Below are 144,179 nucleotides of genomic sequence, written 5' to 3'. Positions count from 1 at the left end.
GGAGGTCAACCACCATAAGCCTCAGTTAAAAAAATGTGTATCCGCCAGTCAGGATGGCTGCTATCCAAAAGTCTACAAGCAGTAAATGCTGGAGAGGGTGTGGAGAAAAGGGAACCCTCTTACACTGTTGGTGGGAATGCAAACTAGTACAGCCACTATGGAAAACAGTGTGGAGATTTCTTAAAAAACTGGAAAGAGAACTGCCATATGACCCAGCAATCCCACTTCTGGGCATACACACCGAGGAAACCAGATCTGAAAGAGACACGTGCACCCCAATGTTCATCGCAGCACTGTTTATAATAGCCAGGACATGGAAGCAACCTAGATGCCCATCAGCAGATGAATGGATAAGGAAGCTGTGGTTCATATACACCATGGAATATTACTCAGCCGTTAAAAAGAATTCATTTGAATCAGTTCTAATGAGATGGATGAAACTGGAGCCCATTATACAGAGTGAAGTAAGCCAGAAAGATAAAGAACATTACAGCATACTAACACATATATATGGAATTTAGAAAGATGGTAACGATAACCCTATATGCAAAACAGAAAAAGAGACACAGAAATACAGAACAGACTTTTGAACTCTGTGGGAGAAGGTGAGGGTGGGATGTTTCGAAAGAACAGCATGTATATTATCTATGGTGAAACAGATCACCAGCCCAGGTGGGATGCATGAGACAAGTGCTCTGGCCTGGTGCACTGGGAAGACCCAGAGGAATCGGGTGGAGAGGGAGGTGGGAGGGGGGATCGGGATGGGGAATACGTGTAACTCTATGGCTGATTCATATCAATGTATGACAAAACCCACTGAAATGTTGTGAAGTGATTAGCCTCCAACTAATTAAAAAAAAAAAGTATACATAAAAAAAAAAATGTGTATCACTGCTGCATCTATGTATAGGGTGGAGCATAGGAAATACTCAAATGTTGACTAATATCATTATGCAGGGTGTCACTATCAACATCCAGAGCAGATGCTTCCACGGTTAGCTAAACGCACTCAAAACAAATCAAAAGGCTGCTCACTAACCATGTCCATCAAACTGTGAGTCTTAGTTCCTTCTGTGAGAGAAACTAAGGGTATAAAGTGCATTTTGTCTGTCTCCCAGGGTGACTGGGATTAGGGTCAGGTACGTGAGATCACAGGACTGCGGCAGGCTAAGCCAAAGCTAGGAGCAGGGTGCCCTCTCCTGGCACGATGGGGTAAAGGTTGGCTCTGGCTGGATAGGGGCGGACCTCAGAGTGGGGGTGCTGTCAGGACTCCCAGCCGAAGGAGTACAAGGGAGGACAGCAGGCTGGGGGCCGCCTCCTCCCTCTTTGCTGACCTCTGCCTGCCTCAGATCTCCCTTCAGGACTTCCTCCCTGACCTTAGACCAGACTAAGCCTGGCTGCTCTCAGAGCATCCTGCGTTCAGCTGGAGTCAGTATTCCTCTATAGGACACCTTAGGCAATGTCTATCTCTCCTTGAGGGAACGGATCAGTCTGAGAAAGAAAAAAGAGTGGCAGCATCCCAGACTGTTGGATTCCTAGGATCCCTGGACTATGCTCCCAATGAATGTTAGAATAAAAGCGTGGAAGCCGAACTGGAGTGGGAATTGACCCAAGAGGACACCCAGCCCCCTTGGTGAAGGCTTCAGCCTCTATCAGGGACATGAGAGACCCGTCGGGGCGCTCCTGTCCCCCACCCCAAGGACAGCCAGGTCTATGGGCTGAAGAGACTCCACAAGGTGGCTCCTAGGCAGACATCTGGGAGCATTAATTCTTTTCACAAATACTGGGTGCCTTCCGTGCGACAGGCACGGAGCGGGGCTTTGGGAACACAGCAGTGAGCAAAGCCACACGTGTTCATGTTGCTTCTGCAGGTGGTGGGACAGTCAGACACACAATCAGACAATTTCAGCTTCATGATGTATAAGTTGTACCTTCGTCTCTTCCCAATTTTATAAACGGGAAGATTGAGACTCAGGGCACTCTGATAGTGAGGAACATTTTCTTGTATTCTTTGAGTCTGGAGGGCTCTTCCAAGGGGGAGAACTGAGTTGGTGGGTGGGCACAGCCGGCTCCTGGGACTCTCATTGGCCCCCTCACCATCCAGAACAGTCTGGGATGAGAAGGACTGAGGAGCAGGGTGGCAGAGGGGCTGTTTCAATCTCTCTAAGAAATCCCCTCATTTCTGTACTCTGCAGCTCAGCAGTGACATCCAGACCCCAGGAACATTTACAAACCTGAGGGGGCCTGGAGTTGGGGGCATGGAAGGAGCTGGGGAGCAGGGGAAACACCACAGGGGCTAAGCAGTAGGGGGGTCTTATTCTATCTCATTCTCATCAGTGGGGGGTCCTCAGCGTTCAGAATCCAACCCCCTGCCCCCTGTCTCACAGCCTCTCAATTAGTCCAGAGTCTGAGCAAGACAGACTAGAGGACCCTTTGGCCAATGGGCAGGCTTCCTTCCACCTCCTCCCCTCTCCACCCTCCAAGCTGGGGACCTAATTGTCTGCAAAAGCAAACACCCAAAGGACAGGTTCAAAGTTCGGGCAGTGAGGCCACAGGGCCAGGCCCATCTCTACCTACTCTTTCTGGTGCCCCTCGACTTCCTCAGAGCCCAAGGACAGTGCCTGACGTGGGAGAAGGGTGTCTGACAATTATTTGTCCACTGTAGCTTTCAGCAGAATGGGTGGGGACAAGCCCCCTCACTCCAAAAACCACTGCCAACAGTTGTTTATAAAGGCAAAAACCTATTTGTGTGTCTTTTTTTCCCCCATTTACACAATAACACACTAGACACACTGCTCTGCTTTTTTTCTTCATTTAACATTTTATCTTGACAATTGATCATTCCATATATATAGATAAACATCTTTTCTTAAAAGTGGTTGCCAAAGTACTCTACCACAGGGACTGTACCGTCCTTTATTTCACAAGTAACCTACTGAAGGATGTTTAGAGTATTTCCCATCTTTTATTTTCCCCAGTCTTTTGCTCTTAACGTCATTTCGCTCACAAGTGCTTACATCTTCGGGAAAAATTTCTGGAAGTGGAACTATTTGGTCAAAGGGTATGTGAATTTGCAATCTTGTTAGCTATTATCAGACTGTTGCCCATGAAAGCTGGACCAATGTACAACACAAAAAGTAATGTGTAAGGCAGGCTGCTTCCCCACAGCCTCACCAAGAGATAACTAATAATTATCACACTTTTAAATTTTTATCGGTTTGATAAGTAAACTTAGAAAATGAATCACCCCCTGCTCAAACCACCTGGGGAACCTGGATTCCAATCCCTTTTGGCCCTGATAAGGAATCTTTTCCCCTCCCTGATTTTATTTGTTTGTTTTTCATTACATAATAATAAAAGGGTCAGTCCACCAAGAAGACAAAGCAATCCTAAAAGCATATGCAGGAAACAGAAGAGTTGCAAAATATGTGAAGCAAAACTGATAGAACTGAAAAGAGAAATAGACAAATCTAAAATTAGTTGGAAACTTCAACACACTTCTCAACAACTGATAGAGTAACTAGACAGATAAACAGGGAGGATAGAGAAGACCTAAATAGCATCATCCGCCAAAGTAGCTAAATGGTACATTAGAATAATCCACCCAACAACATCAGAATACACATTTGTGTCAGGTGCCGGAAGAACATATACTGTGACTGACCACATCCAGGGTCATGGGTCATAAGACAAGTCTTAACAAATTTAAAAGAACTGAAATCATACAGAGTGCATCCTCTGAACACAATGGAATCAAACTTAGGAGTCAATTATAGAAGGATAGCAGGAAAATAATCAAACACTAGAAAACTAAACAACACATTTCTTAAACATAGGTTTCCCCTACAGTCTGAAAGTAGAGCCTTCCTATGAAACCTTTTCTAAGCCAAAATAGTGTAAAGCAAAAAAGCAATTACCTTAGGACACATTTTGCTAGTTCAGTTCAGTTCAGTCACTCCGTCATGTCTGACTCCCTGTGATATTTTGCTAGTAGACGCACAAAATAAGTAGAGATAAAGCGCAGATGCTCATAGACACAGGCCAGAGCTCGATGCTGAGATGGTAAGTTCACTTCCTGGGGAAGGAGCTTGGCAGTGTCATCTTCACTGCTTAGTGTGCATGCTGCATCTATAGTAGTTGTCTGCAAAACAAAGGCTGAATGCTATCTTTGCTCTTTTCCTTTTGTTTGTAAAAGTGAAAATACTTTTCGGGATTTCTTTAATTAGCAAAAATAGGTACTAGTAGGTCTTTCATAAAAGTGAAGCGGTGGTGGTGGTTTAGTCACTAAATCATATCCAACTCTTGCGACCCCATGGACTGTAGCCTGCCAGACTCCTCTGTCGATGGGATTCTCAGGCAAGAATACTGGAGTGGGTTGCCATTTCCTTCTCCAGGGGATCTTCCCAACCCAGAGATCGAACCCAGGTCTCCTGCATTGCAGGCAGAGCTTCCCTTGTAGTTCAGTTGGTAAAAGTGAAGTAGCATATAATAAATTTTCATAAAAGGGAGAATATCTGTAGTCCCTAGGGCAAAGAGGAAGTCTCAAGGGAAATTTTAAAAATACACTAAGTTGAATGAAAATAAAAGTATAACATATTAACATTTGCATGGAAGCATTGCCATGAAGGAAATTTACAACACTGCATACATTAGAAATGTCTCAAATCAATAATCTAAGCCCCCATCTCAAGAACATAGAAATAGTAGAGCAAAATAAACCTAAAACAAGCAGAAGGAAGGAAATAATAAAGATAAGAGCAGAGACCTCCTAATGGTCCAGTGGCTAAGACTCTGCACTCCCAATGCAGGGGTCCCAGGTTTGATCCCTGGTCAGGAAAATAGATCCCACATGCTCCAACTACGATTTCAAATATTGCCACTAAAGATTCCACATGGTGCAACTAAGAGATCCTGCATGCTACAATAAAGATTGAAGATCCTTCATGCCACAGCTAAGACCCCACACAGTTGAATAAATAAACATTAAAAGTAATCACAAATGGAGAAACAGACTATGTTCATGGATTGGAAGAATCAATATCCTTTGACACCTATTGACACCAGTTGAATATAATTCCTACCAAAATCCCTGCAAGATGTTTTAGGTAGATATAGACAAGATCATTCTACATTTAAATGGAAAGGCAAAGGAACTGTGTGTCAGTCGCTCAGCCATGTCTGCCTCTTTGCGACTCCATGGACTGTAGCCCACCAGGCTCCTCTGTTCATGGGATTCTCCAGGCAAGAATACTGGAGTGGGTTGCCATACCCTTCTCCGGGGGATCTTCCCCACCCCAGGGATTGAACCCAGGTCTCCTGCATTGAAGGCAGATTCCTTACCATCTGAGCCACCAGGGAAGACCTTTGTCTTGAATAGCTAAAACAATTTTGAAAAAGAAGAATAACGTGGGAAAAATCAGTTTACCAGCTTTCAAGACATTACCTGGCTATAGTAATCAAGACCAGAGGGACAGACATACAGATCAATGGAAAAGAATAGAGAACTTCAGAAATAGATGGAAATAAATGTGCCCAATTGATTTTTTCACAAAAGTGCCAAAACAATTCAGTGGAGGAAAGATAGCCAACAAATGGTTCTGGAACAATTGAATATTCATGGACAAAACAAGCGAACGAACAAACAAAAGACAGCCATGACCAAAACCCCTCAAACTAAACCCCATTATACCAAAATTAACCCCAAACGAATCATGGACTTAAAACGCAAAACTATAAAACTTGTAGAAAACATCATAGGAAAAAATCTTTGCGGTCTAGAGCTAGAAAAATAATTCTTAGACTTAAGAACAAAAGCATGGATCCTCTCCAAGGATTCTTGGCCACCCACCCCACTCCTCAGTGAAGAGAAGATGGTGGACCAGAACAGTGCCAATGCCGCTGGTGTGTGGAGGGGTCCTTTCCAATGGTATATGTGGGATCCTTTCCACCCAGTGGGACTCCACTTCAAGAATAGGCTGCAAGAATGAAGAGACAAAAGTTTGCCAGAGAGAGAGCTGGACTTTCCAAGTTACTTGACCTCAAAGATGCTGAAACTGTTCAGAAATTCTTTCTTGAAGAAATACAGCTTGGTTAAGAGTTACTAGCTCAAGTTGAATATGAGAAGGGTTTGGACCATCTGACAAATGCATTGCTATGGCTGGACAGCCACAGCAGTTACTGCAAGTGCTGCAGCAAACTCTGCCACCACCAGTGTTCCAGATGCTTCTAAGCTGCTAACAATCAGAGAATTGTAAGTACTCAGAGCATGGCTGAAGATGATGTGGAATAAGAAAAAAATGTCAACATAATAATCTCAATTTAAAAAAATTTTTGAAAAATCTTAACTGATTAAGCTGATTGATCAGCTTTGGGGAAGTAAGGGCGAATACGCTTGTTATGGACTACCTTCTACTCTGAAATCTAACAAAGTTAATTTTTACTTTGTTTAGATCCATTTATCTGTTTTATTTATTTTTCCCAGTGAAAAGTGTATTTCGATAGAGAACTTTTCATGTTGTAAATACACTATGAATTACCAGGGAAAAAAGCACAATCCATAAAATGAAAAATTGATAATTAGATTGTATCAAAATTGAAAGCTTTTGCTTTGCAAAGTTCCTGATAAGAGAATAAAAGGGGAACTTCCCCAGTCGTCCAGTGGCTAAGAATCCACCTTCCAATGCATGGGATGCAGGTTCAATTCCTGGTCAGGGAATTGAGATCCTACATGTCTCCAGGCAACTGAGCCCTGGGGCCTCAGCCAGAGAGCCAGCATGTTCTGGAGCGCATGCACCACAACTAGAGAGAAGTCCGTGAGCTGAAACTAAGACCTGATGCAGCCATAAAAAAATTTTTTTAAAAGAGAGAATAAAAGGGAATTCCTTGGCAGTCAGTGGTTAGGATTTGGTGATTTCACTGCCATGGGCCTGGGTTCAATCCCTGGTTGGGGAATTAAGATCCTGAAATCTGTGTGTGCAGCAAAAAAATAAATAAAAGTGGAGGGGGAGAGAGAGAATAAAAAGAGAGCCTACAAAATAGAAGAAAATATTTGCAAACTATACATACAGCAAGGGGCTAATATCTAGAATACATTTTTAAAAACTCTGAAAATTCAACGGTAAAACAAACAAGCAAACTCCAAACAATCCAATTAGAAGACGGGCAAAAGATATGAAAGAGGTATTTCAACACAGAGGATATAAAAATGGCAAATATACATATAAAAAAATATTCGACATCATTAGCCAATATTTGTTGCTCTTTAGTCTCTTGTGTCCAACTCTTTGCAACACTATGGACGGTAGCCCCCAGGCTCCTCTGTCCATAGGATTCTCCAGTCAAGAATACTGCAGTGGGTTGCCCTTTCCTTCTCCAGGGGATCTTCCTGACCCAGGGATCAAACATCTGTCTCCTGTATTGCAGGTGGATTCTTTATCGCTGAACCAGCAGGGAACCAGTCATTAGTCAGTAGGGGAATGCAAATTAAAACCACATGAAGTATCACTATACATCTATCAGAATGGATGGCTAAAATAAAAAATAGGCACACCACCAAACGGCGGCAAGGATGTGGAGAAACTGAACCACTCCTTCATTGCTGGTGGGCAAATAAAGTGGTACTGCCTCTCTGGAAAACAGTTTGGCAATTTATTCTCATGAAATTAAAAGTTACCAAACAACCTAATAATTGCACTTCTGAGCATAAAAAAAAAAAAAAGAAAACTTCTATTTTCATGAAAACCTATACACAAATATTCATAACAGCTTTATTTGTAACAGTCAAAAACTGGAAATAACCCAGATGTCTTTCAGTAGGTGACTGATTAAACAAAGTTGTGCATCCATGTCAAGGAATACTACTCAGGGGTAAAAAGCAATGAATTATGGGCAGACGCAATAACTCAGGTGAATCTCCAGAGAACCATGCTGAGTGGGAAAGCCAGTTCCAACAGGCTATGTAGTATGATTCCATTTATATAACATTCTTGAAATGACAAAATTATAGACATGGAGCTATAGACATGGATTAGTGGTTGCCAGGGGCTCAGAAGCAGGTAGGAATAGGATAGAGTGGGTGTGGCATGAAGGATTCTTATGGTGATGGAAATATTCTGTATCTTGACTGTATCACTGTCAATATCCTGGTTGTGATTTCGTAGATTGTTTTGCAAGATGTTACCACTGTGAGAAACCAAGCAAAGGGACTGTGGAATTTTTTTGTATTACTTCTTAAAACTACATGTGAACCTGTATTTATCTCAAAATGAGAAGTTTAATTTAAAAATGATATTGCTGCTTCTTGGCAGCAAAGTTTTTCACCCAATAAATTAGAATACATTTGAAATATATAATTATACTCAATTTTGGAGAGTATAGAGAACAGGAACCAAATTTCTGGAAGGTAATTAATTTGGCAAATTGTATTAAGGCTTTGACAAATATTGGTATTTCTTAAACAAGTAATTCTATTTCTATACATTTATCTGAACCCATAGTGTATCAGAGGAGGACACATTAATATGTTGTTTATTTATTTAAACTTATTTTATATATTTGGCCGTGTCAGGTGTTAGTCACGTGGGATCTTTTTCTTCGTGGCACACAGACTCTCTAGTTACGGCTCATGAGCTCAGCAGTTGTGGCTCACAGGCTTAACTGCTCCGTGTGGCATGTGGAATCTTAGTTCCCTGACCCAGGATGGCACTTGCATCCACTGCATTAGAAGGCAAATTTCCATCACTGGACCACCAGGGAAGTCCCAATGTGTTGTTTATAATGGTGAAACTGAGGGGTTGGGTTATATAAGTTGGAATATTCTGTAGCAAGAGTACTCTTGCCTGGAAAATCCCATGGACGGAGGGGCCTGGTGGGCTGCCGTCTATGGGGTCGCACAGAGTCAGACACGACTGAAGCGACTTAGCAGCAGCAGCAGTAGCAAGAGAAACTGCATAAGATAAGAATTAAGAGCAGATTGTGGAGTTCAACTGCTGCTGCTGAGATGGCAGCCCACCAGGCTCCTCTGTCCCTGGGATTCTTCAGGCAGAACACTGGAGTGGGTTGCCATTTCCTTCTCCAATGCATGCATGCATGCTAAGTCTCTTCAGTCGTGTCCGACTCTGTGCGACCCCATAGACAGCAGCCCACCAGGCTCCTCTGTCCACGGGATTCTCTAGGCAAGAATACTGGAGTGGGTTGCCATTTCCTTCTCCAGAGTTCAACTACTTGGGTTCAAATTCTAGCTCCTTTACTTATTAGCCGTGTAACTATGGCCTAATTACGTAACTTCCTGGTGCCAGTTTCCTCATTTGCGGAAAACCTACTTAATATTGTTATGAGGATTAAATGAGTTACTGTTTACAAAGGACTTCGAATACAACCTGGCACAAGCTGAGAGCTTTATGCAGCCAACTCATGTGATGTTAAGTGGAAAAAAAGAAGTATAAAAAAGTCTTTATACAGTATGATCTCAAATATCTAAAACATGTGTATTTCATTATGGGCTTTCTGGGTGGCTCACCGGTAAAGAACCCACGTACAATGCAGGAGCCACAGGAGACATGGGTTCGACCCCTGGGTTGAGAAGATCCCCTGAAGGAAGGCATGGCAACCCACTCCAGTATTCTTGCCTGGAGAATCTCATGGACAGAGGAGCTTGGCATGGGGTCACACAGAGTTGGACACGACTGAAGCGACTTAGCATGCATGCTACATCTAATTGAAGAGACCAGAAGGAAATTTAACCAAAATGGGAATAGTAATGATCTCTAAATTATAGTTTTTTAAAAATATTTTTCTGCTTTCTACATTTCAAAGAGTGCATCTGTTTAATAGAAAAAGTTATTAAAAAGTTATTAAATTTTCATTGTGAGAAAGTGGACTAGACAGTGCTTTGTAATGATAGCATTGTACTTATGTGGGTAAAGTATTTTAGAATTAGCACTAACTCTCTAAATTGATTTATATTATGATTTTATGATTATTATGATTCCCATTTTACAGTCAAGAAAACTGAGGCTCAGAGACGTGATATGCCTCCCCAAGGTTCACAGCAGGAGTGTTAAAGATCAGGTAAGAGGCATGAGAGACAAAGGAGCAGGTGGCAGTCAACTCTACCAGAGAGATGTGACAGTCAGGGGGTGTGGAAATCACCTCTGAAGAAACACATATAAAGTCACATATTATATAAAGTATCTCACATTGTACTGCACAGAATCAAATGTGCTATCATAAACTTTCAGTGGGAGGTTCCCACTAGGTTTATTCTGGAGCAGGAAACTTTTGTTCTAATGATAAAGAAATGACATGTAAATTATTCATCATTTTCACTTACTAAATTAGCAAAAAAGAAAACAAAGAATATAAAAAATGATAAACATACAGTGACAAACTCAGAAACTGCAGATAACTTTTAGAAAACAACATGGCAGTAAAATCAGGAGAATCTTTAAAAATGCTTCTGTCCTTTGGTCCAGTTATTCCAAATGCTAGGATTTTTTTCCCAAGGAAATTATCCAAAATATATGGGAAGTTCTGCATGAATGAACAACCTGTTGTACTTCTTTTTTTTTTTTTCTTGTTGTACTTCTAATAGCAAAAAATGGAAAAGGCGTACTACTCTGTGAGAGTGCTGTGATTTATTCACTCTATGTGCACTTTTATTTTATTTTTTTTTAAAATTTTGACTGTGTTGGGTCTTTGCTGAGGTGCGAGGGCTCAGCAGTTGTGGTGTGCAGGCTTCTTTAGTTGCAGAAGGCATATGGGATCTCAGTTCCCCAACAAGGAATCAAACCTGCACCCACCCCCCTGCATTGGAAGGCAGATTCTTAACCACTGGACCACCAGGGAAGTCCCATCTATGCGTACTTTTAAAAAATTATCCTCAAACATACTCTCTTTTCTTGCATGGGTGAATGCGTATGTCAAAATTCATCTAGATAATACTTCAGTTCTGTGCATATCACGGTATACACAATATCCCTCAACTAAAAATGAAAAAAAGGTCACATATTATATGATTGCATCTATATGACATGTCCAGAACAGGTAAACTTATTGAAATCAAAAATATATTGGTTAGTGGTTGCCAGGGTCTGGTGGGAGGGAAGAATAGGAACTTTGACTGCTAGAGGGTAGATAAAGGGTTTCTTTACAAGGTGATGAAATGTTCTGGAATTAGATCATGGTGATGGTTGCACAATGTTGGTGGCTATACCAAAACGACTGAATTGTACATTTTAAAAGGATGAATTTTTTAAAAAAATAAAATAAAATGATGAATTTTATGACATGTGAATTAAATCTCAATAAAATGAGGAGGAAAATTATCCTCATATAGCAACATAAAATTATATATTATGTATGTGCTTAGTCGCTCAGTCATGTTTGACTCTTTGCGACCCAATGGCCTGCAGCCCACCAGGCTCCTCTGTCTGTGGGAATTCTCCAGGCAAGAATATGGAGTGGGTTGCCATCTATGGGAATTCTCCAGACAAGAATACTGGAGTGGTTTGCCATTTCCTTCTCCAGGGGATCTTCCCAACCCAGGGATCGAACCCCGGTCTCCTGCACTGCAGGCAGATGCTAATGGGTAAATAATTCCCCCCTATCCCCTCAAATGAATGGTATAATACAGTATATTTCTGCATGAACGTCATGGTCTCAAAGTCCCATGAACACACAATTCCAGTGGAGCATGATGTGTGGATTTCAGCAAGACTTAAAGAGACTATGAACCAGTACAAACCAGAACTTGATTTGAACACAGAAAAACAACTAAGGGACCCTACCACATCTTTCTCGTGTTACTTACTCTGTATTAGCCAAACATACTGACAATGTAGAAGGAAAGTTGGGGAAATCCATACTTCCTTTTCCTTTCAGTCCTTCCTTACTTACCAGTAAGCTGAGGGCAGAGTGTTGATAAAATGTGCACATATCAAAAGGTAAAATGAAGTGGCTTTTTTTCTTTAGCAGCATTGTACGGCTTGCAGGATCTTAGTTCCCCCACCAGCATTGAATACAGCTGGTGTCAGTGAAAGTGTCAAGTCCTAACCTTTGGATCACCAGGGAAGTCCCAAATGAAGTTGTTTTTGTGCAGTGTTTCCTCTTTCTGGTTAGAACAAAACACATATGCATATTTGGTGGCACTTCAGGGGCTCTGAAGAGCTCCAGTACTATAGCCCTTTATGTCTCAGCGCAGAAAGAACTCAGTGAGAGGCAAAGTGATTAGAATAGGAGCTTGTGAGGTTTATAAGTGGGTGGGTGAAAGGGTGGGCTACAGTTTTATAATCAAAGGAAAAGTGGGGATGGGGAGAAGATCTTCTTTGTCTTTCTTGAGTAGTAGATGTCATGCTTCCATCTTCAGCTTCTCCTCCAGGTTGGATAGGAGAGTTTTCTTGTCCCTACATGGTCCAGCTAGATCCACAAATTGCTCTTCATGTGTGCAGACAGCGTGGCCTAATTGAGCTCATTGAGCAGGAGGTGGGGCTTGGGCCACCATTGTCTTCTTGTTTTGGGAGATGATTCTGTTGCATGGTTTTCTTGCTAAACAAACCTGCTTTACTGAGTAATCATTAACTTATGAGGGTCTCCCACAAATTTTCTACTTACACTCCCTTAGTGGTATTAACTCTTTAATCACCTACTTTGTCCCTTTACTCTGTCTTTATCACATATACAAGCTATGTAACACAAATTGTGATTCTACATATGAACTAAGTGCTCTTATATTTGCCTTTAAAACTGGCATTGGACAATATAAAGAATGGTAAAATTTAAAAATATTTCTTTCACTTAGGGTGACATTAATTAGCAAATAAAAACACAATAAGTCAGAGACTTATGGAAGACAGAGACTGTGGAAGAGAAGGGAAGCTCTGTATCTATATTTTCGTATCTTTGTTGGGCTTCCTTGGTAGCTCATCTCATAAAGAATCCAGCTGCAATGCAGGAGACCTGGGTTCGGAAGATCCCCTGGAGAAAGGCATGGCAACCCGCTCCAGTATTCTTACCTGGAGAATCCCCATGGACAGAAGAGCCTGGCAGGCTACAGTCCATGGAGTCTCAAAGAGTCAGACATGACTGAGCGACTAGGCACAGCACAGCACATCTTGGATGGCACTACCCCCTCCCCCCAGTGCTTAAAACAGGTTTTTTTTTTTTTTATTGCTCCACAAGCCTTGTGGGATCTTAGTTCCTCAACCAGGTCCTCAGCTGTGAGACCATGGAGTCCTAACCACTAGACCACAATTTCACCTCCCCAACCGAGTGCTTTTCGAACAAGGGCCTTGCATTTTCATTTTGCACTGGGCATCAAAAATTATGTAGACAGCTATGGGTAACAGAAACACATTTCATTCAACCTCTCAGGGGGTTTCACGGTGCGATCATGTAGCAGCCCAGAGCGGTGGCCAGCCCAGGGATACAGCTGCTCACTTGTTTCCATTCTCTGCTCTGCCTGCTCATCCTCACTCAGCCTGCACCTCGGGATCACACACCCTAAAGGTTTCACACATGAATCTTTGCGTGAGTTCTGAGACTCAGGCAAAGATAAATGCTTTTTTCCCACTTTCTCTATATTTCAAATTGTGGAGTTAAGAAACATTTACAACCTAAAACTTGAGAGTTGTATTTTGTTTGGCGGGAATTTCTAGGACTTCAAGCCCTAGAGACAGCATCTCAAGTGACTTTGAGATAACTGCTCAGAAGAGGCAAGGGGAGGAGCCAGGTTATATGGAAGTTTTGGAACAAAGGGCAGGTAGTCTCTTTGAACATCAGAAGATTATTCTCAATTAAAGAAAACCAGATGAGGCTTCCCAGGTGGTGCTGGCGGTAAAGAAACCCTTTCTTACCAATGCAGGGGACATAAGAAATACAGGTTCTACCCTTGGGTCAGGAAGATCCCCTGGAGAAGGGAATGGCAACCCTCTCCAGTATTCTTGCCTGGAGAATCCCATGGACAGAGAAGCCTGCCGGGCTACAGTCCATAGGGTCACAAAGAGTCGACTAAAGTGACTTAGCTCCCAAAGAAAACCAGATAACCCAAGTTAAGGAATTTAGCACTTTTTTTCCGAATGGGAAGATCCAAGTGTCTAGGCTCACTGAAACCATTCCTTTGATATGCATCTCAGCTATCTGGGGCCAGTATCCTGTTTTCATATCCTGAGCTTTCTCAGGGCTCACTGTAGGGAATGGCTACAGTCTGATGGCTGCTAGATGGCAGGTATTCTTTTCTTCCTGAGTTCCCTCAAGGCTCACCAGCTCACCATCTGTGGTAGCTGCAATCACTGGTGATGGTGACATCCTCATTTACTGATATGGCAGGAAATACTCCATTTCTCAATTTTTTCTATATCAGAATTTAAAATAACTTTGATTTAATGTTAAAAAGCTAAAATGTAACTACATTTATTCATTAAACCAATCAACCATATAACAAACTAAGCATCTACTATGTGCAAGGATGACTTTTTGTTTTTTTGCCACACCACATGGTACTTGGGATCTTAGTTCTCTGACTTGGAATCAAACCTGTGGCCCCTGCAGTGAAAGCATAGAGTCCTAACCACCGGACTGCCAGGGAATTCCTGAGGATGATTTCCATGGGAGCCCAAGGGACCAAAGTAGGGCTGACAACACTGTTGTAATGGGAAACACAGTGTCTCAGGCTGGAAGGGACTTCAGAAGCCACTTCAGAAGCCATGGGTCACAGAAAGAGAATAATAAAGAAAGCTACACTTTGGCACACCTGATTTACAGGAAGAGCAATTGTTTGTCATGCAAAGGGTCAGGAAGAACTTTCTAAGCACAACGAATAGCATGTGCAGAAGTCTTCGGGCAGGACAAACAAATCCTGATCTGAAATTGTTTGCTCATTTCTTTGTTATTGTCCAACCCTTGCCCCCTAGAATGCAAACGCTGTGAGGGCAGGGGCTGGGTCTGGCTTCATCATATAGCTGCATTCTCAGAAGCTAACTAACTGGATCAATACTTAGTGAATGACTAAATAAAGGATCTCAACTTCTGGTTTTATCTTATTTTTAAAAAATATTTTTTTAGTTTATATAGCAGCCAGGTCTTAGTTGCAATACGTGGGATCTAGCTCTTTGACCAGGTTGCCATGCCTTTCTCCAGGAACCTGGGTCTCCTGCACTGGGAGCATGGAATACCAGCCACTGAACCACCAGAGAAGCCCCAAATTCTGGTTTTATTAATATTTAATTATTATTTTTAAGATTTTTTATTAATATTTAATTATTATTTTTTAAGATTAACCAGGGCTGGGACTTCCCTGGTAGTCCAGTGGGTAAGACTCTGTGCTTCAAATGCAGGCAGCACAGATTCTATGCCTGGGTGGGGAACTAAGATCCCACATACCTGAGCCTGAGCACTCCGGAGCCTGTGCACCACAACTAGAGAGGAGCCCATATGCTCCAACAAAGGATTTTGCATGACACAGTTAAGATTCATGCCACAGCTAAGGACTCAGTTCGATCCCTGGTCAAGGAACTAAATCCCATGTGCTGCATCTAAGACCTGGCTGCTATATAAAATAAATACATATTTTTAAAAATAAAACCAGAAGTTGAGGTCCTTCATTTAGTCATTCACTAAGTATTGATCAAGTTAGCTAGCTTCTGAGAATGCAGTTATCTAATAAAGCCAGATCCAGTCCCTGCCCTCATCCAACGCAGCCAAGTAAATATATATAAAAATTAACCAGGGCCTGTGCTGGATCTTGGGGCTAAAAGAGAAAGAGGTCTGCCCTTCTTCCCCTCAAAGATGGCATGAAACGATGTGGAAAGGACAGAGGTAGAGCTGCATGAGGAGGTTTGTGGGAGCACAGAGGAGGCGTCTATTCTGGCCTGGGGAGGGGGTCAAGGAATGGCTGGGCTCTAAAGACCAAGTGGGACTTTGACAGGAAGTCTGGGATCAGGGAGCATCCAGAGACAGAGGGGAGAATATTGGGGCAGAAAAGAACATAGTGGGTATGGGAGAACCATCTGTAAGTTTTGAGTGGCTGTGGTGTGAGCTGTGATGCTGTTGGGGCCAAAGAGACAAGGTGGGGTGCACAAGCAGGGGTCACATAAGGGAGGGCCTCGAAGGCCAGGCAAAGGTGCTGGGACCTTCTCCTGAGGCCGGCAATCTCCAAAAGTTTTGTTCAAATGAACTTAGTATACTACATGAGCAAAAGCGTCCTTAACTGACATCTCCCAAAGCAGGACAGACACTTAGGATGGATTTTTGTCATTATTGACACCGTTTCCCTCACCTAGTCTGTCTGTCTGACCTTTGTCACGTGAGGTAGCAGAGATTTCCTGAGGGAAGGGGATTCACATGTTGGGGGGTGGGCAGCGGGGCTCTTAGCCCCCGTTTCAGCATTCTGCAGTATAGTCTTGGGTGTAGTATGTGTTTCTGTCAGGCTGTGCTATGTTTAGTAGCTCAGTTGTGTTGGACTCTTTGTGACCGCATGGACTGTAGCCCCCTAGGCCTCCTATGTCCGTGGGGATTCTCCAGGCAAGAATACCGGAGTGAGTTGCCATGTCCTCCTCCAGGGGACCTTCCCAACGCAGGGATCAAACTTAGGTCTCGTGCATTACAGGTGGATTCTTTATCATCGAGCCACCAGGGAAACCCCCTCTGTCAGGCTAAGCAAACATAAACATCATGTACTAGGTTTCCTATATTAACCTAACTAATTGGACAACTGGCTTCAAAATGGGAGGCTTCAAAATATTCCTGCAAAGAAATGGCAGTTGCAGATAATACTGAAGTTACAACAGTGAACAAACAGAAAAGGCTGAAGCTGACAGCCCCTCTCGTGAACCCCTGTCCGGGTCAGTCATGTTGTAAAAAATGTAATAGAATCTGAGGAAAAAAATATTGATCAAAAAGACACTTTAGAGGACGTCCCTGGTAGTGCAGTGGATAAGAATCTGCCTGCCAATGCAGGAGACAGGGGTTCTGTCTGTGGTCCAGGAAGATTCCACATGCCGCAGAGCAACTAAGCCTGTAGGCCACAATTACTGAGCCCACGCTCTAGAGCCTCTGCTCTGCGACAAGAGAAGCCACTACAATGAGAAGCTTGTGACCACAACGAAGAGTAGTCTCCACTCGCTGCAACTAGAGAAAGCCCATGCAGCAACGAAGATCCAGCACAACCAAAAATTCATTCATTCATTCATTAAAAAGACACTTTAGAGACCACTCCTTTAGGCAACTGGAAGCCAATTAATAGTTTTAAGCAAAAAGAAGATACAGACTTATTTGTAGATTCAAGAGATCACTCTGGGAAATTCCCTAGTGGTACAGTGGTTAGGACTTGGTGCTTTCACTGCCGTGGACCTGGGTTTGATCCCTGGTCAGGGAACTAAGATCCACAAGCCACGTGGCATGGCCAAATATATATATATATAATATATATATAAAATATAATATATATGATTATATATGTTATATAATGTATATAAATTATATAAATATACAAAATAAATAAGGATATGAGGTAAAATGTTATACATGGATACATATAAAATCACTCTGGCTATAGGGTAAAAGATGAATGGGACACAGCTAGGCTGGATGCTTAAAGACCAGTGATGAGGTTGGTGCACTGATCAGGTGGGAGTTGATGAGGATTGGAATCAGGTTGTTGGTCATGAGATAGAGAGGGAGAAATGAATTTTACAGCCCTGTATGTGTGTGTGTGTGTGTATATATATATGTATTTTTTTTTTCTTTTTCCCCCCCTTTTGGCTGCACTATGTGGCTAATGGGATTTTAGTTCTCCAAGCAGGGACTGAACCTGAGCCTCGGCAGTGGCAGTGTGGAGTCTTAATCACTGGACTGCCAGGACATTCCCTGTAGCTTTACTGGTGATGATAAAATGGGCATTACTGGGTGGAAAGTGAAAGTGTTAGTTGCTCATTCGTGTCCAACTCTTTGTGACCTCATGGACTGTAGCCTGCTAGGCTCCTCTGTCCATGGGCTTTCCCAGGCAAGAATACTGACTGGAGTGGGTAGGCATTCTCTTCTCCAGAGGATCTTCCTGACCCGGAGACTGAACCTGGGTCTCCTGTATTGCAGGTGTATTGTTTACCATCTGAGTCACCAGGGAAGCCCAAATAATTTATAGATTAATACAACTGCAGTAAAAATTCAAAAAAGTATTTTTCCCCTAAGACTTGACATAGTAACTCTAAAATGATATAGATGTGCAAACATCCAAGACAGTGCAAGATATTCTTTCCTTTTTTGGCTGTGCTTCAAAGCTTGTGAGACCTCAGTTCCCTAACCATGGATTGAACTCAGGCCATGGCAGTGAAACCCCAAAATCCTAATCACTAAGTCACCAGGGAACTTGCACAAGATACTCTTGAAAAAGAATGAGATTTATTAAAAATCTTTAGTAATTTTAACAGTGCACACACAGATCAATGCATCAAAATAGAGAGATAGGAATAACCCTATCTCTCTAGGGTTACTATAAAAAAAAGTGTATTTATGGACACAATGTATGACAGAGATGGCTCTATAGGTCACTGGGAGAAGGATGCACTGTTTCATAAGTCGTGCTGGGACAACTGCTTATCCATTAGGGGAAAAAAAATGAAATAGAATTACTACCTCACACCACATACATATTTGAACCATAAAACTTTGGGCTAACAATACAGAAGAAATTCTTTATGACTTTGAGGGTATATAGGTTTCCTAAAACAAGACAAAAACTGCCATTAACACTACAGAAAAGACTGACAAATTTGAATACATTAAAACTAAGAATTTCTGGAACTTCCCTGACAGTCCAGTGGTTAAGACTCTGTACTTCCAGCGCAGGAGTTCAATCCCTGGCCAGGGAACTAAGATCCCACATTCGGAGCAGCATGGCAAAACAAACACAAAACTCTTAAGATTTTCTAGTTATCAAAAAAACAAGAGAGAGAGGGTGAGAACACAAACCACAAATCTGGAGAAGATATCTGCAGCACATATAATTAGCAAAGGACTAATACCCAGAATATGTAAAGAATTTCTATTAGTTGAAAAGAAAAACAAACCACCTAGTTTTAAACAGGCAAAGACATGAATGGAACTTTTACAAAGAAAGACTCTCAGATGGGTTATAACATATGAATAGATGCTCATCCTCATTAGTCATGGTAGTCAAAGAAACGCAGATTAAAACCACAATGAGGATTCATGTCAATGTATGGCAAAAACCACTACAATATTGTAAAGTAATTAGCCTCCAACTAATAAAAATAATTGGGGAAAAAAAAAAACACAGTGAGGTATCACTTCATACCTGCCAAATAGGCAAAAAAAAAAAAAAAAAATTGGTAGGCTGATAAGGGCTGGTGGGAGTACAGACTGATGCAACCACTTTGGGAAACAGTTTAACATTACCCAGTTAAGTTGGACCTAAGCATATTTGTTTAAGGAATGTGATCCCAAATTATATCTATATCTATCTACACACACAAGCAGTATTCTTTGCAATAGCAAAAAACTGAAACAACCCAATGTCCATCAACAATAGAATGAATAAATAAGTGGATTAAACAGAAATGAAAAAAAGTGAACCAGAGCTATAATATCTACATGAATGAGCCTCAAAAGCAATGTTGAAAGAGAAAGTAAGTTGTAAAAGAATCCACACATTGTATAATTTCATTTATACAAAGACAAAATAGTCAAAACTAAACAATGTATTGTTTAGGATAGTCATATAAGTTGTAAAATCCATTTTAAAAAAGCAAGAGAATGATAAAGACATTAATCACTGCAGTGGTAACTCCAGGGATGGGGAGAAAGGGCATGTAATAATTGAGAACGGTAACAGGCCACTTTTGGGGTAAGGCAGTATCACTTCACGGGAAATAGATGGGGAAACAGTGAAAACAGCATCAGACTTTATTTTTGGGGGCTCCAAAATCACTGCAGATGGTGACTGCAGCCATGAAATTAAAAGACGCTTACTCCTTGGAAGGAAAGTTATGACCAACTTAGATAGCATATTTAAAAGCAGAGACATTACTTTGCCAACAAAGATCCGTCTAGTCAAGGCTATGGTTTTTCCAGTAGTCATGTATGGATGTGAGAGTTGGATGGTGAAGAAAGCTGAGCGCCGAAGAATTGATGCTTTTGAACTGTGGTGCTGGAGAAGACTCTTGAGAGTCCCTTGGACTGTAAGATCCAACCAGTCCATCCCAAAGGAGATCAGTCCTGGGTGTTCATTGGAAGGACTGATGTTGAAGCTGAAAGTCCAATACTTTGGCCACCTCATGCGAAGAGTTGACTCATTGGAAAAGAACCTAATGCTGGGAAGGATTGGGGGCAGGAGAAGAAGGGGACAACAGAGGATGAGATGGCTGGATGGCATCACTGACTCGATGGACAGGGGTTTGGGTAGACTCTGGGAGTTGGTGATGGACAAGGAGGCCTGGCATGTTGCGGTTCATGGGGTCGCAAAGAGTTGGACACGGCTGAGCGACTGAACTGAACTGAACTAAGTGTTTTATTCCATGTACACTTGGATTACCTGGATATAAGTGGTCACAACAGCTTAAGTGTGGGTGAGATGGGGCTGGAAGATGGAGTCAAATTGGAGAAAAGAAGAGGAAGTTGCTTAGACTAGAGAAGGCACCCTGCGGAGAGTGGGTGAAGAGTCAGGAAAGTGAAAGCCAAGGGCACATTGTGTGCAGCAAGGTGGGTTGGGATGCAGGCTGAGGCACGTTGGTCTGGCTTCCCTGACCTCGGCTGGAGCAGTTTCAGCAGAGACCTGGGGGTGGAGACCAGACAACTGAGGACTGAGTGGGACAGCACGGGCTCAGAATGGGTCAACTCTGAAAAAAGTATGAGAGAACAGCTGGGTGGAGGTTGGGGAAGGGGGTTCCTATAAAGATGATAAAGGGTCTTCACGTGGCCATTAAAACCACAAGGAGAGTTTCACAGCCATCAATTTGGTAAAAATTTTTGTCAGTCTGACAAGTGGTGACAGGGATGTGACAAGCCCCGTCAGACATTGTGGTGAGGGGATAAACTACTTTGGAAAACAGTTTGGCAAGACCTAGGAAAGTTAAAACCATGCTTTTAACTCAGAAACTTCACCCCTAAGTATACTTATGACTCAGACACCTACTCAGGTGCACTAAAAGACGATGTTTATTTTTCCATTTATGCAATAATGACAGAATGATACACAAACTGAATGTCAGCAAATAGGAGAACACATAAGTTAATCATGGGATGTAGACAATGAAATGCAACAGCAAAAATGATTACATTCTAAGTCTATGCATTACTCTTACAAATATAACATCAACAGAAAAAAGCAAATTGCTGAAGGATAAGTACAGTACGTTACCATTCACATGAAGGTTTTAAACACAGAAACCGTTCTAAGAAGCATTTAATGATTTCTACATATGTAGTAAAAGTATAAAAACGTATACAAATTTAACTAAAATCAGGATAGTGGCAGGAGGGTGGAAGGCCTACGATGTGCTAGAAACTTGACATGTTGCAGCTTTACTTATAATCTGTATGGTAGCTATCATTCTGCCCAGTTTACAGAAGAAGAAACTGAGGTTCAGGAAGGAGAGCTGGTTGGGATTTCAGTTTTACCCGGTTTTGACATGGGTTTCACTGGTTGAACGAAGGAAAGAATGGAATTTGTTCTTAGGCCTCTCTCCGAGATCCCTTTGCTACCCAGTGCGGGAAGTGGAAGGACCGCTTGGGATAAAAACTGCTTTCAGCAGAGAGCAGAGTCCATTCCGGTCCCGCCCCTGTGCGTTGGACCCCGCCCCGACGGCTCAGCTCGCTTGGGACTCATGAATATGCAAGACGGGGGAGATATTTAAAGGCGTCGGCGCCACGCGCAGGTCCCTACCCGGCGCCGCCCAGCCCGCGCCTCTTCCCAGCCCTAGGCCCGGCCCCTTTCGCCTGCGTGCATCACTCCGTGCGGAAACGCTGCCAGCATGTCGGACAAGCTGCCTTACAAAGTCGGTGAGTTCCAGGACGTGCAGCCAGCCGCATCTGCTCCGCACCCGCTGGGGACCTCTTGGGGCGGCGGCCGCGGGGCCGACCTGGGGCGCTCAGGAGGACCCTCTTGAATCACTGGCACAGCGCGGTCTTGGCCGCGCGTTGCCGCATGGGGGTTGGAGTTCCCCCGCCGCAGCTAGCGTGTCTTGGCGTGCGGCCGCGAACTACAAGTTCCGGCGTGCCCCGCGAGGCAGGGTGCAGCGGCGCGGGCTGCGGAGTGGCGAAGCGGCGGCGTGTTCCGCGCAGAGTCGCCTGGGGCAGGGGGCAGCGCGCACCTGGCCCTGGCTTGGGACCAATGGCACCTGCCGGGACCAACCCTAGGGAGCCTGGGTCCTGCCTCCTGGGCCTGGACCGGCTCCTTAACCAACTGGGTGGTCCCGGGCAAGTGCCCACCCCTCGTTGAGCCCCCCACGGGGAAGGCGAGGGTACTGGGGCCCCGAAGGGCGCGTGGGGGAGAGGCCTGGAGACTGAGCCCGAGGCCGGCAAGTCCACTCACCGGCGACTTCCGGCTTGTTACTCAACCTCTGGGGTCACTCACTTGGCCAACAAGAACAATCCTACAGAGAATCTCGAACTTTTGGAGTGGTTAGAAAAATCCTGCTGTCTTAAGTATTGAAGCTGATACACTGATCGTTAACGTTTACTGGCGTTTACTGTGGCGTGGGCACCACTATCTACCTTTCTTATGGATTAATTCATTTTATTCTAATGACTTTTTAGGGTAGGGACTGTTACTTTCTCATTTTATGGATTTACTGAGACACAGGAAAAATGGTAACTTGCCCACACTCTTAAAACTGGGAGGTGGTGGAGTAGGTGCACCCAGGCCGTGCTCATCTTTTCATCACTGTGTATAAGTGAACACATTTGGAATAACCCTAATGACCTTTCAGCAGAAACCGGTTCAGGCTGGCTAGAATTTTTAAAGTAAATCCAGCACACCATTCAACCTGGAGAAAAGCATTAACATTTATGGAGCACTTCCTATGTATCTGGGGATTTGCATTTGTTTACAGAATGATCTTTAGGGGTGGACTTTTATCCCATTATACAGAGGAAGAAACTGAAGCCCTAAAAGGAAATAACTTCCAAAAACTCTCTGGAAAATAGTAACTTACCAATAGTAGTTTATCAAGTAGCAGGCCAGAGTAGGTTATTGTCCCTGTTGTGTGGATGAAACTGAAGCCCAGAAAGATTAAGCAAGGTCCAGTGGCTGAGCTGGAAAAGGGACTTGTTATTACTATGGAGAGAGGGGGGGGTTATGGGTTGAGGGCTTTGGGTTGTGTGGGAGGAGATAAGGCTGCATTTGGAAGTGGAGGAACTTGGCTAAGTAGGGTTGAAAGGAAGCCTCCATCAGGCATATGGCATCTTTAATCCTTGGGCTCAAGGAAGGTTAGGATTATTCCCACTTCACAGATGAAGAAACAGACTCAGAGAGGGTTTTGCTACTATTCTTGGCTTGTCCTAGGACAGGTGTTAACTGCAGCCTCTGCAAGTCCTCAGCTCCCCTGGGCACCAAAAACCCCAGAGCTTAGACTGCCAGACTCCTGTGCTCTTGGAGTTGAGGGACTCATGAAAACACTAGGGCTGGCACAGCTGTATCCCGAGGGCAGTGAAAGAGTTCTTTTCGCTAGAGGGACAGCGGGTGGCAGAGCGGGTGGAGCTTAGGATGGGACAGGAATCATTGTCTGCTACTGAGCCCCTCCCAGGAGCCTCTGGCTCTACCAGCTCGGCCTGGCCACCAGTCCCACCCCTACTCTTGACTGGCTGTCAAACCTGGGGCAAAATAACTTCTGTGAGCCTTTCCTCATTGGTAAATACAGGACTTGACTAGGTTCAGATTTGGTTTTGTGTTTTTTTTTTTTTTGGTTACCCGTCCACTGCCAGCCCCTTTCATGGACCTTCTCTCATTCAGTCTTAACAACAAGGATGGTCAGTAAACATGGCTGACCCCTACTCTGTGCCCAACCCATCTGAGTACTAGAGATACAATCTGTTTTGTAAGTGAGGAGATCTGCCCACTTCTCTGTCTCCACAGCTACCACCCCAGTCCTGGGCTCCCTCCTCACAAGTCTCCGTGAGTCTCTTGCTTCGTAGATGCTTGCAGCAACCAAAGAAGCCTTCTCAAAAGACAAGTCTGGTCATGAGACTCCCCTTAAAACTACAGGAATAAAATCCTGACTCATCACCTTACTCCCTCTATTAGAGTCACCGTGGCATGCTCTCAGTTCCTCCAGCAGCAGTATACCAAGTTCTTCCTTCTTTCCTAAGCACCTACTGTGTGCCAGGCACTGTATCAGGTGCTGGGGAGGAGCCTTCCAGGCTAAGAGAGCTGCTTGGGTTAAAGCCCTGAGACGGGAATATGAAGACAGTAAGGAGGTTTGTATGGTTGAGCAACTAGTGAGGGGGAGAAAAGGGTAGAGAGGTGGGCAAGAAGGGTGAGCAGACACCTGGGTATGGCACTATGGCCATGTGAAGAGTTGGTTAGGGGAAGCCATTGGAGGTTGGCTTGCTTTTTTACTTCAGCAGAAGAATGGAGGTGATACATTTTAAAATTTAAAAGTTTGTTTCTCTGACTTTTGTGGGGTATTGTTTGGTTTTTTAAAGATCTAACTTTTATTAGGTGATTCTTGAATCAGGCAGCATCCCAACTAGCCACTTGAAGAGCTCTTCCTGTGGGGTGTTCTACTTTCATTTTAGATTCAAAGGATTCATTAACAAAAAATCTGCTTATTATACACAAACAATTAGACAGTTGTTAAAAGCAAAGAAATAGAAACAATAGAGAGGGATAATAGCATATACATCACCAAATTGGGTTGACAACCTACATCCAAACTTGAACAGTGCTGGGAGATCCCAGTACCAGCAATCTGGAGTGTCAGTTGGGAAAAGGGTCCCAGGCAGTGGTCCACCCCATGGGTGAGACTTCAGACTGCAGTTTTGGGGGCTCCTGCCTGTAATCCCAGGCTGCAAGCTGATATCGTCAGTTTGCACGCAAAAATGCAGCTCTTAACTTTTACAAGGCTGTTTGTTTCCTCTGGTGAAACAAGGGCCCCAGGGTGGGGGTGGGGGTTTGGCCAGGCCTCCAGGGGCTCAGGAAATTCCAAGACCCACTCCCTCTCTTAACCTAAGGTGTGGCTTGACTTGCTGGTAACCAAAACGGGCACATAGTCCATGCAGGGTCAGAAGTCAGTCAGAGGGCTGCTCTCCTGCTTCTGAAGCCTGAACAAGACGACCTGCATCTTCATTTCCCTAGCATGGGGAGAATAGCAGGGAGACCAGTGAGGAGGCTGCTTCAGTGATTCAAGGTGGTGAGATGCTGTTGGATTGCTCATGTTTGGGATGTTGAGACAACAGTGCTGATGGGTTGGAAGAGGGTGAAAGGGGAAAAGAAGAATCAAGAAATCATAAGTTTTTGGCTAGAGCAGCTGGTTGGATGGTGGTTTCATTTCCTAAAATGAGGAGACTGGGGGAGTAACAAGTTTGGGGATGAGAAAAAGGAGTCATGAGGCCTCAAACTCAACACGTTATCTAGATGGACAACCAAGATGCTGAGTAGGCAGTTGAATTATGAGTCTCAGGTTCAGGGGAGAAGTTTGGGCTGGAGATGAACAGGTGGGAGACACTGCTGTAGAAAAGGTATTTCAAGCCATAAAGTGGGATGAGCTCATCTGGTAGGAGAGAAGAGGGAGATGATGGAGCCGTGAGGGCCTCCAAACTTTGAGAGTCTGTTATAGGAAGAGGAACTAGGAAGGTGGAAGGGAAACTACAGAAAGACAGGCTAAGCAAAGCGATTCCGAAGAAGAGAGCACTTAGTCCTGTTGGTGCTGCAGGGAGAAATGTAAACATGGATAATTCACCAGTGGCTATGGGGCCTTACGGAGACCTTAGGAGAGCAGTTTTCATTGGAGTAGTGAAGTCATCAAAGAGGTAAGAGGATATGGGATATTGAGTGATCTAATGGAGCATATAGGATTCCCTGGTGGCTCAGCAGTAAAGAATCCGCCTGCCAATGCAGGAGATGTGGGTTCGACCCCTGGGATGGGAAGATCCCCTGGAGAAGGCAGTGGCAACCTACTCTAGTATTCTTGCCTGGGAAATCCCATGGACAGAGAAGCCTACTGGGCTACAGTCCATGGGGTCGCAAGAGCTGGACACGACTTAGTGACTGAACCACCACCACTGTGCCATTTTATATAAGGCAGTTGAGCATCTGAGAATTTGGGTATCCATAGAGGTTCCCAGAACCAATCCCCTATAGGTATCAAGGGATAACTAATAGCATCCATTGAAGCCGGAAGATGTAGACTAGGGTCAAAGTCCAATGATAATGCTAACCAAACCCCCAAATTCAGCAGTTAACCCACCAGTTACAGGCAAGGTGGGTTTGGGTAGATCTCTCTGTGGAAGAATGTGCTCCCTGCAGGCAGGTTGGTTGCTTGAAAAAGAGGGGAGACCTGAACTGTGCATGCCCAGTTTTTTCCTTCTAAGTTTACTAATTAAACTAAGTAAACCTCCCCTGGGGTAGAGAGAGGCCAAGAGCTGTTAGTTACACAGATGAGTTCCCTACAGGTGGGAAGAAGTGACAGGGGTGGAGAAACATTTCTCTGTCTTCAGGGAGATCAAAGAATGGTGCTGAGTCCAAGGTGTTAGGTTATATCACTTAGGAGTGTTGAAGTCACCAAGAGTGGTGATTAGGAAGATGGAGAACCAGGAGCTAAAATCTTGAGGGAATGAGGAGGTTGGTAGGTGGCAAGCAGTAAGAGGCATGTATAGGCTGACAGCTATTTATTTTTCAAGGGAGCACTTACATGCATTGTAATCATGTTCTTCTGTGTGTTTGTCTTAGTCACTCAGTTGTGTCCGACTCTTTGCCACGCCATGGACTGTAGCCAGCCAGACTTCTCTATCCATGGGATTCTCCAGGCAAGAATACTGGAGTGGATTGCCATTCCCTTCTCCAGGGGATCTTCTCAACCCAGAGACTGAAGCTGGGTCTCCTGCATTGCAGTCAGATTCTTTATCATCTGAGTCACCAGAGAAGTCCTTATGTTCCTGTGGGATTCTTTAATTAAATGTGTTCTCCCACAAGGCTATAAGTAGGCTGCGGCTAGGCAGGGACCATGTCTTTCTTTTTTGACTGCCCTGGCTCCAGGAAATCCTTGTTGAATCAGTGAGACTGCAGCCAGCCTAGTGTTTCGAGTCCACAGGGGATGAGTGCAGAGTGGCGGGTGCTTCATGGTTGATGGGATGAAGTAGCTCATGAACTTCCGTCCATCCTGCCCCTGCAGCTGACATCACCCTGGCCGCTTGGGGACGCAAGGCCCTGGACCTGGCAGAGAACGAGATGCCGGGCCTGATGCACATGCGGGAAATGTACTCGGCCTCCAAGCCTCTGAAGGGCGCCCGCATTGCCGGCTGCCTGCACATGACCGTGGAGACTGCCGTTCTCATTGAGACCCTCGTTGCCCTGGGTGCTGAGGTGAGGCCTGAAGCAGCAGTTACAGTCTTGTGTCCCCTCAGGCCCAGCAGGGGCTCCAACTCCAGCCTTGTCACGGGGCGCCCCTCACTGTCATTTGTGGTGACTGTTCTGCTGATTTACTCTCACTGGGAAGATGGCGTCTGGTCCCCCTCAATTCACATTTCTCCAGACTGGTGAAGCTCTAGCAGGAAAGACTCAAGCCCAGAGCCCTACTGAGTCATCTAAGGGTCTGGTTCCCATAGGCCTTCCCGGGGTCACGTGCCTGCCCTTGGCCAATCATGGCTGCTGGAAAGATGGTGCTCTCTGATTGGTTCAGCCTGGGTCATGTGTACCAATGATTGCCCCTCTTCCAAGTTCTCTGAAGATGTTTCACGGGGGGCGGGGTTTGTGGTGGTGCAGGGAAGCCAGAACCAATTAGTGAGTCCAACAGGGCTCAGTCCTTGGCCTACTTCTTTCTTTTCTACACTCACTGTCTTCAGTGGTCTGATTTTATGGTTTTAAATATTGTTTATGTGGTTATGTCATAACATAAACAATATTTATATGATATGGTACATCATATCCAGCAACTAATGTACCATCTCCACTTGGAGTTCTGATTGATTGACATCTCAACCTCAACATGTCTAAACAAACTCATGATTTCCTACACTTCTTGGTGTCTTCCCCGTGTAAGCAATTGCAGGCTTCAGCCTTACAGGTTCTCTCCGTTCAAGAACCTGGGGTCATCCCTGACTCCTCTTTTTCTCTCTTACTCCAACAAACTAATCCTCCCAACAAATCCTGTCAGCTCAGCCTTCAGAATAATATTTATCCCCTCCACTGCTATAGTTGCATATCTTGTCTTAACACTAACAACAGCTTCTTCATTTGTCTCCTTTCTTCCTTGTGAAGCCCTTCCCCCTCCACATGGCAGAGCCTTGTTTTCACATAAGTTAGGTCTTGTCACTGCTCTGGCTCCCATCTACTCTCCAGGGTCCCCAGCCTATGGTTGCAGAACCGTTGGATGTAGATCCCAGGCGTCTCATCCCTAGATTCAGGGCCTTTTCTTACCCCTGTCTAGTGACCCTGTTCTTCTGACCTGGCTGTGACCAGCCCTGTCTTGCTGGCTGTTTCAGGTGCGGTGGTCCAGCTGCAATATCTTCTCCACCCAGGACCATGCAGCAGCTGCCATTGCCAAGGCTGGCATTCCAGGTGAGTCCTTGCTGATACAGGAGGGGGCTCTGCTTTTCTCTGTTTGCTTCACTTCACTTTTACTGCTGCAGACCTCCCTACAGCAGGGGAGAGGAGTCAGGGCCACAGAATCCTAGCCTAGAGACCCATTGGAAAAAGCCGTTTTGTCCAGCTGTCATCTCAGATCCTATTGAAAGCACTTACTTGCCCTAGTCAAGTCAGTGATTGGGAATCACATGGTGTTGAAGAAGGGGAAGTTCCTTAAAAGGAGGATGTGGGTCTGTTTCCCAAAGAATCAGGGAGGGGTATGGGGCAGAAAAAGAGTCCCAGAGATCCACTGCATAGTATCTGATGGTCTAGGGTACTGGGGAAGGCCACAACCAAAGAGGAAGGACTTTCTCACAAGCTGCTGGAGAAACAGAAACAAGTCGGTTTGGGCTTGGGGAGGGGCTTGGGTTAGGTCTGACAATGATAAAATAGGACATTCATTCACAGTTCCTTCTAACCAGCTGCAAGTGGAAAGTATAGAGTTGGGGAAGACCTCTCCAGCGACTGACCAAGGATCGGCATGTCCCCAACTCCTCAACCTAGTTTGGACTCCATGACCCCTTTCTGGAAAGGCCTTGTTTTCAAGACTATTATCTGCCCCAGTTTGAGGGAGGGGAAGCTGGCCTCGCTTGGCAGGTGTCTTTGCTCACGGGAGGTTCCTGGGAGCCTCACACCTGTGTTGCAGTTGTTCCAAATGATGGGGGTAGCCTGGGCCGGCAGTCGGGAACACTGGGCTCTGTTGCTTGCTCAGTAGCGCCATGCTGGGACTTCTCCGGTGGCCCAGTGGTTAGGACTCGGGGCTGCTGGTGCAGGGGGCCTGGATGTGATCCCTGGTTGAGGAACTAGGATCCCACATGCTGTGTGGCCAAAAACAGCAACAGCAGAGTGTCATGATGAGTGACCTGGGCACATCTCAGCCCCTCTCTGGGAACATCTCAGCCGCTTCTCTGGGCATCTGTAGGTGATGATGATGGTAATGCCAACCTCACAGGGTTTCTGTGAGGACAAATGAGATGGGGGCAAGAAGCAGTTAGAGTAATGCCTGACACAGAGAAAGTGCTCCATACACAGTAGCTGCTGTTAGTAGACTTTGGCCAGACGTTGCCTAGGATAACCTACTACGGAGACTGCGGGCCCATCAGGTCCTTTCAGTGCAGAATGAAGTCTGGATCTTGTCTCTTGAGTCCACCTAATGTGGCTCCCTCCTCCTGTCACACCTCCCTCCCAGCAGTAGGCACTGTGGGTAGGAACCCTGGTCACTGTGAGCTGGGGGCCCAGACAGATGAGGGTAGGAAAAGAAAAAAAAGAAAAAAAGAGTAAGAGAGGAAAGAATTCTTTCCAGATACTTATAAATAGGGGGTCTGTGTTTGGCTTCTGTCTCACTTAATCTATGCTATTATCGACAGTGAAACAGTGATTTGCCGAAAGTCACACAGCTGGGCAGTGCAGAACCAGGATTCACACTCTGATTCCTCTGGCTCCACATTGTGTCCTTAGCACTGCTGAATCCTCAGAGAGGCTGGAGGTGGCTGGGGATGGAAATTAGGAAGGAGGTAGTCTTGAGTCTACCTAGGTGGGTCCCTAGAGCAGGTGCCATTGTGAAGGGCCAGCCCTGACGTGCTGCTCACTGTCCAGTGTACGCCTGGAAGGGCGAAACGGACGAGGAGTACCTGTGGTGCATTGAGCAGACGCTGCACTTCAAGGACGGGCCCCTCAACATGATTCTGGACGACGGTGGTGATCTCACCAACCTCATCCACACCAAGTACCCGCAGCTCCTGTCAGGTGAGTAGGGCGGGCCGGTGGGCTGGGTGCTGGTGGTCTAGATGGGTCTTGCTTGTCCACATGAGAGCAGCAGGCCTGGCAGGACTCCCAGTGCCTCAAGCAGCAGATTGTGTGGAAGATGGGATGTCCGCAGGCTCCTGTAAGCGTGCTGGGGCCCATCTTCTGGGCTGGGGCAGCTGGGGGAAGGCTGGCTGAGATGATGGCCTGAGGGCAAGCATAAGGGCAGGGCTGAGAACAGCTGGGAAGCTTCCTTAATAGCAGGGTGGGGAGGGAAGTAGGGAATGTTATAGTGAGTGCAAAGGCCCTGAGGTAGGACAGGATCGACCTTTCAGGAAACAGAAAGTTAGCCAGCTTGGCAACTTCCTTCACTGGAGCCTCAGTGAAGACCAGATGTATAAAGACTTTATAATATATTCAGCAAGAGAGTTGGGCTTGATGCTGAGGGCAACGGGAAGTAACTGGATGGTATTGAAAAGACGTCTCTGAAAATACACGTTAAGTGTGGCTGCTTTGTAGAGGATGCGTTGTGGCAGGGACGAGGGCAGCGGGGATGGAGAGTCTGCAAGTTGTTGGGAGATAGAATCATGAGGCTTAGTGAAGGTGCCGACTCCTCCCTCATGCTGGCCCAGGTGATTAGGTGGACTGTGGTATAGGTTCCAGAGATGGGAACCCAGAAAGAGGAGCATCTTTGGAAGGCAAAGGTGAGGAATTCCGGTGATGAGTTCAGTTGTGGGCTCTCTTAGGCTCTTAGAGTCCCATCCCAGAGGCCACTCCTTCCTGGCCTAAAATCTGTCCCCTCCCCTCTTGTTCAGGCATCCGAGGCATCTCTGAAGAGACCACAACGGGGGTCCACAACCTGTACAAGATGATGGCCAACGGGATCCTGAAGGTGCCGGCCATCAATGTCAACGACTCTGTCACCAAGGTGAGCCTGGGGAGCAGGAATGGCTCCTGCTGTTGGTCTCCAGAGTAGCTCAGGAGTAGGCCCTGAAGGGGGCCCCCGGGGAGGCTGCCGATGAGGAAGTTAGCCCTCACTTGGTGGGGAAAGGCGTTGTAGATAGAGTGATGAGTGCATTAAAGAGACAAAGGATTACGCAGTGATCCTCAGAGCTGGGCATCGGGAGGTTTAAAGTGAAGCAGATTCTTTGGGCAGTCTCTCATAGTTGATCCTCAGGAAGCCTTCTGGACTGGCTGAGAAAGACTGGGGAGAAAGTGGTGGAGCTGAGCAGGGGCAAGGGGCACATGAACACTCTAGCTGGTGGGGAGAAGTCCCAGGAGGTGATCAGCCCAAGGCCCAGCAGGCTGAGATGTTGAGAGTGGGTCTGAGGCCCCAGGGCTTTGCCTGCCCCCATCCCTGCCTCGCCCCCTCTCCTCTCAGAGCAAGTTTGACAACCTCTATGGCTGCCGGGAGTCCCTCATAGATGGCATCAAGCGGGCCACAGACGTCATGATTGCGGGCAAGGTGGCAGTGGTCGCGGGCTATGGCGACGTGGGCAAGGGCTGTGCCCAGGCCCTGAGGGGATTCGGGGCCCGCGTCATCATCACGGAGATTGACCCCATCAACGCACTTCAAGCTGCCATGGAGGGTATGATAGAGCGGGGGTTGGCCGTCAGCTGTGGGCCAGAGGAGGGGCGTGGCCATGCTGGCTGACCCACGGGGGCTGTCTCTACACAGGCTATGAGGTGACCACCATGGATGAGGCCTGTCAGGAGGGCAACATCTTTGTCACCACCACGGGCTGTATCGACATCATCGTTGGCCAGTAGGTGCTGGTGTGGTGGTGGGGGTCCTAGGGAGTGAAAGAGGGGGCAGGCGTGGGGCTGCCCTTGGTTGCTGACCCTGTCTCACGGACTGAGGCTCCCCCACAGGCACTTTGAACAGATGAAAGATGATGCCATTGTGTGTAACATTGGGCACTTTGACGTGGAGATCGATGTCAAGTGGCTGAACGAGAACGCTGTGGAGAAGGTGAACATCAAGCCCCAGGTGAGGAACCCCAGCCCTGCCAGCAGGCTCGGCAGATGGAGCGCCGAGTGGGGGCGTGCCTGTGGGCTGGCCGTCGAGGAGGACAGATGATGAGTCTGGCGACCTGGGCAGTGGGGTGGGAGGAAGAGGTTTCAGGCTGCTTAAATTGGAATCTTGGAGGGAGGCCAAGGGTCCTCGTTTTTAAAGCTCCTTGGAGGATTCTGATATGCAGCTAAGGTTGAGCACCACCGCATCTGTCTTACTGATTGATTTCATTTTTGGCTACTCTGGGTCTTCGTTGCTGCATGCAGCAGCTTGCGGCGGTGCACAGGCTTCTTGTTGTGGTGGCTTCTCTTGTGAAACATGGCCTCTCAAGCACAGGCTCAGTAGTTATGGCACATGGGCTTAGTTGCTCCGAGGCATGTGGGATCTTCCTGGACCAGGGATCAAACCCATGTCCCCTGCATTGGTAGGCAGATTCCCATCTACTGGACCACCAGGGAAATCCTACATTCAGCTTTTTACTAAGCATAATGATTGAGAACCTAGGATCTGTCCTCAGACTGTCCAGGCTCAAATTACAGCCACTTTGTAATGTCTGGCTCTGGAAAAGGAACTTAACCCTTTAAACTTCAGTTTCTTTATCTGTGAAATGGGGATAATACCAGTACTTAATTTATAGGATTGTTAGTAGAATTAAATGTAATTTTTATATATTGTATACACACACATACAGAGAGTTACGTGTGTAACTGTGCCAGTAATAATATTAACAATACCATTAGCTAATATGTAGTACTTAAACTAAGTGCCTTGCATATGTGAGCTCTTTAAATTTTCATAGTAGATGTATGAGGTCTGCAGCTCAGAGTTGTTTAATAAATACTGGCTTTTATTATTAATTGTGTATGCCAGTCCCTATGCTGGAGGTTGTTCTAGGGCAGTCTAGGCCCTTTGTGGGCACTGCTGGAGGCAGGGAGGGCTGCTGGGCAGAAGGATGGGATGAGGATGGGGTGGACACTGGGAGCAGCGCCTCCCAGTCCTTATCGCTCCTCTGCCCGCTTGCAGGTGGACCGCTACTTGTTGAAGAACGGGCGCCGCATCATCCTGCTGGCCGAGGGCCGGCTGGTCAACCTGGGCTGTGCCATGGGCCACCCTAGCTTTGTGATGAGCAACTCCTTCACCAACCAGGTGCTGGCTCAGATCGAGCTCTGGACCCACCCAGACAAGTACCCTGTTGGGGTCCACTTCCTGCCCAAGAAGGTGGGTTCCTACCTGCACCCCTGGCCAAAGGTCATGTGACCTGGGCTCCCCAAGCAGGGCTTGCCTGAGTTCATATAGTGCTTGCCTCCACTCTTGAAGATTTTAACAGGGTCCCCCTCAGGGCAGAAGTCATTCTCTCTATTTAACAGAGGAGAAAGTGAGGCTCAAAGCAGGGAATAACTCTTGAGTAGCTGGGCTGGGTGGTGAGAAGAGCATGGGCTTTGGAGAGAGACACATCCAGGTTTGAATCTCAGCCTGTGTAACCAGGTTCCTTAACTTCTGAACCTCATTTCCTTCTCTGTAACATGAAGGTAATAGTACCTCCGTAAGGATTGTGAGAACTTCCTTAGGTCACGGGTCACAAACACACATGCCCACTAAGGATGAATGGGCTGGAGGGGAACTGACCAAAAAACATGTGCCCCAGTGGAAGGGGCTGGCTGCCTATTATCAACCTGGGCCCTTTGGGTCAGGGCTCCTGACATTTCAGAGGAAGCCAGATATAAATATTTTTGTGTGAAATACTCAATTTTAAATATAACTGGGTGGGTAAACTTGGACTTGTTTGTAAGCCAGATGCAGCCTACAGGCTGCACGATTGTGGCCTTGGAATGGGGTGATGCTGCTAACACACTGAGCATGGCCTCTGACATTCTGTGAGGGTGTGGTCAGGGTAACCATGACAACATGGTCAACATGAGGTCATCTGACGTCAAAGGCAGTGCTCGTCCTAACACCCCACGCGCTGCCCTCCCTCGGGTCAGAATGCTGTGTTTTCATGCTGACTCTTTAGCATCGTGGGCAAACTTGGTTTTGGTACTTAGCTTGATTGGGCCTCAGTGTCCCTCTCAGCTAAGTGGTAAGAGTAATTCTTACTTCCAACCTTTGACTACTGGTGAGGCTGTGATGGAGTCTTCATATCTCTCCTCCCACCCTTTAAGAAGCTGGTTCTGCCAACTAATGAGAAGTAGGAAGAGGCCGGGGTGTCTGTCCTCCGAGCCAGCCAACTCCTCTCCCCCCTAGTCTTCCTCAGGTACCGCCTTGTCTGACCAGATGTTTCACCTGTGAGGGCCTCAAGGGGCTGTCCTGTCCTGTGCTGCCTGCCAGGTCCCCATACTTGTTGTAGGGTTAAAAAGCCTCATTTGACCCCTCATCTGATCTCAATTGGAGGAAATAGGGCTGTAGTGGGAAAAGGGGCAGGCCTCTGAGATGAGACCAGGGTTGGAAGTGAAAAGGTAAAGAGCTCACCTCCTACCCCAGCACCTGGCCCCATCCTTCTCTCCTTTCTCCATCACTGCCATGGCATGGGTTGGGGACATGCTTCACACTCACGTGCAATGTGTGGGGCAAGGGATTATGTATCTTGGTTAACCATAATGACAGCATGAGCAGCCCCCCCCCCATTTATTAAGGTGCCTGCACCATGCCCTCTTGAATATCAGTGATCTTTGTAAGGACTGTGAGAGATCCAGCCTACAGATGAGGGAACTTAAGGTTCAGAGAGTGACTTGCCCCCACAGCTGTCAAGTATTGGACCAGAGTAGAACAGCCGGGTTGTTAACCATTACAACACACTGTGCTCCAGGTGCGGGGTGCCATCCAATGTGGGGTGCAGGCCAGGCCAGGCGAAGGGAGGATTCACTGTGTCCTCAGGTCATTGGAGACCTTTATTCTGCCTCCAGAACTGCCATGGCCTTAGGGCTAGACTCTGTTCCTGCCTTTGCCTGCCTCTCCCCAGTTTCTTCATTTGTTAAATAGAAAAATAAACCATGGCCTCCTCGTTAGGGATGTTTGCCTCTAATGAAACAGTGAATGTGAAACCACTTGGGAACGTAAAGCTCTCTGGGCTGTGAAGTGAAAGTCGCTCAGTCGTGTCCGACTCTTTGCGACACCACGGACTCTATAGTCCACGGAATTCTCCAGGCCAGAGTACTGGACGGTAGCCGTTCCCTTCTTCAGGGAAACTTCCCGACCCAGGGATCAAACCTGGGTCTCCCACATTGCAGGCGGATTCTTTATTAGCTGAGCTACCAGGGAAGCCACCAGGGATCTGGGTTGTGGTTAAAGGCGATTGTGCCATTATGGGATGGTGGGATGGGACTTGAGTCAAGAAGTCAGCCAGGCAGGGCTGCAGTCATCTGAAGGCTTGACTGGAGCTGGAAGAGCCGCTTCACATCATTGTGGGCAGGAGGTCCTTGCCACATGAGTGTCTCCTCCAGAGAGCTGCTTAAGTTTCCTCATGAGATGGCAGCCGGCTTCCCCCAGATCCGGGGGGAGAGCAAAGGAGGAAGCTGAAGTACCTTTTAGCTCCCAGTTTTCAAGCCCCGCATCATCATTTCTGCTTCATTCTGTTCATTAGAAATGAGCCACTTGAGGGGTGAGAACTTAGGCTCCACCTCTTGAAGGAGAAAGGTGTTTTATGAATTTATAGACAGATTTTTAAGGATATATTTGGAAGGCGGCTGTGGTCACCACTGCTCAGGAAGTACTTTAAAACAACCACAACCAGTGTAATCCAAAAAAGAATGCTATTGGTTCTGTAATGGCAGAGTGTCAGATTCAGACACTGGATCTGGGGATTCATTGGCATTGGAGCTCTGTCTTTCTCTGTTTCTTGGCTCTTTTGTTCTCTCTGCATTCACTTCACTTGTCAAATAGACTTGCTATTGGTGAGCTGAGACCGATGGCCTCCCTGTTTAGGAATCCCGAGAGCCCCTGTCATGAAAGTATGTCCTGTTCATTGATAAATTCCAGGAAGCATTTTGGTTGGCTGCTTAGGTTGATGGAGGGTGAAGGAGGAGACCTAATTGATGGTCCCACCAGGGCTGCCTGGAGGGGAAGATCTAATTTGATTCCCCCTTGAAGAAGAGCTGAGCAGCCCAAACCCACACACATCCACTGTGAGGACAGGATGATGTAATATGCTTAACACTCAGCAGATGTCACAATAGAACCATTCTTGCCTCTTTGGGCAGCGAGAAGATGGAGGTTAGGGGTCCCAGAGCATGGCACTGATTCCAGCTTTTCCTGTGTTTCTCCCCAGCTGGATGAAGCCGTGGCTGAAGCCCATCTGGGCAAGCTGAATGTGAAGCTGACCAAGCTGACTGAGAAGCAGGCCCAGTACCTGGGCATGCCCCGCGAAGGCCCGTTCAAGCCTGATCACTACCGCTACTGAGAACCGGGCCTGCCCTTTGCCTTCCAGCTGCTGTCCTTGCCTGGGTCCCACCTCTCCTCCCCAAGAGCAAATGGCACCACCTTTGAGATTGGTTTGATAATGTTCCCCATCGATTCCTTGGGGCTTGTCACTCAGTCTTTGGCCTCTGCTGCATCCCTCATGCTGTTCCAAGTGTGGCAGGGGGAATTGAGAAGTCCCTCCTCTAGCCCTGGTCATAATGGAGGTACATGGGGGTTACCCACAGGGAACCATGAGCTCAGGGGTTCAGGAACTGCTCACTCAGTCCTTCCTTAAGCTGGAAGTTGGCAGTGGTGGTCAGAAAGCCCATGCACTTTACCATCCAGGCCTTTACTTGGCCTGTGGACTTTAGACTCATGTTCTTGGTTTACAGGTTCATTGGTTCCTCAGCCCAGGACAGATGAGAAGGAGCTGTGTCAAAGGGTGTGGAGGAACTGTGGGAGTTTGAATGCTCCGGAGAGCCTGGCTTAGTGCTTAGCATTCTCTTAAACCTCAGAACAATGAGGTTGGTACTTTTAGTCCCTATTTTACAGGGGTTGGAATATATTGTTAAGTGAGAAAAGACAAGAGGAATGACAGCCAGCGGTTAAGAGGGGCCAGAGAAACGTAAAAGCACATTGTAACTTGATGGTTCCCATCATAGCTCTGGGTCAAAAAGAGGTTAATTTGGTTTATAATGTTAAAAGAGAGCAAGAAGGTGGGTTAATAAAAATTTTGGTGCCTAAAAGAATTTTGAGCCTTTATTTTATAGAAAATCCATTGCCAACAATGTGTGGTGTGAGCCAAGGGGTCTGATGTGCTGTAATAGTCTGCTGTGTTGCAGTGTGGGGTGATAAGAGCTGGGCAAACCCTTGGGCTTGAAAATGGGTAAAGTGAGAGAACTCTTACATCTTCAGGTGTGTCTTTTGCAAACAGCCTGCTTTTTTTTTTTACCCCACCTAGACTCATTTAATAGGTGAGTTTTGCCTATTTATATTTATTGTAATCTTGGTATTTATTTCTTCTACCTTATTTTTTTCTGTTCCAATTTATATTTTCTTTTTCTCCTCATTTCTACTTAGGATTGATCCAGTACTCCTTCGGGGACTGTTATTTATTGAGCACCTACTGAGTGTTAGGTGTTTTGTAGTTTATTTTTACTGTCCTCACAACAAGCTTAGTAATATTATTCTAATTTTATAGATGAGAATGAAGACTTAGAGAGATTGTCTTTCCTAAAGTCCACAATTACAAGTGACCTCATCAGGACTCAAATCATAGGAAGGGGAGTGGGAAATTGGTCTGTCCTGTTCGCCTAAATGGTCATTTACTGAACCCCGATTCTGGTCCCGGAAGTCAGAGAGAAACAAGAACCCACCTGGGAAGGGTAACTAGAGCTTATTAAAGGGTCATGGAAGGCCTTTGGGATATTTGAGACCTAACCCACACATGTGGGAATCTCCAGCTAGAAGGAAAAAGTGGGCATGCAAACAACTTTGCCTCCTCTTGGGCACTTGCCTTCTACCCAGCTTTAGAGTTCAGTGCCTGGCAGCACTGACGGGCAGGAGAGAAAAGATGATGCTTGAAATGGATTTTGAAAGAACTAAAGATTTGTAATAGGAATTGAAAGCAAGAGCATTTTGGGCAGCAGGACAACTTAAGAACGAATTAAGGGGCAGTGGGTGTGGCTGCAAAATAGGGGCAGCTAGGAGATAGACTGCAAGGAGATCCAACCAGTCCATCCTAAAGGAGATCAGTCCTGGGTGTTCATTGGAAGGACTGATGCTGAAGCTGAAACTCCCAATATTTTGGCACCTCATGTGAAGAGTTGACTCATTGGAAAAGACCCTGATGCTGGGAGGGATTGGGGGCAGGAGGAGAAGGGAATGATAGAGGATGAGATGGCTGGATGGCATCGCCGACTCAATGGACATGAGTTTGGGAAAACTCCGGGAGTTGGTCATGGACAGGGAGGCCTGGCGTGCTGTGATTCATGGGGTCGCAGAGAGTCAGACACGACTGAGCGACTGAACTGAACTGAGGAGATAAAGGGCTAGACAGGTGGCCTGGGAGACAGGGAAAACCTTGAACACTAGGATGAAACTTTGGTTTTAATTGTTGAGCTGCACAGATCCCTGGAAATGACCCCACTTGACTGAACATTCATACTTGTGACTTGTTTTTTTTACTCTCAGCCTCTGGCTATGAAGTGGTATTAATTCTAGTAGAGAAATTCAAGAGGCCAAATGGCCTGACCCAAGATCACAGAGTAAGTGGTGCTGCCTGGACTCCACCTTGGGGTGGTCTGAGTCCTGGGCCAGGTACTTGGGTGAGACAATTGAGGAGTGTTTAAGTGAAGGTTGTTCCTCCCAAGGCATGACATTTTGACGGAAGGTAGTGGTTGGGGTTGGAGCTGTCTCTAGTATTTCTTCCTTCAGAGGTGGAGCTGAATACACAGGAAAACATGAGGAGATGGAGATTGAGGCCAATCTTGCCTCACAGATCAGCTTTCCCAACCCTATGTACATAGCATTATGCTTGGCATGCCCTTGGCTGTATCTGGCATTGTAATTCCACCTCTTCTACTATTTGGGTGCAAATGCATCTGAGTGATAGAAAGAAAGCTTAGTTTGCTCTAATTTTTTTTAAGTATGTGGTGTCAAGCAAAACCCTTGAGTCATACTCAGTGGCCTGTGGTTTGACAGACTTCACACTGAAAACTAGAGGATCAACAGACCTTGCTCATGCTTACTTGAGTTTAGATGCTCATCGAGGTGTCCCGCCCAGTTAATTCTCACTTTTTTTTTTTTAACTCTATATATGTAGTTGACGTTGCCTTGTTCAGTTGATAAGTCGTGTCTGACTCTGCGACCCCATGGACTGCAGCATGCCAAGCTTCCCTGTCCTTCACTATCTCCAGGAGTTTGCTCAAATTCATTTGAGTCCATTCATTCATGTCCATTGAGTCAGTGATACTATCTAAGCATCTCATCTTCTGCTGCCCTCCCTCTTTTGCCTTCAGTCTTTCCCAGCGTCAGGGTCTTTTCCAGTGAGTTGGCTCTTTGCATCAGGTGGCCTAAGTATTGGAGCTTCAGCATCAGTCCTTCCAATGAATATTCGGGGTCAATTTCCTTTAGAATTGACTGGTTTGATCTCCTTGCAGTCCAAGGGACTCTTAAGAGTCTTCCAGCACCACAATTCAAAAGCATCAATTTTGCACTCAGATTTCTTTATGGTCCAACTCTCACATGCATACATGATTAGTGGAAAAATCATGGCTTTGACTACACAGACCTTTGTTGGCAAAGTGCTATGTCTGCTTTTTAATATGCTGTCTAGGTCTGTGATAGCTTTCTTTCCAAGGAGCAAGTGTCTTTTAATTTCATGACTGCAGTCACTGTCCACAGTGATTTTGGAGCCCAAGAAAATAGCCTGTCACTGTTTCCACTTTTTTCCCTTCTATTTGCCATGAAGTGATGGGGCCGGATGCCATGATCTTAGTTTTTTTAAACTAAGTTTTTAAAAGCGTTTTAAGTTTTTTTAAACGTTGTATTAGGTTACACGAATATATGCTATGACTCTGCTGTAAATAATTTTAAAATTTTGGTACTTCAACTATTATTAGCAGCAAATGACACAGGAGCCACCTCTCAACTGATCATGACATCAGTGGTCAAAACTGACCTAGATCCACTACTGCTCTCTGCCATTCCTTTCACACCTAGTTGTGTACCAGCCATTGCTCTAAATAAGCACTTGTTTATTCCTCATGATAACCTTGTAGAGACTTGAATTCCCATTTTACAGTTCAGGAAACAGGCTTTGAGAGGGTGAGCTGGCTCTTGTACTCAGTAGGACCAGAATCCAAGCTCTTGGTAGAAAAGAGAGAGGCTGATGTTATCTGAGCTAGAGAGGTTCAGCACCTTAAATTCTCCACGGAGCTCCTGCCTGTGTGCAGACATGCTCCCTTCCCTAGAGCCTGTCTGCATCCAGGGAAGAGCTATTGATACCTTTCAAGATGTTCCTTCCCGTGGGATCCCATGCAGTCCCCCACATCCGGTCCCCTAGGGGTTCTGGTTTCTGTTATCCTGGCCTTTTCCTTATTCTTTGGAGGTGTCCTGCCAGCTCTCAGAACCCCCTTTTTTAAAAAAAACAAAACAACACCCTCTTCTTTCACATCTGGTTTCAACCTTAACCTCTGATCTCAGGTCTGCTAATCTGTCACATGTGTTGACACTGACCAGATACTCACAGTGAAAGTTGATGGGTGTCTTACTGCTCCCCGCTTCATCTCCACTCCTGAGGCTTCTTGCGGAGATAAGGAATTGGTTAAGGGTCCTATGGTATCTGGTCCGACCCCTGCCCTGCCACAGGAAAGTGTGAAGGGAGATTAAGACCTAGGGGATTTTGTGCAAGTTTACTGGGCTTTGAAGGGAGGAAACCTGGGTCTGCTGTTAACCTATCATGTGACTTTGGGCAGGAACAGAAATAACTATGTCAGATAGTGGTTTTGAAGGTCAAGGATAACATGTATATACAGTTTCTTTCTTTCTTATTTTTTTTGGCCAGGGCCAGGCAGCATGTGGGATCTTGGTTCCCTGACCAGGGATCAAACACTTCATGGGGAGTGTGGAATTTTAAGCACTGGACCATCAAGAAGTCCCCTAAAGAGTTTGTCAAGTTTTCAGGGCTGTGTCATGTACCAGTGAGTGAGGAAGGAGCTGTTTTGAAGGCAGGAAATTTAGACTGGAGAATTAGATACTTTAGGAAAATCATGGGATCTTAAAACAGCAGGACTTTAGGACATCTACGGAGCCATAGCCAGCATCTGTAAATGGAGAAATGCAGGCCCCGAGGGCGTAAGTGACGTCCAGCCTTCCCCTGCAGGCCTCGGTGTCCTGTTTGCCTCTATGTCAGAGCTCTTTCCTGCATACCAAGCCCCTTACCCACATCTATGTGGCAGGTTGTGATGGGAGGGCCTTGCTGGGCTAGAACGGCTGGGATCCCTTTTCAAGTCCTGCTGGGGACAAGTAACGAGCTTGGAGGGCTTGAGGTAGCATGGACTAATGGACTAAAACAACCGGAGGGGTTGTGCAGGTTGGCTTGTGCCAGGTGTAGGGAGAGCAAGTTAGCCAAGATGGCGGTAGTCAGGCTGTCTCGTCCCAGGGCCTTTTGGTCTCCACGTTTTGTAAAGACATAGTTATGTCACAGCTGAGACCACTTACAGCACTGCTCACACATGTTTTGATGTGTCTGCTTGGCCATGGGCCACTTTTGTTCTGCAAACATAGATACAAGCTCCACCTGAACAGCCCGTGTGGCTACATTATGGCTGCGTTGTGGCTGTGGCTACCACGAGAGGAGAGAATAAACGTGTCTGTAATTCTTAGGACTCAAGTTTTCTTCAGCTTTCCTGCTTGTGCCTTGCCTACCTTGGGTTCAGCCAATAGTGAGAAACAGCTAGACAACTGGTGTAGTTGGCAGAATCAGCAATACACCAGGAAAACTATAAGAGGTAGCAGGCAGGGGTCAGCTCCACTTTGGGGCCCCAAGTTTTCAGGAAACCTCAGGAATCCAGATTCTCATCCCCGAGACCTGCTCAGGACTACCCCAGAAGACAAAGCTAGGAGATCTGCTTGAAGTGATGGGGCAGCCAGGTGTACTTATATAATCAGGCCTCATCAGTCAGCTTCAGTTAAGTACCTCATCAATACACTCTCCAAATGGGCTCGGGGGTAGGCACATAGCCCAAGTTGGTCCAGACTCAACCGCAGGATTTCAGGATTTTTACTGGAAATCTGGTGTGGTGCAATACAGAGAATTGTCCAACAGTGAGTAACTCAAGGAGGTTACCCTGGGCTGCTTGGAGCCAGATTCCTTGTGGTCTGCAGGCTTTCTCCCTGGTTGGAGGAGTTACACCCTCCCAGGGGGTCCCAAAAGTCCCCAGGTGCTGGGCAGTGGGCTTTTCCTGACAAGTCCCATAAATAGTTGGTACCTAAATTCACACTGCTTAGAACCCTGGTAGTGTGATTGCCCCCACCCACAGTTCTCATACTTACCCTATTACAAGGCAGAAAAACAGAGAAGTAGGTGGGAACATACACCCACAGTGTGTCCAATAGAATGTCCTGCTTCAGCATGTCTGTCTCTGGGGAACATACTGGCTCTTCTACTAACTGCTGGCTCATACGGATCCTCACTAATCCAGCGGTTCAGTGCCTCAGAACCACCGGGAGGGCTGAATAAAACACAGATTGCTGGGCCCACCCCGAGAGCTTCTGATTCAAGGAGATGGGGACCTATCATTTGCATTTCTAACCAGTTCCCAGGTGATGCCTACAGGCTAGTCTGCAGTAGGAGGTGCTGTAGGATTTTCAGCCCCTCCTGCCCAGTGCCTGAGCAGAGCGGAGGCTACTGGAAAAGAGACCCACCTGTCCTGAAAATGGAGCAGAGGCACTGTCTTCAGCAGCGCTGCCAGGCTTGGCAGGAATGCCAGTCTGGAGCTGCTACTTTGCCCCCGTGAGGGGAAGCCTGCCTGAGGGCGACACCACCACAGAGTTGAGACCCAGAGCGACACTTTCCAGAGGACATGAGTCTAGCCATGCTTGACACTGACTAGATCCACCCTCTGGACGTGTCAGTGCTGTGACAACAACAGTTTCCTTTTTTGCCTTTAGCCCATTTGAACAGGGGTGCTATCTGGCAATTCCAAGAGTCTTGCTGAGGTGGAGAAGACAGAGATGCACCAGGGGAGAAAATGGGAAAACACTTGGGGCTGAGGCTCCTGCAAGGGGCTGTCTCTAGGCAGACAGAATCTCCTGCCTGGCTTTCAATGGCCTGGTGGTTAAGGTCATAGGCCTTGGAATGAGGTGGGCTGAGATGTTAGGTCTAGGCAGAGTACCTAGCCTCTTGGAGCCCCAAGAGGGGGGCTCCAAATTGTAATTATTTATTACAATTACTTACCTCAAGGAGCAAATTAGGGACCTTGGCGATCATCCTGGCATGAAGTAGCTGCTCAGTTGATAGACATTATTAGGATACTATTATAATAGTATGACATGTGTGTGTACTCAGTTGTGTCCAGCTCTTTGCAACTCCACGGACTGTAACCCATCAGGCTCCTCTGCCCATGGGATTTCCCAGGCAAGAATACTGCAGAGGGTTGCCATTTCCTTCTCCACGCGATCTTCCTGACCCAAGGATTTTATGTCTCTTACATAACAATCTGGTGGGAAGATTCTTCTGGTGGGAAGGGCTACCTGGGAAGCCCCTATAATAGTTACAGATCACAATAGGAGGCCTCAGGCTATAAGCAGCAACCCTGGGTCCCTGGCAAAGGGCAGGAAACAACCTCAGAGGCCTCCTGGAGAGGGGGAGTATCTCAGAATCCTCCAGAGGCTCTGCGTGCATCTCAGGGCCAGTGCAGGGGCTCCAGGATTCTGGTTTGGGTGAAATTACTGAGGACTACTTGAGAAGTTCCACTACAGTTGGGCCTTCCTGGGGTGGGGGTAGGGGGGCTCTGTTAGACAAGGATCAATTCATTTCAAGATCATGTAAGACAGGGAAATCAAGACTGCTTTGGGATTTTAAAGGGAGTAACCTTTGGCTGATCACTGAATTTAGGGTCGCCTTCCCCTTATTCTGTTCCCTCCAGGCCCCTTCTCTACTTTTCTTTTGCAACATCTGACAAGTCACACTTTATGCAGAATTCTAGATGTTGATAGACGTTGGGATAATGAGAGAGAAAGAAAGAAACCAAAAGAATTAAACTTTTTCCCAGTCATAATGCTCTACTTTTTGACTTGGGGAGGAATCAGTTCTGGCTCAGACAGTAAAGAATCTGCCTGCCAATGCAGGAGATTTGGATTTGATCCCTGGATCAGGAAGATCCCCTGGAGAAGGAAAAGGCAACCCACTCCAGTATTGCCTGCAAAATTCCATGGACAGAGGAGCCTGGAGGGCTACAGTCTATGGGGTTTCATAACTTAGTGACTAAACCACCACCGCCACCACCACCACAGCTGACTCGGTGGCTTGTAAATGTGATCTCATCAAATTAGGTAATTTAAGGAAGGTTATTTTTTAATCATCACCATTATCATTAAATTTTCTTTAGTAGTTGTGTTTTTATTATTGCTCTGGTAGTCTGTGCAGCTGTTGGACCCAGGAATTCTAAAGAGGAACTCTAAAGAAAAGAAAAAGGAGCTCTGAAAGATGTGAAAACCTCCATGAGCCAAGGGAACGAAGCTATTTGCTGGGCTCCCCAGATAACAAGAAGGCACAACCATCATCGTTGTCATCACCATTTGGTGGTGCCACCTCCCAGACTTTACAACTCCTATAGCCAAATGGGAGAGCTGACAATAGCTACTACTATCTCTCTGCAAGCCATCAGTATAAAACTCCTTTCTGGAGTGAACAGAAACATAAATTTGATGATTTTACTGAGAAAATAAAAGATATTCCTGCTCCATCCCTAGCCCCAGAACACATACCTGCTATGCCTATGTGCATATAGATATACTTTGTGCATGGAAGAAAAAAGGGAAGAACAAGTGTATTCTAGACTAATCTGAAATTCACTACAGATGGTTTGGCTAATTCAGTTAAAATCAAATTCTTTCCTTTACCTAGCCTGTCACCTTCGCACATGGGAATTGGTTTTTGGAGTTAAATTCCTTTATAAAGTTTCTATTGTATGATGGGGTAATTTCCTGACAGTGGGTGATAATGCTGGATCTGTGGTTTTTCAAACAAGTGGAGGAACTTAGAGTAAGGATCCAAAGATTGCTGATTAGGTTGGCCTGTGGTCTACAATCCCAGAAGGGATTGAGGTCCTGAGGATTGGCTACCCCTCAGGGTAGTGGTTTTTGAAGTGTATTGCTTCTGTAGAACCATAAACTTCAATTTCTATTTTTAAAAACTTTGAAGCCATTTAAAAGATGTAATAAAAACACACATGTTTAAACATGCTAGGCACCAAATTTAACAAGTTGGGGACCACCTGGATTAGAGTTTGAAGTGTTAGGTAGTTAGAATAGGGAAAAGGAGTCCAAAATGGCAGTGGCTAAAAGACCTGGAAGGGAAAGCCCGCGAAAATAGAACAAAGGAAGGTCCGAGGACCGGAGTGAGAGCCTCAGGTAAAACAAACAACGCTCCTGGCTGGCCCAACTTACATAAGACAGGCCCAGGGACAGAGAAACATAAAAAGAGGAGCCAAAGCTCTCTCTCTCCGCCCCCCCCCCCCCACCCCACGATGGGGCGCTCTTCTCTTCGTGTCTTTGGATCGATGTGCCCTCATGCCTTAAAGATGGATTTTCCTGCTATTATCTAAATAAAATAGAGCTGTAACACTGATTTATTTAAGAGCTATAACACGGTCTGTCCTCCGAGAGCTGTGACCCGCCAAGGGGCTTTAATGTCCGTCACTCCAAATTTGTTGTAACGAGACAAAGAACTGAGGAGCATACACTCGCGTGACAGAAATAAACCTTTTGCTGTTTCTGTTTAACAGAAGACTGTTTCAAGGTCATAAGGTGAGATGTTCAAACCTTTTTACAACGACTTCTCTGTGTGAATTAGACCTCTTTTGGCCCTATGCAACCAAAACAAAAGATGGAAACAAACTGGTTGGGAAGGCTGATATTAGGAAGGGAACTGTTAGTCTCTAATGTCTGATTTCAAGTTTTTATAATATTAATTTATAACTTTTAATGTCTCACATAATGGGCTCCCCCTTAAGAATTCAACTGAGGAAATGGTACACTCCTAAACAAAACAAAACATGAAAACCATTGCTTCAGACTTTGTTGCCGCATTTCTGGTGCTGAAAGTGTTCTCAGAATAAATCCAGAGTCCAGCTCTCACAGTGGCCAGTTGTGGATTTTGCCCTTCAGTAATTTTTTTAGTTGGAGAATTACCCCTCCCATGTTAAGGACAGATTTTGTGCGACTGTCTATAGAGATGGGCCACCCTTCCCTGGGTACCACTTCAGGTCAGTCAGATCCCCACTCGTGGGAATTTGAATTATCTGTGGTCCCATGCAAGAACTGAAGTGGTTGGAGGTGACATCCCATAGCTTTGCCCTGAAAACACTGTCCATTGGTTTCTTTGACCTGGCTCCTTTTACATCCTCAGGGTGCTATCCTTTCTAAGGCTTGTTGTTTGGCTTTTTCTTTGATTCTTTGAAGAATCCAGACCTCTCCAGTAGAGTACTGCCCCACTTTGTGTCTTAGGCTAGCCAGAATCGGTTCTGTAGTTTGCAACCAAAACATTCTGACTGACTTCAAATTTTGCAAATGGGAAAATGGTAGTAGCATCAAGAGGTCAGTGACTTGTTCAAGCCCACGTTGTTAGAACTTTGGGCACAAGTGTAACGCCATGCTCTCCAGGAAGAAATAATCCTAAATCAATATTCACAACAGGAGAATAAACACATCTAGGACAGAACTAACCTTTGTATCGTGCATATGAGAGAGAGACAGGAAGAGAAATGTGAATAATGGCTGGGAAATAGGGGGCATGTATCCCAGACCTTCACAACTTTGAATTCTGGTCACTCAGGCAGGGTTTTGCAGAGACCCAGAACCATTCTCTCTGGACCCTAAGGCTTGAGGAGGAATTTCTGAAAAGGTGGAAGAATCTTAGGATCTCAACTGAAGGGGAACTTGGGCAGATAAATACCTAACCAGGGATCTAAGCCAACAGAAGCAAAACTGAGGGTCTGTGGGAACAGACCACATATGCTGACAATAGTAGTGGTAGTGTTAGTCGCTCAGTCGTGTCCGACTCTTTGCGACCCCATGGACTGTGGCTTGCCAGGCCCCTCTGTCCATGCGATTCTCCAGGCAAGAATACTGGAGTAGATTGCCATTCCCTTCTCCAGTGCTAACAGTGGTTCTGACTTTTAATAAGGGCTGGTGGTCATTGTCCACTAAACTGTAAGCTCTGTAAGAAGAGGACTGGACTTGTTCACCACAATATTCACAACACCTGGCACAAGGCCTCGTGCCTGGTAGGTGCTCAATACACATTTGCTGAAGGACAGAATGGGTTGGGCTTCCACGTGGTTGTCTGGATCCAGCAGCCTAGTGGTTTTGTCACTAATGGATTGGGTCTTTGGCTTTGCATCTCTGGCCTCATCTGGGGGGAGAATGGTGCCTGGCTGGTGAGCAATGTCTGGAAAACACCGGAGCAGTGGCTACAATATGTTCCCAATATTCTAATTACTGATGACATTTACTCAGCAGCAGTTCTGGTACAGGGAACAGAAGGTTCTGTGGGCTTGCAGCCTAAATGACAGAACACAAAAGAGCTTCTCTCTCTCTCTCTATGTTGCTTGCTTTAAGGTATAAGAAGCAATACTATTTCAGATTTACAATAAGAACAGCAAGAGTGATGATCTCCCATTTTATAGACAAGTGAATAGAAGCCCAGAAAAATGCAGACTTTTCCCAATGTGCAGAATCGTGTCCTCAGCCTAGCCTGGAGCACCCATCATTTTTCTACATGTGTGTTCTCTGCCCGGGTAGTTCCAGCTCTGTCCAGTCTCGGATCTGATGTTTGCGTCCTTCATTCCACGCTGGTTGTGTCACTGCAGGCACAATGTGGATCTCCAGTGGAGAAAGTTCCTTGGAAAGGAGTTTTGAGACATTTGAAAGATGAAAGATTGTAAGTAGACAAGTGGGTCGGGGTGGGGGGCAGCCCCACCTGTGCTGGCCCTTGAGTCCCACTGTCCTCACCTCCAAGGACAGAGATAAATGGTGGTTATCAGGGCTGAGGAAACTGCTTCACATTGTTCAGTCACTCTCTCTAGACTCTCTTTCTTGTGTACAACAGGCCTTGTTATTATTGTTTTTTAAATTATCTTCTTGTATCACCACTGTTTGCAGTTTCTTCTTTCTTGTTTATGGTAATTCCTTTGGGAAAAGCTCTAGTTCTGGGGAACATTGACAGCTGAAATCTCAGCTTGTCTACCTTTTCTACTGGCAGGGATACCCTCAGCCAAGCAGGGCAAGCAGGTGCTATCACTGAGAGCCCTTGCCTCTCAAAGTGCTAGGAGTTTTTGTGTGACTGCCCCCACCCTGGCTGGTCCTTTTTCACAGACCCTGTTAACCTTTACTGCCTCTCTCCCCAAAACAGCACCTCCCAGGGACCTTCCAAAGATAAGATGCTTCATCTCAGTTTTCCACAGACTCAGAATCTCTAAGGATGGGGCTATAGGTGACAGTTTGGGACACTTGAAGAAGACAGGCCCCTAATAACCCAGAAAAAAATTGCTGCCTAGTCACCATGCCAGGCTCACTGCCTCCTTCCTAGTTGACAGAGCTGGGGTAAGGAGTGAGGAAAAGTTCAGGCTTTCAAAATTAAAAATGGCTGGGGACCACTGGTTAGAGCTCTTTTAGCCTGGGAGTGGGAGAAACACACCTTCTTTTTCTTGGGAACTTGAATTATGAATGGTCCCATGCAAGAACTGAAGTGTCTGAAGGTAACTTAGCCCTGAAAACACTGTCCATTGGTTTCTTTGACCTGGCTCCTTTCATGTCCTTCAGGGTCCTATCCTTTCTGAGGCTTTTCACATGACTTATCCTTTGATTCTTTGAGGTCCCCAGAACTCTCTAGTAGACCGCCCCCCCTATCTAACCCCCTCCTTTATTTTGTTTCTGAGGCTAACCTTTTTGGTGGAGCCTCCTAAGGCTGTAGGATCCTCAGGCCAGAGCTTTCTGGCCGTTGGAGCCACAGCAATGTCCAGTTACAATCAGCCACCCCAGCTTGTATTCACAGACCCAGACCCCTCAGGGCAGACAGCACAGTAAGACTGGGTATGGAGTTGTAGTCATTTTGTTTTTGTGGAGGTGAGGGGAGCTCCTTAGAAGGGGGGTAGGGTGAAAGACTGAATGTGTGCTCAGTCGTGTCTGACTCTTTGTGACCCCCATGGACTGCCTGCCCCTTTGTATACCAGACAAGAATACTGGAGCGGGTTGCCATTTCCTACTCCTACTCCAGGGAATCATCTTCCCTACCAGGGACCATCAAATCGATGTCTCTTGTGTCTCCTGCATTGGCAGGCGAGTTCTTTACCACAGCCACGCCTGGGAGGCCCAGCAGTTCCTTAACGGTTGCATTCTGCCTCCCTGGTTTTGGAGGCAGCTTCGGGTGTCTGGAAGTCCTTGGCGGGCTACAGTCCATGGGACTGCAGAGACGGACACGACTGAGCGTCTTCACTTTCTTTCTGCCTCCCTGATTTTGGAGGCAGCTTCGGGTGTCCCCAGGGTTAAAGGTAGGGGGCAGCACTGTCTCTGGCGGCCAGATCCAGAAAAACGCTTACCAGGAGCGCAGCCTCAGGGCTAGGTAACTGCGTTTCCCCAGGCCCGGGAGAGAGCAGGTGCGCAGCTCGCGGAACTTCTGCGGTGCAGGGGACTCAGCGAAGGGAAAAGGATAGTTCGGGTTCCTTAAAGAAACAGCCACACACTTTCGAGAAGACTACATGTATTTGGATTTTAGCCCAGCCCTAGCCTAGACTTCCTGAAGCCCCGCCTCCTTAGAGCCCCGCCCCAACGTCAATATCCACGCCCACTCCGTTCTCTGAAGCCCCTCCTACCAGAGCTCTCCCGCCCCAGAAAGGCCCCAGGGTCCCTGGAGCCCCGCCTTTGGAAGCCCGCCCTGAGGCGCGCTCAGCAGGTGGGGTTGAGCACGCGGCAGGAGCAGACGCTGCGGAAGAAGCGGCACTGGCAGAAGGCGCACGGGTCGCAGCAGGCGGGCGCTGGAGGCTTGCAGCTGTCGCGGGTGGCCACGCAGGGGGTAGGCGGCGGGGGCCGGGGCCGTGCCACGTTCTTCATCGGAGCTTTTCTCTGCGGGGAAATGCCGGGGCTGCCCGAGCCATCCACGTCCGCCCCAGTTGTCCTCACCCCTGCCAGGGAACTCCTCGGACTAGACGTCCCCACCTGCTGTCCACCGCCCGCTCGACTCATGCCCACAGAGCACCCTAGCGGGTACCCGCCTGCTTCGCCAACAACACCTAACTGGCTCGGGCCTGGCCTCTTCTCTCCCCAGGGGATCCCATTCAGCTGCACGGTTTTTAACTACCGTCTTTGTTGTCTTCCCCTTCCAGTGTATCCGCAATCCCTATTGGTTCTGCCTTCACGGTAGGTCCGGAGTCTAGCCACTTCTTCACTACGGCTGAAACCCTGGGCTTGGCCACTGTTTGCTGCCCTTGCCCCCTTACTGTGCAATCTCCAGCGCACAAGGAACTAAGCGCATCCTCCTTCCCCTCACTTGGATCCCTGAGGCCCTCTGTGGTTTGGCCCGCCTACCACTCCCACTGGTCTTAAACACACTGCCCGACCTGCCCGCCCTCTGTGCACCGAACACAGCAAATGAGTTCCTGTTGCAGGCGCTTTGTTTTGGGGCTTCCTTTCCTGGGGACATTCTTAGCTATGCTGTCCAGTGCAGGCAGCCACCCACCATATGTGGCTGCTGAGTACTTTAAATGTGTCTAGTGCAACTGAGGAACCGGGTTTTCAATTTTTATTTAATTTTAATTAAAATTTAAAGCTGAAGTAAAATGTTTCTCATTAAAGACAACTATATTGTTTTGTTAGGACTGTATTTCACTAGTGTTAAAAACTGGGCATCGGAATTGAGAGTGTAAAAGTCAAAGACTTAGCACAAAAAAAGTAAAATATCAATAACTTTTTATGTTGGTTACGTATTAAAATGATAATATTTGGGGTCTACTGGGGTAAATAAAATATTGCACCTGCTTTTTTTTTCCTTTTAAAAATCTGGCTACTAAAAAAAAATCTGGCTACTAGAATTTTAATTTATATGAGTCTCACATTGCATTTCCATTGAACACTGCAGCTCAAGATTACGAAGTTTCTCAGTCTTTTAAGTGCTGCCTCCTTCTGGAGTACTTCCCCTGACCACTTTTCCCTTCCCTCTGTCTCACTCCATGCTTTCATTCCTTTGCAGTGTTTATCATTATCTGAACAGCACTGGTTAACGTGCTGTTCTCCTGTTTCTCCCAGAAGAGTGTAAACTCCATGAGAGCAGTTATGTATCTCTCTTGTTCACTACTATATTTCCAGAATCTAGCATGTAAATAGATTTTACAGTTCTGTCAATCATCTGATCTGCTTGTTCACTTTACAGAAGGCTCAAAGAGAACAGGGAACTTTATTGTGATCACAGTGCCATGTCATACCTTCCAATGCCTAGTACAGTATTCCCGGCTCTGTTTACAATGATCTGATCAAATGAGGCACACTAAAATAGGAACACTGTGCATTTCAACAGTGCCTTAATCTAGTATTTCTCAAAGTGTGGGAACCTGTATCATGGTGGTACAATTTTACGCAGTACATGAATATTAAATGACACTGAATCACACAGAGAGGATTCTTTTTTCAATCTCTTTCAAATGGAAAGGCTCACAACACTTTCTAATGCTTCTTTGTTAATACAGAGAGCAAGTCTCAGATTTAGAACTTTTGGCAAGCAACACCAACCAGCTAGAATTTGCTAACAAGGTTTTGTTTTTACTTTACTTATTTTCATGGTTACTTATGATTTATGCCAAGTGATACTGGTTTTCTATCATGATTATATAGTTGTTTTTTTTAAATTTATTTTTGTTTTTGGCTGTCCTGAATCTTTGTTGCTTCAAGGGCTATTCTCTGGTTGTGGTTAGTGGGGACTACTCTCTGGTTGCAGTGTTTGGGCCTCTCATTGCAGTGGCTTTTCTTGCTGCCTTGTATGGGCTCTAGGGCGCACAGGCTTCAGTAGTTGTAGCTCCCCGGCTCTAGAGTATAGGCTCAATAGTAGCGGCGCATGGGCCAGGTTGCTCTGAGGTATGTGGGGGTCTTTCTGACCCAAGGATCCAACCCATGTCTTCTGCATTGGCAGGCGGATTCTTTACCACAGAGCCACCAGGGAAGTCCTGTTACATAGTATTTTTGTTTTTAAGTTTTAAACAAATATTAAATAAGTGGAACTCAGATATGGTAAAAGTTGTAGAAATGGTTCTGAAATGACTGAGGTTTGGGAAACATCGCGTTCATCAAAAGAATGAATGACAGTGAAATTTCAGGCAGGGTTCAAGCTAGTTTAGGAAGTCTGAGCTAGTTATTTTAGGCAGGGTTCAAGCTAGTTTAGTTTAGGTAAGCAATTTTACTCAGCGTCCTGGACCTCAGCTCTTGGTGGTCTGTTTCAGGGCTGGAGGTCAGGAAGGTTTTGGTAGCTTTCAGTTTCTCTGGGGCATGCAACCCTGGAAAATCTTTCATTTAGTTCCTAGCGAGAGTTTGGGTGTGTCCCGTCCCCCCCCCCCCCCCCCCCCCCCCCGCCTTTAAGTCCAGTCCCATCCTGACAATGTGAACTCCCAGGCCTACCTTGGAAGGTCTTTTCTTCTTTTCCGCTTCATTTCTGCTGATCTTTTTGGATTTCTTGTTCAGTGCTTCAGAGAGAGACAGAAGGAACAAAGCCATTTTCTCAGGGTCCTTAACTGCAGTGAAGTGGGAGGAGCAGAGAGGGCTCTAGGAAGCCCCAGGGTTGGGGAGAGGATGAAGGTTTGGTTGGATAGATCACATCTTGGGACTTAGGCCAGCAGCTTCTGCAGCCTGGCTGCAGACCTGGAGCCAGAGACTGAGAGCAAAGAGTCCTCTGAAGGAAAGCTAAAGGGAAAATCCAAGAAGGCCCTGGAAAATGGACTCAGTGTCTCATACAAGGATGGTCTTGTGTTTCCGGTATCCCTATTTCCTATTTCTCAGAGCTTTGGAGCCAGGCAGACCTGATTTGAATCCTGACTCTGCTACATAACAGCTTTGTGGTCTTGGACAAACTACTTAATCTCCTTAAGACTCAGTTTTCTCATATGCAAGTAGGTACTGTAATACCTACCTTGAAGAGTTGTGAGGATAAATGAGGTATGTTTATATAGTGGAAAATCTGACACAGATCAATGTTAATGTGCTCCAGTCCCTTCCCATATATCTAGAATATCCTCTTTTTGAAGTGACAGGCAAGTCAGTAAGGAATATTAGTTTTGAGCTTAGATTCTGGAATTAAACAGAACCTAACCCAGAACCTGGGTATGTACTCAGTTCAGTCAGTTCAGTTCAGTCGCTCAGTCATGTCTTAATCTTTGCGACCTATGGACTGTCTCTGCCAATTACAAACTGTATGTTAGTTACTTAACTTTTCTAACTTCTAATTTACTTAGCTGTGAAATAAAATAGAAATAAAAATAGTATTCACTTCAGAGTGCCTATCAGAAAATAAGTATATATGTTATTATAATTATTGTCAGAGGAATTCGAACCAGAAATTCTCTAATGCTAGGCTCTAATACCTCTGATATTTTCCTCTGAGCAGTCATTTTCAATTCTCAACCCTGGCATGAAAGAACTAGTTCATCCCAGACTTGGTTATATTCTGCAGAATTTTCTAAAAATTTTACCATTGATAGGAGTTATATGATTCAGTAAGTTTCAGAAACGCCAAGTTAAACCAAATTCACCAAGTGTCTTGACTTTAGGGTTTCTCAGAGCCTCTAACATGCTAAGCTGCATATTAGATTGGTGAGAGGCAGAGCTTTCTTAACCAAATGAGTTAAGGGCACTTGATTCCTCCAGAATTGTTCTGAGGAATGAGCACAAAGGAGCTCTGGCCTACGGCAATGGATCCTGATAGCGGCTTGGGGAGTGTTTGACCCCCTTTAGCACCTTCTCATGGGCCAGAGCCCAGAGGCTGGGCCCCAGGCCAGCCAGTGGGTAAGACTACTTACCCACAATAGAGACAGAAGGGAAATCCAACAGGTTCATGGAAGAGTTGTTCTTCAGGTTCCTTTCATCTCTGGGCTTTTCCTCAGGTGCCAGGTGGCTGTAGGCAGTGAGGAAGCACAGGCAGGCCAGCAAGGTAGCCAGGAGGAGGCGGCTGACGTCCATCCCAGGAGGCCTGAGAGGGACAGAGAAGGCAGTCAGGTGGGCCGGGGGTTCTGGCAAATGTGTGTGCCCTCCTGCTTTCTTTATGTTTCTTTGGGCTGGTGCTCTGACCGCCAGCCCACAGCCCAGTGTCCCAGTGGAGCTGGAGGACCAGCAAGGCTTAGGACAGGAAAGGAGAACTCATGAAGGAAAAAGAGAGGAAAGGAGAGAGGGGAGAGGAAGAAAGACAGGAAGGGAGGGAGATTGCAAAGAGAAAAAGAATGCATTGCAATTGGTCTCTGCCTTCCAGAGGGTGGGGTGCTCTTTTTGTTTCATTTTATAAGTCGGTGGCTCCAGGAGACCCAAGGCCTAAGCAGAATTGTTGATAGGTCCCCAGTAATGCCTCACAGTGGCAGAAGTCTTACTAAAGTACAGAGAACAAGGCTCATGAGTTAAGACTCAAGAGAAGGTGCATGGATAAATGGCTCCTTTGGACAAATGTGTATGTCATTGCATATGCTATATTCTGACATCCAGAGGAAATGAATGCAGGTATGTTTTGTGTCAGAAGGATAGGACGGACCCGTTCACATAGGCTAGCTAGATTTATTGATTTATTGCTAGCTTGGGTTTTGATGAAAAAGACAGATCCCAGAGTGGATTTCTTCCCACAAATGTCTGTTTGGCTCAGTCAAGGCTCACAGCTTCAGCATCATCTTATCGTCTCTGAGTGTGGGATCCCCACTCCTCACCTACTCTGTGCAAGTTCTTGCTATCGTATCTGGACTTATTAGTTAGGTGGCGCTAGAGGTGAAGAACCCGCCTGCCAATGTAGGAGATGTAAGAGACTTGGGTTGGGAAGATCCCCTGGAGGAGGGCATGGCAACCCACTCCAGTATTCTTGCCTGGAGAATCCCATGGAAAGAGGAGCCTGGAGAGCTCTAGTCCATAGGGTTTCAAACAGTCAGACATGACTGAAGTGACTTAGCATGCATTCGAGCCAATATATTCCCTTTATTTTCTTAAGATTTTTTTTTTTGTGAACCATTTTTAAACCCTTTATTTGTAATAATATTGCTTCTGTTTTATGTTTTGGTTTTGGGCTGGGGAGCATGTAAGATCTTAGCTCAAACTCACACCCCTGCATTGGAAGGGGGGGGTCTTAACCACTGGACCACCAGGGAAGCCCCCCCTTTATTGTTTTAAACTAGTATGAGTGGAGTTTTCTGTTACTCTCAACTCAGGGCATTCTAAAGGATAGTTTCCCTTGCAAATAGTCTTGTTGTTACATTTTCAGGTGTAAAGTTAGATTCTAAAGCAAAAATCGCAGAGTACAAAGTTTCTCCAGCTAGCAAATGATGGAATTTTTTTTTTTTTTAATTTCACACTGGAGTAAGTAATTGGCTTGCCTTTAGGGATCATATTGTATGAAAAAAATCTTTTTCTTTGAACACCAGGATCACCATCAGCATAATGAAAGGTTCATACTATGAGAGGTGTACAGGAACTGAGACCAGCTGAGGGAAAAGCATATCCGCAGCTCCCAATTCTGGAGTGGCTGTCTCCTTATCGCAGAGCAGGGGCTCTCTGGATAGGAGGTTGATCAGAATCACATGCATATTTATTTATTTTTAAAATGTAGTTATTTTGGCTGTGCTGGGTTCTCGTAGCTGCACACAGGCTTTCTCTAGTTGTGTGAGCAGGGGCTTCTCTTCGATGTGGTGCACAGGCTTCTCATTGCAGTGGCTTCTCTTGTTGCAGAGCCCAGGCTCTAGGCATGTGGGCTCAGTAGTGGTGCACGGGCTTAGTGGCTCCATGGCATATGGAATCTTCCTGGACCAGGGATCAAACCCCTGTCCCCTGCATTGGCAGGTGGATTCTTATCCACTGTGCCAGCAGGGAAGGCCTCGCATCACCTCGCCTGCATATTTAAATTGCTTCTCTGCCCTCTCTCACTCACTCACTAAGTATATATGGTTGAGTTTGCATAAGTTAACTGCGAGCATGATCTGGCTTCACTATGCTTTCTATCTTTGTCCAATCACCACCCTCCACAGTCAAGAATGCTGGTTTTAATTTTTGACTCTTTCTTTCCTGATCTTTACATCTGATCTCTTACCAAATTTTACTTTATGCTCTCTTTAAGTTATCTCATATTTTCCACTTCCTCTTCACTCCAGCCCATACCTTCTTCTCAGTGGAACCAGTTACACTACTCCTCCATCAGGAGGCCTTTGCTCTGGCTTCAACATCATTATCCACTCTGAGCTCCCCCAATCACATTTTCTCCTTCCTCCAGGGCCCAGCTCAATGTCAGCTTTGGCACATTTCTCTCTCAGTTTCAGGTCAGCCCCAATGGTTCTCTCCCTTTTCTGGACTCTTCCAGGTCTTAAACTTAATACCATATCGCTTAGTACTTCATTGTTCTTCAAGTGTTCATGTGGGTCATCTCATCAGTTAGACTTGGTTCTTTGTTTCAAGAGCCTCACGGTCACCTCCCAGCTGCTGTAGTTCTGCTGTCATACCCACCTATTCCAGTTTGCCTCTCTGCCTGTTTTAGATGCCACTTGAATTCTAAATTCTTGGCCAACCAAAAGGTTCTTCTAGCCCAGTTCAGTCTAACTAGAGCCATCAGGGTTGCCTGGGATGGCTAGTTGGTTAGGACTGAGGAAAACTATATTTGAACGATTTCTTCCATTCCTCCTTCCTTCTCAAATCCTGAGCCATCTCTTCCTCGTAGGACACCCTTCTCTCTCTGATGCTGCTGCTGGGCTCTTAGCTTGGAGAGTAATTTCCTTCTCTCTTGTTCCCCACCTCCAATCAATCAGTCATTTGAGTTCTAGTGATTTTTATTCCTCCCATTTCTCACAACCATTTCTCCCTCCCTTTCCATTTCTTCTGTCCCGAGTGGTCTAGTTCCTCCCACTTGGTCTTCCATAAGAGCCTCCTCATTAGCCTTGACTCTAGAACATATAACCAGATTAAGCTTCCTTTTAAATAAAGTCCCCTTTCCTTTCATTCATCCATTCATACATACATATTCATTCATCTTGTTGATAGGGACAGAGTAAAAGGACAAAAAGCTTCCCTGGTAGCTCAGCTGATAAAGAATCTGCCTACAATGCAGGAGACCCCAGTTTGATTCCTGGGTTGGGAAGATCCACTAGAGAAGGGATAGACCACCTACTCCAGTATTCTTGGGGTTCCCTGGTGGCTCAGCTGGTAAAGAATCCACCTGCAATGCAGGAGACCTGGGTTTGATCCCTGGATTGGGAAGATCCCCTGGAGAAAGAAATGTCTACCTACTCCGGTATTCTGACCTGGAGAATTCCAAGCACTGTATGGTCCATGGGGTCGCAAAGAGTCAGACACGACTGAGCAACTTTCACAAAGGGACAAAACAGGTCATTAAATAGTTAATTCCACTAGGGTATTGTAAGTAGAAAAAATAGGGGAGACCGCTGTATTACTCAGATTAAAAAAATCAGGTTTGCTTAACCACAAAACCAAGCAGGTTTTGCTTGGCAACAAAACCATGCAACAGAAGTATGAGACATGCCCACAAACAATTAAACAATGGTGGCATGAGACATCTTGTCCAGTGAGCTCAATAAGTTAATGATTCCCTAGGACATGCTCTCTGCACACATAAAAAACAATAATTTGTGGACCTAGCTTGGTCATGTAGGAAGAAGAAAATTCTCTTGTTCAACCTAGAGGAGGAGCTGATGATGGAAGGATGACGTCTATTCAAGAAAAAGAAATTTCTTCTCCCTCTCCCTTTTACTTTGATTATAAAACTGCAGCCCGCTAAATTCTTGGGGTATGGCACCCTGTCACCCCCTGACTTATAAGACTCATAAGCATCCTATTCAAATAAATCATTTCTTAATCTGTCACTTTGCCTCTTCCTGAATTCTTTCTGCACCACAACATAAAGGACTGTGGTACCAGAGCTCTTCGGAACCCCCCAGAATGATACCAAATGCTTTCATAGTGAAATTATTAGTTAAGTACCTACTATAAACCAGTGTTATGCTAGATTTTTGGGTTACAATAGTGATTAAGATACAAAATGATGCCTGTCCTTGCAGAGCTTAGATTCTATCAGGGATGGCTGACAAGTTAAATAAGTTATTCTAATAAAGCTTTTGCCACAGGAAACCTCAACTAGTGCATAGACTTAGGGAAGATCTCAGAGCAAGTTGCACTGAAGCTGAGAACAGAGGGCTGATTTGGATTTATCCATGCTGGAGAAGAGAGTGAAAGTGGTGATGGCAGTGTTGCAGACACTGAGAATCATGTACAAGCATGAAGGTCTAAAGGCAAGAGAGGATGGTGCATTTGAGGAACTAGAAAAGATCAGTAAATAAATAAATATAACAGGAGATGGAGGCAGGGGCCAGATCATGACAGGACTTCTAAACCATGATAAGGAGTTTGGACAATATCTTCAAGACAATGGAAAATGAATGAAGAGTTTTGAATAGGAGGAGAGACTTAATCAGATTTGCATTGTAGAAAGATTCCTCCGGGAGCTGGTGATGGACAGGGAGGCCTGGCTTGCTGCGGTTCATGGGGTCACAAAGAGTCAGACACGACTGAGCAACTGAACTGAACTGAACTGAAGATTCCTCTGACTGGTATGTGGAGATGGAGGGGACAGGACTGAGAAGAGGAAAACCAATTAAGAGGATGCTGCTGGATTCCAGGCAATGTCATTCCTCTAGAGGGGTTACCCTCATTACCAAATGAAATACATACTACATAGCCTCAGAGAAGGACCAGAGCCCTCCCCAAGCTACCTTCCACATTCCTTTCCAGTTTCATCTTTTCTTATAGGAAGTATATACCCTAGCCAGGCTTAGCTACCTCCTGGTCCCCATACAAAGCTCCACCTTTACCATTTGTTACGCCTGACCACTTCTGACCTAAGCACAGTACTTAGCTTGTTACACAAGCATTTATTTACTTATCACTGAAGCTGAATCTGTGGCCTTTAGTGACTGCAGTATTCATTTGCTCTTTCCATATTTTGTGTAGCATTTGTATGATCTTCAAGCTAAGAATGGTTTTGACATTGTAAAGTGTTCTATTAAAAAATAAAAAAACAACAGGGAATTCCCTGATAGTCCTGTGGTTAGGATCTGTGATTTCTCTGCTGAAGGCCAGGGTTCAGTCCATGGTTGGGGAACTAAGGTCCTGCAAGCCTTGAGAAGTGGCCAAACAACAACAAGAGACCCTATGTGGTCCATAAAGCATAGAACATTTAGTATCTAGCCTTTCACAGAAAAAGTTTGCTGACCCTATCTAGAAAGTGAGACTCACAGGAGGCTGTTAAGCAAGCATGAAAGATCTCACATGACACAAAGAAGATCCCATGTGCTGCAACGAAGACCTGACACAGATAAATAAATAAATATTAAAAAAATAATACTGAGAATTCCTGCATTGAAGTGAAAGGATAGTTGGGAAATGTGACTTAGAAAAGAAGTGACTGGAGTTTGGGGGAGATTAACTGAGACCCAATATGTATCACTTCCTCTGAACACCAGATAATGCAAGAATTATCACCATCACAGCAACCAGCAGTTCTAATATACTAACCACTGCACAACAGGCAGGAAGGAGAAGTCACCAGGTACCATCTCTAGACTAATTCAGTTATAGTGAATTCCAAGGTTTAATTTTTTAAAGTTTCCTTTGTTGTACAAGCAACTCTTAAGGAATAAGCTGAAAATACAGTTTCTTAGAATCTATAAAACCAGACTGAGCCTGGGAAGGGTGAAGTCTCAGTGGAATTAATCTTATTTGTGTATTTGTGGGAGAGGGTAAGAACCAATATTCCTGTACCAATCCTGTAAGAGATTGTATATTCTAAATATAATATACCTCCATAATACCAAGGTGTATTATGATCCTTGGGGTCAGATTTTCTTTTTTTTTTTTTTTAAATTCAGGATTTTGTGGGTTTTAGAAAAACAATATCTTCTATATACCATATTAAACCACATATATGGGGTCTAGAAGCACCCATTATAAATATATTGATGCTTCTGAAGCAAAATGGTGTGAATATACAAAGGATAAACAAAGTTTGAGAATTGATTTGCATCAGTTCAGGACAGATTTTGTTGCCAAATGAGTTAGCAAAGGAAAAAAAAACTTAACAGTTTTCAGAGTTGGGGGACTTTGCCATTTCAGGCAATGGGTTAGGAACCTATACAAAGCCTTGGTGCTATGAATCCTCAACAGGGAACACACACTCCATCTGTTAATACAGGATCGTAATGCTGACGGCAGTGACCTGTGCAATTGCTTTTCTTAAGAGTAATCTGTCCTTCCACTCTGTAGTAGTGAAGAATGTTCTTTGATCAGTGGTATCACTGATGGCAATTCTTCCTCTTAAACTCATCATCTGCTTTAAGTTACTGGTTAGGACTTAAGATGAGTTTCTCTTCAGTATGTGGATATAAAGAATCCAGAAAGGGGAGTGAGGTTTCTTGGATATACCTGCCATTTAAGAGACTGTGTGCACCCTCAACTCATCTGGGCCTCTGCTTTCTCATCTGTGAAACGAGAGGAGAGAACTATATGACCCAGTACACATTACGAAGCACAGAGTACAACTTGAATACAGATTTGTTTAATGGATGAAAGAATGGAAAGACCTTTCTATTTTAACATTCTATGAATCCATAATTTCTAATTCCTGCTTCCTGAACTTTGGGGAGGTTAAGTAGTCACACAGAGAAGGATTTTGTAAATGCCACTTGTGTACCCTTAAGAGCTGAGGGATTTATAAATGTGTTAGTGTGACTGAATCTGATTAAAGTCTAGAAAAGAGGGCATGAAAAGTCATGGCTAAATGTGAGTGGTGTATACACCTCAGGAGTGTTGATCTGTGTTGGTGCATGTGTGTGTGCACACACTTGAGTACTAACGTGTAAGGGTTGATTGAGAGGCTATGGGAGACAGCAGTGTCCAGAGCATCTCTGTAAGGTAGGGAGATGGTGTATCAGTATTCAGTGGGCACTGAGTGTACGCCAAAGACATCCCTTAGCTATGACACTGGGGATAAGTTGACACCTTCCTCCTTTAGGTCAAGGCCTTGGTCCCCAGAGGAAAGGAAAGAATTGTAATGTCCCAGTGCTGGGGGATGGCTAACCGCCTATTGGGACAGAGGTATAGTGAAAGATGAGAGCTGAAGAACAGGTGAAGGCAGCAGAATCTTCTTGAAGACTGCAAGCAATATTAGCTGCTGTTCTAACTAGGTGTTCATGAGGTGCAGTCCTGACAGCCTGCTCTGGGCTGTGCTGGTGGCACCTGGGAGGGGAGCCAGGATTTTTTTTTTTTTAAGATGTTTCCTGAATGGTTTGTCTTCTCAGTCATTGCCCATAGGACTCAGAGAAGCTGTAGGAATATGCAGGTGCAGATACAATGCCCGGCTTCACCTCCAACACTGTGGGAAGGGACTGCACATCACAGGGCAGGGCCCTGTGCTCCTGTACTCCACTTAGAGCCTGGGGAGAGTGACCTCCTGGGGTATCCATGCTGGATGTATTTGAATTTTTTTACAAGCGTGTTACCACTTTGTAATAAGAAACACTTTGATGCTTTCACACTGTGGTGTTGGAGAAGGCTGTTGAGAGTCCCGTGGACAGCAAGGAGATCAAACCAGTCAATTCTAAAGGAAATCAATCCTAAATATTCATTGGAAGGACTGATGCTGAAGCTCCAATAATCTGGCCACCTGATGCAAACAACCGATTCACTGGAACAGACCCTGATGCTGCGAAAGACTGAAGGCCAAAGGGGAAGGGGGTGACAGAGGATGAGATGGTTGGATGGCATCATCAACTCAATGGACGTGAATCTGAGCAAACTTCGGGAGATGGTGAAGGACAGGGAAGTCTGGCGTGCCACAGGCCATGGTGGCAAAGAACTGAACACAACTGAGTGACTGAACAACAACAAGAAACAATAAAGGAGGATAGAAATAAAATACTAGAAGCTGTTTGACACAACATCAAAGGAATTTAAGAAACTGGACAGAGAGTTATATTTGTTGTGTGATAGTGAGCCTGGGGAATTTGCAAGGCCCTCCTCCCCTTTTGTACCTTAAATTCAGCATGCAATTTGCTCTCAGTACCTACTGCTGTTGTCAGTAAAATGTAGGGCTTTCTCATGGCATATCTTCCTATTACCTGGGGCTCTTGCTCTGCCCTGGAACACGCTCAAAGCCTGTTACTTTTCTCGCTCATAGCTACAGTTTCTGACATGCCAAAAGCTGGGAGAAGCAACACTTAATTTTTGTTGTGGTTTAGTTTCTCAGTCAAACTAGCTATACCAAATACTGAGGGTCTGGACCAGAGGAGTAATATCTCTCATTCATAGTTACCTAGATTCCTCACACCAGGTGTTCAGCAGCTGCAGAAGGATCCCGCTGCCTTACACATGTTTCATCCACCTGGGTGGTTGGTGATGTGCCTGGCTGGGCTGAGCGTGGGAGGCTCCACTGGGGCTACTGACCCATTCCTTAATGTTCACCCAGGCTTATTAGTGATGGAAATTTCTGGGGTAGCAGGAGAGTGACAATATGCTCTACCTACTTAGTTAACAAGAAGAACAGCCAATCAGGCAACAAATCCTTTTTGAATGCCATGGGACTTGACATGAATCCCTGTCACTTCTCTCCAGGGGAGTTAAGCAGTGTCTCCTCCCTAGACACACTGTATTATAATAATTTGTTCATTTGTCTGTCTCTTCTAGGCTGAACACTCATTAATGGCAGAGCCTTTCCCTTACTCATCTCCATGCCCATCGCCTCCCTACTACCCCTAGCTCTAATGCCTAAGCTCAGCACAAAATAAGCCCTCAATAAATGTTTCTCTCAATTGAGTCAATTTACTATATGCTCAATATAAATGAATATGGGAATTCCCTGTCAGTTCAGTGGTTAGGACTCAGTGCTTTCACTGCCATAGGCCTGGGTTCGATCCCTGGTCAGGGAAACTAGGATCTTGAAAGCTTACATGGTGCAGCCAAAAAGAAAAAAAAAGAGGAATAAAGGGTCCCTAGAAAAACAAGTCCCTGACTTCGGACGGCAAACAAACACATAACTAACAAAAAAAGGAGGAGAGAAGAAGTGCTAGAGTTGAGGTACAAGTGAAAGAAATGCCTCAGGTAGGCAGAAAAAAGAGTGTGGTTAAACTGCTCAGGGTCTTGGGTGACTTCATGGATTATTGTTGACCTCTGATTTCCTCAGCCTCCTTCCAATATTGGGCTGTAGCTCCTGGAGTGCTCAGACATTCTGTGCTGCTCTTGCCAGTTCTTCCCTCTTTCGCATGGTTCTATTTAGCACACAGCCTCTGCTGTCCTTCCCCTTTGGCAGTCTCCTTGAATTTCCTGCCCTAGAGAGAGGCTTCCTTTTATAGCCATCAGGCCACTGGTAGCCAAATGTGCACTGCCAAAGCCAATTACTGAGATTTCCATCCTATTTTAATCAATTATTTGGCTAGAGCTTTTTTTTAAAAAAAAAAAAAATCCTTATTAGAGTATAATTGCTTTACAATGTTGTGTTATTTAGGTTGGTGCAAAGTAACTGCAGTTTTGCATTGTCTAACTGTGCTGTTTGATATTGGAATACATTCTTAAATAAATGTGATTATGTTACACATCATTTTAATGCACATTTCTTGTATTTTTTTTGGCTAATGACTTATTACTTGCTGTTTATTTTATATTTATTTTAGACTAGGGAAATGATGTCTAGACAAGAAGTAAGTTCAAGCAATGTTCTTATTTGAGTTCAAAACGGTACGTAAAGCAGCAGAGACAACTTGCAACATCAACAATGCTTTTGGCACAGGAACAGTTAATGAACGTACAGTGCAGTGGTGGTTCAAGAAGTTTTGCAAAGAAGACAAGTGCCTTGAAGATGAGGAGTGCAGTGGCTGGCCATCAGAAGTTGACAACAACTGAGAGCCATCATTGAAGCTGATCCTCTTACTACAGAAGTTGCCAAAAAACTCAACATCAACTGTTTTATGGTCGTTCAGAATTTGAAGCAAACTGGAAAGGTGAAAAAGCACGATAAATGTGTGCCTCGTGAACTGACCGAAAATTTTAAAAATCGTCGTCTTCTCTTATTTTATGCAACAATAATGAGCCACTTATTGATTGGGCTGTGATGTGTGACAAAAAGTGGATTTTACATGACAAATGGCAATGACCAGTTCAGTGGTTGGACTGAGGAGAAGCTCCAAAGCACTTCCCAAAGCCAAGCTTGCACCAAAAAAAGGTCATGGCCACTGTATGGAGATCTGCTGCCTGTCCAATCCACTACAGCTTTCTGAATCCCAGCAAAGTCATTACATCTGAGAAATATGCTCAGCAAATGATGAGATGTATGGAAAACTGCAATGCCTGCAGCCAGCATCATATAGAAAGGGCCCGATTCTTCTTCACCACGACGCCCCACCACCCATTGCACAACCAATGCTTCAAAAGTTGAATGAATTTTGGTTTCTTCCAGGTATAGGCCTAGTAGTGGGATTGCAGGGTCATATGGTGGTTTTATCCCTGGATTTTTTAAGGAAACTCAACCCGGGTCTCTATAACAACCTAGAGGGGTGGGATAGGGAGGAAGGTGGGAGGAAGGTTCAAAAAGGAGGGAACATATGTATAGCTATGGCTGATTCATGTTAACATTTGGCAGAAACCAACACAATTCCGTAAAGCAATTATCCTTCAATTAAAAAATAAATAAATATTTTAAAAATAAAAAAAAAGTTGAATACCTTGGGCTACAAGTTTTGCCTCATCCGCCATATTCACCTGACCTCTTGTCAACTGACTATCACTTCTTCAAGTATCTGGGCAACTTTTTGTAGGGGAAAGGCTTCTACAACCAGCAGGAAGCAGAAAATGCTTTCTAAGAGTTTGTCGAACCCCGACACATGGATTTTTTATGCTACAAGAATAAACTTTCTCACTGACAAAAATGTGTTACTTGTAATCATCCCAATTTTGTTTAATAAAGATGTGTTTCAGCCTAGTTATAATGATTTAAAATTCATGGTCCAAAACTGAAATTACTTTCTCACCAACACAAATGGTTTCTACTGTACAGCAAATGGAAGCAGCCCTACATATACATACATCCCCTCTTTTTTCGATTTCCTTCCTACTCAGGTCATCACAGAACACTGAGTAGGGTTCTCTGAGTTATACAATAGATTCTCATTAGTTATCTATTTTATACATAGTATCAACAATGTATGCATATCAATCCTAATCTCCCAATTCATCTCACTCCCCCTTCCTGCCCTTGTACATGTGTTTGTTATCCACGTCTATGCCTCTATTTCTGTTTTGCAAATAAGATCATCTATGCCATTTCCCTAGATTCCACATATATGCATTAATATGTGATGTTTGGTTTTCTCTTTCTGACTTACTTCATTCTGTATGGCAGTCTCTAGGTTTATCCATGTCTATACAAATGACCCAATTTTGTTCCTTTTTAAGGGCTGAGTAATATTCCATTGTATATATGTCCTGCATCTACTTTATCCATTCCTCTGTTGATGGACATTTAGGTTGCTTAGAGTTTTTCTCAAGAAGCCAAATCACACAGTGGAAAGATCATTAGGTCCTGCACATCCAAACTAGGTTGGTGGCCTGGGGTTGTGGGAAATAGTCAGTGACCTGAGTCAGGGGTACAGGTGCCAAGTTTCTGATCCTCTTCCAAGGGATAGTTCTAGGCGTTTCATTACAATCTCCTAACACAATGGGGAGACCATTTTCTTTCTCATTTCTATCTCATGGGATGAAAGTTACCAGTATGCTGCCTAATATGTGGGGTTCTGTGCAAAATAAAAATGTGGAGCCAGTTGCTAAAAAGTTAAGAATTTCAAGGAACACCTTAAACTAAGCAAGCATGAGGCCCTCTAAGCATGAGGCCCTATGCAACTGCTCACATGAACACTCACGAAACCATTTTTGGTTATAAGAAAGAGAAAGCTGATACTAATAGTGTGACATGGTGGCTATAAAGAAGTTTCTGAGAAAAAACCAAAGTTTGTGGATTAGGGGAAACATTAAATTACACTCAGTAGTTTCAGCAGTAAGTTATATAATGATAAGATTGCTTCTAGACATTCCCTGCAGCTGTCTATGCTCCAGGCATGAGACATCTTAATGGAGCAGAGGCCAAAATGGAACATGAGATATCTTAATGGAGCAGAGGCCAAAAATGGACATAGGTTCTAGGTCCAGCCCTGCCAAGAATTCACTGTAGGACTTCTGGAAAGTTACTTTCTCTCTGTGGGCACTTTTTCTTCACCTGTACTGTCAGGGAATGTTTGACGGGAGGATTCCTACATGCTGTCTCTCATGAGTCCTTTGTCCCTCTTCAAGCGGAACAGCACACTGCTCCCAGGGACTGAGGTCATTGTGTGAGGCAGGCTTGGGTCTCCTTTAGTAAACATTTTCTTTATGACAAAACTGTTTAGTCTTGCTCCCCTTTCTTGAGATATGGATTGTCTCCTGACCTTGTGACTAACATTACCCCTTGTTCCCTTGGTAACGGTTGCTATATGTTTGGTTTTCTGATCGCTATCATTCCCGAAAGAAGTTTCTTGTATCACAGCCTATATATACTCATAGAAAAATCATTAAGGCACCTTTGCTCCATCAGAGCTTAGGTCCCCGTGTCTTTTTTGTCTCTCTCTCTCTCTTTCTGGCTGACTCTCTGGAGCGTGGAGACCCGTCGTGCTCACTTTCCTGCCCGGGCTTTTAAGACCCTCTCGAGAAGGCACTTTGTGCCTTTACCCCCTTGAGAGGGTGCCTGGTGCCTTCATAAGCGATTTAAGTCCTGTGTCAAGGGCTTTGTTGGTCCTCTGTGTAAACCAGGGAATATCAGCCTCTTTCTCTCTTTTACTTTCTTATCGTTGACTCCGTACCACCAGGTTCCAGTCCATTAAAGGACCACAACACTGTACAAAAACAATTTGAATTAGATGGTTAAGGTCTCTTCTAACTCTGACTGTAAGCATCTATGGAGGAGGCCCCTTTTGTCTTGTCACTTTAGCAAAGCTATACTGTAACTAACCTTAAGCCAGGCATCACCACCACCATGATCTACTCATCTCCTGCCCAAGCACACTTTTTACATCTTTTGATCACATAATACCTTGCCTAATCTGTTGATTCTTTCTGTAGATCAAAATACTAGAAATGAAGAATAAGTAATTAACAGATGAGCAGATCTCTTCCCTAGTCTTCCCTTCAGTAATCTCATAAATTATATGAACAAGATATTATCTAAAGAAAGATCACAAGTAGTCAACAAGCCTGCACACCGGGGATATGGCAATAAATGTGGTCCCCTATCTCAATGATTAATAGATTACTTCCCCTTTTCCCTTAAAAAACTTCCATGGCCTAGCAGAATCTTCAGAGTTGGCTTTTGGGGACGTGAGTCCACCTTCTCCCCAGAAAGCTGGCTTTCTGATTAAAAGCAACATTTTTTATTTCTACCAACAATTGCCTCTCAAATATTAATTTTTGAGCAACAAGGAGCCAGACCTCAGTTCAGTAACATAACCTGCTGTGAATCCATATGAGCAGCATCCCCTTCAGAGAGGCTGCAACACACTCTGTTGAATATTCCTTTTGATGGTAAGAATTAGCCCTCTGAAAATAAATCTGATTTCAGGAAGCAGATAATGATTTATAGCTAAGTCTAGTAAGGATAGTAATATATGGCCTAAATCAGGAGAATTTATAATTAAAAAACAATTTTCATTTTAAGCTGACACATTGGAAGGACTGATGCTGAAGCTGAAACTCCAATACTTTGGCCACCTGATGCGAAGAACTGACTCATTGGAAAAGACCCTGATGCTGGGAAAGATTGAAGGCGGGAAAAGGGGACAACAGAGGATGAGATGGTTGGATGGCATCACCAACTCAATGGACATGAGTTTGAGGCCAGGCGTGCGGCAGTCCATAGGGTCACAAAGAGTCAGACATAATTGAGCAACTGAACTGAAGCTGACACAACCAGAATTAAGATAGCCTGTTGAGTGTTTTTACTCAAAATTATAATTCTGAGAGGCCGTAAATTCATTCGAATGTTGCAAGTTGCTTAAAATGTCTTTAGAATTCTAGACATTCTAAAGGCAATTTAAAAGTTACAAAAGAAAAAGCACCATATAATTTAATAATCACAACTTTTATTTTGGAATGGAAACCTGTTTCAGTTAAGGACCAGATACGCACCCAAAAAGTAATCAAGATCCTTAAAGAAGCCTCCTTTTAAATTGGTCTTCTATTTTGAAAAACATATTTAGAAGAGTGTATAAAATATTAAACTCACTAGGTTTTAGAATTAATGAGAAGAGGGAAATTCCCTGGTGGTCCAGGGGCTAGGACTCTGTGCTATCACTGATGAAAACAAGGGTTCAAACCCTGGTTGGGGAACTAAAATCCCACAAGCTGCATGGCATGGTGAAAAAAAGAAAAAAAATAATAATTAATGAGAAGAGAATTAAACAGGTGGGGCTTTCCAGGTGGCGCTAGTGGTAAAGAACCTACCTGCCAATGCAGGAGACTCAGCAGACTTGGTTTGATCCCTGGGTTGGGAAGATCCCCTGGAAGAAGACATGGCAACCCACTTCAGTATTCTTGCCTGGAGAATCCCATGGACAGACAAACCTGGCAGGCTGCAGTCCATAGGGTTGAAAAGAGTCAGACACGACTGAAGCGACTTAGCATGCAGCACACACAAAATAGTCAGAAAAGGAAAGTACAGAGGAGAAAGTTAAGTAGGGAGGAAAAGTTGAAGAAATATAAGAATTATGGGGATTGGAGAAAGGGGGTAAGTGAAACTCTAACTCTATAATTTTTTTTGGAAGAACGGAGTCTTAACCACTAGACCTCCATGGAGTTCCCTCCGTAATTTGTTTTAAATAAAAAAGACTTGAAGCAAATATAGTAATAAATATGGATGACTCTGGGTGGAGGTTACATGAAATTCTCCATGTTTAAAAATATTCTCACAATAATGAAAAAAAAAAGGAATTGTAAATTGTACTGTGGTCTGGTCTCTCTCTGTATCTGGTAGATCACAGCCCTTTGAGATGCTGATTAGATTCAGAGTTCTTAGAACTTAGACTTTCTAAAGAGTGGGGCAATTATTTATAGCCAAGCCGAGATTTGATTTTCTCTCTGAATGGGCTGTTTCTCTTTAAAAAGAATAAAGCATCCAACTCACAAGACCAGGGTTGTGACTTAGTGTTGCTTATCCCTAAGGGGACTCCAACTTGCCCAGGTCAGGAGAGAAGAGAAGGAAGGAAAAGTTAGCACCATAAGCATCAATGAGAATCAGTCATTGTCAGATATGGGTTTATGCTTGACCTCCAGCTTTTCTCTCTACAACCTTGGGTGAAAAATAGGTAACAAGCTATGGGCAGAGTTGTGGACTTGTACCTTCTAATCTGAAAAAAAGGGCTTCATTCCCCTTGTTTATTTTATGCTATTTTTTTCATTTTTGGCTACGCCACATGGCTTGTGGGATTTTTAGTTTCCCGACCAGGGATTGAACCCAAGCCCTTGGGAGTGACAGCACAGATTCTTAACCACTGAATCACCAGGGAATTCTTCCACTCATCTTGTTTAGAATGTCACGGCCATTCATCATCTCCTTCTCCAAATCCTATACTTCCCTTCAGAAGCCTGTTTAAGTCTTGCGTCCTCCAGGCCCGTAGCACTGGCCTATTTCTGGGTTCTTGCCTTCAGCCAAGCAAGATGGTGCCCTCTACTTGGGGACTGCCTATATTGTCCTCTCTTAAGATTTCTATGGAAAGCCAGTCCCACCCTTATGTTACTCTGAATCCCTCTATCTGCTGATTCAGGCCTCAGAGTCCACAATCAATGATGTCTCCAGGTAATGTTTTCCTTCAGACAACCTCTGTCAGCTAGTCTGAATTCCATGTGAAAATAGAGAGGGATAATTCACAAAACAGAATTTAAGCCACATTCTGCCTCAAAATATCTTCCCTTAACTAGTCAGATTCCATAGCATGTCTTATGGGCTATAAGGATCAAGTGCAAATGCTCTCGGTCATGGTTAAGTTGGTAGCAATTAGCACTCCCGGATTAGTTTTCTACTTTCCTATCTAAGGGCAGACCTCTGAAGAAAGGAAAGAAGAAGCAAAGAAAGAAGGGTTCGAGAGAGTTTTCAGGCACTGTGTTAGGAGGGTAGATTCTGCTGAGGGTGAGTGCGAGACCCTAAAAGAGAGAAAGAAACTTATGAAAATACCTGGAGAGCCCTGGTCACAAATTTGGCTCTCTTCTCAAGATTTCATCTTGTGAATGAGTTTGAAGAAAGATACTTTAGGGACTGAGCCCAACCTTCTGAGGGGATCCTTTAATCACCCTCATCTAGACATCCAGGCAAAACATTAGAAAGACAAGGCCAACTGAGCATGAGGAACTCACTTAACTTCTGAAGTTGTTTGCTCTTGTTCTCTGTCTTTGGTTAACCTAGTTACCAAAGCTAGGATAGCTTTGATTAGCAATTCAGCAGATTCTGAACCTCTGGGACTGTTGCCTGGACAACTGTAAATGTCTCTTAATTAACATCCTGTCTTCATTCTTGTCTTGTTTCATCCATTTGCAAAATAGCAGAGAGATTTTTTTTTTGAGGGGTAGGGAGAGGGGGAATTAAAATCACATCCCCTGCTTAAAGACTTTAATAGTTTCCCATTGCTCTTCAAATAAAATCACAAATTCTTATAAGGCCTTGTTGTTACTGTCTCTGCCCTCATCTGATAGACTCTCCCACTCAATTACTAGGTTTTAGACATATTTTACTCCTTCTACCTCGGCCCTAATGTTCATTCTCTGGTCTTGAACTTGATTCTTTTAGTTCTTCACCTGGCTGGATCATTGGCAATCTTTGGATCGCTGTACAAATATTGTATGTACAAATGGTGGTCCTCCTTTGACCACTTTATCTAAAAAGTGTCCTTCCTTGGTATTTATCTATCTCATCATCCTATTTCTTTCATAGCTTTTATCCACAATGTAACAATTAATAATTGTTAATAATAAATATTTATTTTGTATGGACTTTCCTTTTCTTGTAGAATTTAAACTCCCTGAGGGCAGGGGCCTTGCTATCATATTCGTTTTGTTGCTCCCACTACCCAGCAGTACTTGGCACAAAGCAAGGCACTCAATAAATATTTGGTAAATGAATGAAGAGAAAAGAAAGCCAGCAACAGAAAATCCTCAGGTTTGTTGGTCTCTTTGGGCCAACAAGACTGGAGAGCTGTCAGATTTCATATCATATCAGATTTCAGTCAGACGGTAATTTCATACTTTTTTCCTTGGCCTTTGTTTTGTCATACTGGGGCTTAGACAACCCTTAAATTGCATTAGCATCCCTTACCTGGCTGCTAAGATATACTCAGGACTATGGCTTTTCTCAGGGCTCCCCCGGTGGCACAGACAGTAAAGAATCCGCCAGCAATGCAGGAGACCTGGATTCAGTCCGTGGGTCGGGAAGATCCCCTGGAGAAGGGAATGGCTACCCACTCCAGTATTCTTGCCTGGAGAATTCCATAGACAGAGGAGCCTGCGGGCTACCGAATATGGGGTCACAAAGAGCTGGACGCGACTAAGAGACTAACGCTAACTCACTGTGGCTTTTCTTCATATCTTTGATCTTGCATTTGATCAAGAAAAGGGAAAAGAGGGGTTTCCTGGCTGTCCGGTAGTAAAGAATCCACCTGCCAAAGCAGGGGACACTGGTTTGATCCCCGTTCTGGGAAAATCCCATGTGCCGCGGAACAACTAAACCTGTGTGCCACAACAAAAGAAGCCGCCACAATGAGAAGCTGTGTACCACAACTAGAGAAAGCCCATGCACAGCAACCAAGACCCAGCACTGCCAAAAATAAAAGAAATAAATAAAAAATTTTAAAATAAAGGTAAAAGAAATAATCTAATTTATGGATAAAAATGACTAAGGGGAACTGAGATGAGGATATAAGAACCACAGGGCTTTAGCACTGAAAGAGATCTTAGGAATCATCTTGTCCAGGGAACTTTAACCGGGCTGTGCATTCAGGTTGTCAGGAGAACATTTTGCTCATTTGCTAACAGTACTTTGTTAAGATATTATTTCTATACAGTAAAATGCACCAATTTTTTTTTTTTTTAAATGCACCAATTTTAAGTATCGAGGTTGATGAATTCTAACTTTATACACTTGTGTAACCACCACTCAGGTCAAGACATAGAACATTTCTTCCATTCCTGAAAGTTTCATTGTGCCTCTTTCCAGGCAATATCCATTTTTACTCATCAGAGGTAACGTCTATTCTGACTCCTACCACCATAGATTGATTTTGCTGGTTTTTGTACTCACATAAATGGAATCACAGGGCGTCCCAGGTGGCTCAGTGGTAAAAAACACCTGCTAAGCAGAAGACGCAGGTTTGATCCCCGGGTCCAGAAGATCACCTGGAGTAGGAAATGGCAACCCACACCGGTATTCTTGCCTAGAGAATTCCATGGACTGAGGAGCCTAGTGGGCTACAGTCCACAGGGTCACAAGAGTAGGACATGATTGAAAAAAAAAAAAAGAGTAGGACATGATTGAACGACTGAGCATGTAAATGGAATCATACTGAATGATGATTCAGCTTTTGTATCTGACTTCTTTTGCTCAATATCATGTTTTTGAGGCTTCATTCATTTTTTTGTTTTTGTTTTTTTTTTTTACCATGCAAGAAAACTTTTATTAACATTTTGAACAGGTTCAGCTATTACTGAAACCGGTAATCTCTAAACTTAAATTGGGGTAAATGGCTAGAGTGCAGAACGATGCCATCATTGGGCATTATGAACAGAAGACTGAAGAATTAACAGCCACCCCTCAGACGAAGGACCAGGTGCAGGGTCGACTCTTTCTGGATGTTGTAATCAGAAAGAGTGCAGCCATCTTCCAGCTGTTTGCCGGCAAAGATGAGCCTCTGCTGGTCAGGGGGAATGCCTTCCTTATCCTGGATCTTGGCCTTCACGTTCTCGATGGTGTCACTGGGCTCCACCTCCAGAGTGATGGTCTTGCCGGTCAGGGTCTTCACGAAGATTTGCATTTTGACCTGTGAGTGAATGCGAAGACGCCTCAAATTCAATCACGCCGCGTCGCCTCCAAGACGATACAGGAAGCCAACAATGCCAGTCGCCTCTCCATTTTTTTGTATGCATAAGTAGTTTGTTCTTTTTTTAATAGCTGATTAGTATTCCACTATAAATATACCACATTTGTTCATCCATTTTCTCATGGAACTTTTACAAAATGTAAACGCCAAAGCCTGTCCTCATCTCACTGAATCTAGACTTCCAGGGATGGAGTTTGAGAGACATACTTTCAATAAGTTTCTAGGCAATTGTGATGTACAGCCATGTGCAAAAACACTGATTTTGTCCATTCAATCTGGTTCTACAGATAAGAAAACTGACAGCAGGAAAGAAATTTCCCAAGCAGACACTTGAATCAGTTGAGTCAAGCTTAGAACATTTTCCACTGTGCCACTCTTTTCCTTGGAAGACAAGTCAAGTTGCTAATTACTGACAAGGGCAGAGACGTGAGTCATAAGAGCTTCCATTTATTGAGTACCTATTATACACTAGGCTCTGCTCTAGGCACATGAGTCTAGCTCTTTGTGACCCTATGGACTATAGCCAGCCAGGCTCCTCTGTCCATGGGATCCTCCAGGCAAGAATACTGGAGTGGGTTGCCATTTCCTTCTCCAGGGGAATCTTCCTGAACCAAGGACAGAACTTGAGTCTCTTATCGCTCCTGCATTGGCAGGCAGGTTCTTTACCACTAGTGCCACCTGGAAAGCTCCTATAGGCACATTATGTACATTTAATCCTCTTAACAATTTGTGTATCACAGCTGAGGACACTGAAACCCAGAGCAGCCCAAGGGACAGAGGTAACATGTGACAGAGAGAGGAGTTGATCCCAAGCCTTCCCAACTCCAGAGTCACACAAGAAGGTTGGTACTTTAGCCTGAAGTGAAAAGAAGGAAAATTACAAACTGCTTGGTTTGGTGGTCTTCCATTCTGGCCCAGTCCAGCTTGCTAGAGTAGTTCAATTCAGCTCAGTTCAGTTCAGTTGCTCGGTCGTGTCCGACTCTTTGCGACCCCATGAATCGCAGCACACCAGGCCTCCCTGTCCATCACCAACTCCCGGAGTCCATTCAAACTCATGTCCACTGACTTGGTGATGCCATCCAACCATCTCATCCTCTGTCATCCCCTTCTCCTCCTGTCCTCAATCCTCCCCAGCATCAGGGTATTTTCAAATGAGTCAGCTCTTCACATCAGGTGGCCGAAGTATTGGAGTTTCTGCTTCAACATCAGTCCTTCCAATGAACACCCAGGACTGATCTCCTTTAGGAGGGACTGGTTGGATCACCTTGCAGTCCAAGGGACTCTCAAGAGTCTTCTCCAACACCACAGTTCAAAAGCATCAATTCTTCGGCACTCAGCTTTCTTCATGGTCCAACTCTTACATCCATACATGACTACTGGAAAAACCATAGCCTTGACTAGATGGACCTTTGTTGACAAAGTAATGTCTCTGCCTTTTAATATGCTGTCTAGTTTGGTCATAACTTTTCTTCCAAGGAGTAAACGTCTTTTAATTTCATGGCTGCAATCACCATCTGCAGTGATTTTGGAGCCCCCAAAAATAAAGTCTGTCACTGTTTCCCCATCTATTTGCCATGAAGTGATGGGACCGGGTACCATGATCTTAGTTTTCTGAATATTGAGCTTTAAGCCAACTTTCTCACTCTCCTCTTTCACTTTCGTCAAGAGGCTCTTTAGTTCTTCTTCACTTTCTGCCATAAGGGTCGTGTCATCTGCATATCTGAGGTTATTGATATTTCTCCTGGCAATCTTGATTCCGACTTGTGCTTCTTCCAGGCCAGCATTTCTCATGATGTACTCTGCATATAAGTTAAATAAGCAGGGTGACAACATACAGCCTTGACATACTCCTTTTCCTATTTGAAACCAGTCTGTTGGTCCATATCCAGTTCTAACTGTTGCTTCCTGACCTGCATACAGATTTCTGAAGAGGCAGGTCAGGTGGTCTGGTATTCCCATCTCTTTCAGAATTTTCCACAGTTTATTGTGATCCACACAGTCAAAGGCTTTGGCATAGTCAATAAAGCAGAAATAGATGTTTTTCTGGAACTCTCTTGCTTTTTCTATGATCCAGCGGATGTTGGCAATTTGATCTCTGGTTCCTCTGCCTTTTCTAAAACCAGCTTGAACATCTGGAAGTTCACGATTCACGTATTGCTGAAGCCTGGCTTGGAGAATTTTAAGCATTGCTTTACTAGCATGTGAGATGAGTGCAATTGTGCAGCAGTTTGAGCATTCTTTGGCACTTCCTTTCTCTGGGAAATATTTGCTACAGTAGAAATGAAAACAAAACAGTGTTCACCCCATTTCTCAAACTGGTTTTAGAATTCCTTTAGTTCTGTACACTCAGTGCTCTATCAGTGAAAGTGGTTGACTGGCCGATTGATTGACTAAAAATGCAGCAGCTAAAGTTCACTTAATCACTAGCTCTTCCTCCTCTATTGTCCCTGGTTGGGGGTGGGGACTTTGAATGCTGCCAGCAGGTCTGTCAGAGATGTTCTCCACAAATGGAAAGCTAATTTCCCAAAGTGGGGAGGGCCTTGACTCTTTCATCAGGGAGTAAATTGACCCTAGCAATCAGAGAGACAAGAATGAGTCAGAAATACATTTGCTAGTTGAGATGCTGAACCTTGAGTCCTGAGGGACTCCAGGACTTCAGAACCTGGAGTTTTTCAACAACACACTGTGTTTTTCAATAATGAGGGAGTCTGGAAAGTATAAGGGATGACTGGCTGAGGAAAGTGGAGACCTGGCTTTTGTAGCTGGTATGGTTGGGGGAAGCAGGATGGGAATAGATAGAAGGAAGAGAAAAAAGCTTGTGGATACTTACAAAGACTCTCTCCCTGACCAAAGTTTAGTTAAGTTTCTCTGAGCCCTCTTTTTAATTAGGCCTTGACTTTGGCCCTCCATTCTTTGACCTGCATAGCTCAGATTTTGCAAGAATCCTGTTAATTTAGTGAGAACCCCCCCCCACCCTTGATATATGATCACTCAATATCTAATAAAGTTTTTCATCTCCCACCTTTGATGTATAAGCCTGCCTTTAGCAAGACTCCTGTTAGGTTAGGTTAGCAAGAATCCCCTTATCTTTGATGTCTCCTCTTAGTAATTTTCCATCCTTTGATCCTCTCCCTGTCCTCACTGGCTAAAAATTCCCAACTTTCCTTGTTTGTATTCTGAGTTGAGCCTGATCTTCCTCTCCTATTGCAACATCCCTATGGCCACAGTTTTGAGTACAGTCTTCTTTACCATTTTAACCAATATTGGAATAAACAATACCAAGATGACTTGATCTCTTGGGCTATATCTATACACATAGACTGATTTGACTATTGTGACTGAATTGACTAGTTTAATTCTTATGACTTACAGATGACAAACAATAATATTCTAATAATATTCTATTATTAGAATAATAATATTCTCATTCTATTATTAGAATACTAGTATTCTATTAATATCATTGGGGCTTCCCTGGTGGCTCAGAGGTTAAAGCATCTGCCTGCAATGTGGGAGACCTGGGTTTGATCCCTGGGTTGGGAAGATCCCTTGGAGAAGGAAATGGCAACACACTCCAGTATTCTTGCCTGGAGAATCCCATGGACGGAGGAGCCTGGTGGGCTATAGTCCACGGGGTCACAAAGTTATTATATTTTTATTATATATTATTATATTATTATTATTATTCTAGAATATTCTAATATTCTAATAATATTCTGGTCTGGGTTTTACGTGGACAGCCTGCCTCAGGACTCTTCTGAGACCAGGAACCATGTGGCAGGCTCGGGCTCTGCCCAAGAGGCTCTGCATTAGAATTCTAGAGAAGGCTTCATGCTGTGCTCCTCTTCAAGAAACAAAAGGACACAAAACATCTTGGCAGCTGCATGTCAATGTGAAGTCTGTCTGCTGTTCTACTGAAACAGGATTCAAGAGTTCCAGTTGCCAGATACGCATTCCCACAGTATATAAGGAATGCAATGCTGGTAGGAGCTGCTAAAATGATTAATCTCCTGACATCATTCCCTTTGGCTTGATTTAACTTTTATCACTCAACAAAGATCACTGTGGGGACTTTACTGATTATGGTTTTACTCTCCAGAAACTACTTCTGTCTCTTCTCTCTGGCCCAGTAATTACGCTCTCTTCTAGTGTTCTGAATTCCTTTCACTTGGGCACTCTTTCCTTGTTGAGCGTGGCCTGAAGCTGGGTGGATGGTCTTCTACAGCTCTCAACAACTTTCCAGCAGAAGGAAGAGAAGAGGCTTTGATGTCAGAAAAATTTCCTGCAGAAAAGGATCAAGGCAGACCAAAGGGAATATACCGGAGCAAACCTTAAGACCATGTGTGAATTAGAGAAACTTTGTGTTTAAACAAAGTAGAAAAGGTTTAGAGACAGACAACTGTGGAACTGTGTTTTAGAATGGGTCAAGATCTCTCAGTCTCACAAAGGCCCCTAAAATAGCCAAAGAAAATCCAAAGTGACTCCAATGTTCCACCTCTTAAGCCTCCTACAGCCTCTCTGATGAAAATGGCAGAACAGAGGTCCAGTGTTGCTGAAACAGAACAAATGCATCCACAGTTGAAAATATTAACCTGAGCTTTCCTCTGGAATGTGCTGAAAAGGGCATCCACCCTGAAAAACCAAACACTTAGAAAGGAAAAGGAAGATTTCAAACAAATGAAGTTTGATTGTCTGGTTTTGCTCTAATAAACATGAAATGAACCAATTCTTCACATGAAGACTGATTTGAAATCCCAAATTCTACTCTCTGAAAGTCTTTAGAAATCTGATACTACTGGTGACTTCCTGAAGACATTAAAGAAGCGCTAAAATGTGATTCTGGCGTCAGGGCTGAGATTTTAAAGTATGTCTTTCTGAGGAACTTTTTTCTTTTGCTGCTAGAAAGTGGAAAAAGCAGGGTAGAGAGAAATAAGAAGCTACTAGCACACAAAAGTTAGACTGCTTTGTGCTAAACTACTCTGATACACAAAAATGAAACAAATAAATCTGTTTAGCTTTCCTGAAAATGAAGAAATGAGGGATGACCCACAAAATTCTTTAAACTTTCCAAAGTAACAGTAGCTTTACCCACCCTGAAAGCATATTTAAACTGATAATGCTTCCCCTCAAAAAGTGGAGGCCAAAGGAATTTTGTTCTCATCTTGTAACAGAGCAGGCTAGGGGCTAGCTCAATCCTAATTTCAAGGACAAGAACAAGAAAACAAACAACCCTACTGCAAAAATTATTTTAAACTTCACTCCATCGCACAGGCAGGAAGAGTCTCACTGATCCACAATGCAAAGAAAAAATGTTTCATCATCAGAAAAGCAGCAGTAAATGGAACAGCAGAGCAGGTTTTTGTTTTTGTTTTTACAAAAGTAGAAAAAGTAAAGGGCAGCGCTTATTTTACAGAGGGGCTGTCTAGCCATTTGAAACTTAAACACAGAGCAGGAGATAGGATCTCTGTAGGCAGCAGAAGAAAAGAAAAAATTTTTTTCCTACTTACAGCGTCTTTTATCTCTAAGGGAAGCCAGAGCTGAGCGTCTTCCCTGTCCTTATGCAGCAGAGGCAAGATGTGTTACTGTGAGATTTTTAAAAGACCCCAGAAACTCCCAGTAGCTGGCTTCCCCATTGCATCTCTGCCTTCAGTCAAGCAAAGACTGCCTTCATACTCATTCTGATGGCCACAAGCCTTGTGGTCTGGTCTCCCTATGTTTCTCCCCAGTCTTTGTAATTAGAATTGGTGTTGACACTGAGGTTGGAAAGGGTTGGAAAGGAAGTGGCTGCACTGAGGATACGCATGGGCAGTATTTAATGAGACTTTAATTCAGAATAGATCCCAGGAGAGAGAATGAAGCTTTGCTCTAATGAGTTAACCTGGAAAAACACACCCTGCCAAAGAAGGGTTTAATTCAGCTTCTTTCAGAAATTCTGGGTGGGCTAAGGAGCACTCAGTGGAGAAGTTAAACTCTAGGTAGGCAGATTGCTGAGGCCTAGCCTGCCTTATTAGTAAAGTCTCTTTGGGAACTTTCAATGTTGGTCTCATAATTTAAAAAATAAATTTTCAACAGTTGAAGGGTTGCCCTTCTGCTAACATGATAAGTGATTAGTCTGTGGTTCTCCTCTTCTTGCTCACTTGAGCTTTACTTGAACAAACTGGAATTTACAAGGTCACAACTTATGACCCCTGGGTGATGTGAAGTTTTGAGGTTCTGTAGATAAGAGCAGCTTAATATAAGGCCATGCAGCAAGTATTATCTGTTTTGCTAGGGATGGTGGTGAAAGAATGTGATAGGTAGTGATGATCCCTAGTCCTTCATTGATTTATCCTTATTTGTAGGGACCAACTCTTTTGGTGGTTTATGGAGACAGGGACAATTGGAAAGAGAAGTGAATACAAAGTCAGAAGATGTGGATTCTGTTCAGGTTTTGTTACTTTCTTTCTGTGATCTTGGATAAGTCATATAAACTGTCTGAACCCGCTATCTCATCTGCCTCTCACCCTGGGCTGAAAAGATCAGATGAAACCATGTAGACACCTTGAAAACTGTGGAGCACTCCACAAATGTGATGGTTTTCTAAATTTTAATTCATTGTATGACCCACCAAGTAAGCTCTTCAGATAAATCAAGAGTTCAAATATGGAATTGGGAGGAGACAACATCTTGAGTCTGATGGATACTAGATGATGGGAATCGAGGGCTGTGGAAGATAGAAGTAAGGGAAAAAAAATAAGAAGGGGCAAAAAAGGAGAAAAGACATAAAATTCCTAGAGAAAGGCTTGGCTCTAGTGCTGATTGGACCTTATGACTCTAAAGTAAAAGTGAAAGTCACTCAGTCATGTCCAACTCTTTGCAACCCCATAGACTATACAGTCCATGAAATTCTCCAGGCCAGAATACTGGAGTGGGTAGCTGTTCCCTTCTCCAGGGGATTTTCCCAACCCAGGAATCGAACCTACGTCTCCTGCATGGCAGACAGATTCTTTACCAGCTGAGCCACAAAGGAAGTCCTATGACTGTAAAATATAATCCTATTTGAATATGGAGCAATGGAATATAAGTGAGCAATCAAAAATTATTTCCTTAAAAGTAATTAACCAACAGGACAAATACAAGTTGTCCAGCAGGAAAAAGCCATGAATCTTTGAGGGTAAATCAGGAGGTAAAACTGAATGTATAAGAATGGCAGGATGTAGGAAAGGGTGGTGGTGAGAGTGAAAAGTGCTCTGAAGTCTAGGGACTTGTTTTCTGCCACTGACTTGCAGTAGGCCCTTAAACAAATTACTATCCGGTTGGTTTCCTAATCTATACAGACTGTTCTCAAATCCTAAATGGGAGAATGAGACTCAGTGATCTATTAAAAAAATTCCACCTTGGGACTTACTGTGTGGGCCATTGGTCAAGAATCCGCCTTCCAGTGCAGGGAATACAGGTTAGATGCCTGGTTGGGGAACTAAGATCCCACAGCAGGGCAATGAAGCCTGCGTGCCACAACTGGAGAGCCTGCATGCTCTAGAGCCCATGCTCCGCAACAACAGCAAGCTTGGCACTGCAACAAGAAGCCCGTGTGCCACAGATAGAGAAGCCCGAGTGTGCTACAGCTAGAGAAAGCCCATGGGCCGCAACAAAGACCTAGTGAAGCCAAAAACAAAACATCTTTGTGACCTTGGACAAGTCACATAAACTGTTAAATTCACCCATGAGCACGCCGAGTTGCTAAGTTGTAGCCGACTCTTTGTGACCCCATGGACTGTAGCCTGCCATGTTCCTGTGTCCATGGGATTTCCCAGGCAAGAATACTGGAGTGGGTTGCCATGCCCTCCCCCCGGGAAGCTTCCCAACCCAGGGATCAAACCCGGACTCTTTACCACTGAGCCACCTGGGAAACCCATATTCAACCATGTGTTAACCCCCTATTTGTTTCAGAGTTTTAAACAAAGAAATAGAATGTTATAAATATGGCTCCCTGTTCATTTCTCCTTCTTCTCCCAGAGGTAAAACAATCCAGCCTGTGTTGGTGAGTACCACTCCCATGAATATTTTTATACTTCTAGAGACATGATTTTGTAAAAAAGATAACAACAACAAAAAATCCACAGAAATGTTTTGAGGGTTTTAAACATTTACATAAATGTTCTACTATATGTATCCTACATCTTGATTTTCAGCAATATCATACTATTGAGAAGTAGTATAGCCTGATGGTCAAACACTAAGATTCCAGGGCAGATACCCTGGGCTCATATCCTATCTCTACCATGGCTATCTGTGTGATCTTGGGTAGGTTGCATAATCTCTCTGAACCTCAGTTTTCCCATATGTAAAACAGGGATACTAACTGTACAAACCTCATAGGGCTTCTGTGAGAATTAAATAAGTTGAAATATGTAAAGCTCTTACTATATACACAGTACATATAGTAAGCGTTATGTGTTCGCTATTATTATTTGAGATTTATCTATGTAGATAATTAAATCTCTAGAAGTATAGATAATTACTACTATACTAGAGTTTTAATTCTTAAATAGCATTTCCTATAGAGTGGGCAGGTAGGTCAGGGGCCATCCTGGATTATAATCTCTTTGTGCATGCGTGTGAGAGATTCTCACAGGGACTTAGAAGATCTCATTTAGGTCTGATCCAGTACTAAAATGTTATGATCAAATGAGACCCCCATTATGATTTAATAAGATCAGACTCATTTTCATCTTTTTAAACCTCCTGGATATGTTCATTTATCAACTAAATATCCATCATTTACTTATTTTAGCTGAAAACCAAGAGAAGAATAAAGAGCTAATTTCCTTAGCACGGTTCTGTTAATGTTTGAATTTCAAGGTTAATTATTTGCTTGTTTTCATGATAACTTGTCTTCATTAAATTCAAGAATGCTCACAGGTAAGTAAAAGTCTGCTCATATTCCCATGGAGCATTTGATTTGCTTATCAGAGACTTAGAGTTAATATTTCCTTGAACTAATCCTTATAATTAAGGCATAATGATGACTCCTTGCAATAAACACCATAAATAGAATCTGTCATTTTTCTAGTTATTCATTCTGAGAACACTAATATTTATAATGTACATTACCATATGTGTACTAATAAGCTTTTCACCATCAAATGAATAAATATTTAAGATCATTTGGAAATACTATGATTCTTGATTCTGACTTCAAGGTATAAACATTCTTTTCAAGAGGAAACATTCTATTTTCTCTCTGTACCATTCCAACTCTTCAAAAGCAGTAGGGTATGTTGAAAGATGGGCACAATAAAGGACAGAAATGGTATGGAACTAACGGAAGCACAAGATATTAAGAAGAGGTGGCAAGAATACACAGAACTATACAAAAAAGATCTTCGTGACCCAGATAACCACGATGGTGTGATCACTCACCTAGAGCCAGACATCCTGGAATGTGAAGTCAAATGGTCCTTAGGAAGCACCACTACGAACAAAGCTAGTGGAGGTGATGGAATTCCAGTTGAGCTATTTCAAATCCTCAAAGATGATGCTGTGAAAGTGCCGCATTCAATATGCCAGCAAATTTGTAAAACTCAGCAGTGGCCACCAGACTGGAAAAGGTCAGTTTTCATCTCAGTCTCAAAGAAAGGCAATGCCAAAGAATGCTCAAACTACCGCACAATTGCACTCATCTCACACACTAGTAAAGTAATGCTCACAATCCTCCAAGCCAGGCTTCAACAATACGTGAACTTCCAGATGTTCAAGCTGGTTTTAGAAAAGGCAGAGGAACCAGAGATCAAATTGCCAACATCCGCTGGATCATCGAAAAAGCAAGAGAGTCCAGAAAAACATCTATTTCTGCTTCATTGACCATGCCAAAGCCTTTGACTGTGTGGATCACAATAAACTGTGGAAAATTCTGAAAGAGATGGGAATACCAGATCACCTGACCCGCCGCTTGAGAAATCTGTATGCAGGTCAGGAAGCAACAGAACTGGACATGGAACAACAGACTGGTTCCAAATAGGAAAAGGAGTACATCAAGGCTGTATATTGTCACCCTACTTATTTAACTTATATGCAGAGTACATCATGAGAAATGCTGGGCTGGAGGAAGCACAAGTCGGAATCAAGATTGCCAGGAGAAATATCAATAACCTCAGGTATGCAGATGACACCGCCCTTATGGTGAAGAAGAACTAAAGAGCCTCTTGATGAAAGTGAAAGAGGAGAGTGAGAAAGTTGGCTTAAAGCTCACTATTCAGAAAACTAGGATCATGGTATCCCGTCCCATCACTTCATGGGAAATAGATGGGGAAACAGTGGAAACAGTGACAGACTTTATTTTTGGGGGCTCCAAAATCACTGCAGATGGTGATTGCAGCCATGAAATTAAAAGACGTTTACTCCTTGGAAGAAAAGTTATGACCAATCTAGACAGCATATTAAAAAGCAGAGACATTACTTTGTCAACAAAGGTCCATCTAGTCAAGGCTATGGTTCTTCCAGCAGTCATGTATGGATGTGAGAGTTGGACTATAAAGAAGGCTGAACGCCAAAGAATTGATGCTTTTGAACTGTGGTGTTGGAGACGACTCTTGAGAGTCCCTTGGACTGCAAGGAGATCCAACCAATCCATCTTAAAGGAAATCAGTCCTGAATATCCATTGGAAGGACTAATGCTGAAGCTGAAACTCCAATACATTAGCCACCTGATGCAAAGAACTGACTCATTGGAAAAGACCCTGATGCTGGGAAAGATTGAAGGTGGGAGGAGAAGGGGACAACAGAGGATGAGGTGGTTGGATGGCATCACTGACTCAATGGACAAGTTTGAGAAAACTCTGGGAGTTGGTGATGGACAGGGAGGCCTAGCATGCTGCAGTCCATGGAGTCGCAAAGAGTTGGACATGACTGAGCAACTGAACTGAACTGAACTGATGTTGAAAGAAAAGAGCATATGCCAGAAAACCTGGGTTTGATATCGAGCTCTGCCATTTATAAGCTAGCTGTGTAATTTTGAACCTAAACCTCTCTGAATCCCTCATCTGAAAGGGGGATATCTCACGGTGTTATTGTAAGAAATTCATTCATTTAACAAACACATTAAGTACCCATAAACAGGACTTCCATGGTGGCTCAGGGTAAAGAATCCACCTGCCAAATCAGCAGACATGGGTTCGATTCTTAGGACAGGAAGATCCCCTGGAAGAGGAAAGGGCAGCCCACTCCAGTATTCTTGCCTGGGAAATCTCATGGACAGAGGACCCTGGCAGGTTACAGTTCATGGGGTTGCAAGAGTCGGACAGAACTTAGTGACTAACCAACAACAACCCATAAACAGCTCCAAACACAGTGCCAGGTACATAATAGCTGCTTAATATTAATTTCCTTTTTCTCAAAGTTGGCTAGGTCTTATGAATAGCCTCTAAATCATTCCAAGTACAGATAATTAAGAGCTCTCTCCAAGAATATTGACATTTCTGTTAGTTTTGCAGAGCCACATGGTTTTCCCACATTGGGTAGAGTTGAATAACTCACCTCTCAAGAGCCCTTTGACTGGTTTTCACAAAAGGGCTATAATATAGGTGAGCAGGGCTATAATATGGGCTTCCCTGGTAGCTCAGCTGGTAAAGAATCTGCCTGCAATGTGGGAGACCTGGGTTCGATCCCTGGGTTGGGAACATCCCCTGGAGAAGGGAACGGCTACCCACTCCAGTATTCTGGCCTGGAGAATACAGTCCATGGAGTTGCAAAGAGTCGAACATGAGTGAGTGACTTTCACTTCACTTCACTTCAGTGCTATAATATTAAGTACTTTGAAGTGTGGGATTTGGGAATTTTTCCAAGGTCAAAGGGCATGTCACAGGGTTGTGATGATCTGATGAGAAGATGCTTGTGAACTATGTCTAAAAACTCTGTAATACTGACCTAGTACATGGTATTTCCAGGAACAAGTCTGAATAGGCCATTGGGCTCAGGTTTCAATTTCCTGTGTGGGGTGAGCTGGGCAGGGGGGGTCATGTGGTTTGCCTGGGGTGGTGATGGCATGCTTTCTGTACCACATCTGGAACTTATTAGAATAGTTTTTCTGGGGGCAGAACTGCCCCTGAGGGCTGTATGCATCTCTGTTGATTGGAAGAATGTGACTTTGAGGGACCTCCCTGGCAGTCCAGTGGTAAAAACTTCATCTTCCAGTGCAGGATGTACAGGTTCAATTCCTGGGGAGCTAAGATCCCACAAGCCTCTTGACCAAAAACCCCAAACATAAAACAGAAGCAATACTGTAACAAATTCAATAAAGACTTTAAAAATGTTCTATATAAACAAAAAGAAAAGGAAAGTGGCTTTGAGAGGTGAGGCCTGAACCACACTTCGAGAGACAAGAGCCTAACTCCCTCTGGTGTTATTTGAAAAAAATTAAAAGTGCTAGTTGCTCAGTCATGTCTGACTCTTTTCAACCCCATGGACTGATGGACCCAGAAATTGAACCCACCTTAGCCCTCCAGGCTCCCCTGTCCATGGAATTCTCTAGGCAAGCATACTGGAGTGGGTAGCCATTCCCTTCTCCAGGGAATCTTCCTGACCCAGGGATTGAACCCAGGTCTCCCTCATTATAGGCAGATTCTTTACTGTCTGAGCCACCAGGATGCTATCTAAGAGGCTTCAAATCCTTCTATCCAAAAATATCTTCCTTAATGAAATTTTACTTCTTCTGGAATCAGCACCACTCTTTAAGAGTCTTCCAGAGACTGCAAATTATTGCCTTGAATTTCAGCTGAATAATGCCCCTGGATTGCTTTCATGTTTTACCACATCATTTGTTGTTCAGTTGCTCAGTCGTGTCCGACTCTTTGAGACCCCATGGACTGTAGCACGCCAGGCTTCCCTGTCCATCACCAACTCCTGGAGCTTACTCAAACTCATGTCCATTGAGTCGGTGATGCCATCCAACAATCTCACCCTCTGTCGTCCCCTTCTCCTCCTGCCTTCAATCTTTCCCAGCATCAGAGTCTTTTAAAATGAGTCAGTTCTTTGCATCAGGTGGCCAAAGTATTGGAGCTTCTGCATCAGCATCAGTCCCTCCAGTGAATATTCAGATTGATTTCTTTTAGAAGTGACTGGTTTGATCTCCTTGCAGTCCAAGGGACTCCCAAGAGTCTTCTCCAACACCACAGTTCAAAAGCATTAATTCTTCAGTACTCAGCCTTTTTTATGGTCCAACTCTCACATTCACACATGACTACTAGAAAAACCATAGCTTTGACTAAACAGACCTTTGTTGGCAAAGTAATGTCTCTGCTTTTTAATACACTGTCTAGGTTTAATCTCTAAACAATAAATAGTCTAATTTAGCCTGATTTTGAACTTTATTTAAATGGAGTCCCATAACTTTAGCTTATGTGACTTGCTTCTTTTGTTTTACCTTTTAATGTGTGAAGTTGTGGTTTAGTTACTTTTCCTGCTATATGGTATTCAATTGTGTGATTATCCCACAATTTATTTATCCATATTTCACCGGAATGATCATGTGAGTTGCTCCCAGTGTGGACAATTAATAACAGTGTGGCTCTCAATATTTTTTTTTTCTCTGAATGTTATTGAGTAAGTCTCCTGGGCACACACAGCGGTTACTCTACAGATTCACTTAGAAGTGGAACTGATTGGTTTTAAAGATATATGCATGCTCAACTTAATTAGATAATGCCAAACTGTTTTCTACCATGATTTTACCAATTTAACACTCCAGTCAGGAGTGAATATGAACTGTTCTTGCCCCACTATGTTACCAATATTTGGTTATTTTTTGACTTAAAATTTGCCCATCCTGTATAAAACAGTACTTCATTACAATGTGAATTTACATTTTCTTGATTACCAAAGAGACTGAGCGTTCCCTTCATATTCTTATGGGCATTTGAATTTTCTTTTTTATTAAATTCCAGTTCATGTCTTCTCCCTACTGTTCCATTGATTGTCTTTTTCTTATTGACTCATAAGTATCTTGTATACTAATCCTTTGTTGGTTATATGTATTGCAAATATTTTCTTTCAATTTGTGGCCTATCCTTCTACTCTCTTTATGGTATTTTAGATGAATAAATTCTTAAGTCTAATGTGGTAAAGTTTATTTTTCTTTCTGTATGTTTAAGAAATCTTAATCTTTTCCTTCCTGTGGTCATAAAGATATTTTTCTATATTGTCTTCTAAAAGTTTTATAATTTTACCTTTCATATTAAAATCTCTTTAAGTTTTTATAGTGGATAATATTAAACATATGCAAAACTAGGACTTCTCTGGTAGCTCGGTGGATAGGAATCTGCCTGCCAGCGCAGGGGACACTGGTTCCACCTCTGCTCTGGGAAGATTCCACACACCTCAGAGCTGCTATGACCATGCACCACATCTACTAGCCTGCATACTGCAACTACTGAAGCCCAAAAGCCCTAACGCCCGTGCTCTGCAACAAGAGAAGCCATTGCAACGAGAAGCCCATGCCACAGCTGGAGAGTAGCCCTCACTCACTGCCACTGGAGAAAGCCCACACAAAAGCAAGGAAGATCCAGTAGAGCCAAGAAATAAAATAAATAAAATTTAAAATACATGCAAAAATAGAGAAAATAGTGTATTAAACCTTTTATTCCCTTTGCCTAGCATCAAAAATGTACACACTGGGAACAATCTTGTTTTATCCATACTCCCATCCTCTACATTCACTGGTTCTTGTTCAGTTGCTCAGTCATGTCCAACTTTTTGAGATACCATGGACTGCAGCCAGGCTTTCCAGTCCTTCACCATCTCCCAGAGTTTGCTCAAACTCATGTCCATTGAGTCGGTGATACCATCCAACCATCTCATCCTCTGTTGTTCCCTTCTCCTACTGCCCTCAATCTTTCCCAGTATCAGGGTCTAATTATTTATTTTTTTAATCATTTATAAAAAATGTTATATTGTTTATTTTTATATTTTCTTTTGTTTACTTAATTTTATCAATGGCATTTCCAAAACATCAAATTTTGGCTTTGTTCATCTTCTTCTGTGTGTATTTGCTTTCTTTTTCATTAATTTCTGCTTTTTTCCCCCTTTGCTTTCTTAGAATTTATTCTGCTTTTTTTTTTTTCCTTAACTTCATATGCTGGATGCTTAACTCTTTACTTTTAAGACTTTCTTCCTTTTTTTTTTCCTTTGTGTGTGTCCTCAGTTGCTCTAACTCTTTATAACACTTTGGACAGGCTCCTCTGTGCAGGGGATTTTTCAGGCAAGCAGACTGGAGTAGGTTGCCATTTCCTTCTCCATGGAATCTTCCCAAAACATTGCAGGTGGATTCTTTACTGCTGAACCATCAGGTAAGCCCCCTTTTTTCCCTTTAAGGATATGAATTGCCCTCTAAACAGTGGTTGATTGCATCTCACCATTTGGATGCATAGTAGTTTTACTATCGTTCAATTATAAGTATTTTCTAGTTTCCTTTATAATTGCCTATGAGTTAAGTTTTAAATTTCATAAATATGTGAAGTTCTAAAATTTTTTGTTATTGGTTTCTAAACTAATTGCATTGTAGTTCCAGAATGTGGTCTGTTAGATACTAACCACTTAAAATAAGTTTAGCCTCACCTTATGGCCTAGCATTTGTTCAGTTTTCATAAGTAAATATTCCAAGGGTACTTTAAGAATGTTTTCTGCAGTCATTAGGTGCAATGCTCTTTTTTCCCCTGTCCTAGAGAGTGTCCCCTTGATCTCCAGCAGCTTAGAGATCATTTAAGCCACAATAATGGAAGAGGCTGTCTTTTCTGATGCCAGGGACTTTTTGGCACTTAATTCTAGAAAGAATATTTCTCAAAGATGCACCAAGCACCATTTTGCCAGACACGTTTCAGTGTCAATAAAGTCTCCTTCTGACCTCACTTCTGCCTTAGCACGTATTTACACTGTCTCCTTCTCTGTGTTTGCAGATTTCAGACTTTACCTTGCCTCACTCATGATCTAGTTCTTTCATCACTCCTCAATGGCTTTGGAGGAAGCAGATTTTCACAAAAACTTTTGTGGTTATTGATTCCCAAGGAAATAATATGGGACAGCTAGCCCTATGCCAGCTAACTAGTAGGTGTGCAATAAAAATTTTTGAATGGAAAAACTAAAAAGATAATACAATGTCAAAACTGAAGTTCATTTACTAAAAATTATAACCAAGGCAGAAGATCTCATTTAAATGCTTAAGAATTAGAATATAAGCTAATATAAATTTAGAACATAATTCACAAGTTGCTTAATTATTCTTTTCCACTGAGAATATAAACTAGTTATCATTCCATCTTTAGTCATAGAATCCACACATGTGTGACACACACACACAGAAGTGACAGCAGATTAAAATGAATATAGTGAAAGCATATCTAACCTGGGGTTAGATTTTAAAGTCAGTTTATGTAGCAAAAATTGCACACAGTCAAAATTGCCCTTGAAATCCCATAAGAAGATGCTGTGTTCTTTTCATATAGTTTACACAGGCAGTTTTTCTCCAATGTCAGAATAGACTGCTGTTACTTCAGCAAATTTGGAAAATTCTGCAATGGCCACAGGCCTGGAAAAGGTCAGTTTTTATTCCAATCCCAAAGAAGGGCAAAGCCAAAGAATGCTCAAACCACCAGACAACTGCACATAGATCACACGCTAGCAAGGCAATGCGCAAAATCCTTCAAACTAGGCTTCAGCAATACATGAACCAAGAACTTCCAGATGTACAAACTGGGTTTAGAAAAGGCAGAGGAGCCAGAGATCAAATTGCCAACATCTGTTGGATCATAGAAAAAGCAAGGGAATTTCAGAAAAATCTCTGCTTCACTGGCTATGTTAAGTCTTTGACTGTGTAAATCACAACAAACTGGAAAATTCTTAAAGAAACTGCAATACCAGACCACCCTACCTGCTTCTTGAGAAACCTGTATGCAGGCAAAGAAGCAGCAGTTAGAACTGGACATGGAACAACAGGTTGGTTCAAAATTGGGAAAGGAGAACTGCAAGGCTATATATTGTCGCCCTGCTTATTTAACTTAAATGCAGAGTATGTCATGAGAAATGCCAGGCTGGATGAATCACAAACTGGAATCAAGATTGTTGGAAGAAATATCAATAACCTGAGATATGCAGATGATACCACCCTATTGGCAGAAAGTGAAGAGGAACTAAAGAGCCTCTTGATAAGGGTGAAAGAGGAAACTGAAAAAGCTGGCTTAAAACCCAACATTCAAAAAACTAAGATCATGACATCCAGTCCCATCAAATTATGGTAAATAGATGGGAAAGCAATGGAAACAGTGACAGACTATTTTTTGGGCTCCAAAATCACTGCAGATGGTGACTGCAGCCATGAAATTAAAAGACGCTTGCTCTTTGGAAGAAAAGCCATGACCAACCTAGACAGCATATTAAAAAACAGAGTCATCACTTCGCCAACAAAGGTCCATCTAGTCAGAGCTATGTTTTTTCCAGTAGTCATGTTCAGATGTGAGTGCTGGGCCATAAAGAAGGCTGAGCACTGAAGAATGAATGCTTTCAAACAGTGGTGCTGGAGAAGACTCTTGAGAGTCCCTTGGACAGCAAGCAGATCAAACAAGTCAATCCTAAAGGAAATCAACCCTGAATATTCATTGGAAGGTCTGATGCTGAAGCTGAAACTACAATATTTTGGCCACCTGATGTGAAGAGCTGTCTCATTGGAAAAGACCCTGATGCTGAGAAAGAATGAGGGCAGTAAGAGGTGGGGGCAACAGAGGATGAGATGGTTGGATGGCATCACTGACTCAATGGACATGAGTTTGAGCAAACACTGGGAAATGGTGAGGGACAGGAAAGCCTGGAGTGCTGTAGTCCATGGGATCATAAAGAGTTGAACACGACTTAGCGATTGAACAACTTCAGTTAAGCACCAGATTAAAGAGTTGGTTTGCATTTAGGGGTCATGGTTCTTTAATCATCAGACTCAGTTAGCTTAGGTAAGAAGCTCATCAAAAAAAAAAAAAAAAAAATGAGAGAACCTGAGGAAATAGCAGATTCTTCCCTCTCATTTAACACTCATAATAACAGTATTAAGTGGAACAATGGAGAAATCCCCAGCACTATTTAAGTCCCTCCCTCTCTTCCTTCTTTCCTTTCCTTTTTGCTTAAGTATGAAGGAGTTCTGAAAGGTTCTCTGGAAAGAGGCATCTTCAGGCACCTTTAATAGTCTTTTTATGATATAAAGTCTTAAGAGAACAGATCTTAAGTGAGAATGTTTCTGACACAAGGGCAAGTAATGAACTAGCAGTTTTTGGACAGGGTTGACTTTCCTGAAGGTAAAATCACACAAAGTAAACATCTAGGTTCTTGATGAGCTTCCATATTTTAATTCACTCAATTTCAATAATTTCTCCAAATTAAAATATTTGTTGAGCATCTACTTTATGTCAAGTATCATGGGCACTGGAGAGACAATCCAGATAACTGATCACTGAGATGATCATTCAATCCTTTTGGCAACTTTTGCTTAATCCTTTGTACTCAGTCACTCAGTCATGTCCAACTCTTTGCAGCCCCATCAACTGTAGCCTGCCAGGCTCCTCTGTCCATGGAGTTTTCCAGGTAAGCATACTGGAGTGAACTGCCATTTCCTACTCCAGCTTAATCCTTTAGTATTCTGTAAACCCCCTCCTTTCTTACATTGCTCAAAGTGAAAGGGAAATTAGTTAATGGCAGCCTAAGTGATATAAATAGCAACCCAAGACTCAACTTATAATCCTTATTAGCTTTTTTACTTTCTAGAAAGATCTGGATATGGCCTAGCCCAGCAGTAATAATAATAACAGCTACCAAATAGTGATTTCTTACCATATACCAGCCGTGATGCTAAGAACTGTATTTATCTTATCTCAGTTAACTCTCACAATGACTATGTGTGTCTCAGTTGCTCAGTCGTATCTGACTGTTTTTGAGCCCATGGACTGTAGCCCACCAGGCTCCTCTGTCCATGGGATTCTCCAGGTAAGAATACTAGAGTGGGTTGTCATTTCTTTCTCCAGGCAATCTTCTGAACCCAGGGATCAAACCAAGGTCTCCTGCATTGCAGGCAGATTCTTTACCATCTGAGCCACCAGGGAAGCCCTCACAATGACTATAAACTAGGAATTATTCTCATTTAACAGTTGAGAAGACAGAGGCACAGAGCAGTTTAATGGTTTGTTTTGAACTATTTCAATATACTGCCTCTCAAATTTCCCTTATACCACACAGAGGGAAACGTAGTTGTTAAAAGCTGTATAGATGTGCAGCCTAGTGGTGATCCTACAGGCAAAACAAGTTATAGAAGATAAAATAAGAATATAGATCATTATAGATTTTAGAAGATTTTGTTCCTGATTTCAAGGAGTTCATCTCTTATTCTCCTAAGATAAGTCAAGAAAATATTTCAATGAAGAAATAGGTTCAGTGTGATCCTGGGGTCAGACTGCAGGTCAGGGCCAGAGTTCCCAGTGCTAAAGTGGTGTTGCTCTTCTCTCCCTCTCAGAGACCCCAGTTCTGTCCCAACTATGTATCTTCATTTTTTTTTTTTTTAGTTCTACCACTTTATTGCTACCAACCCATTTCCCTCCACCCTTGTGCACACATGCTCAGTCATGTAATCCCATGGACTTCAGCCCGCCAGACTCCTCTGTCCATGGACTTTTCCAGGCAAGAATACTGGAGTGGGTTGCCATTTCCTTCTCCATGTATCTTCATTTTTATCCACTGCTCCCAAGAACTTCAGAAGCACCACAGAGACCCCAGTCCGATTTTCTCCAGGAAAAAATGGGACAGAGTTTGGGGAACTTCCCTTGTTGTCTCTATAATCTCAGGTTTAGGAGAGTTTGGACTGAAACTGGGAGAAAGAGAAAAAATTTCATTTCCAGTTGTGAAGGAAAATCTTCAGGGAAAGGTTTTATGACATCTCAGTCACAACTGGAATGAAGAGCCATCTATTTGAGGCACAGACCATTTGACAGACTTCCACCACATACATTTCCTTGTTTTTACAGAACTAACTGGCTCATGAATTGTTGAAAGATTCAAAGTTATATAACCACAAATAATAGGAGCAAATTCTACCACTGGGTTTCATGGGTATTATGAACTTTTGAACTTATTGGAGATGCCAGAAGGCACTGTGGTTTAAAGCTATTCTTTACTGCTTCAATTCCTATAGTGGTTACACAGCGAGATGGTATTCAGTTCAGTTCAGTCACTCAGTCATGTCTGATTCTTTGTGATCCCATGGACTGCAGCACAACAGGCTTCCCTGTCCATCACCAACTCCCGGAGCTTGCTCAAACTCATGTGCATTGAGTTGGTGATGCCATCCAACTATCTCGTCATCTGTCATCCCCTTCTCCTCCTGCCCTCAATCTTTCCCAGCATCAGGGTCTTTTTCAATGAGTCAGTTCTTTGCATCAGGTGGCCAAAGTATTGGAGTTTCAGCTTCAGCATCAGTCTTTCCAATGAATATTCAGGACTGATTTCCTTTAAGGTTTGACTGGTTTGATCTCCTTGCAAGTCCAAGGGACTCACAAGAGCCTTCTCCAACACGACAGTTCAAAAGCATCAATTCTCCAGTGCTCAGCTTTCTTTATGGCCAAACTGTCACATCCATACATGACTACTGGAAAAACCATAGCTTTGACTAGATGGACCTTTGTCGGCAAAGTAATGTCTCTGCTTTTTAATATGCTGTCTAGGTTGGTCATAGCTTTTCTTCCAAGGAGCAAGTGTCTTAATTTCATGGCTGCAGTCACCATCTGCAGTGATTTTGGAGCCCAAGAAAATAAAGTCTGACACTGTTTCCAATGTTTCCCCATCTATTTGCCATGAAGTGATGGGACCAGATGCCATGATCTTAGTTTCTGAATGTTAGTTTTAAGCCAGCCTTTTTCACTCTCCTCTTTTACCCCCATCAAGAAGCTCTTTAGTTCCTCTTCACTTTCTGTCATCTGCGTATCTGAGGTTATTGATATTTCTCCTGACAATCTTGATTCCAGCTTGTGCTTCATCCAACCTGGCATTTCGCATAATGTACTCTGCATATAAGTTAAATAAGCAGGGTGACAATATACAGCCTTGACATACTCCTTTCCCAATTTGGAACCAGTCTGTTGTTTCATGTCTGGTTCTAATTGTTGCTTCTTCACCTGCATACAGATTTCTCAGGAGGCACGTAAGGTGGTCTGGTATTCCCATCTCTTTCAGAATTTTCCACAGTTTGTTGTGATCCACACAGTCAAAGGCTTTGATGTAGTCAGTAAAGCAGAAGTAAATGTTTTTCTGGAACTCTCTTGCTTTTTTGATGATCCAGCAGATGTTGGCAATTTGATCTCTGGTTCCTCTGCCTTTTCTAAATCTAGATGGTATTAGCCTCAAATAATTTTGCCTGACTGTTGCTTTTTTTGTTACCTACTTAACACATCTTCTGACCCCCTAAACTGGATTGTGTGTGTGTGCGTGCATGCGTTAGTCACTCAGTTGTGTCCAACTGTTATTGATCCCGTGGACTGTAGCCTACCAGACTCCTCTGTCCATGGAATCCTCCAGGCAAGAATACTGAAATGGGTTTCCATTCCCTTCTCCAAGGGATCTTCCTGACCAAGGGATCAAAACTGGGTCTCCTGCATTGCAGGCAGATTCTTTATCATCTGAGCCACCAGAGAAGACCCAAACTGGGTTAGGGCTTCCCTGTTATACATTCTTGGAGAAGGCAATGGCACCCCGCTCCAGTACTCCTGCCTGAAAAATCCCATGGACGGAGGAGCCTGGTGGGCTGCAGTCCATGGAGTTGCTAAGAGTCGGACACGACTGAGCGACTTCACTTTCACTTTTTACTTTCATGCATTGGAGAAGGAAATGGCAACCCACTCCAGTGTTCTTGCCTGGAGAATCCCAGGGATGGGGCAAGCTGCTGGGCTGCCATCTATGGGGTCGCACAGAGTCAGACACGACTGAAGCAACTTAGCAGCATCAGCAGCAGTATACATTCTCACAGCAACCTGTACTTTTCTTTCTTAGAGTGAATAAAATTACAGTTATTTGTGTGATGTGTGTAGTGCCTGTATTTCTCTTGTAGAATGTAAGCTCCATAAGGAAAGGCATCTAAATACATTGTTTGCCACAATATCCCCAGGTCCTAGTGCAGGGCCTGATCCCAGAGATGCTCAATTAATGTCCAGTGAGACGTGAAAGAGTTCATAATTTAAGAATCACAGAATTTAAGAACTGAGAGGGATGTTATGAGTCTGTTTAGTCCAACCCTCTCAGTTTATATAATAGAAAACTGAGTTCCAGAGAAATAAAGAGATTTACCCATTGTTACATACTGTTGTGTAGCACGGTCACAACTAAAACTGGGCCTCTTTAATTACCCTTCCTCTACCTTATTGCATTTATGGTTAGTTAAAAGTTTTAGACTGAGGGCATCAACTAGAAATTATGGATGTAGTGTGATGAGTAGTGCCCTTCTCAAAATTCCACCTGAGACCTCAGAATATAACCTATTGTTTCCTCAACTATTTCCTGAAAAACTGTACATTTTTCCTTTTGATTCACCAAAAGACCTTATGTAAATATAGTGTTTTCTCTAAGATGTAAGCAGATACTGTGTTTAATATAGTGCTTTGAGATATACAAAAAAGTCAGGCAAGTTGCTTGTTGAACTCATGATAGAAACAACATGTTAACTAAAAATAAACTGACAGCTTACTCTGTGCCATGTGGTGCTAAGCACTATACATGCTTTATCTCATTTAATCTTCACAACAATTCTAGGTTCTATTATTTTATAATGGGTAAACTGGAGTTTAGCAAGATGAAGAAGATCATTCACAGTTATACAACCATAAAATTGATGGAGTAGTTAATCTTACTCCAGAGACTTTCTCCTTAAACAGTATGCCACAAGAAGAGAAGCTCCATGCTATTATTTCTATTACCTCAAATGAAATTTGCTTTTTTTTCTGCTTAGGCATCCACCTGGGCCCCCCTTGCGACCACCATAATACTTATGAGAACCAATGTAAACATGCTTCAAGTTGTTTGCTATACAGTGAGCAATAAAGTACTCTGTTTATGACTCAGGAGTCTTGAGTCTCTTGCCAGCAACATGCTAACATTAGTTTGTGTGACATAAAAGAAAATATCTATATTGGTCTCTGTATGCTCCCCTCCCCAACTTCCTGGTGCAGAGTTCTTAAAACCCTTATAATTTCCTAAGTGATAAGAACACTAGTTGGACCATAAAAAAAGGCTTAGAGCTGAAGAATTGATACTTTTGAATTGTGGTGCTGGAGAAGACTGTTGAGAGCCCCTTGGACAGCAAGGAGATCAAATCAGTCAATCCTAAAGGAAATCAACCCTGAATATTCATTGAAAGGATTGCTGCTGAAGCTGAAGCTTCAATACTTAGGCTACCTGATACAAAGAGCTGACTCATTGGAAAGGACCCTGATGCTGGGAAAGATTGAAAGCAGGAGGAGAAGAGGGTGGCAGAGGATGAGATGGTTAGATAGCATCACCGATTCAATGGCCATGAATGTGAGCAAACTCTGGGAGATAGTGGAGGACAGGGAAGCCTGGTGTGCTCCAGTCCATGAGGTGGCAGAGAGTTAGACATGACTTAGCAACTGAACAACAACAAAGACCACTAGTAGCATCTCTTGTTCTAATATATGGTCTCTGACACAGGGCTCTGAAAACCCTTGTAAATTCCTAAGTGATAAAAGTGTTAGGAACATCTTTTTTTTTTTTAAATGAGGTGACTATGGGCATGCTCCTGGATGAGGGCTAGTCACTAGAAAGATTAAATCATTATTAGAAGCTTGAAATGTTCAGTCTGCCCTAATCCCCACTTCTCCAGAGAGAGGAGAGGGGCTGGAAAGGGAGTTAATAATTTATTACACTTACACAAGGAAGCCTCCATAAAAATCCCCATAGCTTGGGTTTGGGGAAGTTTCTGGTGGTGAACACATCCACATACCAGGAGGGTGGAGCACCCCAACTGCACAGCGACTGGAGCTCCTGTGCTTGGATCCAGCCTTGGTCTACATAGCTCTTTATTTGGCTGTTCATCTGTATCCTTTATCATATCCTTTAATAAACTGGAAGACTTCAGTAAGTTTTCACTGAGTTCTGTGAGCCACTCTAGCAAATCAATCACACCCAAGCAGGAAGTTGTCAGAACCAACCAACCTTGTTGGTCAGAAAAGCAGGTGAAAATCTGAGCTCGTGACGGTGTCTGAAGTGGTGTACTGAGGTGTACTTTGTGGCCTTGACCTCTTTACTTGCGGAATATGCTGCTCTCTTTGGGTAGGTAGTGTCAAAATTGAGTTGACTTGTAGAACAATAAGCTGGTGTTGCAGAAAATTGCTTGGTGTGGGGAAATAGCCCCACATAAATGCTGTCAGCAGTGCTGTGAGTGTGGCAGAAGTGTGAGATGAGAGTAAAGAAGGCACATAGGAGAGAAAGGCAAGAGGGAAGAACTCAGTTCTTCTCTACTCAGGAGGACTAGTAGGTTTTTCTTACATAGCTGGTAAGTAGGATAAAAATCACATCTCAGCCTTGAGAATTCTGACAATGGGATGCTAACAGAGACATGACTCTTTGGAAGACAAAGGATATGGACCCCATGGGCAAAGGCTGGGGTTATGAGGACACTGCTTGGGATCTGGTAGTGAATACTCTTACACAAGGGGTGGGTGAGAGGTGGGGGGAAATGGTCTCCCAGTGCCCTACCTATTAATGTAGCTGAGCAGTCTGAGGAAGGACTGAAACAAACCATCAAAAAATGGGGCCTGAATGGTTGTTGCTCATTCTCCTCAGGATGGGAGAAGGAAGGGATGACAATGGACAGCAAGCCGCAGGGCCCCTGTTAAAAGACAATGTGGCAACAGCTAATGAGTCAGGAGTCCCCAAAGCTGAATTAAATATCAGGACTTGAGTTTTGGGGGAAGTAAGGATATTACAAGTTTGGTTGAACAGAGAACAAGAGGTCCAGCAGAAACAATATAGATTCCTAGAAAGAAAAGGAAATCAGAGCATGAGTTAAAGGTTAGAGGCCATTTTCTAGTATACAGCACCACCTGCCTGATGCAGCTACCAAGTACAACCCTTAAATTTAAATTAAAAAAAAAAGGCAACTGTTAGCCTGCTGCTAAATCCTTGTTGTGGAGAAGGCAATGGCAACCCAGCCAGTACTCTTGCCTGGAAAATCCCATAGCAGGAGAAACCTGGGGGGCTGCAGTCCATGGGGTCGCTAGGAGTCGGACACGACTGACTTCACTTTCACTTTTCACTCTCATGCGTTGGAGAAGGAAATGGCAACCCACTCCAGCGTTCTTGCCTGGAGAATCTTAGGGACAGGGGAGCCTAGTGGGCTGCCGACTATGGGGTCGCACAGAGTCGGACACGACTGAAGTGACTTAGCAGCAGCAGCAGCAGCAAACCCCTGTTGAAGCTGAATGCCTGGCCCATGAGGCTGTGTAACTCTTCAGCCTGACAGTCCCATTTTGGATCGGTAAACAAGAACTCTACAGTCAACCAGGGAAGATTTCAAAAGGCCTTGCTAGTCAAGTGGAAATGGTGTATTGAAGTGCATAGCTGGGCTGGTTTTAGTGACAAGCCAAATTTATGTGAAAACTTTCTCCCCTCACTAGCTCACTTGGGCCCTTGATTTGCAGAGGTTCTCCTAAATGCCTAAGCCAGGTTCACTGATTGTTTTATTAAAGTGAAAATTGATGGTGTTCAGGGGCTGGCTGGCTCCAACAATTCTGGAAGACCAACTGCAGTAGAACCAATTAGCACAATGAGATGAAATGAAAGTAATCACCTTTACCTTAAGACTAGTCATGCTATATATTTTAACTGACTCTTTGGCTGTTCCCAATCTTAGCTGTCTGACTTGCTGCTTGGAAGATGACAGGCTGACAAATTAAAGGAACCCCTCTTTGGATCATGAACAAATGGGAACAAATTGCAGATGCCAATCAGTCTGGATCACTCACGTGATAGACAAAATAAGGGTTCTTTTTTTTTTTTTTTAAGGTTCATTTTTTGATAATACCAACTGGAATCAAGCTACTGATCAAGCTGCTTGCACCATTCAGACTACCACAACTGCTACCTAGATCCAACATCACATTGGACATGGTAGCACATCATAAAAAGACTGGGCACACATTTCTATGTGGATTCTATGTTTCTGATGTAGAAGCTACCACTGCATGCCAGACTTGTGACTTCTGTCAGAAGTTGGCTTATTTGTCTCATGGTGAAAACAGGCCATATTGCAATGGGTATTGACCCTACTGGTTCCTGGGGAATTGATGAATCAGAACCTTTGAACCCATCTGAGGGCTTCTCATTGCTGTCGATTTATTCTTAAATTATGATTTTGCTGTTTTAGTCTGATCAGCCAATTCTGGCCAAATCATTGTGGCCCTTAAAACTAACATGATTTTGGCTTTCTGGATGATGATAATTATGCACCTTTTATTACAAAAGCTCATTTAACAAAGGAATAATAGTCAAAGTATTTGATAGACATTTCATTCCCCTTATCCTCAGACTGCTGGCATCATGGAGGGATGGAATAAAACATTTTAAAAGATAATGGCTTTATAGAGACATAACTCACATATATAAAATTCACCCTTTTGAAATGTACAATTTCAGTGGTTTTAGCATTTTCACAGAATCGTGCAACCATCATACAATACATAGATTTTCGTGACTGGCTTCTTTCATTTAGCATAATGTTTTCAAATTTCATCCGTGTTGTAGCACGCATCAGTACATTCTTTTTCAAAGCTAAATAACATTCTATTTTATGGATATGCTACATTTTTACTTATATATTCATTTGTTGACAGGAATTTGGGTTGCTTCCATTTTTTGGCTAGTTTGAATAATACTGCTATGAAATTTGTGTAAAAATTTTTGTGTGGATATATGTTCATTTATTTTCGGTATATACCTAGGAGTGGAATTATTGGGTCATGTGATGACTCTGTTTAACATTTTGAGGCACTGTCAAAACTATTTTCCAAAGTGGCTGTACAATTTTGCAATCATGTCCAGCAATGCACAAGTGTTCAAACTTTTCCACATCCTTGCCAAATTTCCTACTTTCTTTTTGATTACAGCCATCCTAATGGGTGTGAAATGCTACCTTTTGGTTATTTCCATAATGAGTAGTGACAATGAACATCTTTTCATGTGCATATTGTCCATTAGTACATCTCCTTTGGAGAAATATCTATTCAAATCCTTTGCTCATTTTAAAATAGGATCATTTGGTTTTTTGTTATTGAGTTGTAAGAGCTATTAATATTTGTATATTCTGGATACAACATCCTAACCAGATAAATGATTTGCAAATATTTTCTCTCCTTCTGTGGGTAATCTTTTCACTTCCTTGATAGTGTCCTTTTTTAAAATTTTGATGAAGCCTAATTTATCTATTTTTCTCTTCATTTGTTGTTTTAGTGTCATATTTAAGAAACATTGCCTAAACTAACATCACAAAGATTTATTATGTTTTATAATTTTAAATCTTATATTTAGGTCTATGATCTACTATGAATTAACTCTTGTATGTGGTATGAAGTAGGGGTCTGATTTCAATCTTTTACCTATGGCTGTTCAGTTTTCCCAGCACTATTTGTTGAAAAGACTGCTCTTTCCCCCACTGAATGATCTTGTCATGCATGTCAACAATCAACTGACCATAGATGGATAGGCTTATTTACAAACACTTCATTCCATTCCAGGGCCTCCCTCATAACTCAGCTAGTAAAGAATCCGCCTGCAATGCAAGAGACCCAGGTTCAATTCCTGGGTCTAGAAGATGCCCTGGAGAAGGAAATGGCAATCCACTCCAGTATTCTTGCCTGGAAAATCCCATGGACAGAGGAGCCTGGTGGGCTACAGTCCATGAGGTCGTAAGAGTTGGACACAACTTAGTGACTAAACCACCACCACCAATTCTATTCCATTGACCTATATATCTATCCTTATGCCAGTGCTATAATTGTTCATTTTATGCATCAACTTGACTAGACCACAGATGCCTGGAAATTTAACTAAACTTCATTTCCAGGTATGTCTGTGACAGTGTTTTAGCAACATGGACTTCCACTCCCTCAGGGCAATCTGGCTACAGCCACCACTGGGTTCCTGATCTGCCAGCAGCAGAGACCAGTATTGAGTTCCCAATATGGTACCATTCCCTAGGGTGATCAACCAGGTACCTGGTAGCAGCTTGACTACTTTGAACTACCTCCATCATGGAAGTGAAGCATTTTGTTTTTACTGGAATAGGCACTTAATCTGGATACAGATTTGCCTTCACTGCACACATTGCTTCTGTCATAACTACCATCCATGGGTTTACAGAATGCCATTTCCAATGTAGTATTCCATACAGCATTACTTCTGATCAAGGAACTTGTTTCACCAGGGGAAAAAAGCACAGAAATGAGCCCACCCTCATCAAATTCACTGGTTTTATCATGTTCCCCAATATACTGAAGAAACAGGATTGACAGAATGGTGGAATGGGCTTTTGAAGACTCAATTACAGAGCCAGCTAGGTGGCAATATCTTGCAGAGTACGGTAAGGTTCACCAGAAGGCTTTAGCCAGCCTCTTGTATCCACAGGTTCTACATCTGTGGATTCAACCACTGGGGGTCAAAATATTTTTTTAACATTCCAGGAAGTTCCAAAAAGCAAAACTTGAATTTGGCATGCACTAGCAAGAATACACAGAAGAACTGTACAAAAAAGATCTTCACGACCCAGATAATCACCATGGTGTGATCACTCACCTAGAGCCAGACATCCTGGAATGTGAAGTCAAGTGGGCCTTAGAAAGCATCCCTACAAACAAAGCTGGTGGAAGTGATGGAATTCCAGTTGAGCTATTTCAAATCCTGAAAGGTGATGTTGTGAAAGTGCTGCACTCAATATGCCAGGAAATTTGTAAAACTCAGCAGTGGCCACAGGACTGGAAAAGGTCAGTTTTCATTCCAATCCCAAAGAAAGGCAATCCCAAAGAATGCTCAAACTACTGCACAATTGCACTCATCTCACACGCTAGTAAAGTAATGCTCAAAATTCTCCAAGCCAGGCTTCAGCAATATGTGAACCGTGAACTTCCAGATGTTCAAGCTGGTTTTAGAAAAGGCAGAGGAACCAGAGATCAAATTGCCAACATCCGCTGGATCATTGAAAAAGCAACAGAGTTCCAGAAAAACATCTATTTCTGCTTTATTGACTATGCCAAAGCCTTTGACTGTGTGGATCACAATAAACTGTGGAAAATTCTGAAAGAGATGGGAATACCAGACCACCTGACCTGCCTCTTGAGAAACCTATATGCAGGTCAGGAAGCAACAGTTAGAACTGGACATGGAACAACAGACTGGTTCCAAATAGGAAAAGGAGTGTGTTAAGGCTGTATATTGTCACCTTGCTTATTTAACTTATATGCAGAGTACATCATGAGAAATGCTGGGCTGGAAGAAGCACAGGTTGGAATAAAGATTGCCAGGAGAAATATCAATAACCTCAGATATGCAGATGACACCACCTTTATGGCAGAAAGTGAAGAGGAACTAAAGAGCCTCTTGACAAAAGTGAAAGAGGAGACTGAAAAAGTTGGCTTAAAGCTCAACATTCAGAAAAATAAGACCATGGCATCTGGTCCCATCACTTCATGGGAAATAGATGGGGAAACAGTGGAAACAGTGTCAGACTTGATTTTTTGGGCTCCAAAATCACTGCAGATGGTGATTGCAGCCATGAATTTAAAAGACACTAACTCCTTGGAAGGAAAGTTATGACCAACTAGATAGCATACTAAAAAGCAGAGACATTACTTTGCCAACAAAGATCTGTCTAGCCAAGGCTATGGTTTTTCCAGTGGTCATGTATGGACTGTGAAGAAAGCTGAGTGCCGAAAAATTGATGCTTTTGAACTGTGGTGTTGGAAAAGACTCTTGAGAGTCCATTGGACTGCAAGGAGATCCAACCAGTCCATCCTAAAGGAGATCAGTCCTGGGTGTTCATTGGAAGGACTGATGCTGAAGCTGAAACTCCAGTACTATGGCCATCTCATGTGAAGAGTTGACTCATTTGAAAAGACCCTGATGCTGGGAGAGATTGGGGGCAGGAGGAGAAGGGGATGACAGAAGATGAGATGGCTGGATGGCATCACTGACTCGATGGACATGAGTTTGAGTAAACTCTGGGTGTTGGTGATGGACAGGGAGGCCTGGCGTGCTGTGATTCATGGGGTCGCAAAGAGTCGGATACAACTGAGCAACTGAACTGAACTGAACTGAGCAACTATTTACATAGCATGGCTCTAGTGGTAAAGAACCTGCCTGCCAATGCAGGAGCCACAAGAGACCTGGGTTTGATCCCTGGGTTGGCAAAATCCCCTGGGGGAGGAAATGGCAACCCACTCCAGTATTATGGCCTGGAGAATCCCATGGACAGAGGAGCCAGGTGGGCTACAGTCCATGGGGTTGCAGAGAGTTGGACTCAACTGAAGGACAGCATGCATGCACATAGCATTTACATTGTATTCAGTTCAGTTCAGAGGCTCAGTCATGTCTGACTCTTTGTGACCCCATGGACTGCAGCACACCAGGCTTCTCTGTCCTTCACCAACTCCCGGAGCTTGCACAAACTCATGTGAATCAAGTCGGTGACATGATCCAACCATCTCATCCTCTGTGGTCCCCTTCTCCTCCTGCCTTCAATCTTTCCCAGCATCATGGTCTTTTCCAATGAATCAGTTCTTCTTATCAGAACACCAAGGTATTGGAGCTTCAGCTTCAGCATCAGTCCTTCCAATGAATATTCAGGGTTGATTTCCTTTAGGATAGATTGGTTGGATCTCCTTGCTGTCCAAGGGACTCTCAGGAGTCTTCTGCAATACCACAGTTCAAAAGCATCAATTGTTTGGCACTCAGCTTTCTTTATGGTCCAACTCTCACATCCATACATGACTACTGGAAAAACCATAGCTTTGACTATAAGGACCTGTGTCAGCAAAGTAAATAATCTAAGAGATGATTTCAAGTATATGGGAGGATGGGAGTATGTAATATGCAAACACAACATTTTATGTAAGGGATTTGAGAAGCTGCAGATTTTGGTATCCATGAGGGAGGGGATGTCCTGGAAGCAATCCTCTGCTAATACTCAAGGACGACTGTACAGCTGACCCTTGAACAACTTGGGAGTTGGGGTGCCTACCCTCTAAGCTTCCCTCATCGTGTAGTTGGTAAAGAACCTACCTGCAGTGCAGGAATTTGCCTGTGATGCAGGAGATCTGGGTTTGATTCCTGGGTTTGGAAGATCCCCTGAAGAAGGAAATTGCAACCTACTCCAGTATTCTTGCCTGGAAAAATCCCATGGACAGAGGAGCCTGGCGAGTTACAGTCCATGGGGTCGCAAGAGTTGGACATGACTTAGTGACTAAACCACCAACCTCTGAGCAGTTGAAAATCTTCATATAACTTTACAGTTGGCCCTCCAAATCCACAATTCCATGGCTGGTGTAGTACTGTAGTACCTATTTATTGAAAAAAAGCTGTGTATAAGTGGACCTGCATAGTTCAAATCCATGTTGTTCAAGAGTCAACTGTAGAGGTTCTGAATCAGTGTCCTCATTTTTTTGTGCTTCATTTTATTGCTGCTTAAAGATATTGCATTTTTTACAAATGGAATGTTTGTGGCAACATTACATGGAACAAGTTTGTTGGTACCATTTTCCCAACAGCATCATTTTTTAGTTAAAGTATGCACATTGTTTTTTAGGCATAAAGCTATCACACACTTCAGTAGACTACAGTGTAGTGTAAACTAACTTAAAAAAAAAAAATTATTTGGCTGTGCCAGGTCTTAGTTGCAGCACGCAGGATCTATTTTTTCCCTAGCTGCGGCATGAGGGAACTTTAGTTGCAGCATGTGAACGCTTGGTTGTGGCATGTGGGATCTAGTTCTCTGACCCGAGATTGAACCTAGGCCCCCTACATTGGGAATGCAGAGTCTTAGTGACTGGACCACCAGGTTAAGTCCCTAAATGTAACTTTTATATGCACTGGGAAACCAAAAAATCTGTGTGACTTGCTTTATTGCAATACTTGCTTGTTGTAGTGGTCTGAAACAATCTGCAATATCTCCAAAGTATGCCTATGTGTGGGCTTCCCTCATGGCTCAGACAGTAAAGAATCTGTATGCAATGCAGGAGACCCAGGTTCCATCCCTGGGTCGGGAAGATCCCCTGGAGAATGGAATGGCAACCCACTTCAGTACTCTTGCCTGGAGAATCCCAAGGACAGAGGAGCCTGGCGGGCTATAGTCCATGGGGTTGCGAAGAGTCAAACATGATTGAAGCAACTTAGCACATATATAAAAATTACGTTTACTCTATATTGTAGTCTATAAAGTGTTCAATAGTATTATGCCTAAAAAATGTACCCTAATTTAAAAGTAATGCCATTGGAAAAATGGCACCAGTGGATTTGCCCAATGCAGGATTGCCACAACCTTCAATGTGTAAAAAAAGAGCAAGTAGGGTAAAATGAGGTATGCCTGTATTATATATTTTTAGTCATTTTTCTCTGCTTTTCAGTTTTTATTTCTGTGTATTCACATTCACTAATCTCTTCTGCAACAACTAATATGCCATTAATCTCATCCAATATATTTTTCATCTCTATAAATTTGACTTGGGTCTTTTTATATCTTCTATGTCTCCACTTTACATTCTTTAGCCTCTTGTACATAAGGCATACAAACAACAATGATTTTAACGTCCTTGCTACGAATTCTGATGTATGTATCATTTGTGGGTTGATTTCTATTAATCGACTTTTGTCCAGATTTTAAGTCCTACTTTCCTGCTTCTTTGAATGTGTGGTAAGTTTTGTTTGGATAGCCAGATATTGCAAATTTCACCTTGTTGTGTGCTGTATATTTTTTGTATTCCTGTAAATATTCTTGAGCTTTGTTTTGGGTACTCAGAAACATTTTTATTCTTTCTGGTCTTGATATTAAACTTTGTTAGGCTGGACCAGAGCAACCTTTAGTCTGAACCTAATTTCTTCACAGTATTAAGGCAAAACTCTTCTGAGTACTCATCCTGATGCCATGTGAATTATGAGTTTTTTCCACTTTGAATGGTAGGAATAAGCAATAGTTCCAGCCCTGTGTGATCTTGGTGTCTCCTCCTGACTAATCCTTTTCAGTAGTTCTCTCCTCAGCCTTGGGTAGTTTTTTCACATTCTGCTCTATACTCTAGGAGGGATCTTCTGAAGATTTCTGGCATTCTTTCTCTATGCAGCAATCTCTTCTCTAAAACTCTGCCCCAAAAGCTATATGTGCTTTGATCTCTAAATACTCCCCACATTTTCTCTATTCAACTCAAAGTGATTGCCAGTTTGCCTGGTTTCCCCCGTGTTGCACAATGGCTTGGAAACTTTCCAGTCATTAAGCTAAGAAAACTGTAACAATCATTTGTTTCCCATCTTTCAGGAATCACTGCCTTTCATAACATGATATCCAATGAAATATTTTTTTCAAATTTTTTGTTACTTTTTAAAGTTGTTTTAGGTGTAAATTCAGTCCAGTTATTCCAGTTTGGTGGGTTGTGTTCATTCTATTTGAGGTTAATAAAATTAAGGCACTGGGTTCTTAAACATCTGTGAGAGTCAAGTGTGTACTATATTAAACTTACAGTATTTACTATAGTAAATTTATGGTATTATACCTCTTAGGGTAAGTAATCAAGTGTTAAAAGCATGCCTTTGGAGTTAAAGTCAGACAACATGAATTTAAATTCTATCTTTATCATTTACTAGCTATGTGACCATAGAAAGGCAATTTTAGCTCTTTGAGCTTCAGTTTTCTCATCTGTAAAATGAGAATATTAATACCTATTTATTGGAGTTGTTGTGAGCATTAACTGAAATAATCAATACAAAATATCTACCCTAATGGCTAGTACATAGTATAATCTCAATAAATGGGAGCTCTACCTCAATAAAAGGTACTTACTAGTACCACTAGTTTCTGCATGTGTATTCAAATTTAGTAAACTATAAGCTAAGTGAGGACATTGCTCCTTTATTGCAAAGCTGTTACTTGCTTTAAAATTAAATTTTGTGCTACAGTATAGCACAGGGAACACTACTCAATACTTTGTAATGACCTAATGGCAAAAGAATCTAAAAAAAGAGTATATATATGTATATGTACAACTGATTCACTTTACTATATAGCAGAAACTAACACAACATTGTAAATTAACTGTATTATAATAAATTTAAAAAAAAATTCAGCTTTGTGGCTTTCTTGGATGGCACTATCTTGCAGACAATGTATGATTAAGTTTTTAATAGCACTTCTGATTAAACCTAATATACATTCATAATGGCTCAAGAAAATACACTAGGTAATTAATGTAAATTATGTACATAATACACAGGTAAAGTGTTTTTGCCAACATGATCCACAGACATATGAGACACATGATCTAAAATAGTTGTAGATCTAGTTACTAAATAAAGATTTAAAAATCAATGGTGTTTGTATATACCAACAATAAAGACTTAAAAACTATTATAATGGCAAAATAAAAAGATATAATTCACAGCAGAATTACAAAATAATTAGGAATACATTTAAGCAATTATGAGGATTTACATGAAAAGAGCTATAAACTCTACTGAGTGACACGAAAAAAAAAGTGGAAAGACAAGCTATTTTCCCTGAGGCAAGAATTATTATGGTTAAAAAAATTTCCCCTAGATTAATGTGTAGATTTAACATGATCTCCATATGAATTCCAATGTAATTTTATTTTATATTTTGGTAAATTGCCTCTGAGCTTCATTTGAGAAAAACTGTGAGAACACTAAGAAAATAGTGGGCCAGTGGTTAGGACTTGAAGCTCTCACTGCCAGGCGCCTGGGTCTGATCCCTGGTCAGGGAATTAAAATTCCACAAGTTGCAGCCCAAAAAAAAGGAAAATGTTGAAAAATAAGAATAATAAGGGAAATACATCCTATGAGATATTAAAATGTATTATAAAGCTATATTAATTTTAATTATGTGGTACTAAAACCAGAAAGGTCAGTAGAACCAAACAAAGTCTGAAAAAATAAACTCATAATATATAAGAATTTTCAATATAGCAAAGACGACAGTATTTCATGAAGCCTAGTGGAAGTGTTGTGGGGGGTGTGAAGATGAAAAAGGTGCAGCATCCAATCTAAAAGGAAGGTTGAGATAAGAGCACAACTTTTAATACAAAAAAAGGTGGGGGGTTAAGTAGCATAAGAGACATATAATTAAGGAACTATATAAATCCAAAGGCAGGAGAAAAGAGTCTTGGTCAGGTCTGCCAAGCTGTGAATGTTGGATCTTGCTCTGTGTCCCAAAGATTGTCAGCTCACCCTGGTTGTGCAATATCAACCAGAATTAGGCCAATGTGGGCGCCTTAGAGGCTATTCTACACTCAACACTTGTAAGTCATTTCATTAGACTTGCCTCAGAAGTTCTGGTGGGGTAATCCCAAGAGTCCTCTTCAGTTGACTTGCTGGGTTTTCTCAAGCAAGTCCATTCTGCTAGACCCCTGAATGTGAGCAGCCCCTTCCTTCTTTTAACTCCAGTCCCTCCAGGGTCATTTAAGCATATGTCTGCCTGTTTTTGATTCATTACTATGTTATGATGATTATACTTAAAAACCCTTTTGACGTCTGCAAGTCTTTAGAGTCACTCAATAGGCCTATGTGAGCCAATGTCCTGGAACATGTCTATCTCCTTCTCCTTCACAGCCAGTGGAGCAGAATAACTTTGATGGGATAAAATGCTCATGCTGTCCTGAGGCCAGCTGTGGTGAAGTCACGTGGATCTGGAGAAGGCATACGTGCAGATATCAGTCCAGTCTTCCCTGAGCAGGTAGTTTCTTTCTCTAAATGTTTCTCCGAGGGTTTCCTGAGCATCGTTTTTATTAGCATCACCTTAAGAAACTTGATAAAGATTCCCCCGGTCCCACTTCAGTTCTGCAAGTTAGGACTTCAGAATCTAGGTCCTTAAAGCTTCTTTTTCACAAGTTTCTCTGTACACTGTGTGAGTTTAGTTGCTAAGTCATGTCCAACTCTTTGTGATCCATGGTCTACAACACAGCGGGCTTCCCTGTCCTTCACTATCTCCCAGAGTTTGCTCAAACTCATGTCCATTGAAACGGTGATGCCATCCAATCATCTCATCCTCTGTTATCCCCTTCTCCTCCTGCCTTCAATCTTTCCCAGCATTAGGGTCTTTTCCAATGTGTAGGCTGTTTGCATCAGGTGGCCAAAGTATTGAAGTTTCAGCTTCAGCATCAGCCCTTCCAATGAATATTCAGGACTGATTTCCTTTAGAATTGACTGGTTTGATCTCCTCGCAGTCCAAGGGACTCTCAAGAGTCTTCTCCAGGACCACAGTTGGAAAGCATCAATTCTTTGGTGCTCAGCCTTCTTTATGGTCCAATTCTCATATCCATACATGACTACTGGAAAAACCATAGCTTTAAGTATATGGACCTTTGTTGGCAAAGTGAAGTCTTTGCTTTTTTAATAGGCTGTCTAGGTTTGCCATAGTTTTCCTTCCAAGGATCGAGTGTCTTTTAATTTCATGGCTGCAGTCACCATCTGCAGTGATTTTGGAGCCCAAGGGGGAAAAAAAAAATCTGTCACTGCTTCCACCTTTTCCCCCCATTTGCCATGAAGTGATGGGACTAGATGCCATGACCTTAGTTCTTTGAATGTTTTGAGTTAAGCCAGCCTTTTCACTCTCCTCTTTCACTTTCATCAAGAGGCTCTTTAGTTCCTCTTCACTTTCTGCCATTAGAGTGCTATCATCTTCATATCTGAGGTTGTTGATATTTCTCCCAGCAATCTTGATTCCAGCTTGTGATTCATCCAGCCTGGTATTTTGCATGATGTACTCTGTTATATTATTGTTATTAGTCACTCAGTCATGTCCGACTTTTTGTGCCTACCAGGCTCCTCTATCCATGGGGGTTCTCCAGGCAAAAATACTGGAATGGGTTGCCATTCCCTTCTCCAGGATGTACTTTGCATACATGTAAATAAACAGAGTGACAATATACAGCCTTGTCATACTCCTTTTCCAATTCTGAACCAGTCAGTTGCTCCATGTAAGGTTCTAACTGTTGTTTCTTGACCCACATACAGGTTTCTCAAGAGACAGGTAAGGTGGTCTGCTATTCCCATCCCTTTAAGAATTTTTCACAGTTTGTTTGTGACCCACACAGTCGAAGGCTTTAGCATAGTCAATGACTAACAGAAGCAGAAGAGATTAAGAAATGGTGGCAAGAATACACAGAAGAACTGTACAAAAAAGTTCTTAATGACCCAGTTAACCATGATGATGTGGTCACTCACTGAGAGCCAGACATCCTGGAGTGTGAAGTCAAGTGGGCTTTAGGAAACATTACTAAGTAGTCAAAGAAGCAGAAGTAGATGTTTTTCTTCAATTCCCTTGCTTTCTCTATGACCCAATGAATGTTGGCAATTGATCTCTGGTTACTCTGCCTTTTCTAAATCCAGCTTGTTCATCTGGAAGTTCTCAGTTCACATACTGCTGAAGCCTAGCTTGAAGGATTTTGAGCATAACCTTACTAGCATGTGGAATGAGCACAACTGTCCAATAGTTTGAACATTCTTTGGCCCTGCCCTTCTTTGGGACTGGAATGAAAACTGATTTTTTCCAGTCCTGTGGCCACTGCTGAGTTTTCCAAATTTGCTGGCATATTGAGTGCAGCACTTTAACAGCATCATCCTTTAGAATTTGAAATAGGACAGCTGCAATTCCATCACCTCCACTAGCTTTGTGAGTAGTGATGCTTCCTAAGGCCCATTTGACTTCACACTTCAGGATGTCTGGCTCTCGGTCAGTGACCACACCATCATGGTTATTCTGGTCATTAAGACCTTTTTGGTATAGTTCTTCTTTGTATTCTTGCTACCTCTTCTTAATCTCTGCTGCCCCTGTTAGGTCCTTACAATTTCTACCCTTTATCATGCTCATCCATGCATGAATTGTTCCCTTGATATCTCCAACCTTCTTGAAGAGACCTCTAGTCTTTCTCATTCTATTTTTCCTTCTACTTCTTCGCATTTTGTACTTCAAGGCCAAACTTCAGGTATCTCTTGACTTCTTACTTTTGCATTTTAATCCCCTATGATGAAAAGGGCATCATTTTTGATGTTAGTTCTAGAAGGTCTTATAGGTCTTCATAGAAGCATTTAACTTCAGTTTCTTCAGCATCAGTGGTTGCAGCATAGACCTGCATTACTATGATGTTGAATGGTTTGCCTTGAAAATTAGCGGAGATCATTCTGTTGTTTTTGAGATTGCATCAAAGTACTGCATTTCAAAATCTTTTGTTGACTATGGAGGGCTACTCCATTTCTTCTAAAGGATTCTTGCCCACAGTAGTAGATATAATTGGTTATCTGAATTAAACCTGCCCATTCCCATCCATTTTAGTTCACTGATTCCTAAGATGTCGATGTTCACTCTTGCCATCTCCTGCTTGACCACTTCCAATTTATTTAATTCATGGGCCAAACATTCCAGGTTCCTATGCAATATTGTTCTTTACAGCATTGGACTTTACTTTCACCATGAGACACATCCACAACTGAGCATCATTTCCGCTTTGACCCAGCCACTTCATTCTTTCTGGAGCTATTAGTAATTGCCTTCCTTTCTTCTCCATCAGCACACTGGACACCTTCTGAGCTGGGGTGCTCATGTTCCTGTGTCCTATCTTTTTGCTTTTTCATACTGTTCATGTTAATATGGTTCTCGCAGCAAGAATACTGGAATGGTTTGCCTTTCCCTCCTCCAGTGGACCACGTTTTATCAGAACTCTTCACTATGACTTGTCCATCTTGGGTGGCCCTGCATAGCATGGCTTATAGCTTCATTGAGTTACACAAACCCCTTCGCCATGACAAGGCTGTGATGCAAGAACGGGCTCTGCACACTAAGCCTTCTAAAATGACCCCTTCTCTGTCTCTAGTTTTGGAGTTGCTCAATCTCATAAATAGTGTCCTCGAAACAATGGTTCTTAGAGACTTTACCTGTTTTTAAAAAGGTACTTCAGGGAATTCCCCGGAAGTTCAGTGGTCTTTCGCTGCCAAGGGCACGGGTTCAGGTTCTCCTAGTCGGGGAACTAAGATCCCACAAACCAAGACACATGACAGGACCCTCCCTAAAAAGGCACTTCATAAACTCTGAACCCTAAATCTCACTGGAAGACACCTAAGGCCTGGGCTATTTACTAGTAACAGATCATAGCAGCTATAACTTCATTCTCAGTCAGCAGATTTTTTTTCAGTTCCTTTCCTCTTTGTAGCCTATCATTCCCAACCCAACTTCTTTAAGGATTCATAGCCTGTAATTAGACATTTCCTAAGATTAAAAACTGAAATCCTGGAGGTACAGATTCTCTATATCCTCAAGCCCTGTCCATTCTTTCTTTCAGTTTTTATTTTTTAAACTTTTTATTTTGTTTCAAGATATAGCCAATTCACAATGTTGTGACAGGTTCAGATGAAGGGTGAAGGGACCTAACCATACATACACATGTATGCATTCTCCCCCCAAATCCCCTTCCATCCAGGCTGCCACATCCATTCTTTCTTTAAAATGTGCCCTGCTTCTTTCTTCCCATTCCTTCTGCCACATCCTAGAGACCCTTACTACCAGAATTAGGCTCACACACAGCCTCTTGTTAGCCTATATACCAGTCTTCTCTCTCAAATCTTTCCCACACACTTACCCCGCCCCCCCACCCTCCCCCACTGCCGCTCAAAAGCCTAAAAGCACTCTTGATATCAAACTGTATCAGGTCTAAACTCCTCTGTTTATTTTCTAGGCCCTTTTCAATCTATCCCAATTTGCTTATTAGACTTAATGTCCCACTAGTCTATACATGCTTTCCATTTACAGCCCATAAACATGTACTGCTTATTTCAGCTCATGGGGCAGATTCATCTCAGTGTTCCCAGAACAAGCTATAAGATGGCAGGGAAGGGGTTCACTAAATGTGAGTTGATGGACTCAATAGTTGGCATTTGGATACCTGTCAGTGTCCTCCCTTTTTGTATTTTATATTTAAATCCCACGAATCCTTCAAGTTTCACACTCTGTTGAAGACTTCCCCAGTTTCTTCAGTTCTTATAATCTCTCTATTTTTGGAGGAAAAAAATCAAAAGACAGGAAGGAAGGAAGGGAAAAAGGAAAGGATAGAGGAAGAAAAATCCCCCCAAAACAAGAATAGGCTTTAGGAGTTGCAAAAGCAAAAGGAAGAGGAGAAAAAGTTTACAGTCTGATAGTTCCCACTCTGAAGTTTTTTAAGGAACAGCTCACTCATGCAATATTTATTGAGTTTCTGTAGCGCCATATCACCTGTATCACTCTGTTCAGAACACACATACTGGTGATATTGCTTGCTAAGTGTTTCAGATGCATTCTTTCTGCCTCCCGCATGTTAGTTCAAGAGCCATTTCTTCCTGCTTCCCTGATCCCCCATATTGAACTAAATGCTTCCTCTCCATGCTTCTGTGACAATCTGTGTTTATCTCTAACTCAGTATCTTACATTGAAAGTGCCTGTTTGTGAGTCTGACTCACCTTTAGACTGTGAGTTTCATGAGAGAAGGTCCAGGCTTATTTGTCTTTGTATTCTCTGTGTCTTTTATAGGTATGTGTAGCTCCCGTACAAGATGCAACACAAATGACATCTGAAGTAGCTAAGCTGAAAGTGTTGGAGAGTGAGGACCATGTATTATACTTCTTGTCTTTATATTTTGAATAACCAGTTCAGTGCTTATGTGTTCAGAAAAAGCTTGTTAACACTAACTGTTCTGCTCTCTGTTCCCCTCATTGTTCTCACATAACACTACCCTTGCTCATCAAATCCTAATAATTGAGCATTTAGTAAGTACTCAATAGATTCTCATTCACTGAAATTGATGCTGATTGTTACTGTGAGAGAGAAATAGTAAACAAAGTCATTAATTATACTTCTATTAGAAACTCTACTGCAGACTCTAATTATTTAAATAAATTCTGCCTCTTTTTCATACTTTCAGGGGATAGGCCAAATAAAATTAGATTTGAATCTTGGCTCTGCAAATGCACTGGCCATTTGATCTTTGTTGGGGACTTTGAGGGCCTTAAATTAAAAATGAGGATAACTTACCTATTCTGTAGAATCACATGAGGATTGAATGTGATAATATATACAAGATGTCCTAGAACCATACTTGGCACATAACAAGCATCAGCTAAAGTCAGCTCTTGCTTCTTGATCCTGTCCTTCCTCAAGAGGGCAAGAGGTATAGCACAAAGAACTGTATTCAAGATCTTATAATAAATCATAGTGGAAAAGAAAAAACACAAATAACAAATGTTAATGAGTACATGAAGTAAGGGAACCCTTGTAAACTGTTGGTGGGAATGTAAATTGTTTCAGCCACTGTGGAAAACAGTATGGAGATTTCTCAAAACATTAAAAACAGAACTACTATATGACTTAGCAATCCCACCTCTGGGTGTATATGTGAAAAAAAAAACAACCAAAAACCTAGTTTGAAAAGATACGTGCACCCCAGTGCAGCATTATGTAAAACTGCCAAGATAAGGAAGCGACCTAAGCATACATCAGCAACAGATGAATGGATAAGGAAGATATGGTGTATATACATACACAAATGGAATACTACTCACCCACAAAAAAGAATTAAATTTTGTCATTTGCAACAACATGGATGGATTTGGAGGGTTTTTTGTTAAGTGAAATAAGTCAGATAAAGACAGACAAATACTGTATGATATCACTTATATGTGGAATCCAAAAAAAAATTAACTAGTGAACATAACAAAAAAGAAACTGACACGCAGATAGAGAACAAATTAGTGGTTTTCATAGGAAGGGGGAGGGGTACTGCAGGGGGAGGGAGTACTATAGAGATAAGAGGTATAAACGGGATGAATCTAGAGCCTATTGTGCAGAATGAAGTCAAGTCAGAAAGAGAAAAACAAATAGTATATATTAACGCATATATATGGAATCTAGAAAGATGGTACTGAGGAACCTATCTGAAGAGCAGCAATGGAGACATCGACATACAGAACAGACTGGACACAGTGAGAGGAGAGGGTGGGATGCATTGACAGAGGAACATTAAGACATATACAATGCCATATGTAAAACAGATAGCAAGTGGGAATTTGCTGTAGGATGCTGTAGGAATCAAACTGGGTGATCTGTGACAACCTAGAGGGGTGGGGGGGTGGGAGGGAAATTCAAGAGGGAGGGGACATGTGTACACCTATGACTGATGCATGCTGATGTATGGCAGAAACCAACACAATACTGTAAAGCAATTATCCTCCAGTTAAAAGTAAATGAATAAAAATAATAAAGCATTCAAGTAAGTGGGAAAAATAAGTAAGCTGTAAGGATATATTGTACAACATATGGAATATAGATAATATTTTCTAATAACTATAAAAAAAAAGAAGGCAAGAGGGTCATTTGAGTCACCTCTTTCCACCTCTTTCCAGTGGATTATATGGTATTATCTAGTTTAGTCTGGCGTTAAACTTCCTGTCCTCACAGTACCTGCTATTAGTCTATGTCTATGTATATTTGAGTGTGTAATATGTATGTACTTGGGAGTGTGTGTATGGAGTTCTAAATAGCTGCTGATATGTGTACAAGCTCACATTTGATTTGAGAAACTTCAGAGGCTTAAATTAAAATTGTTGAATTGGGCACGTTCTCCTTTCCTCATGCTGCTTTCACCTCCACCAACGTGATTTCCTGTTAAATGACAGCATGGTGAGAAGTACCAGGGATTAAGTTAGAGTGAGCAGATTCCACTACAAACATCTAAAAGCAATTGGAGGACTGCTCACCCATATTATCCAGCTATAAAATTCACATATTGCTATAGCAATGAACTTTGTGTGCATGCTAAGTCACTTCAGCTGTGTCTGACTCTTTGCGACCCCATGGACTGTAGCCTGCCAGGTTCCTCTGTTCATGGGATTCTCCAGGCAAGAATACCAGGTGGATTGTCATGCCTTCCTCCAGGGGATCTTCCCGACCCAGGGATCAAACCCAAACCCGTATCTTTTATGTTTCCTGCATTGGCAGGTGGGTTCTTTACCTCTAGCACCACCTGGGAAACCCTGCTACAGCTCAGTAATGGGAAAATGTTGAAGGGGTAATACCACTCTGCTTCAGTGAGACTGGATGAAGGTAGGAAGCAAAGGGATATTATCTCTAACCTCTCAATTTTGGGTGGAAATTGGGAAGTGGAAAATTTATAAGGTGTACCAAGTAACCTTGGTGAGCAGTTCCAAACATCACATTCTGTGTGCAGCCTCTCTTATTCTGGTATGAAGTCTTTAGTATTCCCCCCCCGCCCCAACCAAAATGCTGAAGCAAACTTCTATGCTAACAATTTCCACCCCTCTAGATAATTGTCAATTATCTCCATAATCATTAGGAAAGTCTGAAAATATTTTCCAAAACAAAGTTAATTTTAATTAATTTATATTTTTAAAAAATATGTCAGAGAGTTCCAGTTGTGGTAATGACTGACTAACTAGGCTGTTACAGACAAACCTCTTGCTGAGAACAATTAGAAAAGCTGGGCAAATTATTACTTTCAAAACACCAATTTGAAGGCATTGAAAAGATACCAAAGCAGTGAGAATTTTCTGATCCAAGATCTGAAAGAAAACAAAAGCCCAAAAAAGTGAGCCTGATGTTTGGGGAAACTTTACCCTGAAGGTAATTACTGTTTCTGAAAACAAAAGCAGCACTGAGAAGCTAAAAAGAGGTTACAGCAATTTCCCAGTCATGAATGACAAGAAAAAAATTACAGTATAGAACCGGAAAAGGAGGAAAGGCCCTGAAAACACCCAGGCTTCTAACTGGGACCAAGAAGCACTTCACACTTAGAACAGGATGAACTGGAAATAGACCAGTCCTCAGGACTGAAGCCCAGCTTTGAATTTCTTAGACATTTATTAGATAAAGGTAATCATCCCAGAGGCCATCTGCTTGACAAAAAAAGTAAGTCTTCTCTGGAGGTAGAAAATATATGGAACCTCAAATTATCTCTAGACTTCAGCAGACTTTTGAAGAAAGTAACAAAGTGGGTCTAAGATTTATAAGGAAATTCAAAGGATCTAGGACCTAGAACAACCAAAACAATTTTGAAAAGAGAATAACAATTTTAGAGTACTTATGTAAATCCCTGAGTTCTAGATTTACCATAAAGTTACATCAGACTTACTTTTATTGTATTCTAGATCGATTCATAACCAGAATCGAGTCCATAAATAGACCCAGACTTATACAGTCAATGGATTATTAACCAAGTAAGATCACTGAGGAAAGGAAAATCAAATTATACTGAAACTGGACTGATCTGTGGAATGATAATTCTGATCCCTACTGCACTTCATACACAAAAATCAATTAAAGATGGATCACAAACTTAAATGTAAAAGCTAGAACTATAAAGCTTATAGAAGAAAATCTTTGCAACCATGGAATAGGCAAAGTTTTTTTTAGGCATAACATAAAATATACTAACCATTAAAGTAAAAATTGGAATATTGGACTTCAAGAAAATTAAAATATTTTCTGATCAAAAGGAAGCATTTTGAAAATTAGTAATTAAGCAACAGACTAAGAAAAAATATTCCAATACACATATGTGGCAAAGACTTATATTTACAAAATATGAAGAACTCCTACAGAAGAATTCTGGGAAAAAGGTGATGAAGCATAAGGAATCTACCTTCCCACATAGACAACAACTGTGCTCACAGAATCTGTCTAATGCAACTATTTAGGAACTCCAGAGTTTATTGAGCTTCCCAGTTGGTTCAGTGGGTCAAAATCTACATGCAATGCAGGAGATACAGGTGACGCAGGGTTGAGCCCTGGGTCGAGAAGATCCCCTGGAGGAGGGCATGGCAACCCACCCCAGTACTCTTGCTTGGAGAATCCTGCAGACAGAGGAGCCTGGTGGGCTACTATCCATAGGTCGCAAAAAGTCAGACACAACTGAAACAACTGAGTACGCACGCACTTTTTAGCTTAGACAGTAAATTGTGGTTAATTTTGGCTTTTAGCATAGTAGCTGCTACCTGTGGCAGGCAGTTATGTATGTGTTTGTGGAGAGAGCTTACATATAGCTTTCAGGAACCAGGCTAGGCAAAAAGTATCCCATCCTCCAATATTGGGATCTATGCTCTGATTGCTGATGGTTGTTTCTAGTCAGAGGTGTAGACAAAGAAGCAGGTGGCCAGTGTTGTGTTGCACCTCCTCACATTGTTGCAAGCCCCTCTCTCTCTCCATTTAAAGTAATTTCCATGTGATTTAAGAAATTAGTATCTTTTTCTCCCTTAATTTTTCTGAATGTCCTATCCATAGGTTGCAAAAAGTCAGACATTCAGAAACAACTACATAAAGAAAAACTAGAAAGTGACCATGCATGCCCACAGAAAGGCTTAGAAAAGATCTGAGAAGACCTTAAATTTACATCTCGAGCTAATCCTGGACAAAGAGACAGCTTATGTGGCTCAGACAGTAAAGCGTCTGTCTGCAATGCTGGGGACCCAGGTTCAATCCCTGGGTCAGGAAGATCCCCTGGAGAAGGAAATGGCAACCCACTCCAGTATTCTTGCCTGGAAAATCCCATGGACAGAGGAGCCTGGTAGGCTACAGTCCATGGGGTCGCAAAGAGTTGGACACGACTGAGCAACTTTACTTACTTATGACAACTAAAGACAAAACAATATAGCAATGATAACAAAACCCAGCAGGAATCTGATCTCCAGAGATACCACATCATTAAATGCAAATGTCTGGTTTAAAAAAAATCACAAGGCACAAAAATAAATAAGAAAATATGACTATTCAAGAGAAAGATAAATCAATAGAAATTGTTCCTGAAAGAGACCCGAGGGCAGACATACTAGGCAAAGACTTTAAAACGACCATCTTAAAGATGCTTGAAGAACTAAGGGAAAATGTGGGTAAAGTGAAAAAAGTAACATATGAGCAAAATGGAAATGTTCATACAGAGACAGAAAACCTAAAAGATGAAATCAAAAAGAAATTCTGGAGCTGAAAAATATAATAATGGAAGTTCAGTTCAGTTCAGTTGCTCAGTTGTGTCTGACTCTTTGTGGCAATAACAGAAAACAGCTTGTAATTCTAATTTTTGTTTTCTAGATTATTTGAAACATTTAAAAAATAACTGTTACTCTAAAAGATAGTATGATTGTAACTGTGTAAAGTTCAGAAAACTTTTTGTTTTCTGAATAATTTCAGATACTGACTAATTTAAAAGAATTACCAGTTTATGTTTTTGGTTACACAATGTATAAAGACATAATTTTGTGGTAAAAACCAAGAAGAGTGGGGACAGAGGTGTGAAGGAACAGTTTTTGTATGTTATTGAAATTAAGCTGGTATAAATTTAAATTAGAGAGCTATAACTTTAGGATGTTAAATGTAATTTCCATGAGAGTTACCAAAACATAGCTATAGAATATTCCCAAAAATAATGAGAAGGGAATATAAATTTTTCTCTACAAAAATATTAGCTAAATACAAACTGAAGTGAAGTGAAATTGTTAGTCACTCAGTTGTGTCCACCTCTTATTGACCCATGGACTGTAGCCCATCAGGCTCCTCTATCCATGGAATTCTCCATAGAATATACCCAAAAAGAATGAGAAAAGAATATAAACTTTTCAGTACAAAATATCAACTAAATACAAAAGGAGACAGTAATGGAGACAGGAAATGAGGGACAAAAAAAAAAAGCCATACAGAAAAAAATAGCAAAATGATAGCATTGACCTTCCTTATTAGTACTTGAAATGTAAATGAATTAAATTCTCCAATTAAAAATAGAATAGATAAAATCATATGATTCAACTATGACTTTTCAGCAGAAACTTTATAGAACAGAGGGAGGGGCAAATATATTCAAAGTGCTGAAAGGAAAAAACTTACAACCATGAATACTCTACCTACAAGGTTATCATTTACAACTGATGGAGAGATAAAGAGTTTCACAGACAAGCAAAAGCTAAAGGAGTTCATACCACTAGTCTGAACTTACAAAAAAATATTCAAGGGACTTCTTTAAACAGAAAAGAAAGGTCATAACTAAAAATAAGAAAATTATGAAAGAAAAAAAATCTCATCAATAAAGGCAAACATATAGTAAATATAGGACTTCCCTGATAGCTCAGCTGGTAAAGAATCTGCCTGCAATGCAGGAGACTCCAGTTTGATTCCTGGGTCAGGAAGATCCACTGCAGAAGAGAGAGGCTACCCACTCCAGTATTCTTGGGCTTCCCTTGTGGCTCAGCTAGTAAAGAATCTGCCTGCAATGCGGGAGACCTGAGTTCGATCCCTGGGTTGGGAAGATCCCTGGAGCAGGGAAAGGCTACCCACTCTAGTATTCTGGCCCGGAGAATTCCATGGGGTCCCAAAGTCCCAAAGAGTTTGGCATGACTGAGTGACTTTCATTTCACATAGTAAACGTATGTGCATAGCTAACATGAAGGTTAAAGGATAAAACTATTAAAGTCATATAAAACTACAATAATTAGTCAAGTTATACACACAAAAGGTGTAAAATATGAAGAAAAAAACATAAAATGTCAGGAGGAGGTGTTAAAATGTAGTGTTCTCAGAATGCACTCAAACTTAAGTGACCACCAACCTAAAACAGAGTGCTAAATACATAGCTTGTTATATAAGAACCTCATGGTAAGCATGAGCCAAAAACCAATAAAAGACACGCAAAATATAAAGAGAAAGAAATATAAATGTAACACTAAAGAAAGGAATCAAATCACAAGATGATGATGAGATGTCTTATCACAAGATGAGATAGCAAGAAAAAAAGAATAGAGAACAATAAAAATTACCAGAAAACATTTAACAAAATGGCAATAAGTATATACCTATCAATAATTACTGTAAATGTAAATGACCTATATGTTCCTAGGCTGAATGGAAATACATACAGTGGCTGAATGGATTTAAAAAAACCCACATATATGCTGCCTAGAAGAAAGGCACTTCAGATTTAAGGACACATACAGGTTAAAAGTGAGGTGACAGAAAAAGATATTCTATGCAAATATAAGCAAAAAAGAAAGTATGGGTTACAACATTTATGTCAGACAAAATAGGCTTTAAAACAAAGACTATAATAAGAGATAAAGAAGGGTATTACATAAAATAAAGGGATCACTCCAACCATTATTTCTGACCACAGTGGTATGTGACTAGAAATCAACTACAAGAAAAAAAATAGAAGAAACACAAACACATGGAATCTAAACAATATGGTATTAAACAACCAATGGATCACTGAAGAAATCAAAAGAGAAAAAAATCTGGAGACAAATAATAATGGAAATGCAACATTGCAAAATCTATGGATCACAGCAAAGGCAGTTCCATGAGGGAAGTTTATAGCCTACATCAGGAGACAAGAAAAATCTCAAATAAACAATCTAACCTTACACCTAAAGAAACAATAAAAAGAAGAACAACAAAAAAAACACACCAAAGTTAGTAGAAAAAAGGAAAAAATAAAAATCATAGTGGAAATAAATGAAATAGAAAAATTAGAAAAGATTAATGAAACTAAGAGCTAGTTCTTTGAAAAGTTAAAAAGAAATGACAAATCTTTAGTCAGAATCATCAAGAAAAAAAAGAGAAAGGGTTCAAATAAATAAATCAGAAGTGAAAGAAGATAATTTACAGCTGACATCACAGAAATACAAAGGATCATCATAAAAGATTACTATGAACAATTGTATGTCAGCAAATTGAACAATCCAGAAGTAATGGATAAATGCCTAGAAACATATAACTTTCCAAAAATCAGGAAGAAACCAAAAATCTGAACAGACATTATTAGCAATGAAATTGATTCAGTAATCAAAAGACTTCCAATGAACAAAAGAAAATACAACTTCACAGATGAATTCTACCAATATTTAAAAGAAGAGCTAATATTTTTCAAACTGTTACCAAAAATGATGAGGAAAGAATGCTGCCAAATTCATCCTATGAGGCCAGCATTACCCTGATACCCATAAAAGACAAAACACCACAAAAAAGGTAATTAATTACAGGCCAATATCCCTGATGAATATAGGTGCAAAAAAAAAAAAAAAACTAAATAAAATACAAGAAAACTGAATTCAACAATACATTAAAAGGACCATACACCATTATCTGGAATTTATCCCATAAAAGCAAGGATGATTCAGTATCTGCAAATTATCAATATGATACATCACACTAACAAAATGAAGAATAAAATGCATATGATCCTCTCAAAAATTGAGAAAGTTTCTGACAAAATTCAACATCCATATATTATAAAACTTCTCAACAAAGAGGATATAGAGGCAACAATATAACAAAGGCCATATGTGACAAAACCATATCTAACATCATACTCAAGGGTAAAAAGGTGAAATAATTTCCTCTAAGATCAGGAACAAGACAAAGATGCCCACTCTTATCACTTTTATTCAGCTATAGTATTGGAAGTTCTAGCCACAGCAAACAGACAAAAATAAGGAATAAAGGGCATCCAAACTGGAAAAGAAGTAAAACAGTCACTGTTTTGCCGATGACATGATACTATATATAGGAACCCTAAAGACTCCACCAAAAACTATTAGAACTAATAAATAAATTCAGTAAAGTTGCAGAATACAAAATTAACACACAGAAAAAAAAAAAAAAAAAAATTAACACACAGAAATCTGTTGAGTTTCTATACACTAATGACTATCTACCAGAAAGAGAAACTAAGAAAATAATCCCATTTACAGTTTCATAAAAAAGAATAAAATACTGAGGAATTAATTTAAGCAAGCAAGTGAAAGACCTATACTCTGAAATTTAGAAGATATTGAGGAAGGAAATGGAAGAAATTGAAATTCTTGCCAATAAATGGAAAGATATACCATACTCATGAATTGGAAGAATTAATTGTAAAAATATCCATACTATCCAAAGCAATCTACAGATTCAATGCAATCCTTATCAAAATACCAATGGCATTTTTCATAGAACTAGAACAAATAATTCTAAAATTTGTATGAACCACAAAAGACCCTAGTGACAGAGTCATTTCCTAGGCAGGTCGATAAGGAGTCTAGGGATCCCCAAGGAGAGAGGGGTCTGGAATTCTCATGGAGGAAGAAAGGACAAACTTTTTTCCCCTCTACATTCCTTAGGATTATATAACAATAATGTATCCTGCTTGAGGACAGTCTCTGGAAAAAACCTTCTGGCTAATCCTGTTATCTTAAAATGTAAATTATGGGAGTAGGTCTAGTGAGATCTTTACAACCTCCAGACATTCTTTTGATTCACTGTAACAACTAATTGGAGAGTATATAACTCCATTGCTAACACTAGCAAGGGGGTACTCTTTCTGCCCCCTTCTGATGCCTATGTCAGAAGCTTTCTCTATCTCCTTTATACTTTGTTTCTAGTTCTTTGTTCTCCTAGCAAACACGTTTCCTGCTGTACTTTACTAACTCTACAGTTTGCTTGTGTGAATGAATGACACACCTGCGCGAAGCAAGCGAGGAGCCCTGCTCTGCGGTTCCACGGTGACCTCATACAGCTTATGGCAGAAATCTGTGGAGGATTTATACCGACCTGCCAATGCCAAGAGGCACCCAATGTCTCCTTCGGGGACTGACCAGAAATGGGCAAAGCATGTCGACCGAACTCTCCTTTCTCGGTCGAACTTTTCGGTCTCTTTGACCATCTCATAACTCCTGGGAAATTAGAAGTACTAACCTAATCTATTGGATCATAGACTTTCAAGGGATTTGTGATCTATGCTATTACTGTGTACTGTTATTTAGATCCCAAACTTGGATTGGTAGTCAGGAAGTTCCTAGCCTTACTAGGAATCCAAAGTTTAGAAGCTAGATGGAGCTCTAGCTACAAGTGCATCTCTGAGGTTAAAGGTTTCTCAGATTGGAACGACAATGGGTTTTTTCCCTTTGGTAACACTGGCTCTTAGTGGACCAGAGGAGGTTCTTATACTGGTGTGGTGACATTTGGAAGGAACATCTCTGTTTTATGTCGTATAGGTCTTATTGTGGTCAGGAATATACTCAGGGTCGTGCACTGGCACTCAGGTGATGAATGTTTCCCCCAGCGGTCTTAGCCTGGGAGGCATTCCAGAAGGTTACTCTTGATTGCACCCTGGGTGGCATCAAAGGCAAGCAAGGTTTTAATGGTGAGGAGCTGAATGTCAGTCAGGGATGCCATCACGTCTACCCCTGGTGCATCCCCACCCTGTCTCGGCGGTAGAACCGGGAGGGACGAGTATGTCGCCTGCGTTGGTAAGGGACAGACTAAGCCCGACCAGGAAAGAAAAACTTTGGTGTAAAGTCTCTCTACACCCCCATCTAGAGCAGGGAGGGATGCTTCTGGTAGAAAGATGGCGCTGGTCACTTTTTTCTCTCTTACAGATGGGAACTAACAATTCCAGCCTCACTCCTTTGAATTGTAGCATGAAAAACTGGGATAGATTTGATCCCCAGGGCTTAAAGAAGACACACCTGGTCTTCCTATGTGTCGATACTGCATGGCCGCAGTACCCACTGGAGGATGGCGAATGGTGGCCAGTTGGAGGGTCTCTTAAGTATAATACTGTTTTACAATTAGACCGGTTCTGTAGAACCGGTAGAAGTAGTAGAAGTAGCATATATGTTGCCCTTTTTCTTTCTGTGAAATATGCCAGACTTATGTCCTAAGGGTATAGATTTGGATGTGAAACCTTCAGCTCCCTCCTGTCCCCCTACTTTGCTAGATGAGATGGAGGACAGGAGACAAAGAGATAAAGAAAAGCAGGTTTCTCCAATCTGTCCCTGGGATCATATGCGCAGAGCAGCCAGAGAGACTGAGGAACAGCCACACAAACTGTTGCCTCTTCATGAAGCACCCACCAGGAGAAATAATCAGTCTATGAGTGTTGATAAGCCCTCTTCCTATCAAGAAATACAAAGAATCAAGGAGGATCTCTGAGACTATCTAGAAGACCTGGAAAAATATATTAGAGCTTTTAAAGGTGTTACTCTGCTTTACGACCTTACTTGGAAGAATGTGATGTATATCTTGGGACAAACGCTGACTCCCTACTCAAAGTTGAGTTTTGGGAAAAGTGGTTGCTTATGGAGATGAATGGCTTGGTAATGAATCAGTAGGGAAGAGGGAGGATGAGATAACCGCCCTCCCTACTGGGAATCAGGCGGTCCCAATTACAGAACCAGACTGGGACTACAACACAGCTAAAGGAAGATGGGATCAGAGTCATTTTGTCAGATGTATTCTTGAAGGACTCAGGCAGGCACGTGCTAAGCCTTTAAAATATGGCAAATTGGCAAACATAGAACAGAGGAGAAAGAAGCTCCCGGTAAATTCCTAGATAGACTGAGAGAAGCCCTTCGCAGATTCACTGAGATTGATCCCGAAAGTGAAGAGGGAAAAGTGGTCTTTTTTTTTTTCCATTTAGGGAAAAGTGATCTTAAAGGATAGATTTCTCACTCAATCAGCTCCAGATATCCACCGTAAGCTATTAAAACGGGCGTATGGACCAAATCAGCCTTTAGATAATTTGTTACAACTGGCTCAGACAGTCTATTATGGTAGGGAATATGAGAGAAAGAAAGAAAAGCAGAAAAAGACAAAGGAACAGGTGGAAGCCCTTACAATGGCTATAAGATCCTGTCTGCAAGAGACCACACTGGAAGAGAGACTGCCCCCAGAGGCATAGGTTTCAGGGGTCAGACTCTCAAGACAATCAGGACTGAAGGTGCCCGGGGGTCCCCACACAAGCTCCCATCCTAATTACACCTGAAGAACCCCGGGTATTAATAACTGTGGGGGGCAATCCTTCGATTTCCTTTTAGATACTGGGGCAACTTACTCTGTGCTTACTGAAGCCCTTGGCCCACTTTCTTCCCGAGCTGCTTCCGTAATGAGACTGTCTGGACAAGCCAAAAGGTATTCAGTTTTTCTGTAAGTTGTGACTTACTCCGTGCTATTTTCACACGAGTTTCTGATCGTGTCATAGTCTCCCTCACCTCTTTTGGGGAGGGATTTACTGAGCAAGATCCATGCCTCTGTTTTCATAAATACGGAGCCCTCCCTTTCTCTCCCTTTAATTAAACAAAATGTAAATCCTAGAGTACGGGCTGATGGGAAATTTGTCGGTCGAGCACAAAATGCTATTCCTGTAGTTGTCAAGCTCAAAGACCCGCTCTTGTTTCCACATAAGAAGCAGTATCCACTGAAACCTGAGGTTAAGGAAGGGTTAAAACCCATCATCAAAAATTTAAAGGAGCAGGAACTATTAATTCCCTGTAACAGTCCATGCAACACTCCTATTTTGGGTATAAAGAAATCAAATGGTAAATGGAGACTAGTTCAAGATTTACGAATAATAAATGAGGCTGTGGTTCCTTTACACCCCGTGGTGCCTAATCCTTATACTCTATTGTCTGAAATTCCTGAACGAGCCAAATATTTCTCAGTAATTGATTTGAAAGATGCCTTCCACTCAGTGCCTTTAGTGGAGGAAAGTCAATTTCTATTTGCCTTTGAAGACCCTATGCAGCCAGCTTCTCAGTTAACCTGGACAGCTTTGCCCCAGGGATTTAGTGACAGTCCTCACTTATTTGGGCAAAGTTTGTCATGGGATCTACAAAACTTTAATAGCTCTGAAGCAGTGGTGTTACAATGTGTAGATGATATTTTGCTCAGTGCTGAGACAGAGGAAGCTTGTTCGTGAGCCTCAGAAGATTTCTTAAACTTTCTGGCAGGCTGCGGTTACAAGGCATCAAGAGAAAAGGCTCAGCTAGCAATCTGTTAAGATATCTGGGCCTAATCATATCAGAAGGGACTAGGGCCATAGGCCCTGAGAGAACGAAACCTATACTAAACCATCCCCTACCTATGATTTTAAGGCAATTGAGAGAATTTGGGGGAATGACGGGCTACTGTCACATTTGGATTCTGGGTTATGGGGAACTTGCCCAGCCTTTATATAAACTTACAGCTGAGACTCAGCAGGCTCAAACCAACAAACTGGTTTGGTCTCCAGATACTCAAAAGGCTTTTAAGGTTCTTCAGACTGCTTTCTGGCAAGCTCCCGCTCTGAGCTTGCCCACAGGGTCAGAATTTAATTTGTTTGTCACTGAAAGAAAAAGTATAGCCTTGGCAGTTTTGACACAACCCTGAGGGCCTCACCAGCAACGTATTGCTTATCTAAGCCGATAATTAGATGTAATTTCATGTGGGTGGCCCCACTGCCTAAGAGTAATTGGGGCAGCGGCTTTATTAGCACCCGAAGCTTTAAAAATAATTAATGGACGAAACCTTACTGTACTGACTTCTCATGATGTGAGTGAATCTTAAATTCTAAGGTTAATATTTGGATGACAGACAGTTGGCTCCTTAAATATCAGTTATTGTTGCTAGAAGGACCAGTAACTAAGCTTAAAGTTTGTGGAAATTTAAATCCTGCCACTTTCCTTCCTGGGAAGGAAAATGAAACACCTGATCACGATTGTTCCCAATTCCTAACTTTAAACTATGCTGCTCGGGAAGATCTAATGGATACCCCATTAGACAATCCTGATGTGGAAATATTTACAGATGGCAGTTCTTTTGTTCGGGATGGAAAGCGTAAAGCAGGTTATGCTGTGGTGACTGCTGAACAGGTTTTAGCAAAATCTCTCCCCCAGGGAACCAGTGCCCAGTTAGCAGAGCTTGTGGCTCTGACTCGGGCTCTAGAGTTAAGCAAAAGGCAGCGGGTAAATCTACACTGATTCTAAGTATGCTTATTTGACTTTACATGCTCATGCTGCAATATGGAAAGAAAGACAGTTTAAAACAGCAACAGGAGAACCTATTAAGCATTTCAGAGAGATCGAGAGACTTTTAACTGCTATATATTATCCTAAAGAAGTAGCTGTTATGCATTGCAAAGGGCACAGCAGGGATGGGAGTAAAGTAGCCGAAGGTAATCAGTTGGCTGACTGTCAAGCCAGAAAAGTGGCACTTTATGAAACCCCTTCACTGCAGACGCCTTTGATCTGGACAGGTCCTGTGGAACAGGAAAAACCATAATATACTGAGGAAGAATTAGAAAGATATGAGAAAAGAGAAGCAAAGATTACTGATAAAGGATGGTTACAGTCCAAGGATGGATGATTAATAATTCCTGAAAATGCTCAATGGAAAATTCTTAAGGGTTTACACCAGAGTTTTCATTTGGGTGCAGAGAGTACTTACCAAATGGCTTCTCATTTGTTTGAAGGTAAAAATGTAATGAAAACTTTAAAAAATATTATCAAAAGGTGTGAGGTTTGTCAGAAAAATAACCCAAAGACTGGAAAGCTAGCAAACTCTGGATTACAACGAAGTGGAAAATACCCTGGAGAGGACTGGGAAATTGATCTTACTCATATGCCAAAAGCTAATGGGTATTCTTGCTTACAAATTTGGGTGGATACTTTTACTGGATGGATTGAGGCTTTTCCCTGTCATAATGAACAGGCGAAGGAGGTTATAAAGATTTTAAGCCATGAAATTATCCCCAGGTTTGGACTGCCACAGAGCCTTCAGAGTGACAATGGCTCCGCCTTTAAAGCTGCTGTAACTCAGGGGGTATCTAAAGCTCTAGGAATAGAGTATCACTTACACTGTTCCTGGAGACCCCAATCCTCAGGAAAGGTTGAAAAAGCTAATGACATTATCAAAAGACATCTGTGCAAATTAACTCGAGACGCAGGACAATTGGATTAAAGTCCTACCCGTAGCTTTAGTGAGGGCTCGAACTGTCCCAAAAAAGGAGGGACTGTCCCCCTTTGAATGTATTTATGGAAGGCCTTTCTTACACACAGACATTGTTATAGACCCTGAAGCCTTGGAATTAACTAGTTATGTAACTCAGCTCTCAGCTTTTCAACAGGCATTAACAGAACTCCAGGAGAGGACTCCTGACCCAGCCTCTGAGTCAAACAAGCCTCTGTTTGAGCCAGGAACTGAGGTCCTCATAAAAACATTGGGGTCTGGGGATCCATCCCTCAAGCCCCTCTGAGAAGGCCCTTACTAGGTTAGTCTTTCTTCTCCCACAGCTGTCAGAGTGCCAGGAATTGATCCGTGGGTACATCACACTCAAGTTAAGAGGTGGCACCCTGACCAGAACTAAGTGACTTCATTTTATGTCTTTACTTTCTATGCTCTGACTTTGTACTTTTCAGATGGGCCTGAAAACCTATGTGAGCCTACTTCTGCTGACTCCAAAACTCCTGAGTCTGTTGTTTGATCCTCAAGACAATGCCTTCCTGTCCTGGGCTCACTCCTATGCTACATTTCATAATTGGTCTAACTGCTGGGTCTGTGGAGCACTTCCCTCTTCATCAGTGGAAGGCTTCCCATGGTGGACATCTCCACTTTGAGGAAAAGACTTTCTCCAAGTCTGCAAATATCTTCAACAACAATCACATGTGATGCCTCTTCTTAACCTGATGACATCTAACAACCTTAAGATGGACTGATGTAACTATGGACATAATGTAACTTTTCATTTTGATTTTAACTTGGTTTAATGACTAGTTTGCCTTACATCTGTAACTGTATAATGGGGTTTTCTAACCATCTAAAAGCTTTTAATTTACAAATGGTTGTCCAAGCTCTTACAAGTGCCACAGCCTCCTCCAACTATTACCTGGGGCTCCTGGATCAGAGACCCTCAATATGAGAGTTAGGAGAATATGTTGCCTCAACAATTTAGGGACTATGCCCCTAAACAGCAGGAAGTAGTTAGGGAATGAAAACGACGCCCCTTTCCCTTGGCAACATAATTCTCCTAAAAGAAAAGGGGGGGATGAGAGAGTCATTTCCTAGGCAGGTCGATAAGAAGTCTAGGGATTCCCAAGGAGAGAGGGGTCTGGAATTCTCATGGAGGAAGAAAGGACAAACTTTTTTCCCCTCTACATTCCTTAGGATTATATAACAATAATGTATCCTGCTTGAGGACAGTCTCTGGAAAAACCTTCTGGCTAATCCTGTTATCTTAAAATGTAAATTATGGGAGTAGGTCTAGTGAGGTCTTTACAACTTCCAGACATTCTTTTGATTCACTGTAATAACTAATTGGAGAGTATATAACTCCAGCAAGGGGGTACTCTTTCTGCCCCCTTCTGATGCCTATGTCAGAAGCTTCCTCTATCTCCTTTATACTTTAATAAAACTTTATTACACAGAAGCTCTGAGCGATCAAGCCTCGTCTCTGGGCCCAGATTGAATTCTTCTCCTCCAGAGGCCAAGAATCCCAGCATCTTTTCGTGGTTCAGCAACAACCTTTCAATAGTCAAAGTAATCCCGAGGAAAAAGAACAAAGCTGGAGGTATCATGTTCCCTGGTTTCAGATTATACTACAAAGCTATAGAAATCAAAACACTATAGTACTGGACAAAAAACAGACACATATATCAATGGTACAGAACAGAGAGCCCAGAAATAAATCCACACTTATATAGTCAATTAATCTATGACAAAGGCTCAGATCATGAACTCCTTATTGCCAAATTCAGACTTAAATTGAAGAAAGTAGGGAAGGAATGGGATGGGGAGGGAGGTGGGAGGGGGGTTCAGGATGGGGAACACATGTAAATCCATGGCTGATTCATGTCAATGTATGGCAAAAACCACTACAATATTGTAAAGTAATTAGCCTCCAACTAATAAAAATAAATGAAAAAAAAAAAAAAAAAAGGAAGTAGGGAAAACCACTAGACCATTCAGGTATGACCTAAATCAAATCCCTTATGATTATACAGTGGAAGTGAGAAATAAATTTAAGGGACTAGATCTGATAGATTGCCTGATGAACTATGGATGGAGGTTCATGACATTGTACAGGAGACAGGGATAAAGACCATCCCCAAGAAAAAGAAATGCAAAAAGGCAAAATGGCTGTCTGAGGGGGAGTACAAATAGCTGTGAAAAGAAGAGAAGCGAAAAGGAAAGATACATCCATTTGAATGCAGAATTCCAAAGAATAGCAAGAAGAGATAAGAAAGCCTTCCTCAGTGATCAGTGCAAAGAAATAGAGGAAAACAACAGAATGGGAAAGACTAGAGATCTCTTCAAGAAAATTAGAGATACCAAGGGAACATTTCATGCAAAGATGGGCTCAATAAAGGACAGAAATTGTATGGACCTAACAGAAGCAGAAGATATTAAGAAGAGGTGGCAAGAATACACAGAAGAACTGTACATAAAAGATCTTCACGACCCAGATAATCACAATGGTGTGATCACTCACCTAGAGCCAGACATCCTGGAATGTGAAGTCAAGTGGGCCTTAGGAAGCATCACTATGAACAAAGCTAGTGGAGGTGATGGAATTCCAGTTGAGCTATTTCAAATCCTGAAAGAAAGTGCTGCACTCAATATGCCAGGAAATTTGTAAAACTCAGCAGTGGCCACAGGACTGGAAAAGGTCAGTTTTCATTCCAATCCCAAAGAAAGGCAATCCCAAAGAATGCTCAAACTACCGCACAATTGCACTCATCTCACACGCTAGTAAAGTAATGCTCAAAATTCTCCAAGCCAGGCTTCAGCAATATGTGAACTGTGAACTTCCAGATGTTCAAGCTGGATTTAGAAAAGGCAGAGGGACTAGAGATCAAATTGCCAACATCTTCTGGATCATTGAAAAAGCAAAAAACATCTACTTCTGCTTTACTGACTATGCCAAAGCCTTTGACTGTGTTGATCACAGTTGACTGTGTTGATCACAGTAAACTGTGGAAAAATCTGAAAGAGATGGGAATACCAGACCACCTGACCTGCCTCTTCAGAAATCTGTATGCAGGTCAGGAAGCAACAGTTAGAACTGGACATGGAACAACAGACTGGTTCCAAATAGGAAAAAGAGTACGTCAAGGCTGTATATTGTCACCATGCTTATTTAACTTATATGCAGAGTACATCATGAGAAATGCTGGCCTGGAAGAAGCACAAGCTGGAATCAAGATTGCCAGGAGAAATATCAATAACCTCAGATATACAGATGACATGACCCTTATGGCAGAAAGTGAAGAAGAACTAAAGAGCCTCTTGATGAAAGTGAAAGAGGAGAGTGAAAAAGTTGGCTTAAAGCTCAACATTCAGAAAACTAAGATCATGGCATTCGGTCCCATCACTTCATGGCAGATAGATGGGGAAACAGTGGAAACAGTAGCTGACTTTATTTTTCTGGGCTCCAAAATCACTGCAGATGGTGATTGCAGCTATGAAATTAAAAGACGCTTACTCCTTGGGAGGCAAGTTATGACCAACCTAGACAGCATATTAAAATGCAGAGACATCATAGCGACGTTGCTTTTTGATCCTTCGATGTCGGCTCTTCCTATCATTGTGAAGCAGAATTCACCAAGCGTTGGATTGTTCACCCACTAATAGGGAACGTGAGCTGGGATTAGACTGTCGTGAGACAGGTTAGTTTTACCCTACTGATGATGTGTTGTTGCCATGGTAATCCTGCTCAGTACGAGAGGAACCGCAGGTTCAGACATTTGGTGTATGTGCTTGGCTGAGGAGCCAATGAGGCAAAGCTACCATCTGTGGGATTATGACTGAACGCCTCTAAGTCAGAATCCCGCCCAGGCCGAATGATGATAAAAAAAAAAAAAAAAAAAAGCAGAGACATTACTTTGCCAACAAAGGTCCATCTAGTCAAGGCTATGGTTTTTCCAGTGGTCATGTATGGATGTGAGAGTTGGACTGTGAAGAAAGCTGAGCGCCAAAGAATTGATGCTTTTGAACTGTGGTGTTGGAGAAGACTCTTGAGAGTCCGTTGGACTGCAAGGAGATCCAACCAGTCCATCCTAAAGGAGATCAGTCCTGGGTGTTCATTGGAAGGACTGATGTTGAAGCTGAAACTCCAATACTTTGGCCACCTGATGTGAAGAGCTAACTCATTTGAAAAGACCCTGATGCTGGGAAAGATTGAGGGCAGGAGGAGAAGGGGACGACAGAGGATGAGATGGTTGGATGGCATCATCGACTCGATGGACATGGGTTTGGGTGGACTCCGGGAGTTGGTGATGGATAGGGAGGCCTGGCATGCTGTGGTTCATGGGGTCGCAAAGAGTCGGACATGACAGAGCGACTGAACTGAAAGAACATATGGTATATTTATATACAATGGAATATCACTCAGCTATAAACAAGAATGAAATCTTGCCATTTGCCACAACAGCAAGGGTATTATGCTAAGTGAAATAAGTCAGACAAAAAAAGACAAATACCATATGTTTTCACTTACAAGTGGAATCGAAAAAACAAAACAAGAGCTTCGCTGGTGACTTAGTGGTAAAGAATCTGCCTGCTAATGCAGGAGACAAGGGTTCAATCCCTGGTCTAGGAAGATCCCACATGCCATGGAGCAACTCAGCCTATGTGCCACAACTATTGAGCCTGTGCTCTCGAGTTCGGGCTCCACAATGAGAGGAGCCACCGTGGGAGGGAGGTTTAAGAGGGAGAGAACAAATATATACTTATGGCTGATTAATGTTGATGTATGGCAGAAAGCAAAACAGCATTGCAAAGCAATTATCCTCTAATTGAAACAACAACAACAACAACAACAAAAGAGAATACACTCCAGTGAGAAGCCTGTGCACCAAAACTAGAGAGTAGCTCCTGCTCGCTGCAACTAGAGGCAAGCCCACGCGGCAACAAAGACCCAGCACAGCCAAAAGTAAATAAAATTATATAAAAAATAAGAAAACAGAAACAGACGTAGATACAGAGAACAAACTGGTTATTACTATAGGGGAGAATGTTAGGGGGTTTGGTGAAACAGATGAAAGCGATTAAGAGGCACTAACTTCCAGTTATAAAATAAATAAAGCACAAGATGTAATATGGGCTTCCCAGTAATATGACGCTAGTGGTAAGGAACCTGCCTGCCAGTGCAGGAGACATAAGAGACTTGGGTTCAATCCCTGGGTCAAGCAGATTCCCTGGAGGAGGGCATGGCAACACACTCCAGTATTCTTGCCTTGAGAATCCCATGGACAGAGGAGCCTGGCAGGCTACAGTCCACAGGGTTGCAAAGATTTGGACACAGCTGAAGCAACCTAGCATGCATGCATGAGAGATGTAATATACAACATAAGAAATAAAATCAATAATACTATAATAACTTTGTATGGTGACAGATGATTATTAGACCTATCATAGTGATCATTTTGTAATGTATTTGCATGTCAGACCACTGTGCTGTCAAATCATTATGTCAGCTACACTTCAATAAATAAAATCTATGTGGAAATGCAGAGCAGAAGTTCAAGAATAGTCAAGATAATCTTGCGGAAGACCAGAAATATGAAAAACTTATTCTATTATGTATTAAGTTCATTATAGTAGCTATAGTATTTGAAACAGCATGGAATTGGCACAGAGACAAACTAATAGATAAATTTTAAAAGTGGACATTCCAGAACCAGATTAACCAGACTCATAGAAAACTGTCTAACTATAAAAGGAATTAATAGTCTTTTCAGTACATGATACTGGGTCAATTGGCTATCCATATGGAAGAAAAAAAGGAAATATGACGTTACAGCATAGCCTAAAATCAATTCTAGATGGATGATGTTTTCAGGTTACATTGCAACTATCCATATTTAATAAAATAATTAAAAGTAAATAAAATTTAAAATTCAATACATCAGAAATACTGGCCACATTTCAAGTGCTCAATACCTGCATCATGTTGGCTGTCATATTGTACAGCATAGCTGGAGAATAGTTCTATCACTGCAGAAAGTTCTATTGAACAGCACTATTCAAAAAAATATTATAGGAGAATATTTTTATGACTTTAGGTAGAAAAAAAAATTTTAACAGAATTTTTTAAAAAGATGCTAACCATGAAAGAAAATCTTGAATAATTTAATCAATTTAAATTTAAATTAGGAACTCCTTTTCATCAAATAACACTATAAAGACAGTGACAATGCAAGCCGCAGAATGGAATAAGAGCCAGGCCTAGGGTGAGGCAAGTTGAAGCCTCGGGTGAAAGTCTAGTAAAGTGTTAAGCCTGGACACAAATTTTTAAGGGGGCATAAAACAACAACAACAACAACAAAAAACCCTCAGTAATCAAAACAAGATATTTGCAGTATTTTTAAAAATCAAAATTAGTTTTTTAAAATCCATGATGAATAAAATGTCATAATTTTAAATCAAGATAGGTATCCACTGATTTTCCCTTTGCCTCAGGGTCCAATATGCTTAGACATCATTTGGGAAATGATATTTGTAACTTGTACACAACCAATGTCTACAATTTAAAGAACATAGACCAATAAAAATGTCAGACAACCCAACAGAATAGGTTCAAGATATGAAGGGTATTTCACAAAACAGGATATCCAAATGGCCAATGAATGACAAAAGGTGCTCAACTTCATTAGTGTCAAGGAAATATAAATTAAAATAGAAAGGCATTCCACTATTCTCTCACCAAAATAGTTAAATATAAAAGACAGACAATACCATGTATTGATGAAAACTGAAAGTGAAAGTGTTAGTCACTCAGTAGTGTCTGACTCTTTGCAACACCATGGACTGTAGCCCGCCAGGCTCCTCTGTCCATGGAACTCTCCAGGCAAGAATACTGGAGTGGGTTGTCATTTCTTACTCCAGGGAATCTTCCTGACCCAAGGATCAAACCTGGGTCTCCCACATTAGCAGGCACATTCTTTACCGTCTGAGCCATGAGGATGTTAAAAAAAACCCAGAAACCTCAGACAAGGCTGTTAGAAGTATAAAATGATACAACTAATTTGGAAAACTGGCAGTATCTATTAAAGCAGAACTCACATGTCTTACAATTCAGCACTTCCATTTTTAGATATACCCAATAGAATTGCATTCATATGTTCAGCAAAAAACTGTTCACAAATGTTCCTAATAGAACTGTTCATAATAGTCCCCAACTGGAAACAACCCAAATGCCCATCAATAAATAAACTGTGGTATATTAATTCATGAAATAAAATTTAGCAATTCAAATAAAATACTACTACATGCAGAAATTCCCTGGAGGTGCAGTGGTTAGGACTCTACCCTTTCAATGCAGGGGCCACAGGGTTGGATCCCTGATTGGGGAACTAAGATCCCACAAGCTGCGTGGTGCAGTCAAAAAACAAAATCCCAAATATTACTACATGCAATAGCATAACTAAATCTTACAAAGCAAAAGAAGTCACACATCAAAGTACATACCGCCCCACCACCACCACCCCCAACAGGCAAAACTTAATTATGGTGTTAGAAGTCAGGTTAGTGGTTACCCTTGGGAAGAAAGAGACTTAAAGAAGGCATGAGGGGGTTCTGCGTACTGGTAATGTTCTGTTTCTAGATCTAGGTTCAGTTTTCCTGGGTGTGTTCATGTGGTAAAAATTCATCAAGCTGTACACATTTTTGTTTAATAGAAACAGACAAACATCAAATAAAAATTTAAAGTATTGTGGTCTGTGTCCAGACCATTCAGGATCCCAGGAAAGAAGGAGATCAAGATTTTAAACATTAAGCAATCAAGTGAAAAAGGCAGCTGTCACAACCTTCTCTCTTTGACCTGGCTCCCTGTCACCCAGCAAAGACAGGTTACTTTCAGCTGTCGTCTTATTCACAAGTAGGAGAGGCGAGGCTTTGTCTTCTCCTTTGATGCACAGGAAGATGGCAGCCCTGAGCAAGTCTATGAGGAGGTTAAAGCCCCACAGACTGTTAGAAGTAGACGCAGGCTTAGAAACTGGCCTCCTAATTCCCGCTCCTGAGCTTTGTGCACCAGGGCCTGCTGCTACCGAGAATCAGGCCACCCGACCATCCTGAAGCTCCGATCAGTGTAACTTCACTGGGGTCTAGTGGTTTTTTCTCTGTGTCCCTGACTTACAATGGTGCTGTGGATGGGGATGACATCACTTTTCTGGAAGGGAATGTCAAAGGGTGCAACTATAGGACATAAGGAGGCAATTTTAAATAACCAGTTTTATCCTTTCTGAAAGTCCAATCACTGACTATATTGAATGAGGGCTGATGGCACTTAAGAGCGGAACAAACCAAGGAAAGAGTGAAACATATACTGGATGGGAACCAGTCAGAAAGGACTATTTCTAAACTAATGAAAAGAGTCACACTTTTCATCCTTTCATCTTTTAAATAAGATTTAAATTGTGGTTTAGAATGTTTTGAATTTAGTACTTTTGTTCCAAGCTGATTCTTCTTAAAAACACTTGAATATAAAGAATCTGTAAGCACAGGTTTGCGGAACAGATGGAGACAGAACTGGTGGTTGTCTAGTAGGCAATTTATGGCTGTGTCCTAATTTTGTGGGGGTTATCAGAAGGATTTATAGAACTCTCCCCCACTGCAACACCCCCCATTCTTCTTCTTTTTCCTCAAGAGAGCTGCCCTATGAGCAAAATGCAGACCTCTTGGGGCTATAGGGACTACTTTGGCCCCCAGACCCATCTGCACAGGTATTTTAATTGGATACAGACTTTAGCTTTACAGTTCTTTACAATTTCCTCACCAAAACCTGAATAAATCTTCCCTACCCAACTGAACTCAGTTTTCTCTCAAGCCACAGTCTATTTCTTTGTGTACATTTTCCCTGAGCCATATTCTTTCTTATCTCAATCAAAGATGACACTCTGCTACCATCCGCCTTCCTCCCAAACCCAACACACGCATTGACATGTGATCTTTTTTATTTCTATTTTCTGTTTTGTTTCTATAAGAACTCTTCTCTCTTTTTGACTAGCGTCCTGGCTCTTTCATCGAACTCTGAACACTAGGTTCATTTGCTTTCCCGTACTGAACTGTAACTGCATCTTTGCTGGAATGCTCACCCATATGCAGAAGCACTTGGAAAAGAAAAACATTTGCAGTGTAACAGAAAGATGGCAAGTTTCATGTTATTTTAACTTTTGAGATGCCTTCAGACTGTCCTGAAGAACCAGAAACAGCCCTTTTCCCAGACTGTATTTCAATCCCGAGCCACTTACACAAAATGGGTTTACCGTACTCGACAGTAAAACTGTCAATTAAAAACAATTGTCTCAAATTGAGTTATACATTTCTTTATATCCTTGATTATGCACAGGACTCCAAAGCAATTGAATCCTGTAAGTGGTTTCCTAGACCCACAGATCTGTTTTTCAAAGCCTCAACCTGACAGAGACTGAAACCAAACACTTCAACCTACAATTTACTTCTTTTGAGGTAAAGATCGGTCTCCTTTCTACATCTGTCTGACAGGATATTTGAGTGACCAAATCAAAAGGCTATAATGGGCACCCCCAATTCCTGGTAATTATCTTTGTATGGGGCTTTCCTGCTCAGAGTTGTGCCCAAAATGAAGCGATCAGTGTTAGTGTCCCGATCCTTAATGAGATCCCTGTGGCTTAAGCAGAGGAAACGCAAGCACATGCCCTACCTTCAACATGAGAATCTCTTCCTTTATTTTCAGAGCAGGTTGACCAAATGAACCACTGTAACTTCAAGCTTCCAAGGTATGGTTCCATTTCTTCCTGGATTTGTTCTTTATATTATCGGTGTTGTCGGTTCTCTGCAACATGGCTGCTCCCTCCCGGAATGTTCTTCTCCTACATGTATCTCAATAGAGCTCCACACTTTGATACAGGAAAGGGCACAAACCTGTAGCCTTCTCTTCTCTGGTACTATCTCAGCTACCTGTACACAAAGTATGGGCAGTGGCCAACTGCTTTTACAAAAATTTAGGTGCTCAAATATAGGAAGATTCTGCACCCAAGTAAGAAACTGTAATTTGGAAACTTAAATCAGTGGAATGTACCAGGAAAAAAATCATCTTGGCACCGAGGGCTTGGTGAGTTTTTTTACTACAGAAGAAACAAAAAAGTAGAAGAAAATGAGGAGGAGGGAGGAAGGAAAAGGAAAGAAAAAGAAGAGGAAGAAAAGGAGAAGAAATTGAGCTCATAGATATCCTGTTAAGCACAGATATGGCTCTGTACTGAAACACTCGTTGACAAAGAGAAAGAAATTTCTTCTTCCCACACTGGACTCACCTCTCACTCTACAGGGCCCTGTCCCGGGAATTGTCAGTAGCAGCTGTCTGTGGTCAGTAACAGATAACTCCAGATCAAAAGAAGGGTTCTGAAATCAAGATGTCTTTTTTTAGATTAATGGTTCTCCAAGTGGAATCCGGGGATCTATAGTGGGTCTGCAGAGATTCTTCCAACCGTTCTGCGGACTGGGTCAAAACGCAAGGCACAGAAGTGTGTTGATTTTTTTTTCCCCCTTTTAAAACATATTTTCTGCTGTGGATTTCAATCAAAACTTAAAAGCATCAAAACAAATATGTTTAAAGGGACCTACAAATAATCACAGGGATTCAGCAAACACACCTGTAAAGTGGTTGGTTGGTTTGTTTGCTGGCTTATTCAATCTAGTAAATGGATAATACTTTTGTCTAGCTCAAGTTGTCTAAAGACTAAAAATTTTGAAACTCACCAGTCCAAATGAAAAGACAAACCTTGCAAATCACATCTTTGTGAGGGGAAGAAAGTCAAGTCCTTTCTCCCCTGAGTTTCCCATTTCCCGGCATCACTTACTTCCTGGCCCTCTCTCTCTGTACTGCTTTCTAGCTCAACACCCACAGCTCTGAAGTCGGAATCAGCCACTGCCAAGAAGAACCCTTCTCTGCAGCTACAGCTGTCATTACTCGGGTTTCTCTCCCAGGGAGCAGGAGCTCAGGTATGGGGTGAAGGAGATGTCGACTGCAGCTGCAGCTTGAGAAGACCTGCTTTTCCTCATCCCAGCCCCACAGCAACAGTTAACCCCAGGAAAGCCTGGACTGCTGGAGAGTTTTGTGAATTATCTCATGACCCAGTTGTTACCCATATAGCACAACAAAGCCGTCAGGCCATCGAGGCTGCTCAGATGCCATGAGATAAAATTTAGTCCTTACACCTACATTTGCCTTTCCCTCTCTGATGGAGCTACATGTACATTCAGCTGTCAGTTGAACAAATTTGCACCATCATAGTTTCTTAGAAGCATTTCAAAGCAGAGGGGCTGCCTATACAGTAAACAGTGTAAACAGTGTGGGAGTTTACAGGGTGAACTGTGGGAGCAGTAAATTATAATGGACTTAGAGGCCTGTAATTGGATTTTGCTGAAGTATTTGAAGCACCATTTACCTATCAGTAAATGTCATATGTACAAAGTGCTCTCAGATAACTCCGATGCTACCCTTAATTACTCAGATGCCGTTAGCTCTCCTCTGGCACAGACTCACTCAAGAATAAAGGAAGCAATGTTCTTCTCATCTTGCTTGATAAGGTGAAAACTTGTTAGCTCTTTGAATGTGATTGGGGTGGGGGGAAAGAAAGAAAGAGGAAAGAAATCAATCTCAATATCTGAATGGAATTTGTCACATACCTCTCAGGGAACCCCTGGTTCTTAAATGTTTCCGCTAAAGATTGCCTCTTCCAACTTCTGCAGAAGCTCAATGACTCAGCCTGTGAGAGAACGGATACTTTGTTGCCAGTTCGTGCAAGTTGGTTTAAATAGGTTGTGAAGATGCTTTAGCTGTGACCAAACCTCTGGCAGGAGGAGGCGGGGCAGCACATGCCACGTAAGCACACTTGCGTGTTTCGCCTGTTTCTGTGAGGATACCCAGTGGGAAGGATGTTTGCCACATAGGAGGAACTGGAGGCTGTCTATTGTATTACATGGTATCCCAGACTTAGAATCTGCCTCCTGCAGGAACAGTCCACAAATTTGCTCATGTCTTGAGATCTACGTTTGATTCCTACATGGCTCCTGTCTCTGGATTCCTTGGGTATCACAGAAAGGGATCAGGGTATCAGAAGACCTGGTTTCAGCTCCTGACTAACACTTATAAGCTCTATGATTTTAAACTAATGTATCTGCCTTTTCTGAGCTTCAGTGTATTGGTCCCATGGATAAATAATATCCTCAATGGGGATACTGGGGAATGAACTGAGACAATGGTATGCAAAGTGCCTGGTAGTGTTGCAAGCATATGAACTGTGTGTGAATCTGGGGGAGCATAAGGTGGCAAAGGATGACTCAGCCTTGAAAGAGGAAGACCCCATAATTATAAGAGGGGCCCAGGGAAAGGGTTCAATGATTGTGAATACCCTGTCTTACTGAAACATGTGGAAGATGTTTGTTCTTAAGGTGAAATGATGAAAAAGGCACTGAACTGGAAGTTGGGAAATTAGTGTTCTAGTCTTGACTCTGGTGACAAGAGAGCTAGTTTGCACAGGTCAATTAATCTCTTCGTGTTTGTTTCCTATATAATAGTGATATTCATACTCTCTCTTTCCTAAGTGTAGTATTATTGTGATGCTTGAATAAGACAGGGTCTAGATATATATATATATATTGTATGTATATGTATATATATATGTCTGCCTACAATGTGGGAGACCTGGGTTCAATCCCTGGGTCGGGAAGATCTGGAGAAGGAAATGGCAACCCACTCCAGTATTCTTGCCTGGAAAATCCCATGGAGGGAGGAACCTGGTAGGCTACAGTCCATGGGGTCGCAAAGAGTCGGACACGATTGAGCAACTTCACTTTATATATATGTATGTATATATATATATATATATATACATGTAAAACATACTAAAATATAGGAGCTCCTCAGTGGCTCAGTAGTAGAGAATACGCCTGTGAATGCAGGAGATGCAGGAGACTCTGGTTCGATCCCTGAGTCGGGGAGATCCCCTGCAGGAAGAAACGGTAACCACTCCAGTATTCTTGCCTGGAGAATCCCATGGACAGAAGGACCAGGCAGGCTACGGTCTAGGCGGGTGCAAAAGAGTTGGACATGATTTAGTGACTAAACAACAAAAACATTAAAATATAATTTATTTTGGTCAAAAACTTCCTGCCTTCAATCATTCCCAACATCAGGGTCTTTTCCAATGACTTAAGCATATAGCGGAACAAGTCAGGCAGTCTGGGAGGCAGGAACAGGATCATCCTTGCAGCTTTGGGAAGCTTAAGACAGAAATCCTACCCTCAAATCTCTGATCATATAACGTTGTCAACACTTACCTTCAATAGTAGCCAAGAAGGAGAACCATCCTCTCTATCAAACTTTTCATTTGCCTTCCTGTCCAAGAAAACACCTGCAGAAAAAAATTAGGAAAACTCAGTTTATTTGTTCTGTCTTCTTGTTTGCTTTTTCTTCCATGACCCAGCATACTGCAGACCTGCCCTGGGTGAACAGATTATGGGAGAGGCTTGTGGCACAGGCACTCAACGCTGAAACACTGAGGATCAACCTCTTTCTTATAGTAAAGGGCTGCCTGGAATGTTCCTCCCATTTATGGGTCAGCCTGGGCCCTAAAACAAAGGCAGCTGCCCCAGACTCTTCTGCATGGACAGAGAGACTTATAGACACTGACATCTCCCCATAATTGTTTCCGTTTATAGGGAGCCACTGAAGTGGTGGGTTGGGGGAGCCGGAAGGCAGCAGATGGATAGAATTAGGATTCACTCTTTCCTGGGGTACCCTGGCCTTGGTCTGCAGAGAAAAAGACACTGCAGGCCATCCCAGTTTCAGGCATACAGCATCTCCTCCCCAACTTGTCCTTAAACAATCCTGGCTCACGTAGCAGTAAGGACAGGAACCTGTTAGAACTAGCAGAGCTCTGACATTTCAAGCCCTAAAACAGATCTAAAGCCAGGCTCCCACATTATGACCATATGGCTTATCCTTTTAAAAGGAGTCATTGAGTATAAATT

At 42.7% G+C, this 144,179-nt stretch overlaps 3 protein-coding genes and 1 non-coding gene across 12 annotated transcripts; 1 reads left to right on the top strand and 3 right to left on the bottom strand.

The window, feature by feature from the left end:
• The first annotated feature begins 15,810 nt into the window (after positions 1-15,810).
• AHCY (adenosylhomocysteinase) lies at positions 15,811-37,687 on the top strand. 2 transcript variants are annotated; one of them, XM_043884355.1, is made up of 10 exons: positions 15,811-15,828; positions 27,339-27,529; positions 28,648-28,723; positions 30,386-30,535; positions 31,348-31,460; positions 31,914-32,121; positions 32,211-32,298; positions 32,405-32,522; positions 33,570-33,764; positions 36,808-37,687. In XM_043884355.1, the coding sequence occupies exons 2-10, from the start codon at positions 27,395-27,397 to the stop codon at positions 36,937-36,939; spliced, it is 1,215 nt and encodes a 404-aa protein (XP_043740290.1). In that variant the 5' UTR covers positions 15,811-15,828; positions 27,339-27,394; the 3' UTR covers positions 36,940-37,687. The 2 variants fall into 2 exon arrangements, with proteins under 2 accessions (XP_043740290.1, XP_043740289.1); XM_043884354.1 differs by lacking the exon at positions 15,811-15,828 and adding an exon at positions 21,855-22,008.
• Positions 37,688-50,407: 12,720 nt separating this feature from the next.
• On the bottom strand, positions 50,408-143,560 carry LOC122681775 (agouti signaling protein). 8 transcript variants are annotated; one of them, XM_043884206.1, is made up of 6 exons: positions 143,487-143,560; positions 141,834-141,913; positions 140,459-140,546; positions 54,719-54,888; positions 53,325-53,389; positions 50,408-50,786 (listed from the first exon to the last, which is right to left on the bottom strand). In XM_043884206.1, the coding sequence occupies exons 4-6, from the start codon at positions 54,876-54,878 to the stop codon at positions 50,610-50,612; spliced, it is 402 nt and encodes a 133-aa protein (XP_043740141.1). In that variant the 5' UTR covers positions 54,879-54,888; positions 140,459-140,546; positions 141,834-141,913; positions 143,487-143,560; the 3' UTR covers positions 50,408-50,609. The 8 variants fall into 8 exon arrangements, with proteins under 8 accessions (XP_043740141.1, XP_043740142.1, XP_043740139.1 ...); XM_043884207.1 differs by lacking the exon at positions 143,487-143,560 and adding an exon at positions 105,619-105,702 and having other exon boundaries at positions 141,834-141,982; XM_043884204.1 differs by lacking the exon at positions 143,487-143,560 and adding an exon at positions 69,459-69,514 and having other exon boundaries at positions 141,834-141,982.
• LOC122682297 lies at positions 62,213-62,412 on the bottom strand. The gene has a single exon (XR_006337314.1). It is a non-coding gene; the product is annotated as a small nucleolar RNA SNORA73 family (small nucleolar RNA).
• Positions 73,643-74,121, bottom strand: LOC122681776 (ubiquitin). Its single transcript, XM_043884211.1, has one exon. It carries the CDS (start codon positions 74,027-74,029, stop codon positions 73,796-73,798), a length of 234 nt encoding a protein of 77 aa, XP_043740146.1. The 5' UTR covers positions 74,030-74,121; the 3' UTR covers positions 73,643-73,795.
• Positions 143,561-144,179: the final 619 nt, after the last annotated feature.

The sequence above is a fragment of the Cervus elaphus genome, chromosome 23 (genome assembly GCF_910594005.1).
Source record: "Cervus elaphus chromosome 23, mCerEla1.1, whole genome shotgun sequence".
Lineage (NCBI taxonomy): Eukaryota > Metazoa > Chordata > Mammalia > Artiodactyla > Cervidae > Cervus > Cervus elaphus.
Note: the sequence above shows the minus strand (reverse complement) of the source record. Positions and strands in the feature narration are given on the sequence as shown.

What these genes read in the sequence shown, in the direction of transcription:
- AHCY (XM_043884354.1), top strand. Translation starts at nt 21,981, where the DNA reads ATGTCGGACAAGCTGCCTTACAAAGTCG. An exon ending in GTACCCGCAGCTCCTGTCAG is followed by an intron (nt 30,536 to 31,347) that starts GTGAGTAGGGCG and finishes CCTCTTGTTCAG; the next exon opens with GCATCCGAGGCATCTCTGAA. An exon ending in ACTTCAAGCTGCCATGGAGG is followed by an intron (nt 32,122 to 32,210) that starts GTATGATAGAGC and finishes GTCTCTACACAG; the next exon opens with GCTATGAGGTGACCACCATG.
- LOC122681775 (XM_043884206.1), bottom strand. Translation starts at nt 54,878, where the DNA reads ATGGACGTCAGCCGCCTCCTCCTGGCTACCTTGCTGGCCTGCCTGTGC. An exon ending in CCCTTCTGTCTCTATTGTGG is followed by an intron (nt 53,390 to 54,718) that starts GTAAGTAGTCTT and finishes CTCTCTCTGAAG; the next exon opens with CACTGAACAAGAAATCCAAA. An exon ending in AGAAGAAAAGACCTTCCAAG is followed by an intron (nt 50,787 to 53,324) that starts GTAGGCCTGGGA and finishes ATTTCCCCGCAG; the next exon opens with AGAAAAGCTCCGATGAAGAA.
- LOC122681776 (XM_043884211.1), bottom strand. Translation starts at nt 74,029, where the DNA reads ATGCAAATCTTCGTGAAGACCCTGACCGGCAAGACCATCACTCTGGAG.